Source organism: Vigna unguiculata, chromosome 4 (assembly GCF_004118075.2).
Source record: "Vigna unguiculata cultivar IT97K-499-35 chromosome 4, ASM411807v1, whole genome shotgun sequence".
Lineage (NCBI taxonomy): Eukaryota > Viridiplantae > Streptophyta > Magnoliopsida > Fabales > Fabaceae > Vigna > Vigna unguiculata.
Genome location: NC_040282.1, coordinates 33,408,408 through 33,542,394, shown reverse-complemented (window position 1 = coordinate 33,542,394; position 133,987 = coordinate 33,408,408). Strand labels below are relative to the sequence as shown.

At 33.4% G+C, this 133,987-nt stretch overlaps 8 protein-coding genes and 1 long non-coding RNA gene across 12 annotated transcripts; 3 read left to right on the top strand and 6 right to left on the bottom strand.

The window, feature by feature from the left end:
- Positions 1 to 56,928: 56,928 nt before the first annotated feature.
- On the bottom strand, positions 56,929 to 60,312 carry LOC114180779 (receptor-like protein EIX2). The gene has a single exon (XM_028067071.1). The coding sequence runs from the start codon at positions 60,310 to 60,312 to the stop codon at positions 56,929 to 56,931; it is 3,384 nt and encodes a 1,127-aa protein (XP_027922872.1).
- Positions 60,313 to 63,660: 3,348 nt separating this feature from the next.
- LOC114180778 lies at positions 63,661 to 65,311 on the top strand. Its single transcript, XM_028067070.1, has 3 exons — positions 63,661 to 63,741; positions 63,817 to 64,182; positions 65,297 to 65,311. The coding sequence occupies exons 1-3, from the start codon at positions 63,661 to 63,663 to the stop codon at positions 65,309 to 65,311; spliced, it is 462 nt and encodes a 153-aa protein (XP_027922871.1).
- Positions 65,312 to 69,900: 4,589 nt separating this feature from the next.
- On the bottom strand, positions 69,901 to 74,287 carry LOC114181709 (receptor-like protein EIX2). The gene is made up of 2 exons (XM_028068240.1): positions 70,821 to 74,287; positions 69,901 to 70,273 (listed from the first exon to the last, which is right to left on the bottom strand). Exon 1 carries the CDS (start codon positions 74,265 to 74,267, stop codon positions 71,868 to 71,870), a length of 2,400 nt encoding a protein of 799 aa, XP_027924041.1. The 5' UTR covers positions 74,268 to 74,287; the 3' UTR covers positions 69,901 to 70,273; positions 70,821 to 71,867.
- LOC114180777 (receptor-like protein EIX2) lies at positions 70,824 to 71,723 on the bottom strand. The gene has a single exon (XM_028067069.1). The coding sequence runs from the start codon at positions 71,721 to 71,723 to the stop codon at positions 70,824 to 70,826; it is 900 nt and encodes a 299-aa protein (XP_027922870.1).
- Positions 74,288 to 77,325: 3,038 nt separating the features above from the next.
- LOC114180776 lies at positions 77,326 to 77,811 on the top strand. The gene is made up of 2 exons (XM_028067068.1): positions 77,326 to 77,502; positions 77,590 to 77,811. Exons 1-2 carry the CDS (start codon positions 77,326 to 77,328, stop codon positions 77,809 to 77,811), a joined length of 399 nt encoding a protein of 132 aa, XP_027922869.1.
- A 497-nt stretch (positions 77,812 to 78,308) lies between these two features.
- LOC114180775 lies at positions 78,309 to 80,232 on the bottom strand. The gene is made up of 4 exons (XM_028067067.1): positions 79,678 to 80,232; positions 79,368 to 79,591; positions 79,034 to 79,291; positions 78,309 to 78,750 (listed from the first exon to the last, which is right to left on the bottom strand). Exons 1-4 carry the CDS (start codon positions 80,230 to 80,232, stop codon positions 78,309 to 78,311), a joined length of 1,479 nt encoding a protein of 492 aa, XP_027922868.1.
- Positions 80,233 to 84,266: 4,034 nt separating this feature from the next.
- Positions 84,267 to 87,404, bottom strand: LOC114181754 (receptor-like protein EIX2). Its single transcript, XM_028068298.1, has 2 exons — positions 85,428 to 87,404; positions 84,267 to 84,551 (listed from the first exon to the last, which is right to left on the bottom strand). Exon 1 carries the CDS (start codon positions 87,372 to 87,374, stop codon positions 85,446 to 85,448), a length of 1,929 nt encoding a protein of 642 aa, XP_027924099.1. The 5' UTR covers positions 87,375 to 87,404; the 3' UTR covers positions 84,267 to 84,551; positions 85,428 to 85,445.
- A 60-nt stretch (positions 87,405 to 87,464) lies between these two features.
- Positions 87,465 to 88,436, bottom strand: LOC114180774 (receptor-like protein 34). The gene has a single exon (XM_028067065.1). It carries the CDS (start codon positions 88,434 to 88,436, stop codon positions 87,465 to 87,467), a length of 972 nt encoding a protein of 323 aa, XP_027922866.1.
- Positions 88,437 to 98,773: 10,337 nt separating this feature from the next.
- Positions 98,774 to 103,435, top strand: LOC114181681. Of its 4 annotated transcripts, XR_003603899.1 has the most exons (10): positions 98,774 to 98,858; positions 98,957 to 99,156; positions 99,770 to 99,961; positions 100,448 to 100,508; positions 100,807 to 100,840; positions 100,953 to 100,960; positions 101,090 to 101,245; positions 101,520 to 101,633; positions 103,034 to 103,142; positions 103,238 to 103,435. It is a non-coding gene; the product is annotated as an uncharacterized LOC114181681 (long non-coding RNA). The 4 variants fall into 4 exon arrangements; XR_003603900.1 differs by having other exon boundaries at positions 98,783 to 99,156; positions 103,228 to 103,435; XR_003603901.1 differs by having other exon boundaries at positions 98,783 to 99,156; positions 100,807 to 100,853.
- The last annotated feature ends 30,552 nt before the right edge of the window (positions 103,436 to 133,987 follow it).

Below are 133,987 nucleotides of genomic sequence, written 5' to 3'. Positions count from 1 at the left end.
AATACAAAAGGAGAAAAATGAAACTAGTTCTACGACCGTGTCAATTTTATTTTTTGGTTAAAAATTAATTATATCATCACACCTAGGAAAAAGAAAACTTGTCCAAAAACTTTTAGTTATTGATTGTCCTAATCGAAATCATTTTGGGTTTCTTGTCAAATTAAGTAATAAAATAGCTCATAAGTTAACTTACTTAATTACAAGTGATTAAAATTTATTGACCGCGTTATCAAATTCTTTTAAGATTAAGAAAATAAGGCAAATTAGACACTTGGACAGTAAAACAAAAAACAAAAAACAGTTATAAAAGAGCTTGCATTATCTGTTGTCCTAGCCCAATCCATTAAAATTACGTATACTAGAAAGAAAGAAAAAAGTTGAAACTAATCTAAAATTCATAAGTTATAACCATCATATTCAAGTCATTTTATGGGTTAGAAAATTAAAGATGACAAATATATGGAAAGAAGAAAATGAAATTTGTCCAAAGACCTTAAGCTATTGGATGTCCTAATCAATCCATTTTATGGGATGGAAAGAAGAAAATGAAATTGCTTCTTGCATCTCATATGATTTTATTTTTTTTTACCTATAGATATAATGAAATGAAAGTTTTATCCTTTATTCTCCTTCTTTCTCTTTACTTTTATTGCTGTGCGGGAATTACCGTGGGAGCCTTATCCTTCGTTCCCCTTCTTCGCCTGTGAGATTAAGCGGTTTCAGCTGCAAAATGTGAGAACCTCTTTGATTATCAGTCTGTTGGTCAAGAGGCTATAGCTAAAGCCAACACACAAACTCATCAATTTCTTTACGCTGGAAGCGTTATGAATTCAACTATAAGTTGTAATTTCAAGTCGCATCCAATTTGAATTCAAATCCATCCCTGGTGCCAATGTCAGACAAAACCTCACAAAGAGAATTCAAATCAATTCTTTAAATTTTAATATCGCAACCACATCGGCATGCCACACAATAGTAATTTGACACAATAATAATATTTCTAAAAGTTAATTTTTTAAAATATAAAAAATTTAAAAGTTTAAAAAAAAAAATAAGAGCACATGACATGAACTGTTTAGTGACATTAACTATAATAAGAAGGACCAAATTAATGGAATATTGACGAAAATTAGGATTTAATTAAACATTGAATAAAAAATGAGAATCAAATTAAATAAAAAAACAATAAAAATAAAAAATCAAAGAGTATTTAAACCTAAAAATATAAATTAATTTTTAAAAATAAAGTTCAAAGACCAAAAACCTAAAAATATAAATTAATTTTCCGAAAAAAATATTCTTTAAATATAAGCCGAGCCATGATCTTCGTTCCTTCATAAACTTCGAATGTTAAAGTCTTCACCTCACATACTTCTTGTTTGGAGTCATGAGATAGTTATCTGTCCCACGATAACTTTTAATGATAACTCAAATTGATGTGACAGAAGAGGAACAACTTTTGGTTAAAATATGATTCGGCGTTACTATTTTAAGGATAATATATAATGACTTGATTTTTTTTTTACTCTTTTTTTACCGCGTGAAAGCCAAACAAGAGATTGAAAAAAAAAACTAGCATGAGACCCGACGGGTCATGTTTTATTTTTATATTTTGTAATTTTTAAAACAATTATTTTGTTATTATATATAAATTAATTATTTAAATAATTATTATTAGTTTAATTATATATAATAATTAGTTTAATTATTTAAATATATTATTGATTTAATTAATTATAATAGGATATATATCGTTGTTATAGTAAAATGTAAACATATGATATATTATAGTCCACAAAATATTATATAATATGAAATTGATGTTAATATTTTTAAATAGAAATACATATAAATATAAACACAAATATATTAAATTAAAATAAGATGTGTATCCATGAATCTTGTAGGAAATAATTAAAGAAATTTAAAATATTTAAAGAAGTCAACAAATATGATTGTATAAATTCAAAATCTCTAATTCAATGTTAAAGAAATTTAAAATAATTAATGGAATCAACTAATTGATAATAAATCTTTAGAGACTAAATATGTAATTATTAATTACAAATATATAAATTTAAAAGATTTCAAACGTATGAAATAAATTAAAAAATTAAAATAAATAATAGAACTAATTGGTCAATTTTAAAATATTTAAAAACAGATTAAATAATTGATTGCAAAAATAAATATTTTAATCTTTTAAATATTGGAATCCGGTTTCAAAATAAAATAATTATTACTTTGAAAATATTAAATTTTTAAATTTTTAAATTAAAATAATCAAATATACTTTTATTATTTTTGCAATACGAAGGGCAAGAAATCATAAAAGTAAAAGTAGAAGGAATCAATATTTATTCGATCAACCGAAATTGAAATAATAGAGTAAATCGCATTTTTGTTATAATTATTTAACTTATTATCATATAGTACTTGTTTAAACTACAAATTTTTGTCAAGTCTCGGATAAATAGCCTATTCATTCAGTGAAATGCTTATAATACAAAATCATCACATAATCTCCTCAAGAGAAATTATTGTTGAGAAAAAATACATAAAAAAATGTATTAACTTTCTTGTATTTTGTAAAAAAAAAATATTTTTATGAAAACATTGATATTTTAATTGTCCGAAGACTAACAAAATTATAATGTTTTAAATCAGTGCAAAGATGGTTAACTCTTTCGATATAATGTTTTACAATATTTTACCAACACATTTACAATGCTTTACTATAGCTTGGTAACCATATACAATATAATGTTTTTACTCATGTTTTAAAACACATTTACAATGTTTTACTATAGCTTAGTAACCATATACGATATAATGTTGTTACTCATGTTAGTTTTGGTGAAAAACAGACTCTGGTAAGCCTTTATGTTCACATCACATTATTTTACTTTTAAGTTAAAAATTAACGTTAATTATATTTTTTGTCTCAAATATATTATATAAAATATATGTATTATATTTTATTTTATGACTTTGTTTATTATAGTTGTATTAATTTACAATTTTAAAAGATACATAAAATGCATATTATTTACAGGTTTTATATAGTGGTAATTTATTGTAATCATTTATAGTTACATAAATTGCCATTAATTATCATTCCAAGATTTTAGCATAAGTTATATCCTGTAAATATTGAAAAAGTCAATTATCAACACCACAATATTCACATACAACGTTGTTAATGCTATAAAATTTCTAAGAAAAAATAGAACATTCATTTTGAGTGAATATTCTTGAATGCTAAAGATACTTATTTTCCTATTACAATTTAGTGTTAAAATGATATATACAAAGATAGTTATACCTAATACATTATAATTCAAAGAAGGGTAATTAAAATATCTCAATTTTATGAGATACAGTGAACCAAAGCTACTCGCAAAACAACAAAACAGAATAAGTGATAAGACTCTAGACTTTGTCTTGCAACTTCTCACTGTAGGTGATAACATCTATAATAATTGTTCCTCTGTTCATCTAAAAAAAAAAATTAGAATCTTTAATGAGATTATATTCCAGCAATTTGGAAATCAAACAATGAAATTGAATATCGAATGAACTCTTAAACAAAGATGCAAGAGTTAAGAAAATAGGGACTTAGGTAGTTGCATTTGTGATGACAGGGAATCATACCTCTATAGTTTACTCTAACAGTCATGTTGATATGCTCCCTACAATGGTAGAAAACAGAACAATTTCGTAAATATTTAGATTAAATACCATAAACACGAAATCAACCAATGATTTTAGTTAGAAAAGCTTAGAAGTAAGTAATATTTATCTAAATCCAGGTTAAGAAAATTCAACTGATTAAATTAACTTAACTTTATACATTATCAACAAAGTTCATACAGAACTTCACACACATCTATATGTCTAACCTGTTTAGTTACAACTACATTATGAATTTGGTCCTTCATGTCATACGCTAGTACCAATGTATCGTTATCTTTGTTAACAGGCAGCCTAACATTGTGTTATGACATTTACAACAATAACAACAATTTTGTCTCAAAGATCACAAAATATTTTTCACTTCTATTATCAACATTAACATAAAAGTCATGGTTAACGTTCTATCACCAGTGGACGTTGCAATTGCCATTGTTAATGAAGGACACTATTACTTTCATCTTTATACCCATTACAACATCTTGAATTGCCTATCCTATCATTATTGTATAGGTTTAACTTTGAGAAGCAAAAATAATAGTCAATAGAATTTGAAATTATAAGATAGAAATATGAAGAAGATAAATTGGAAATAACTGTCATAAAAAAATAATGTTGAAAATGCAAGACATACCGCCACAACAATTCATGCTCATCATAGACATTTTTTAGAGCAACTGGTTTTGAATCTTCAACTCAAGCGACTTGTTGCCTTTTTCTATTACATCAAATGCAACATTTGGGTTTGCAATTGAATTAACTAAAGAAACACACTCCTCCTGCAATTGAGTTCAAAAACAGAGCATGCAAGATCAAAATAGCTTGAATAAAATAGTTTTTTATTCAACATCAAAACCAAAGCTCCCATATTATGTAATTTAGAAGAAAGTAATATTTGTTATGCCTGATTGGTCAGAAATATGTGTTTTAATAGGCAAAGATGGCTAGAATAAATACTAATGATCCTAATTACAAAATATAAATAAGGAAAAGATGCAAATGTACTAAAAAATATTTATGGTTGTTGGGTAGTTTATTTTTTTTCCTATGCAAGATGGATAGAAATTCTCAACACATAAAATTCAGATATAGGGTACCCATACTAATTTTCCACATAATAGTAATGTGTTCCTTTCTGTAGTCCCCTCGGAAGATGATCTTAATGTATTCAGATTCTTCTCCAAGCTTCACAAATGCCCCAATACTTGTAGTACACCCAAGCAACTGCAATAACCATAATTATGACGAACTCGTTAAAACCAAAAGATAAAGTTTAAACAACACACCCCGATTGAATTAAAATAAAATCATGTCAAAATAAAATATAAAAAAGGAGTATGAAGTACACTAAAACAAAACACGGTAAAAAAAAGTCAAAATTTCCTAATTTTTTAATTTCAAACAAATATTGTCTTTCTTCTACAAATTTACCTCATTTGGACAATTCCAACATTGACCACCTTTTGGATCTTGTTCATCATCATAGGATTCTTCGTATGTTCCTATGCAGCCTTGGGATTTTCCTTGAAATCAACCAACACTTGCATAGACAGTACAAATCTAACTCTGTTAAGCATGTCTGATTCTTCAATCCACAACCATAATCATCAAAGAAGCAACTAAACACACAACACTGAGATTTAAAACAAAAAATAGTAAATATGTCTTCTAAAATCAAAAGGTTTAACCTTTTCTTCAACCCACAACGATAGGTTTACGAAACAGAAAAAAAAAGTAGAAAAAAGAGAGTAGAAGAAGACCATGAAGAAGAACATAGAAAACTCAAGCTATTGACTTTCAACAACTACTAAAATGTATTAATCCACGGTACACCATCTTCAACACAAAAACCTTCAAAAAAATTAAACCTTTATTGAAGAAAAAGAAGGAGCACATAAGAAACAAAAGAAAAATAAATAACACCATAAAAAACAACATAGAAATATAGTTCACGAAATTGATATATACCTCTTGAGCAGCATCTCCAAGCTTGTTTTTGTTGTCTACCTTACCTAGAATGACAATCAGATCATGCAATCTTTAGCTTGATCTTTAAATTTTGGGAACTAATTAACAAATGAATGCAGAATATTACTTTACCTATTGGAACAGTCCTTGTTGAATCCCTTTGGAGACTTGGAAAGTTATGACCAAGAGTTAAATATAAATTACAGAGGTAAATCATTTAACAATTACAGAGGTTGTGTCTAAATATAAATTAGCATAAATGAAATAAAAATAAAAACCAAATAAACATGGAAGATGTAAAAAAATAATCTTTTTTTTTGAAAAATAAGACCATTGCAATACACTGCCATAAATGAACAATGCCTCAGACTCTCTCTTACTTCCACATAATTTTTCCATGGATATCTAAGCATTTAATATTGTACCATGATGTGGCTCCCATACAGCAAAAGCCATATTCAATGAAAAATACGTATTAATGAGTCAAGGATTATCAATATTTTGTTGTGTAAATGAAACAGAACAAAAATAAATGATAATAATGAATCCTTTCTGCTTGTAGATTCAACAACTGATCTTGTAACCTTTGAAAACCACATCCTCTACAACTTTGAAAAAGAAGAACAACCAAGAAGCAACTAAAAAGTTAAGAACTTTAATAAACAGAAAAAAATTGCATTCATCAAATCAAACAATAAATTGTAAAGTGTACCTTTTATGTGCAATTTTAACACCCAAACACCATATCCCTAGCGTTTCAAATAGCCATAGAAAAGAAAAATTCACAGACAAATAAATGTTCAAGATTTTATTCAAAAATACATTTTAAAAATAAAAACTTGAACCTTTTCTTCAACCCATGGTAATAGGCGTACGAAGTATAAAAAAAATTACAACAAAACATGTTCAAGATTTTGTTCAAAAGTACCTTCTAAAAACAAAAACTTGAACCTTTTCGTCAACACATAGTAATAGGTCTACGAAGTACAAAAAATATAAATACAACAACACCATCAACAACACTAAAACATGTCCAGGACAAAAAATATTGCAAAAATTAAACCTTTCATGTCAAAATAACAAAACAGATGAACAACAGTCCAAAAAATAGCATAATAGGTATAACATAAATAAAAAATGCCAACTATAAAAACTGAACACAAAAACAGCATCTAAAACAACAAATAATGTTCAACAGTTTCTAAAAACAAAAATATTAACATTTTCTTCGACACCCAAAACATTGGAAAAATTATATCTTTGAGCTTTATAAGAAAAAAATGTTTTGTACAACAACAACAACAAAAAATGATAAAAATACAACAAAAAATAAACTACATTGAAAACAACGTCTGCAAACCTTCAAAAAAATAACAAAAAGATAACTTAGGCTACTGTGAAGAACAAAAAGAAGGAGCTTTAAAAAAAATTACAACGATGACCTAAGAAAAATAAACAGCAAAAAATAAAATACTTACATTGGTATGAAGAAGAAGAAGAAAGACGATGCAAGTCGAAGAAGAAGAAAAAACAAAGCAAATATGTGTTTGAAGAAAGATAATAGAAGAAGAAAAAATGAAATACCTCCACCAAAAGCAATGCCTTGAAGAAGAAGCCTTCGACTGTCAGCAAAACATCAATCACCATTTAATGCTTCCAACAAAAAAAAAGAAAACCCAAAAGACGATATTACCCTCAATTTGAGACAGCTGTCAATAATTTAGGATGTTTATCTCAGTAAATTACCTGCACTAAGAATTTCTTAGATATATAGTAGATAACTGACGTGTTTGCATAAAATAAGAACACTTTGAATAGAGGTTTTCCCTCCTTCTTTCCCAAAGTTTCTTATTTCTTCATCCTAGATATTTTGGTCTGAGAAGCAATCGGAACAAAGAAGTCGAGAGTGAATTAGGTTGTTGGTTTGTGAAGCAGTACAATACAAGACGTTGTTGGACGTCGAGGTTCGCCGGAACACTAGTGCAAAATTCACATTTTATATCTATATATTATATCTGTTCAAATTCAGCATATATAAAAGAGGAAGAAATCACATTTTTGTAAATAATAAGAGTTCTTTTACATGTGTTGGGCCTAAAAATAGGTATAGAAAGGGATCCATTGCATTTTTATATTATGAGAGAAGAATTTCTACACCTATTGGACCCATAACAAGTATAAAATCTTTTAATGGTCTATCATTTCCATCACGACTTCCGCTTTCAAACTCTTATCCACCTAACGCACCACTCAAAGATAGTCCTCTCTTTCCACCATGCAAAAACCCTTCCCAGTCCACGTTTCATACACCTCCTCATTGATTCCATGGCAAGGGTTCGCCAATTTAACAATGCAAGAGAACTCGTTGAAATGACCTAGGGTTCATTGGGAGCTACTGCAACGACTAGTCAACAGAACATGTCGTTCGAGTCAAACGAAGAAGGTGAGGAGGAAGACAAAGTGAGATACGGAAGAGATGAGGAGTAGATTCCAGTGGCATTGCCAGTCAGGCACAGGTGGTGATGCAAGAGGCGTTGGAGCTTGACAGAGGCTGCCATGGCTCTGATAGTGATGGCGAAAGCTCATCTTAGTTAATTTCGTTAATTGTTCTTCGTGAGAATTTTGAATTCAATGTTTTACTACTTTGGGTGCTTTCGTTTTAGTTCCTACATTCAATTCAAATTTGTTTTCCGTTCCTACACTCAATTCAAATTCGTTTTCGTTCTGGTCATGTTCTTTTCATTGGAGAAGACCACTTCATATTTCCCATTTCATAGTTCTAACTCAATTCATATCTTTCTTTTCACATGTTTTGGCTTCCATTGTAATGGCTAACATGAATGATTCTTAATGGTGGAATCCTTGTGCACATGTCTTTTTTTTATATTCATATTGCTATTTTGTTTTGTAATTTAGGCTAGTTCTAGAATTGGCATTACATTTGTACTAACTTCTGTATGTTTTATCTAGTAATTCTAAGGTTATTTGGGTGCCTTATTCAGTCCTCTAGCAATGCAAGTTAAAGTACTGGATTTATTTTCATTAATCACTAGACTAGTAGGTTATCTTTTATAGACCTTTTACTATCCTTTAATTTTGATGTATTTTTCTTAAACAGAGAAGAAAGACATGACTGAGTTGTGGACTTAGTAAGATGCTTATAACACTTTATTTTCGCAGGGGAAATGCTTTGTATCAAGAAGGAAAACTAGAGAAGGGTATGAAACTCTTCTACATAGTTCTTTACTGTTCTTAGTCCATGGAAATTTCATTCTTCACTTTTTATTTTAGGTTGTTTTACAAATTTGTAGTTGTCTTGGTTCTTTTCAGATCATAGTGTATATGTCCAGTTGTTTGGGAAGCACAAAGATATGGATGGATGTGGGGTTATATCCTAGTTATTGTGTCAGACTTGATGGAGAAAACAAAGGTCTTGATAAAGGGAATATGTCTAAAATTGATGGCTATCGGAATTTGTTTGGTTTAATGAGATAGAGGTTTATGAGTTTTAAGAACCAGAAATGCATGTAAGTGTCAGATTATACATCATGTTCACAAAAAGTTGTCTCTTGTTGGTATAATATCTTATAAGCTACATTTCTTCAAGACGATAAAGAGTTGGAGCATTTTAAAGCTCTTGTTGAAGCTTAATCTCCAAAGGTGATAAAAAAATGTTTTAGTTGTTCATTTTAGCTTAATTTATTGGGTATGTTGGTTAACTGATGAATCCAAATACAATTTATGGTAATTGAAAATTTAGTTCTTTTTATGGTCTCAATTAAATATTTTTGTTTAAATGGATGTACTAAGTACATGTATGTTTCTCTTTTTAATAGTTGATGTTAAAATGCATAGTTAAAATCAATATATAGTTAGATGAGTTGGATTAAAAAGTTTTTGTAGTAAGCGAGTTATTGGCAATATAATTACTAACATAGTTACATGAGTCCTTTTCTACATTTTGAATATTTCAAACTATTCAGCAAAATTAATGCTTAATTTTTATATTTATTGATAGACTTATCTTATTATAACACCTTGTTCAGGGTGAACCTTCACTTGTTTTCACCACTATATTTTTGGCTCTAAAAGCATTGTTAGAGTAATTAGGCAGAAGGATTGGTTAATGTCCTATAATTATTTTATTTTTGCTGTGTAGGGTGGAAATGATCATGAAATCTATGAATCTGAACGGGCTATCGAACACACAGGTTAGTACTTTGACTTTGTTATCATTTGTGCAAGAAATATGATTGTTTCAGTGCCATGGGTTAACAGTTCAATTTCAATTTTTTTTTAATTAAGACCCAATTTGTTTCAGATTATATTACTCAAAAGCCATTTTTTTAGAAAATGCAATATCGCTTCTCCATTTATGGAATTACTTATAAAAGATTTAAAAAGAATCAGAATCTTCAAAAGAAAATCTTTTTAACTTATTGTTCAAGAAACTAGAAGTGTACGTTTTTCTAAATCTCAAAAAATAATAATTATAGTAACCTTTTTCAAAAATTTTGTATATTTATTTCTTAAACGAACCAACTAAAGTTAACACCCAAGCCAATGTAGGGTAAAAAAATTAACGAGAACCATTATCTCTACGGGCTAATGGATTAAAGTCTGTGACTTGATGAAATCCTTGCAGCAAGGGAAGTCGTTCACCATCCAGGAAACTTTCTGATTGCAAGGCCTATGCACGTCAAAAGCCTACTATTAATGCAACCACATATTTGTTTGGTACTAGTCCATTCTTCTAGAAGACATTAATGAACTAAATTTTTAACTACAGTACAAATATAATGAATCACCATAACTGCCCATTTCTTGACTAGAAATTTTCATCTGTTAATTTTTTATTTCATTTCTTGACTATTAACATATGTGAATCACCAAATTGGTCTTAGTGTCAATTATTTAGCATTCGATAGTCAATTATAAGCCACATCTAACAGGTATCAATTACCATATCAGAATCCTGATTTTAATTCAAACCTAGAGATAAATAATAGTGAACTTAATCCAATTTTTACAATTTATATGGTAATATGTTGACTAAGTGTAGATTTTCAATGACGCGTCTCCAATGGAGTAAAGATTCTTGAAGGAAGTTCGTGAGCAACATGATTTGTTTCTTTCAATTCTTTATAGAAGATGATGTTAGGAATTTTATGAGTTTTTATGTGAATATTAGATGTATAGTCATTTGGTTTGGAATTATATAAACATTAGATTGTATTTCATATAAATATTAGATTGAACGAAATTTGTTGTCGGATGTTTTAAATAATTATATACAGATTTTGTGTGCGGTAGGAAACATAAATGAATTTTTCCAAAAAAAATAAAAAATCACTTTTTATACCGGTTAAGGGCACAATCGATATAAAAGGCATAACTTTTTTATACCGGTTGTAACTATAACCACTATAGTAAACCACTTTTTATTATAAAAGTTTCCCATCCCAATTAGACTTTCTATACCGATTCTAGAGATGGTATAAAAAAATTGATTTTTTATACCGGTCATGGAAGCGACATAGAAAGGTGAAACTTTTTATACCGTCTATATCTACACCAATTCCAGAACCGGTATAAAAAGTCTTTTTTAACTGGTATAAAAAGGTGTTTTTGCACTTGTAAACTGGTCGCATCCGTTTTGGCGCAAGACTTGGCCACTGGCTTGGTCACCGAGTTTTTTCTTCATTGAAGCCCTTACACAGAACCATGTGTTGATCGCTAGGTTATCCTCAGAAACCCCTATTTGAAGCTTGTTATTCCCGAAATGGTTAGTTGATGAAGGTAAGTGAAGTTAAGTTTGTTATTCCATAGTCCAACGAGTACTCTGCATCTGAAATGAATTTTTTTTAACAGGTTTGTGCAGATGAATCGCCCTTAGTTTGGCATTGAAGTTGTGTTCATTGTTGTCTAATGAGGCTTTCAAAGTAGAATCAGGGAAATTTTTGACTTTGTTGCTGGTACGTTCTTCATTTACGGTTGAACATGTTGTGTTTTGTTGTGGTATAGACATAACTATTTGTGCTTTTTGTTTTACATTTGGGATTGTATGTAATTAGTGGGGGTTTATGATGGAGTATTTTGTGATTCTTAATTTCTGAAGTGATTGTTTTGTTGAATGGAGTATGTTGTTGATTGTTGGACATTGTATGATTATGATATTTAATAGGTTGTTGATGAAGCATGGGTGGAAAGAGTAGAAAAGAGAAAGCCGTATAAGAGGAATGAGTGAGTGTGTTATTAATGGTTTGTATGAAAATTTTTAAATTATGATATGAACAATTAATAATGTAGTGTCTTTTGTTGTTTTCATTGAAATGTACGCTTAATTAATTTTGCAGACACAAAATATATTGTTCAAATAAATAATTTGTTGACGGATGCACACCGTTCACAGATTGAAGTTAGACCTTTCAAATGGTGTTTGAAGATGGAGAGATCTTTAGATATATGTACTCCTCTAATACAACAGATGGTTCGTCGATGGGATTCATGTGAACAATGTTTTCGTATATGGTAGTGTCTTGTCCCCTTTGGTGTAGTTGATGTATGTATGAGCTTGGGTTTGAGTGTAGTTGGGGAAGAGGTTGAATTTGATGCTTATGATTAGTGGTGAAAGTATAACAATCAAAGGTATTACTAAACTAATTAGTTGTAAACAGGTACTGAGTAGGATGATGTCGAAAATGTTTGTCGATTGTATATATTAATGTGTTTTGTTGTGCTGTACTTTCCAAAAAATTTAAAATGTGTGTTTTTAAGTCCATTACATCAACACAACATAACAAATCATATTTTTTCTGCAGGTTGTAAGTTCAATGGATAAGATATTTTTTGGTGGATAAGACGCTCTCATGATTGAAGTCCGATGACATTGACAAGCACATTCTTAGTTATGTGGTTGTTGTTTGTCAATAACATTTGATATTTTGCAATTAACACACAATAACAAAATTATATATTTTGTCCAGATTTGCTTTTGTTGGATACAACATGTGTGTTGTTTATGAAATTTTTTTGAACATAAATCATGTTAGTGCAATTAATTGCACAATTTAATTGCGGACATGAAGGGTAATTTTGATGACAGTCATTTACTAAGGAAACCAACATTCTTACATTTGTGCACTTAATTGCTTGTGATCGTTAAATAACTCAGTTGTGACACAATAATTCAAGTATAATTACCAAGTAAAATGGAGACCGTCAAAATGTGGTTCAGGATATGTCTGTTAACAATTACATAACTACCTTTCTCATATGTACTTTATGTACAACAGAGTTGCAAAAAAGTTGATTCATGAACTCAAGTTTCATAAGCATTTTTCAATTCATTTGGAATACATATAATGTTCAACTTAGTAGTTCAAGAATAATTAAAATATCATTTCTAAGTCAAATGGAGCCCCTATAAATGTGATTCAATACATGTCTTCTTAAAGTTTCATAAATGTCTTTCCCATATGTACTTTATGTACAACATAGTTGTAAAAAAATTGATTGATGAACTAAAGTTTCGTAAACATTTTTTAATTCATTTGGAATACATATAATGTTCAACTTAATAGTCCAAGAATAATTAAAATATCATTCCCATGTCAAACGGAGCCCCTATAAATGTGGTTCAGTACATGTCTTTTTAAAGTTCCATAATTGCTTTTCTTAGATGTACTTTATGTACACCAGAGTTGCAAAAAATTGATTCATGAACAGGACATTTCGTAAATATTTTTTAATTCATTTGGAATACATATAATGTTTAACTTAGTAGTCCAAGAATAATTAAAATATCATTCCCAAATCAAACGGAGCCCCTATAAATGTGGTTCAGTACATGTCTTTTTAAAGTTCCATAATTGCTTTTCTTAGATGTACTTTATGTACACCAGAGTTGCAAAAAATTGATTCATGAACAGGACATTTCGTAAATATTTTTTAATTCATTTGGAATACATATAATGTTTAACTTAGTAGTCCAAGAATAATTAAAATATCATTCCCAAATCAAATGGAACCCCTATAAATGTGGTTCAATACATGTCTTTTTATAGTACCATAACTGACTTTCTCAGATGTACTTTATGTACAACAGAGTTGCAAAAAAATTGATTCATGAACAAGACATTTCGTAAATATTTTTTAATTCATTTGGAATACATATAATGTTGAACTTAGTAGTCCAAGAATAATTAAAATATCATTTCGAAGTCAAATAGAGCCCCTATAAATGTAGTTCAGTACATGTCTTTTTAAAGTACCATAATTGCCTTTCTTATATGTACTTTATGTACCACATAGTTGACAACATTATTCATTAATCAGGTAATGTGTCCTAAACATGTCTGAATTTATTTTAAGTACATAACTTTAACTTGACAGTGCCAAAATAATACAAATATCAGTTACATGTTAACTGGAGCCCATGAATATCTGGCACAGGACATGTCTTCTTATAGTTCAATAAATGTCTTTCTCAGATGTGGTTTTTGTACTACAAAGTTAGCAAAAATATTCTTTCCTAACATCATTTCTCTGCTAAAATAAATAAGTTCATTACAGAGCACCACAAATACTTTTGAAAAGTCAATATTCATGAACTGCAACATATAGTACAAAAACACCCCTTACACAACAACACAAATTCTTCATAACTACCAGTTTCATACATTTGCATTACAATTAACCGTTCTTAAATTACACAAATCAAAATGATATTTCATTTGCATCAAACAAAAAACCAGACACATCCTCAACATCCACAAAACTATTTTGGTATCCTTTTCTTCTTTAGACCATACCCTGCGAACAGACTTTGGATTACACGACTTTTGAACCGTAAGCGTGGATGATTCCTCATATGCACGTACATATTGTTGTTCTGTACATTTTTGATTTCTACATTATTTGAATTTTGTACTACTTCAGCTTCACATTGACTATTGTATTCCACCTTACAACGTTGACAGTAACATAATACCTCAGAACTGCCAATTGTTGAAAGTAAGTCATTCTTTTGAGTTCTAAAGGCATTTCGTTTGACAGGAGTCTTCCATCGTGCTTATCGGTCAAGGTTATGCTGCTCTTTACTTGGAACATGCGCTTCATCCAAATGAATAAGAGAAACAAATTCATCAAATTTTTCTTCAGTTTTTTTTTTTGTTTTCCTCTCATCCAAAGTTGATTTTAATTTACAAATGGCTCCAGCAAGTTCATCAATATCACGTTGCTATTCAATTACACCCATAAGCTGCTCCCCTTTTTTAGTTCCACCAGAGACACAGTCTTTTCTCTTTCTTTTGTCACACTCACCATCACCTTTTGATAAAGCTTCTTTCACAACTAACATACATAGTTCTTCCTTATAAAGACAACCATCATGAATAATCTGAAATATAATTCCAAACAAACAACAACATTAAATTGCTTCTTCTTATTTTGACAGATCTCCAACTTTGTAATCAATCCAACGCACCAACCATGGAAATTTGGATTTCATAACTACACCCTTTCTCTTTACAAACAATCAGTGATCAAAAGCCCATAGCTACAACATACAATAATACAATTAATTTAAAACTAAGTAACAAATTCATATGACAAAACAAAATGCTACAACATAAAATTATGGAAAAAGTAAGTTATTATGATTTACCTGGAATAAATATACACATCCCACAATATGGAATTGATGTAATTGCTTCTTCAAAACAACTAACGCACTACACAAACTACCAACCAATTACTCATATACTACACCACCCCAATTATATTTAACTAGACTAGTAAAATCATCTACAATTTTAAAAAGTGAAACAAAGACTGTTTTATTTCTATTATGCAAAAGAAACTTAAATATGCCTAACAAAATGTACAGCCAGCAAAAATCTTCTACATCGAGACACTCACAGTGATTCAAGAGATAATTATATATTACAATAACTGTTACCTTTTTTCAGAGAATTTCTTCCTATAAACACTATCAAAGTCAACCTCCTCTAAATCAATTCTATCTCCATAAACCCTCAACCCCAAGCCTACACATACGTCTAATAACTTAAATGATACAAATTCAGAGTTAATCATGAAACCTCCTTTGCTTTCCACCCGCACATTACTTAACTCACATAGAAGCTTTCGACTGATCTTAACTCTTTCATGCAACAAAACAAACCACCAAAATGGTGTTCCTTCAATAAATTTTTTTTGCTCCACACTTAACCTTGTTCAATAAACCAATATGTTGTGTTCTACAAGAATGCCTAAAATTAATATGCAAATATTCATATTACAAATCATAAGTTAAACTTATATTACTCAAATATAAATGAACTTACAAAGGAACAAAAACTAAAATACCTGACTTATATCACCACAATCTCCAACTTCACAACCTTCACTACCTTCGCAACCTTCACTAACGTCTCTCATGTCAACTGAACTGAAATTATCAAACGCATTAACCAAATTCAATTAACAAAAATTAGGCACGGATCAATCAAATTACACACAACAAAGTCAAAAACTCTGAAATCAATAACAAATAATCAAACTCATTGCAAAACAGCTTTAATGATACACGTTACAACGAAAAACCATCAAAATAACAACTTACACACACGAACAAGTAATCTTCCCTTCACTTAATGTAAAACAAAAAATCAAACTTCGCTTTAATGAAAGATAGAGGACAATCAAACTTCGGTCCAAATCTTTTTATCAAAAAATAAAATTAACAACTTTCCTTTCAATGCATCACGGGTCACACACAAAGAACTTAAAACTTCAGGCCAAAAAAGCCTGATAACAGTAAACTAACTGTGTTCTACGACAGATCAACTAATCGTATTCTATGATAGATCTTCTTACGCTCTATTATATTCACTTTCTAACATCCAACACCATAAAATAACTTCGCTTTTTGTATCCACCCAATCCTTTGGCAAAACGGTTCTTCTTCACAAGCCTTCCGCAAAACAGTTCTTCTTCACAAGCCTTCGCACATTCAAACCATGTTTTGTTTGAGAAACCCTCTCACTTTTTTCAAAACAGACACAAACTAATATTTTAACTTTTTTTTGGGCAAATTTTACAACTAAAATTATTTATGTTTTGGAACAGATTTCGGATTATCAGACCACAAAAGTATTTTGGATTGAGAGAACAACGACACAACCTTTTATTTGGAGAAAAAGAAAATACAAAAATAAAAAATTTCAAAACGTCTTATCATATGTTTTTCCACAACTGCACTTTTATTTTCTCACTCATGTGCGTCATGTTCACACACCTCTTCATCTCACACGTCCAACAACTTTAATAATTAACAAAATATTAAAAAAAATGTCACGTATGCGGGTAAGAAAAGGGTAAAAATATGAGGTCATTCTATCATTATTATTTTTTTTATAGAAAAAGTCGTTAGTAATTTTGTTAACAGTGGAGTGAACTCATAACTTTTATCTGTATTATAACTCTCAATACTTTGATAGCAAAAACAATTATCACTATAATGGTTTCTTTAAAACACTGCTTGAGATTATCTATATTTAGATTCTATAATTTTTTTTATTAAAAGTAAGAAATGTATTAAACTGTTTCAACGTATTCATAAAATAAAATTTACAAAACAAAAAATAAAAAACACTAATATAATTCTTCGTACGACGCGGTAACTTTTATCTTTGTCATAACATAACACACCAACCTCATTCAAGAATAAATTCTTTTACGATGTAATTAATTTATTTTGCAGTTAATATGATTTTTTTTTATTCCTTTGAAAATTCCATGCTCTCATAGGATTATTTAAAAAATAGCAATTTATTTATTTAATAGAAAATATATGAAATAATTAGTTATTTATTGCTGAAGGAAAAAAATCCATTTATTTAAGACAACTAAGAACTAAATTAAACTCAATTTAATTTAATTTTAAGAGTATATATATATATATATATATATATATATGTATATATATATATATATATATATATTAATTTATTCATAGTTCTATGCATATTATGTTGATAGGCAGCAACAAACAAAAAATAGCACATCATGTACTGATCTTTGTGGATATTGATGTTGTTGTTTTCTCAATTTTCTTTCTTAATTTGGAAGGCAGAAAACTATGGAGTTTATTGAAAACTACACTTGGTTCACATGTATGTATATTATTTCAAAGCCTGAGTTGTGAAGAATTAGAACTGTGTGTGATTAACAAGTCATTAAATAACCCTATCAAAACAGAACATGCCATCTATAATTTATTTATCGCAAGTAAAATAGTGATTTTTTGGAAAATTACTATCGGTGAAGGCACTAACTAAATTAAAAAAATAGAATTGGACAAACTCAATGTTTAAATTCTAAATTAATGCAGACCGATTTCTGGGTGTGCGAGGAATAAAAGTGAAGAGATATAATGAAGTAAAATGACACCAAAAGAAAGAGTAACACTAACACAAAAAAGCATTACAATGTCACCCCTATAACGTCTGTTCAAAAAAAGTCTAATGTTAAAAATGACCGGTGGTATATTTGTAAATTATGGGACTTTTTTAACGTCTATCCGTTCCTGATCAGACGTAATTTAACGTCTGCCCATAAAAACTCTGACGTCATTTAAAGAAGGATGTTGGGCTGTTGTTTCCCGCTGTCACTTAACGTCGCATCCCTACCCCACCGCCGTGACAGGAAAAAGGACAACAACCCAACAAAGACAAAGGCTTAATGATACACCACACGTACTCTCTCTCGAGGTAGTTATGCATTATTAGAGAAAAAATTGAAAAAGTCTCATGCACAGTCTCTAGGACTTGAGTCCCCTGACCTAGTGGATGCAATTCCTAGGTACGAGATGTGGAAGGCTGCTTGGACTAAGTTTGATGGGCAAATGAAATCACAATCAGCTCAAATCATATCTCAAAAAATAGTAAGTACAAACTCTATTCGACTATCATAGTTGATGTGTTTCTCTTTTTGATTAAACTTTCTTTTTTGGTGCAGAATGAATTACTTGAGCAAGAGACTCAGGGTTCATTTGTTGGCCATGGTCGGGACGATATACTCACAAAGGCAATTGGAAGGCCAAAGCACCCAAGAAGTGTGCATGGTGTTGGAGGTGCCATTGGTCTTCGAGATTACTTTGGTTCTCCACAAAGAAGTAATGAATCGTTGAGTTAAAAGGCCTTGAGGAAGATGAAACAACAAATGAAGGAAAGATTCAACCAACGCATGGGAATTATGGAGCAACGTTTTATGGAACAACTTCAACAACAACAACAAATACAAAGAACACTTAAAGAAAAACTTCATTCCATGCAACAATAGAACATGAAATTACCCATTCAACCTCCAACAGGACAACATGTGAGTACAAAAGGGTCATGCTCTGGTGCAGATCATACTGACTACACAAGTCAGTATGAGTTATTAGTTGATGAAGACCCCCCGCGCGTAGTGGCCATAGGACGACAACTTCAGGGTGGGAAACTATCCATGGTGTTCCTTTATTGCCCTAGTACGCACGTGTGATGATTGATGAAGTTCGAGATCCCCATGCTCAAGTGCCTATGCCAACTTCAGAAATCTAATTTGTTGGGGAGGCTTTAGGCACATTTATAGCTTGGCCTAAAGCATTGATCATGTCATACTTTAGCCCACCAAAGGTATTATCACATCATATTCTTAGTAGTTTAATCTTACAATTTATAAAACTTTTGACGTCAAACCTTTCTAAATCTTTATTTCAGTCTGCTCGTCCTGAAAAACAGTCAGTCTGACATCCACATATTATACGTGTAGATGATGAAATGGCAGAAGCAGAAGATGATCCTCTAGGAAAGCTGCTTTTGAAATTACACTGGTTGAAGAGAGGACCGGTAGAGCTAGAGTGGGAGTTAAAAGTATTTGGCCTTCATTACCATGTCCCATTGTACATTAACCTGAATGATGCACTAGAAATCATTACAGGAGACAAGATGTTAAATATTTCAATCATACAACTACGGTGCATGTAAGATTTTTTTTATTGTATTTCATATTTAAAGCAAGGAATTAATACCTTTTAATATTATACCTAACTGTCTTCTTGTAGGTACATGGACAAAGTCATTGTGAACCAAGGTCGATCTTCCGTCTATGGATTCATTGAACCTCAAACCATTCAACCTTCGGGAAACTCACATGACCACATCAAACTTTGTTTGCAAACATGAATGGTTGAGTCAAATAGAGAGATTTACTTTGCCTCATACAATGATGCGTAAGTGCTTTTGCTTGTAAGTATTTGGGCTAAGTACTTGTGATTGATGGTAGGTATCATTTGCAACTATGTGTCATCCTTCCAAGACAATTCACAGTTGTATGGTTTTGTTCATGCCATAGGAACATTCCACCTGCTTTGAAAAATATGTTATAAGAGTAAGTATTACTTTTTTTCAATCCTAACCTATGTATCTACTTAGTTATATTAAAACTAACATATGTTTTATGTTTCCAAAATTTCTTTAGAATTATGGGTAAGCCTAGAGGCCAATAAATTAAAGTATTATATCCAAATGTTAGAACTCATTCATTTTAAAGTTATTAATTTCTGCATGTCAACTTATGAATTTGATATGTGATTATTTTATTTGTAATGTTTAGTGTAACAAGCAAGAAGATTCATGGGAATGTGGATATTATGTCATGTCTTGGATAAGAACAATCATTCGAGCTGCAATTAAAGATGAATGGATAGAGATAATAATATATATATATATATATATATATATATATATATATATATATATATATATATATATATATATATATATCTTTCACATATATATGTATTACTTTTATTATAGATCATATCAAACTTTAAAGAATGATATTCATACATAATGAAATTGGATTACATTTTCAGGTTCAAGAATTCATTACCTCTACCAGATGACATTATCCACACACGAAGACAGGAATGAGCAGCATATCTATTGGAAAGATGGACCTGATACCACATGGACAAAAACTTTTAGTTTGGTGTTATTTGTATTAGTTTAGAATACTTAAGTGTTATTAGATATAACTGTAAGTCTAGAATTGTGCTGAAATTATTATGAAGCTGTTATGGGAATTTTCTGATTTTAAGGTGTAGGAATGCTATAAAAACAACCAAATTTTAAGAAAAAAACATTGTTTGACGTCTGGTGGTGCTCTGATAGACGTTAAATAACGTCGCCAAGGTAAGCCCCGACGTTATTTGACGTCTGTCAAAGCATCACCAAATGTTAAATAGTGCTATGTTTTGACACCATTCAGCACGAAAATTGACGTTTGTTACCTTTTGCCCTGACGTTGGATAACATCAGACCTTTCTTTCCCTGACATTAAGTGACATCTACTTTGGTTTCTGACGTTATTTTGACGTTATCCAGTACGACGTCGTTGTTTGAGCAGATGTCAATGTTAGGAACAAGGCAATAAATGAAAGAATAAAGGAGAGAAAAATTAACACAAAGAATTTAACGTGGTTCAGCGTACAATGTGTATGCCTACGTCCACGACTATAATAAGAAGTATTTTTATTTCTGGTGTATCTCAAGCTTTATATAGGGTCTCTTATATAGTAAAATAGAGAATCACATCTCATAATTCTAAGCGATGTGGGACTAAATCAAACACCATAATACTAACAATTCTCCCACTTGGGGTTTGATTTACATTACCACCTAGTGTAGTGCCTTCATCATCAATTTTCTCGAAGGCCAGTTGAGGCAATGCAAAGCCTCAACTTAGTTCTTGTGACAGTCTTGGTCAACATATCAACTGGATTCTCTACACTTGGAATCTTCAACAAAAACATTTCTCCATCATTTATCAAGTTTTTGATAAAATGATTGATAATGTTAATTTTTACCATTATCCAAGCTATATTTCTTTAGCAAAATCATCTCTTCTAAAGCTTTTAACCTACTTAATCCTCAATTTTACCTTACTTTTGTAAATAAATACCTTTTGGGTTACATTTATCTAAATATACCACTAATCCCCATTTTTTGTGTCCTTTTTGTAGATGGGAAGCTTTGTCCAAAAATCCAGGATTAATGAATGACCCGAAATAGCAAGGAAAAGAAGAAAAATGTCAACAGGAAGCGCCTGGCGACACGAAGCAAGCGCCAGGCGGAACAGACCGCCAGTCAAGCGCCAACCAAGCGCCAGCCAGGCGCCCCTGTTACGAACCGCCTGGCGGTAACTGGACACCGCCGGGCGGTAGCTGCCAGTTATGCCCCCTGTTTGCCCGATATCGCCTGGCGGTGAGACCCTGCCGCCAGGCGCCATTGTTCGCTGATGTGGCAAGTTGGCTCCTTTTCTTCTGTTTTCGCGAGGGGAAAAGCATCTTGGACATTTTGGAGCTCGAGCAACGCGATTTGGAGAGCTTGGAGGAGTGCTAGGGCTTGTGGGAACAGCTCCATCTTCCTCTTTGTATCTCTTTCTCTTCCATTTTTCCATTTTGTAAGCTTGAGCTCTCCATGACAATGGAGAGCTAAACCCATTTTTGTTGGGGTTAGATGTAGCCACTGAACTTTCATGTATTTTCGAATGGTTTGAATATATATATGCTTCTTCCATTGATTTCTAGTATCTTTGTTTATGCATTTAAAGCTTGCTTTGTTTTACCCATTCATTGCATGATATTTGGGTCATTAGGTATTGGAAAATATCTCTTGAAACCTTGAATTGGAACAAGATACCTAATGGAACTTGTATCTAGGAATGGAACTTGACCCATTAGTTGTCTTAAACCCTAATTTGTAAAGCGGGTTTGTTTATTTAGGGATTCAAGGAATTGACTCTAAATAAGGAAACCTAGGCTCATTCAACTAAGGGATTAGAGTTTGAGTAAACTTGTGGGTTGACATTAGTAATTAATGGAGAAGAGTTTTATTGCTTAATATACATGAGAGTGAAGTAGGTGAAGTCTAACTCCAACAATATCAATCCATTGCATTTCTAGTCTTTACCATTTCCTAGAGCCTTCTAATATCCAAGTTCAAATTTAATTATTTAGGCAAAATTTAATTTCATACAAAAACCCCAAATTATGAATTTATTCATTAGTTTAAATTAGTCACTAATTACGCAAATATTTAGTATACACGAGTCTCTTGGGAAACGATATCCCGGTCTTACCGGTTACTACTTGCGCGACTTGGTACACTTGCCAAAGTCTTAACAATGATACTTCAATTCAATGTGTTTGCATATGGAATGAAGAATTGGATTTTTAGCAAGACAAATGGCACTTTGACTATCACTGAACAACGAAGAGTCATCTTGCTATTTTCCTAATTCTTTAAGAAGATTCTTCAACCATATCATCTCCTTCATTGCTTCTGAGATAACTACATACTAGGCTTCAGTAGTTGAAAAAGAGACTCTTCCTTGAAGTTTGGACTTCCAACTGATAGTTGTACCACCCAACGTAAAAATTTAACGTGTTCTGCTCTTTCTACCATCCAAATCACCTCCCAAATTTGCATCAGAAAACCCCTGTAGAGTGGATTACTTCTTCTAAAAGACAAATGCATCTTTGAAGTGCCCTTCACATATTTCAATATCCACTTCACGTCTTCCCAATGCTCCTTTCTGGGATTTGATAGAAACTTACTCACAACTCCCCCTACATGTGCTATATTAGGTCTGGTGCAAACCATAGCATACATCAAGCTCCCTACTGCATATGCATATGACACTTTAGACATGTGACTTTCTTCTTCCTTTGTCTGAGAAGATTTCTTTTTTGAGAACTTTAAGTGAGTTCCCAAAGGCGTATTCCTGGTTTTAGCATTTCCAACATTAAACCTATTAAGCAATTGCTTGGCTGGACCAAGATCCTTCATTTCAAAATTTTCTGACAATTGTTTTTCAACTTGTCAATTTCTGCCATATTAGCACCAGCAATCAACATGTCGTCAACATACAAGGCAAAAATGATGTAGCTGTTAACATATTTATTCACGTAACAACAATGATCTTCTTAACATCTGTGAAATTATGAGTTTCTCATAAACTCATTAAACTTCTTGTACCATTGCCTCAGTGCTTGTTTCAATCCATACAAACTTTTATGAAGCTTGGATACAAGATTCTTTTTGCCTTGTACTTCAAAACCTTTTGGTTGTGCCATAAATATTTCTTCCTCTAGATCTCCATGTAAGAATGCAGTTTTTAGATCTAACTATTCTAGATGAAGATTTTCTACAGCTACTATACTCAAGATAACTTTGATGGTAGTCATCTTGACAACAAGAGAGAAAATTTCTGTAAAGTCAATTCCTTGTCTCTATTGGAACCCTTTCACTATGAGTCTAGCCTTATATCGTTTGCTACCATCTGGTTCTTCTTTTAACCGATAGACCCACCTGTTTTGCAAAACCTTATTCCTTCTGGTAGCTTGGTTAAAGACCATGTTTTATTCTTCTGAAGATACTTTATCTCATCTTCCATTGCTAGCTCTCACTTAATAGCTTCATCTCCCTGCATAGCCTTAGCAAAATGCTTTGGCTCACCAGCATCAGTCAACAACAAGTAATACAATGAAGGAGAGTACCTTTGTGGTGCTACAATTGTTCTACTAAACCTTCTAGTCGGTAATTTAGGAGTTACTGACTCTACTATCTGTTCAGGTTCTGACCCAGACTCTAACTCAAGCTCTACTTCTGTATTCTGCCTTCTGTTGACTACATCACTCTCTGAAATTTCTTCTAATGATACCTGCTCTGGCTATTTATTTGCATTTGCAAATTCTGCAGTCATGTCTTTATAGAACATGTTTTCATTAAAAGTAACATTTCTACTTCTGATAATTTTCTTGTTTTGGTCATCCCAAAACCTGTAGCCATACATGTCAGATCCATAACCAATGAAATATGATCGGTTTGCCTTAGGGTCCAATTTATCATTAGTATTAGAGTTCAACAAAATATATGAAGCATAGGCAAAAACTTTTAGATGTGAAAAGTTTACCTCATTTGCAGACCATACTTCTTCAGGTAACTAATAGCCTAAAGGAACTGATGGTCCTCTATTGTGCTTATTGCGTCTGCCCAAAAAATCTTAGGTAGTTTTGACTGGATTCTCATACATCTTGCTCTCTCATTCAAGGTTTTATTCATTCTTTCTGCCACATCGTTTTGTTTTGGTGTTCTTGGAACCATCTTGATCATTTTGATCTCATTCTCTGAAAATAACTCTTTGAATTTACTACTGTCATATTCTCCATCATTATCAAACTTCAAACATTTAAGTGAGATGTGACACGCTATTGGGTTGACACATGTACATTTTAAAAAACAATTAAAAACAATTTTAAAAAAATTTTAAAAAATAAAAAAAAATCAAAAAATATTCAAAAGAACCACGAAGTGACACGTGACAGTCACTATTCATGGCCGTTAATAATTTAAAAGGTGTTAGCAAAAAAGGACCCAATTGAAAAAAACTTGACGAAAATTGGGACCAAAAAGGTATTTTAACCTAAGAAAATAAACCCATACCTTTCTTGTAGAGTCATCAATGAAGGTTATGTAATAATGTGAACCTCCAAGGTATTTCACTAGAGTTGGCCCCCAAACATCTGTATGCACTAGTTCTAGTCTTTCAACTTTAGACGACTTACTTATTTTGGAGAAGCTAATATTTTTCTACTTTCCAAAGATACAATGTTCGCAAGGTCCAACGTCGACATGATTCAAGTTATGTATTTTACCTTTTGAGACTATGAACTTCATTCCTTTCTCACTCATATGCCCAAGCCTCTGATGCCACAAAGAGGAACTGCTGCCAACTTCTACAACTGATATCATATTCTCATCTACAATCATGTAAAGAGATTCTTGCTTCTTTCCACGAGCAAAAACAAGATTACCTTTCATTACCTTCCAATGTTCATCTCCAAAGGTGGTGTAATGCCCCTCATCATCCAACTGCCCTATAGATATTAAGTTTCTCATTAAGGCAGGCATATGTCTGACATTATTCAAAGTTTAACCACTTTCATTAGAGGTTCTGATATTAATATCACCTCTTCCTATAATATCAAGAGATTTTCCATCTGTAAGGTAGACCTTCCCAAACTTTCCTGGAACATAGTTAGATAATAGTTCTAAGGAAGGTTTAGTATGAAATGATGCACCTGAGTCCATAATCTATGAGTCAATAGAACTATCTAGACTACATAATAGTGCATCTTCAATTTCATCAGTTGTGCATTTGTTGATTGATCATCATCTTGCTTCTTGTTGTTGTTCTTCCTTGGAGCTCTACATTGATTTGTAAAGTGACCCCTTTTTTGACAATTCCAACAAGTGATATCATTCCGAAATTTTGGTTGTGATCTCACTCTAGACTTTGATCTGCCTCGGCCTTGATTACGACTTTTCTGGCTAGTTCTTCCTCTAGTTTCAATACTCAATGTTGAATCAGAACTAAAACTGGAAGATTCCCCTGAACTTTTCCTGCGAACATCTTCGCTTAAGATCAAGTCACGGATGTTATCAAGTTTCAACTTACTATTACTTGCAGAATTACTAACTACAGTAACACTTGCACTCCAACTTTCTGGAAGAGATGATAATAAAATTAATGCTTTCACCTCATCATTAAATGTTATCTGCACTGATGTCAACTACACAATAATTGTATTAAATTCACTAATATGATTAGTAATCGAGTTACCTTCACCCACTTTTAGGTTGACTAGCCTGCAAATCAAATACACTTTATTGGCTGCAGATGGCTTCTCATACATATTTGACAACGCCTTCATCAAATCTACGGTTGTGTTCTCGTTCATGATGTTGAACACAACATTCTTGGCTAATGTTAACCAGATCACACCGAGTGTCTACCGATCTAACAAATCCCATTATGACTGCTCCATGTCGGTTGGCTTCTGCCCTATTAAGGGTAGATACATTTTCTTCTGATACAAGTAGTCCTCTATCTGCATCTTCCAGAACCCGAAGTCAACTTTTGACCAAAGCTCCTGCTACTTTTGACCAAAGCTCCTACTACTTCTCTAAACTGAGATTCCCAAGAAGAGAAATAGAAACCAAATCTTTTCTGATAAAGGAGAGAAAAATAGACACAGAGAATTTAACGTGGTTCGGCATACAATTTGTATGCCTACGTCCACGACTACACTAGGAAGTATTTTTATTTTTGGTGTATCTCAAGCTTTACATAGGGTCTCTTATATAGTAAAATAGAGAATCACTTCTCACAATTCTAAGCAATGTGAGACTAAATCAAGCACCAAAATATTAACAGTCAAAGGTCGAAAATATCGGGTGTTGAAAGCTTTTTTGTGTTAGTGTAAACAATTAATAAGAAAAGAAATAAAGTCTAACAACTTGATTGGTCTCGAGATAAACAATTTATTTTCATAAAAATAATCATTCTCACATATTTAAACAAAAAAAATAGATAAATGGAGTAGCAAATTATAAGAAAGAAGTTATTGGGAAAACATAACTACTAACTATCCTTTGAGACACCTATGACACTTGGTAACATTCAATTCAGCCATTACAAGTATACAGTTTATTAGTCTGTTCAAAAATCTCATGTAAGCATTTCTCTATGGTTTCCAAAGTAGCATTGATCCTAATAAGCCCCAAAAGCCAGCAAAGAAACCTAGCTTTAAGCTCATGTATAATGCTCCATAGAAAATTAAATTCTCTTCTTCACCATCGATTGTTGGTTGTTGAGCTTCTTGTATTGTCTCATCTCCCTAACAACTTTTGTTGAGTTGCTCTCCTCAAAGATTAATATTTCCTTCAAAACAAGAGGCATCGAAGGTCTTCCCCATGGGATTCTTCCACTGAGATTGTTGTTTGATAGGTCTAACACTCCAAGACTATCATTGTTAGTAAGAGTTGAAGGAATATGGCCAGAGAAATTATTTCTTGATAAGTCTAGGAATTCCAGCGAACATAAATTCCCAAATTCAGAAGGAATTACTCCATGAAAGTTGTTTCTTGATAAATTCAGAGAAACCAATCCAAGTAAATATCCAAACTCTTTGGGTACTTCACTTGTTAAACTGTTGCTTGAGAGGTCAATGCTCTTAAGAAGATTCTCTGGATTCCAGAACTCATAATCTTGACCTTTCCATGTCAATATCAGGTACGATACATAAATAAAAGAAGAATCAATTGTAGTTGACATTTTTCATGAAAGTTGGGATTTTCTTGAAATATTGATGTTTGAGTCAGTGGATTGTAAGAGAGTTCAAGTATCATAAGAGATGGAAAGTTTAGGTAGTGAGGAGATGATAGAACAATGTTATAACCAATAAGATTTGGAGATTAGAGCTATAGTTTGACAACGACTAAAATGTTGATGACGTCAGCTTACTATCCCATAGAGAAACGATGGAAAGAGAAGTGGAAATATTGGAATGAGAAGGAAACAAAGGTGAAATATCACCATCTGAAAGTGCACAATTGTCTAGACTCAACTCTCGTAAGTTTGGAAGATGGTCACTAATAATTTGAAGCCAGGGATGAGAGAAGTCAACATAAAGAAATGAACAAAGATTGAGAGTTTTAATGAAGAGAGAGATGATAACCAGTTTTCATCTTTTATTTTAAGACCGGAACTTCCATCAAGTCTAAAGAGAATGCAAGAGCGGAAGATTTCCAACTTGGAAAGGGAGTGTTCCTGAAAGTGAATTGCTTGAAAGATCGACATACCTCAAATGTGACAGGTTTCAAAGTTGAGAAGGAATTGCATGAGTAAGTTGATTTTCTAAAAGATCGAGATAGATCAAATGTGACATATTTCCAATTTGAGAAGGAACTTCTCCATGAAGATCAGTATATTTCAGATCAAGATACTCTAACTTTGACAGATTTCCTAGTTCGTAAGGAATTATTCCAAAGGAAATTGACTGTGATAGATTGAGATATCTTAAGTTTTGAAAGGAGCAGATGGATACTGGAATTTGGCTTCTGAAAAAATCATTAGACCTGAGATCCAAATATTCCAAATATTGCAAGTCAAACAATGAAGTGAAATTGATTGAACCTGACAAAAAATTGCGATGTTGAACCACCACGAAGATCAAGCATCTCTATGTGAGTTGTTACATTCAATTAGAGGTGGGATAAAAATCTAATTTTCTTGATCCAATCCACTTTTGCTTTGATCCAATCCATTTTATTATAAATCCAATCCATTTAATGGATCTAGATTTTAATCTAATCTACATCTTATATATTTTATGGATTGGATATCCATTCTATAAATCAAGATTTTCAAATACGGATGATCCAAAAAAATCCAATCCAAATTTTTAGTTTAAATTTTTAGTTGGGTTAGACTAAAGGTTGAGATGGACTAGGTTAAATTCAGACTCGGACGGGCCTTGGTCGATGACCATAAGAGGTTGGGCAGGCCTAAAGATATGAACAAGCTAGGAGGGCCCGAAAAATCGAACGAGTCGATCGGGCCCAACGACCCAAAAAATTCGGGAGAACCCGATGACCCGAACGGGCCCAACGACCAAGAAAATTCGGGTGGGACCGATGACCCGAACGGGCCAGGTGGACCCGATGACCCGAACGGGCCAAGCGGGCCCAATGACCCGAACAGGCCAAGCGGGCCCGATGACCAAAACGGGTCAAGCAAGCACGAAGATCCGATCAGGCCAGGCAGGCTTGAAGACCCGAAATGGCCAGGTGGGCCGAAGACCCGAATGGGCCAGACAGGTCCGAAGATCCGAACGGACCAATTTAAATCTCTTTTATAAAAAATAAATTCTGGATTTTAAACTTGATCCAAATATTTGGACTGGATTTAAATCTTCATCCAAATATTTGGATCTGGATTTAAAAAAAAAATCAAACTAGTTTTGCTAAAAATTGAATTTGGGTTGAAAATCTAATTCAATTATTTAAATCTAAAATGAATGTGGATTGAATCATTAAAAATCCAATCCATGCCCACCCCTACATTCAATAACTTCCCATTTGCAACAATCTCTGTTATTTTCCTCGTCCCTCCACGTGAACAGCATGCCATGATAATCTCGGACACTTTGTTTGAAATTGAGGAGTCCTTCTCTCTCCTTCTCTATGCACTTCACGTATGAACTCTCTGGTGGGGAGTTGAATCCAAGAACGGATACTTTGATATGTAGAAGGCACACAAACACTGCGAACAATATTTTTATAAAGTAACTGCCCATTACAATTTTCTAGATATGAAAATTGTGGTTGATAGTAAAGAACACACTACCAAATATGATTTGAGATATGAATTGAATGCTCGGTAACAGGGTTGAAGTATTTGCATAATTTGAAAGTATGAGGCTCAATTTCTACATCCTGTCTTTATTCATAATTCCAAGTCAAACAAGGAAGAAGTTTCAAGGTATAATTATGAAAAGGAAAATGAAAAGATAATCGATAAAATTATTGTGGTCACTCGCATGACTGAATATTGTATAAAGCTATAAGACACATCCCATTCCTTCATTACAATATGGTTGCAACAAAATCCATATAAAAAGAGTTAATTAGATGTTTTGAATTATTAATTATTCCTTAATACTTTACTTTGTAAACTTTTATAAAATTATCATTTAATCCAATACATTAAAAAAAATAAATCATGATCAACTAACAGAGATGAAGAAGAAAGTATTAAAGATCATGATTAAGTTAAAATAAATAATGGATTTTCCATGTATAGTAATTTTTATAAATTTCAATTATATAAAAATAAATATTTTTCCTGTATATTCAACATAGAAAAATACTAGTTCCATTAAAGGATAAGTGTTGAAATAGATTGTAACCATCCACTTTAAATCCTAGTCAAGAGTTTGGTTTTTGGCCTTTTTCTAATATTTTATTGGACAAAGTTAGAAATACAGTTTTCCTTCTTCCTAATATGTTTTCGTAACATTTTAAATTCACCTCACCACAAATATTTTTGAAACTAGTTAAGACAAAATCTAATATTATTGACTTTACTTGAATACTAAACTAAATACATTCTATGCATTAGAAATTAAGCATGTTAGAAAACAAAGAAGAAAGTGGTCCAATTACCTTACGGTATTCACAGTCCTAATCAATGAATATATTAATATTTGATCTCACATTCTTTATCTAATTTCATATATAAATTTTATCTAAGTTCAAAATGCATACGTCATAAAAATTATATTAAAAAGTTTTGAACTATTGTCTAAACTTAGAGTAAATTTCTTCAAAATCAGAGTTGGGAGTTGGGCTTGGAAGCAACACTATTAAAAGACTTCTCCAACATTTTAAACTATAAACTTATGAAAATCACATTTGTCTTGGAATCCCAATTGGAGGGAACCCTAGGAATAACCAATTGTGGTAGCTTATGATTGATAAAGTTAGAAGCAAGTTATCTAGTTGAAAAGGCAAACTTATATCCATGGTTGGTCAGGTTTGTCTCATAAAATCAGTTTTAGCTGCTCTTCCATTGTACTATCTTTCTTTCTTTAAAGTGTCAAAAAGTGTGTAATGAATTTATAAAAATATAAAGGAACTTCCTTTGGGGATGGGGATTTGAAGTTAGAAAAATAGCGTGAGTTAGGTGGAAAACATTTGTAAACCTAAGGAGGCCGGGGGTCTAGGGATAAGAGATATTGGTAACTTTAATAAAGCGTTCTTAGCCAAATTGAAGTGGAGATTGGGAGTGGAGGATCATGGTCTGTGGAAACAAGTTCTGGATTCAAAGTATGCATCATGGAGGAATACATGCCTATTTCATTGGTAGGGAGTGTATACAAAATTATCTCTAAAATTCTTGCAAAAAGGCTACAAAAAATTCTACATAAAGTTATAGACATTAAGCAGTCAACTTTTATAGAGAATAGAGGATTACTAGATAGTGTGGTGGTAGCAAACGAAGTGGTAGATGAAGGAGGAAAAAGGAGAATTGTATCATAGTAAAGGTCGATTTTGAGAAAGCATATGACTCGGTAAAGTGGGATTTCCTCTTCTATATGATGGAAAAATTAGGATTTTGCTCAAAGTGGATTAAGTGGATTAGGGGATGTCTAAAATCATCAACGATTTCTGTCCTAGTAAATGGTAGTCCTATAGAGCAGTTCAAACCTGAGAAAGGGCTTAGACAAGGGGTAGAAGGGCTAGCAGGAGCAGTGAGACAAGCTGAAAGTAAAGGTTTATTCAAAGGAATTAAAGTGGGAAGGAAAGAGATAAGTATTACCATGTTGCAATTTGCTGATGATACATTATTTTTTTGCAAAGAGACTACTCAACACCCGATTTCATCCGGGTGAATAGATTTATTTTCAAAAAATAAAAATAAAAGTAAAAAATAAGGTGAAACAAAATTTTCTTTAAATATTTTCAAACTTTAATTTTAGAAAAAAAAAAGAAAAAAAGAAAAAAAAAAGAGAGAAAAAAAAAAGAAAAAAAAAAGGAGGAAGAGCCCAATTTGTTATTAATTTTCATGAGCCCAATAACTCAAATATTTTCTACCTTTGTTCTTGATAGAGAAATTAATTATATAATAATAATTAGAAGCAATATCTCTTCAAATGGTAATAATCAATTTTAATTAAGATTAATTTTGTGCTCTAATTTGTTATTGATGATGATTGATTTTGTGCTCTAATTTGCTGCGATTTGATACTCATAATTTGCTATTATCATGACCAATTCCTTCCTTATGTTGTTCGTTACAATTAATGCTGAGATTGCATTGACATTGCAAGTTGTGAATATAAATACGCATTCTCTCATACCGAAAAAAAAAATTTCGACACTTCTCTAATTCTTTCCCATCACCACCCCCACATAAACACCTCCTTTTTTATCTCTCTTTAAAAAAAAACATATTGAAGGAGGTAGAAAAAAGAAGAAAACATTCTTTACACTCTCTCTTTCTCTCATTACCACCCACATAGACAATGAAATTTTTTTAAGGTACGTCACTTTCAATTCTTTCATCTTTTGATTTAGTTTTTTTCAATTTTCATTCTTTTTTTAAATCATAAAAAATATTTTTCCCCTTTCTTAATTGTCTGCCCGACTACTCGCGTCACATGACATCCAATTTAGACTTTTGATTTTTTTAATATATACAGATGATCTAAAAATAAAATATAACTTTCTTTGTTTACTCTTTTATATCTTTTTGGTTGCTCACGTCGCAATGACATCCACAACTACTCTAAAATAATTTTAAAAAAATATTAAAAATTTATAAATGATTGAAAAAATAAAAAAATAAAAGAATAGAAAAAAAATAATTTATTTGAAGTGTCTATTCGGCCGCTCGCATTGCGTGACACCAATTTTAAAATAATACTAAAATTTAAATAAAAAGATTTTCAAAATTATTAAAAAAATTAAATCTTTTTTCAAATATTTTTCCAAATAGTTTTTAAAAAAGAACTACGTAACCCTGATTCTCTATTCACATGGAGATACGTAGGAGCGAGGAAAATCCTCGTCGGGCCCAAAAAATCAAAAAAATAGTTTTTTTTTTGTTTTTTGTACATTCTTTTATTAATATTTTTGGGGAAAATTAAATATTTTGAAAAAACCACATAACTTTTGCACATTTAATTAAAGGTACCGTCTTAGGATGGACGTTGTGGGGTGCTAATACCTTCCCCACACGTAACCGACTCCCGGACCCAAAATTTGGTTTTTCGCAGACCTTGCTCTTTTTTATGGTTTTCCATAGTTTCCTATAATAACTATGGTGACGACTCCAAAACCTCTGTTTTACAAATTTTATTTTTTTGGTTCGTCGTCCCGTCGCGATTTCGGTTGCGACAGATGGCGACTCCATTGGGGATGCTAGAGAGTCAAACCATTTATTTGGATGTGCAAAATTGATGTGATTTTTCTTCATATTTTTTCTTTCTCATTTTTTTGGGTATGTGTTTTTTATCTTTTTTTAATATTTAGAATAATTGTATGTGTATATTCTTCTTTATTTTTGTATTTGGAATAATTGTCAGGTGTGGGTTTAGGTATACATTGTGTTCTCCCTTCACACACACACATTTTATTCATTACATGAGTGAGGCCCTATACCCGGGTCTGAGTTGCTTAGAATTAGAGGGGATTGTGTAGCAGTGTCACAGTGGATGTACTTCCCAAATGGTCATTGTGAGAACCCCAGCTAGAGTTTGTTTGCTTCATTGGTACTCCCACTTCTTGTTGTTTACCAACTGTCGTGGGAAATGCCATGAAGTGGGCCATAGCTCTAGTGACCTTGATATTTAGGTACTAGGGAACTATCCTTGTGAGCACATATACTTTCCCTTAGAACTTTAAGCATCAAACCCATGTTAAATAGAGACACTAAAGGGAGACTATTTGCGTCTTTTACCCTCACCTTTCCTTGTATATAATAATAAATGCATCACAATCACACCATTATTAGCCATAAACATACATTTCATTAGCATATCATGTGAATAAGTGCGATGTGAGGCACAACAAACATGCATTGCATTCCATTTTGTGGTCATTCATGATACGTTATCCAAAGATTCAAACACATAGCATGCATCAACATAAATTTTAAAAAAATTAAAAAAATTTACACTACAATAAGTTCAAATTGTTTCCCACTTCTCTTATCACCAAATTCTTGGAATCTTTCTTATGAAAAATGAGAAAAATAATAAAACATTCTTTGGTCAAATGAGTGGATTGAATAAAAAAATAAAATTTTGTTTGTTATCATGTCTTTTGAAGCATCATATAATCTTGCATACATGAAATTGCTCAAATCTATCTTCCTTTCCATCTCTCTTCCACCATAAACCTTATTTTCTTTTCCATGGAGAATTATCATAAAGGGGACACATATCTTAAAAAGGATTACCATAAATTCTCTAAACACAAAAAAAAAAAACAAAAGGAAGAAAAGTTCGCTAGACTAACAACTTTGAAGGACAGTCTAGGCAAAAAATAAGAAAAAAAAGTGAAAAAAGAGAACCAAACAAGAGGCATCCTGTAAGATGAAATCAATTATTTTCCTGTGAATTAATTTTTTTTTTAGAAAAAACAATCATGTTTTGAAATGATGTGTGACCATGTTTCTTTATCCAAAAAAACAAAAGTAATTATCCTTTGCTACCCAATTTGAGCCTTCCAAAAAATTTCATTCAAATTACCCTAAACAAGGATCACCCTCCCACTGAGGGTTGACATAATGTTTGCATTTGTTTCATCCGACTTGTAGTTCACCAATACAAAAATATATAAAAAAAAGAAATAACATGGTTATATAGAAAAAAAGCAAAAGTTTAAAGAATGAGAATAAAATGTCAAAATATAGAAAGCAAAGAAAAAGGTGAACAAAATGAAGTCAAATAAATATCGAATGAAACATTATTCATAGATCCTTGTTTGAAACAACCCTCACATTACTTGTTTGGGCCTTTACTATCATTTACTTCCATACCCCTATCCTTGGCGACAATACAAGCCTAATAAAGTCCACACAGATCAAAGATTGGTTGTTATCTTTTGAAATTTAGAAGAAAATTTTGATTTGCTAACAGGTTTGTTCTAAAAAAAATAAGAAAATAAAAAGATTAAAAAAGTGTGTTCAGAGATTTTCTTTTAAACACTGGGGCAGTTTATTCTTAGGTGACATATTTTCAAAGCTTCAGTAAGACAATTAAGCTAAAATTGGGTTGTCCCCTTTCAATTCATTCTTCATGAAACTTCATCTTTGCTCCTACAGTATCCTCCGCTCTAAGTCTAAACCTTGACCAACCTTAGCATAGTCCATCTTTATCAATCCCAAACCCAAACTAGGGCAGTCACTTTGTTTGTGATCCATATATTCCCATCATTCATTCTGAATTGGGGCATTTATTTACATTGAAGACTCTGATCACATTAGGGGCAACTTGTGAAGACCCCGTCATTTTCTTAATCTCCTCATTTGGGAAAAGTCTAACATGCTTTTGCACCCTAAGACCATCCTAGGCTCTCACACTAAGGGCAAATTCTTGAAGTCCCCATCTTTTCCTTCATACCATCAATAACTAAGGAAAGCCCAAACATATTTTGTGCCCCGAGACCAATTCAAATTGGGGTAACTCCCTAGTTAATCTTCATCACCTCATTCAAGCCTTTCCAAGCCCTTGGCAATTTCATGCATGTCATTCAAATAGTGTTTCAAAAGAAATGATTAAAAAAATGTTTGTTAATAAATTGATTAGACCAAAGAAATAATTTAAAAAAAGTAAAAAAAAAATATCAAAATAGAATAATTCCATGAATTCAAAATAACAATGCAATGGGGAGCAATTCGAATTTGTTTTCAAAAAAAAATGCAAAAGAAAAATTCATACATCATACTAAGTCATGCATACATGAGTAATTCATCTTTTTGAATAAAGCAAATTTCACCCATGCATCCATGCATCCACGCATCCATGCATGCATCATCGTCTAAGTTTAAAAAAGAAAATCATGGCATGTCATACATCACCAATGATTTATAACGTGTGCATATGCATAACTCCTCCAACATTTCTTAGATTTATGAAAAAATGAAAAAATGAAAAAAAAGAGCAAATTCCACTCATGCATTCACGCATCCATACAAGGATATCATATAGTTCAAAAAGAAAATCATAACATTTCATGCATCATCAAATCATTCATCATACTCCACAAAATCATTGAAAATAATTTTTTTTAAAAAAGAAGAAAAAGCCAGAAACGATATTTTTTGTTTAAGTCTAAAAAACGTTAGGCACTCAGTTGGTGTTTGTCGACACTTCAAAAGCAAAATTCAGGTTCTTCTTTTATACATCAAGACCCTCTGCGAGGCAATGGTCATTGATTTCCTTTTCTTTACATCGAGGCCCTCTGCGAGGCAATGGTCATCGATCTCTTTACATCAAGACCCTCTACGAGGCAATGGTCATCAATCTCTTTACATCAAGACCCTCTGCGAGGCAATGGTCATTGATTTCTTTGTCAGTTCGTGACCCTCTACGCGGTAATGGTCACTAAATCTTTTGGATATAGACCCTCTCCTCGGGATTGGTCTAATCTTTTCTCAAAAAGTTAAAAAAAGAAAATTTTTGGATCGAAACCCTCTACATGGTAATGGTCGCCGAATCCTTTGGATCTAGACCCTCTCCTCGGGATTGGTCTAATTTGGTTTTTTCAATAAATAAAAAAAAACAACAAAAAGAATTAGTGTGTCAAATTGAGACCCTCTACTTGGTATGGTCGAGTTTGTCTTCAAATTTATCTTCTTTTGAAACCCGAACGAAATTAGTGTTTTAATCTTTACTTATCTTTTATTACGATAAAATGAAAAAGTCAAATTTTCAAATTATCTATAAAATCTAAGTAAAGAAGGGTAGCTGTCAACACCCAATTTCGTCCGGGTGAATAGATTTATTTTCAAAAAATAAAAATAAAAGTAAAAAATAAGGTGAAACAAAATTTTCTTTAAATATTTTCAAACTTTACTTTTAGAAAAAAAAAAGAAAAAAAGAAAAAAAAAAGAGAGAAAAAAAAAGAAAAAAAAGAGAGGAAGAGCCCAATTTGTTATTAATTTTCATGAGCCCAATAACTCAAATATTTTCTACCTTTGTTCCTGATAGAGAAATTAATTATATAATAATAATTAGAAGCAATATCTCTTCAAATGGTAAGAATCAATTTTAATTAAGATGAATTTTGTGCTCTAATTTGTTATGATGATGATTGATTTTGTGCTCTGATTTGCTGCGATTTGATACTCATAATTTGCTATTATCATGACCAATTCCTTCCTTATGTTGTTCGTTACAATTAAGGCTGAAATTGCATTGACATTGCAAGTTGTGAATATAAATACGCACTCTGTCATACCGAAAAAAAAATTTTGACACTTCTCTAATTCTTTCCCATCACCACCCCCACATACACACCTCCTTTTTTATCTCTCTTTAAAAAAAATATTGAAGGAGGTAGAAAAAAGAAGAAAACATTTTTTACACTCTCTCTTTCTCTCATTACCACCCACATGGACAATGAAATTTTTTTAAGGTACGTCACTTTCAATTCTTTCATCTTTTGATTTAGTTTTTTTTTCAATTTTCATTCTTTTTTTAAATCATAAAAAATATTTTTCCCCTTTCTTAATTGTCTGCCCGACTGATCACGTCACATGACATCCAATTTAGACTTTTGATTTTTTTAATATATACAGATGATCTAAAAATAAAATATAACTTTCTTTGTTTACTCTTTTATATCTATTTGGTTGCTCACGTCGCAATGACATCCACAACTACTCTAAAATAATTTTAAAAAAATATTAAAAATTTATAAATGATGAAAAATATATAAAAATAAATAAAAGATTAGAAAAATAATAATTTATTTGAAGTGTCTATCCGGCCAATTTTAAAATAATACTAAAATTTAAATAAAAAGATTTTCAAAATTATTAAAAAAATTAAATCTTTTTTCAAATATTTTTCCAAATAGTTTTTAAAAAAGAACTACGTAACCCTGATTCTTCATTCACATGGAGATACGTAGGAGCGAGAATAAGCCTTGTCGGGCCCAAAAAATAAAAAAAATAAAAGTTTTTTTTATTTTTTGTACATTCTTTTATTAATATTTTTGGAGAAAATTAAATATTTTGAAAAAAACCACATAACTTTTGCACATTTAATTAAAGGTACCGTCTTAGGATGGACGTTGTGGGGTGCCAATACCTTCCCCACGCGTAACCGACTCCCGGACCCAAAATTTGGTTTTTCGCAGACCTTGCTCTTTTTTATGGCTTTCCATAGTTTCCTATAATAACTATGGTGGCGACTCCAAACTCTGTGTTTTTACAAATTTGTATTTTTTGTTTGTTGTCCCGTTGCGATTTTGGTTGCGACACTGATGATACATTATTTTTTTGCAAAGAGACTACTCAAAATGTTATGGTCTTAAAGGGCATACTTAGGTGTTTTGAATTAGCTTCAGGATTAAAGGTAAATTTCCACAAAAGCAGGCTAGCTGGGATAGGAGTACAACCAACAACCATACATAGGTACTCAACTTTATTGAATTGCGACACTATGAAAGTTCCATTCACTTATCTAGGTATACCTGTTGGTGGAAATCAAAGAAGAAAGGAATTTTGGCAAGGCTTGATGTCAAAAATTAGAAAGAGATTATCTAGATGGAAAGGTAGACACATCTCATTCGCAGGAAGAGCGACTTTAATTAAATCAGTATTATCCACCATGCCTCTATTCTTCATGTCACTTTTCAAAATGCCGTCTATTGTTAGGAAAGAAATAGTTAAAATACAGAGAGACTTTCTATGGGGATGGGGCCATGAGGGTAGAAAGATTGCATGGGTAAAACGGGAAACCATATGTAAGCCTAAGGAAGAGGGAGGATTAGGAATAAAAGACTTGAAAAGATTCAATTATGCCTGTCAACACCCAATTTTGTCCGGGTTATAATGTATTTTGTTTTTTCTTTTCATCTTATTTTACTTTTATTTTATTTTATTTTATTTTTATTTTATTTTTATTTTTATTATTATGCTATTTTTTTGTTTTATTTTTTTTTTGTTTTTTGTTTTATTTTATTTTATTTTATTTTATTTCGTTTTAATCTTATTTTATTTATTTTTATTTTATTTACAATTTTCTTTATTTTCCTTTTTTTACTTTTTATTATTTAAGAAAAAAAATGAAAAAAAAGAGAAGACCAAGAGGTTAACGCAAGGTCTCTGATGGCTAGCTGGCCATGGTCATATTGACTGGAGAAGGAAGGAGCAGGAAGCAACATTTGCTTTCAGCCTTATCCCACGTCTCGAGGTGGGAAAGGAATAGAGCAAAGGCACAACTAATATCATCAGAGTCCTTTCATTCAGAGACCTTCACCTTCTTCACTCAGGGAGCTTTTTCTCATTCCTGCAAGATGAAAAACAACACCTTCACTCATTTTGTTCACTGACTTCCCAACCAAACCCCTATGGCCACACATTCCCTCCATTTATCCCTGCCTTCTCCATTCTAATCTCGCACCATCCCATTCCAATCCCGCCGCACTCAACACGAACACCATACCAACACACGAACATAACCCAATCATCTTCATCTTCCACCTACACCATCATTCATCACCCTCGAGCCACGGATGTAGTGAAACACCCAAATTCATTTCCCATAACCACCTAGCACAAATCAAAAGCAGAAAATAGTGAGAAGGAGATAAAGCCATCGACGTCCCTAGTGGAAGTTGGTGTCGCCGGAGGTGTCTCCGCCTAGTCACGGCGGGGCAGCGAGCTCTCACTCTTGATCGGCTATGGAGGCGTGACGGAGCACACAGTGGGGTTGGTTTCATTTTTTTTTTCTTGCAACAGAGGAAGGAGAAAGGATCTCGCGCATTGGAGAAAAAGGAAGAAAGAGATGTGTTGCCAGTGAGTGGTGGTCGGCGTCGTCGCCGGCGTCCCTGGCCTGCCGGAACGGGTGCAGCGCAGGTAGGTGTCGTTTTGTTGGTGCTGTGAGTGAGTGAAGTTGTCTGGCCGTGAGTTAGTTATTTTAAGAGTTATTTTTGGGTTTAGGTTTAAATCTGCTCCCATTAACTTCCTGCACCACCATTTTTAATATTCTCACCCTTTTGTGTATTGTTTCAGGTCTTACTCTGTGCACCCCCTTTTTTCCTTTATCTTGCACCCCTGTTTTAATTTTTGCTGCGAGTACCCCTGATATTTACTAAACTTACACCCCTGCCACACTTGTTCCATACTTTACTCTATGCACCCCCTTTTTTCTTTATCTCACACCCCTGTTTTAATTTTATCTACCAGTACCCCTGATATTTACTAACCTCACACCCCTGCCACCCTTGTTTCATGTTTTACTTCGTGCACCACCATAATTGATAACCTTGCACCCTTGTTTATGTTTATCTTGTTTTGGACCTATGTTTTATGTTTACTTCATGCACCTCACACATTATCCATGCACCCTCACATTTTGTTTTTCCACTTTTATACTTTTTTTATATTAAATTCTACCTTTATAATTTTCTAAAAAAATAAAACAAAAATATTTTTAAAATATAAAAAAAAAATTACAAAAAAATAAAAAATATAAAAATATGAAAAATGTTCTTTTTGCTTTATTGTGTCTATCTGGTCGCCTGCACCATGTGACACTGATTTTCAAAATACAAAAAAAATATTTTTCTTTCTCTTTTAGTGTTTGTCCGACCGCTCGCGTCGTGTGACACATATTTTCAAGTAATTCAAAATACCCAAAGAATATAAAATTTTCAAAGTAGAAAAACATCAACATTTTCAAACAAAGAGTCTTTTTTAAGAACTACGTGATCCTTGATTCTCCACCGTGAGATACGTAGGAGCAAGGCCAGTCTTTGTCAGGTTCACCTCTAAAAAATCAAATCGTTTTCTAAATTGTTTTTTCAAATATCTTTTAAAGAACTATGTAACCCTGATTTCTCATTTTTAATGAGAATACGTAGGACCAAGGTCAATCCTTGTTGGGCCCAAAAATCAAAAAATATTTTTGTTTCTTTTTAGTATTATTTGTCTTTTTTTTGGGAAAAATTAATATTTTGAAAACCACATCAACTTTGCATTTTTAATTAAAGGTATCGCCTTTAGGCAGGCGCTGTAGGGTGTTAACACCTTCCCTACGCGTAACCGACTCCTGGATCCAAAAATCTGGTTTTTTGCAGACTTGCTTTATTTTTATGGTTTTCCATAGTTTTCCAAAAATAACTATGGTGGCAACTCCAATCTCTTTTTAATCCCGTTTCCTTTACGGTTCGCCTCCCCGTCGCGATTCCGGTTGCGACAGCTGGCGACTCCACTGGGGACGCTAGAGAGTCCAGCCATTTAATTAGATATGCAAACTTGATGTGATTTTCCTAATGTTTTCTTTCCCCATTTCTTTCATTTGTGTATTCTTGTCTTTATATGTGTTTGTATATATTTTCTTTTTGGATTAATTGTGTGTGAATTACTTTGCTTATTTTGATATATATGGAATTGCTCTACTTGCCTGGGAAATTTTCTGGTTGTTTTGCAGGTGGGGGTTTGGGGTATGCATCATTCTCCCTTCACACACACATTGTGCATATCATGAGTGGGGCCCTATACCCGGGTCTGTGTAACTTAGAATTAGAGGGGATTGTGTAGCAGTGCCACAGTGGATGAACTTCCCAAGTGGTCATTGTGAGAACCCCAACTAGAGTTTGCTTGTTTCCTTGGTACTCTCACTCCTTGTTGTATACCAACTGTTGTGGGAAATATCATAAAGTGAGCCATAGCTCTAGTGACCTTGATCCTTAAGTTTAGGGAACCATCCCAGTGAGGGTATGTACTTCACCCTAGACCTTAAGCGCCAAACCTCTATTGAGCACAAAGGGAGATTGCTTGTTTTAATCATCATCTTGTGGTGTGCATAATGTACATGTGAATAAGTGCCTATTGAGGCACAATCATGCATAGTGTTTTTATATCATACATCACATCTCATGAAAATAAGCGCCTCTTGAGGCAAAAATATGCATTTCATTATGTCACTCTGCATTCATGCATTTCATTATGTCACTTTCCATATCATGCATGATGTTTTCAAATGATTGTATCACATTTCATCATCATATCATGGGAATAAATGCCTCTTGAGGCACATGCATTACATATCATGTAGGTTTTTTCAATTAGTTGCATATCATGCATGGTACTCTTTAATCGCATTGACATACAAGTGAGTAAGTGCCTCTTGGGCACAAACTCACATTGCAATTGTTGTTTTTAGTCATAGTGGCATGTACATAGTTTTTTTAATCCATATCATGCATCTCACTTCATATGAATAAACAAACTCTTCAAAAGAGAGGAAGGAAATAAAAAAGGTTGTTACATTTTGAGTCACTTGTTTTTCTCGTAAATAATCAAATTCACTTCTTGAAAAAAAAAGAATAATGGGGTGTCACGCTTTTCTGGGGTCAAATGTTTAATCAAGAATAACGACTTGACTTTTTCTTTTGAGACGTTCGTGTGCGCATGGTTTGAAACAGTCCATCTTTCGGCTTCCCTACGATGAAGGATTTGCCCTATCAACATTGGCATTACCCAAGTTGATAAACAAAAACCCTTAGAATTGGTAGATTTTCTAAGTTTATCCTTGTCTACACTTGTTGGGTGGTCCTTGAATCCATCGAGACAAAAAAAAGAAATTCAAAAAAAAAGGAAAATCTGAAAAGAAGAAAATAAAGTTTGCTAGACTGAAAACCAAAAAGGCAGTTTTGGCAAAAAAAAAATGCTTTGGTCAAATCAGTAGGTTGAATGAATAGATAATGTTTGATATCATATCTTTTGAAGCATTTGTCTAATTTGCATAACATGAGATTTTCAAACTCATCCTTTTTTTCATTACATTTTCACCATAAACCCTACATTTTGAATTTCATGGAGGATCAACATAAAAGGGGCACACTAGCCTGGATAGACTGCGAGCAAATCTCTTAGCATGAAAAAAAATAAAAATAAAATGTTTGCTAGACTGAAGACCTGAAAGGGTGGTTTAGGCAAAAAAAAAGGACAAGAATAAAAGTAAGGGACAACCTGTAGCATGAACCAATTTTCTTCCTGAGTTGAAACTTTTTGAAAGAGGAAATAATCATGTTTTGGAAATGATGTGTGGCCATGTTTCTTTATCATTAAGAAGAAAAAATGCCATCCTTTGTTATTACCCTTTTGAGCCTTAAAGGAGCAAATATTTTTCTTTCAAATTACCTTGAACAAGGGTCCCCTCACATCGATGGTTTGCACTTTTGTTTGACAGACGGTTCACCAATAAAAAATCCATCAAAATCAAAAAGTTTGAAAAAGACAAAAAAAAATGATAATGATGATTTGGTTACATCAAGAAGAAACAAAAAAAAAAGAGAAATGGTGAACACATAAGAGGCAAATGAATTTATGATGCAACATTATTCAAAGAACATTGTTGCAAAATACCATCACTTCTTTTTGAGTTTTTACTATCCACATTTGCTTTCATACCCTTAGCCTTGACCACGATACAAGCATAATAAAGCCCACACAGATCCAAGACTGATTATCGGTACCTTTCAAAAAATTTAATTCATGGAAATCATATTGACGTGCTGAAAGGTTTGTCCAAAATGCAAAAAAAAAAAGGGAAAATAAAAATTGAAAAATATGTTTTGAGATTTGTTGTCAATGATTCAGACAATTTTTCATTCACATGTGCCTAAAGCTCCTTAAAATAAGCATGCTTAATCAATTAGATAAGGGGCATCCTCCTTCGTTGTTTCATTCTCACCTTCTTCATGGATTTCATCTTCATTTCCTACCATATCCTCTACTCTCAGCCCAAACCTTGTCCAACCTTTTCATACAATTGTCCAACTTTTTTCTCTAAAATCCAAACTAGACAGTTGCTCAAACTAGACAGTTGCTTCATATCACCATTCATATGACAAGTCATAGGACAATCTCACCTTGATTATCATGGTCACGCTAGGGGAAACTTTTGATGTCCCCATCTTTTTCAACCACTTCATGCCTTACCATAATTGGGGCAGATCAGACATAATTTGTGCGTTAATCCAGGTCCTCAAATCAGAGAAATCTTTGAACTCCCCTTAATTTGTCTAACCTTTTTCATCATAAATGGAGCAAGTCAAATACATTTTGTACCCTGAAGCCAATCCATACTCTCAAGCTGGGTCAACTTTTGAAGTCCATATCATTTTCTTCATGTCATCAGTTGGAGCAAGCCCAAACATACTTGGTGCCCTAAGACTAAATCAAACTGGGTCAACTCCCTAGCCAGTCCTCGTCATCTCATCCAACCCCTTCTAAGCCATCAAAAATTTCATACATGTTGTTTAGATAATGCTTCAAAAGAAATAAAATAAAATTTTTTTCAATAAATTGATCAGACCAAAAAGTTGATTTAAAAAGTGAAGAAAAAATGAAAGAAAAATAATGTCTCATGAAGAAGGGAACACCCTATTATCTGACCGAAGGCAAGTGAAAGGAAAATAAACCAATTGGGGCAATCCTTTTCACCTAATCCTTTCCATTTCCACTACCCCTTTTGAAACAACATCCCTAGTTCATTCAAATTCTTCTCCAAACACCAAAACTGGGGCAGTTTTGTGAGTCTCACATGAATTTCTCACCCCCAATGCTTATAAATTCCCATCTTCTGAAATAAAACCCATTGTTTAATCAAAATCTTTTGTGTATACCAAAACTGGGGCAGTTTCGTGGGTTTCGCGTGAATATCTCACTCTAACATTCATTGATCAATATCCTTATACCATTTTTCTTCTACACCATAATTGGGGCAATTTTTGGGATTCTTGTGTTCACATATTGCTTCTCCTTTGAAGGGTGTGTGGAGACGACGTGTTCGCACGACTATCTCAGTCTCCTTCAAACTCTTCCCAAATATTTCTAGCTTTCATTCACTTGTGAATTCAAACATGCGTGCAGTAATATCATAAAAGAGAAAGTCAAAGATATACTCATTTCAGATGTTAGACCTCGATAAATGTGACATTCCTCACTATTCATGAAATATTGAAAATAAATATGAGTTTGATGATTGCAAATGAAACAGTTGGCCCATACTTGCATAGAATAATCAAATGACAAAACACAACCAACATTGTTTTCATCAAGCATTCAATTTCTCCTGCATATCGAGGTTACGACACCTTGATCCCTGCACCAAGGTTTTGACACCTTGTTTTTGATGCATATCGGGGTTACGACACCTTGATCCCTACACCAAGGTTACGATGCCTTATTTCTCCTGCATATCGAGGTTACGACACCTTGATCCCTGCACCAAGGTTTTGACACCTTGTTTCTGATGCATATCGGGGTTACGACACCCTGATCCCTGCGCCAGGGTTACGATGCCTTGTTTCTCCTACATATCGGGGTTACAACACCCTGATCCCTGCATTAAGGTTTCGACATCTTGTCTTTCTTGTCTAAGTTACGGTTCCTACGCTTTGCCAAGGTTCTACATCTTGTTTTTCTCCTTATTAAGTTGGGGTTTCAACATTCTGTCAAAGTTTCAATGACTTGTTACTTCTCTTTGAAAACTTGGCTACCAATGTTTGAACGCCTTGTCAACTATCTCTTGCAATCATTACTCCATTTCAAAATAGGTCGATTTTCATCCTACATATCTCCACAACAATGAGTTTGATGATTGAAAAAAGAACAATTGACTCTAGCAAAAATTTTCAAAAGGTAGAGCATAACAAGTTTTTCATCATGCATTCATACATTTCAGGATCTTGATCTCTACAATAATGTTTTGATCCCTTGTGCTTGAAATAAGAAAACATGCTTTATCATGAATAACCATTTGCATGATATATCATCGTTCATGTATTGACACCAGATTCGAAAAGCAAAAACCTTGACATCATGAACAAGCGAACATTTTCATGCATCATACATCTTCAACCATTGTTTCTTCTGAAGGAATCAATCTACAAAAATCGTCTTGAGATTTCTCAAATTGAGGATTATCTTCAAAGACCTATATATCCTCTAAACCCAGTTTCGTACTGCCCATCAAACCCAGTTTTGTCTGGCCCATCAAGCCCAATTTTGTCTGGCCCATCAAGCCCAATTTTGTCTGGCCCACCAAGCCCAATTTCGTATTGGCCCACCAAGCCCAATTTCGTACTGGCCACCAAGCCTAGTTTTGTCTGGCCCACCAAGCCCAGTTCCGTACTAGCCCATCAAGCCCAGTTTTGTCTGGCCCACCAAGCCCAGTTTCGTACTGGCCCACCAAGCCCATTTTTGTTTGGCCTGCCAAGCCCAGTTTCATATTGGCCCACCAAGCCCAGTCCCGTAGTGGCCCATCAAGCCCAGTTTTGTACTGGCCCACCAAGCCCAATTTCGTATTGGCCCAACAAACCCAGTTTCGTACTGGTCCGCCAAGCCCAAATCTATATTGGCCCACCAAGTTCAGTTTCGTTTTAGCCTCCAATCCTAGCTTAATCTGGCCCACAAAGCCCATCTCACTTGGCCCGCTAAGCCTATCTCGCGACCCTCTCCTTAGGAATGGTAAACTCTTGTGTTCTCCTTTCGGAAAACGACCCTCTCCTTGGGATTGGTCAAGTCCAGATCCTTTTTTTTTTCATCAAGGTCCTCTCTTTGGGATTGGTCAAGTCCAGATCTTTTTTTATCAAGGCCCTCTCCGATGGAATGGTCATTGTTTTCTTTCTTTACATCAAGACTCTCTCTGATGGAATGGTCATTGATTTCTTTCTTTACATCAAGACCCTCTCCGATGGAATGGTCATTGATTTTCTTATGTTTACATCAAGGCCCTCTCCAATGGAATGGTCATTGATTTCTTTGTTACAGCAAGACCCTCTCCAATGGAATGGTCATTGATTTCTTTCTTCACATCAAGGCCCTGTCCAACAGAATGGTCATTGATTTCTTTGTCACATCAAGGCCCTTTCCAATGGAATGGTCATTGATTTTTGTAACGTTAAGACCCTCTCCTATGGAATGGTTAAGTCCTTTTTTACTTTCCAAATCGTGACCCTTTTCACGACATTGGTCGTCAAACCCATTTGAATCGGTTTTTACTCATCTTTTTCCTCTTGAGAATCCGGACAAAATTAGTGTCTTTATCTTTATTTATCTTTTACTGCGATAATTTAAAAATGTCACATTTTCATATTATCTAATAAAATCTAAGTAAAGAAGGGCAGCTGTCAACACCCAATTTTGTCCGGGTTATAATGTATTTTGTTTTTTCTTTTCATCTTATTTTACTTTTATTTTATTTTATTTTATTTTTATTTTTATTATTATTCTATTTTTATTATTTTAATTTTTTTATTTTTATTTGTTGTTTTATATTTTTATTTTTTGTTTTATTTTGTTTTATTTTTTTCATTTTAATATTATTTATTTATTTTTATTTTATTTACAATTTTCTTTATTTTCCTTTTTTTACTTTTTATTATTTAAGAAAAAAAATGGAAAAAAAGAGAAGACCAAGAGGTTAACGTAAGGTCTCTGATGGCTAGTTGGCCATGGTCATGATGACTGGAGAAGGAAGGAGCAGGAAACAACATCTACTTTCAGCCTTATCCCACGTCTCGAGGTGGAAAAGGAACAGAGCAGAGGCACAACTAATATCATCAGAGTCCTTTCATTCAGAGACCTTCACCTTCTTCACTCAGGGAGCTTTTTCTCATTCCTACAAGATGAAAAACAACACCTTCACTCATTTTGTTCACTGACTTCCCAACCAAACCCACATGGCCACACATTCCTTCCATTTATCCCTGCCTTCTCCATTCTAATCTCGCACCATCCCATTCCAATCTCGTCGCACTCAACACGAACACCATACCAACACACGAACATAACCCAATCATCTTCATCTTCCACCTACACCATCATTCATCACCCTCGAGCCATGGATGTAGCGAAACACCCAAATTCATTTCCCATAACCACCCAGCACAAATCAAAAATAGAAAACAGTGAGAAGGAGATAAAGCCATCGACGTCCCTAGTGGAATTTGGTGTCGCCAGAGGTGTCTCCGCCTGGTCATGGTGGGGCGGCGACCTCTCAGTCTTGATCAGCTATGGAGGCGTGACTGAGCACACAGTGGGGTTGGTTTCATTTTTTTCTTGCAACAGAGGAAGGAGAAAGGATATCGTGCGTTGGAGAAAAAGGAAGAAAGAGATGTGTCGCCAGTGAGTGGGGGTCGGCGTCGTCGCCGGCGTCCCTAGCCTGCCGGAACGGGTGCAACGCAGGTAGGTGTCGTTTTGTTGGTGTTGTGAGTGAGTGAAGTTGTCTGGCCGTGAGTGAGGGTTGGTGTGAAGGAGAAGAAACTCTCTTTAGGGTTTTGCTTTCTATGTTTAAGAGTTATTTTTGGGTTTAGGTTTAAATCTGCTCCCATTAACTTCCTGCACCACCATTTTTAATATTCTCACCCTTCTGTGTATTGTTTCAGGTCTTACTCGATGCACCCCCTTTTTTCCTTTATCTTGCACCCCTGTTTTAATTTTTGCTGCGAGTACCCCTGATATTTACTCAACTTGCACCCTTGCCACACTTGTTTCATACTTTACTCTGCGCACCCCCTTTTTTCTTTATCTAACACCCCTGTTTTAATTTTATATGCGAGTACCCCTATATTTACTAACCTCGCACCCCTGCCACCCTTGTTTCATGTTTTACTTCGTGCACCACCATAATTGATAACCTTGCACCCTTGTTTATGTTTATCTTGTTTTGGGCATATGTTTTATGTTTACTTCATGCACCTCACACATTATCCATGCACCCTCACATTTTGTTTTTCCACTTTTATCCGTTTTTTATATTAAATTCTACCTTGATAATTTTCTAAAAAAAATAAAACAAAAATATTTTTAAAATATAAAAAAAAATTACAAAAAAAATAAAAAATATAAAAATATGAAAAATGTTCTTTTTGCTTTATTGTGTCTTTCCGGTCGCCCGCACCGTGTGACACTGATTTTCAAAAATACAAAAAAAAATATTTTCTTTCTCTTTTAATGTTTGTCCGACCGCTTGCGTCGTGTGACACATATTTTCAAGTAATTCAAAAATACCCAAAGAATATAAAATTTTCAAAATAGAAAAACATCAACATTTTCAAACAAAGAGTCTTTTTTAAGAACTACGTGATCCTTGATTCTCCACCGTGAGATACGTAGGAGCAAGGTCAATCCTTGTCAGGTTCACCTTTAAAAAATCAAATCTTTTTCTCAATTGTTTATTGAAATATCTTTTAAAGGACTACGTAACCCTGATTTCTCATTTTTAATGAGAATACGTAGAACCAAGGTCAATCCTTGTCGGGCCCAAAAATCAAAAAAATATTTATGTTTCTTTTTAGTATTATTTCTCTTTTTTTTTTGGGAAAAATTAATATTTTGAAAACCATATCAAATTTGCATTTTTAATTAAAGGTACCGTCTTTGGGCAGGCGCTGTAGGGTGCTAACACCTTCCCTACGCGTAATCGACTCCCGGATCCAAAAATATGGTTTTTTGCAGACTTGCTTTATTTTTATGGTTTTCCATAGTTTTCCAAAAATAACTATGGTGGCAACTCCAATCTCTTTTTAATCCCGTTTCCTTTACGGTTCGCCTCCCCGTCGCGATTCCAGTTACGACAATGCCCTTCTAGGTAAGTGGAAATGGAGACTAGGAAAGGAGGAACGAGGTCTATAGAGTGATATCTTATTTTCAAAATATGGGTCATGGAGAGCTTTAAATGATAAAAACAACCGCCAATTAGACTCATGGTGGTGGAGGGATCTTAGGAAAGTTTTTGGTAATGGAGAGTGGGGAGATTGGTTTGATAATAATATTATCTGGAAGAGTGGAGATGGAAATAGAATTTTGCTTTGGGAAGATATATGGATCCTAGAATTTTTGCAAATTCAAACCAAAAGAAAGCAAGACTAGTTGAGGTTGGAAATTGGTATGAGAATCAGTGGAAATGGAACATATTATGGAGAAGAGAGTGGTTTGAATAGGAAAAACCAATGGTAGAAGAAATGATGCAACACATCGAGGGCTGCACATTGCATAAGGAAAAAGAGGATGAATGGGTTTGGAGAGGGGATGCCACACAAGAATATACGGTTAAATCTGCATATAAGAAGATGCAAAATGGAACTATAGGGATGAAAAGACTTTGTATGAAACTTTTTGGAATGTTAAAGCTTTACCCACAGCTCACATTTTTGCATGGAGAGTACTACATAATAGGGTAGCAACATATGATAATCTACTTAAAAGAGGAATTCTTCTGGAGAGTAGAAGATGTGTCATGTGTGACACTTGTGATGAATCAGTATGCCACTTGTTTCTCACCTGTAGGGTGGCTACTCAAATTTGGAAGTTGTGCGATTCTTGGATTGGTGTTTCGTCAGTACATCATAATAGAGCAAAAGACCATTTCCTAGGCTTTGATATGCTAGGGCTTAACTCTAAAGGAAATTGTGTATGAAGGACCGTGTGGGTGGCTATATTATAGGGTATATGGATCCATAGAAATAATTATATATTTAGGAACTCTAAAATAGATAGTGAGGAAGTGTTCACATTAGTACAAATTAAATCTTGGGCATGGATCACAAGTAAGTACCCAAAAGCATTTTTTTCATATTCTGACTGGTGTTTGAGCCCGATCACTTGCCTCAAATCTATGTGCTAAGAACTTTTTGATGCTGATGAAGAGAGGTGTTGGGTAATTCTCGTAGTAGATGATTAAATGTAAGCCCAAAGGGAAAGGTGGGAGTAATGAAAATGTGTGGAATGCTAAAAGTAGAGATGCCAAAAATATACTTGCTCTTATTCCTATAAAGATAAAAGGTTGTGCAAGAATATGTTGAGAACTAACATGCAGGTGGAATCCATGAGAAAGGAGTAATAGCCAAGAAGATCAAGTTCAAACATCAAGCCAAGTGGAGTTGGGAAGCTTAAATGAAAAGCTATTAATGGATCTTTGCAATAAGGTTTAACTGCCTTAAAATGTCCTATATGTATAAAAGTAGCAACAATATGTAAAGAATATGAAGGTTGAAGACTATTCTTTGGAGTCATTACATGTATGAGCTCTTTAAATATAAATGTGGGGTGGATTACTGAAAAGTATTTTGAACATCATCATGGTGGTATTAGTTATAGTGCTCATGTCAATGTAAATTAGCTACTTCATTATTGTTTTAGTGTGAGGACTATTTGGAGTTACAACATAATAGTAACCAATCTGTAATATTTTTGTAACTTGTAAAAGGGTTAGGGCATCCCAAATGTCCTATTATATTTATTTCATTTTTGTTGCTGATAAAAAAAAACGGAGGAATCTTAATAACTCTACCATATCTAGGCCAGTCTCGAGATGGTGGACTAACATTCAAAAAGTCTGTGGAAGTGAAATGCAAGGAGTCTAGTTTGACAATTGCTTAGAGTGGGTGGTTGGAGGAGGGAAAAAAAGTTAAGTTTTGGGAAAAAAATGGATTGGGAAAGAACCACTATGTCGCAAGTTTCCTAGGTTGTACTTGATATCAGAATGTAAAGAAAGAATTATAGAGGAGATAGGACATTGGGAAGAGATGTGTTAAAAATTATGTGTTTAAGTGTACCAAGCAAGCAAGTATGTGTTACTATTAAAGAAGGAACCAAGACAAATCATAAATACAATAGTACTTCTTGACCAAAATTCTCTCGGGTAGAAGTGAAACTGCCTAGCTTAACTGTTGCAATGGGAATGAACTCTTTATTATGCATAGATAAAACTCTCTTGTTCTCATGGAAGACCATGTTGTTGCATCTTTCCTTCCCCTATGAGGTGGAGGATGTGTTCAAATGTCTAAAGCATATAGCTACCGGAAAGGTTGCGTTCTTAATAATGTAAATTTTATTATGCTGTTTGGAAACACTGGTGGGGTCTGATACTAGATATGCATACACATCGTTCCTTCCTTTGTCTTATGGTTCACAGAGTAATTATTGGAATTCTGTTATATATTGTCTCTTTGATGTTCCAGGTTGGGATCATTTGTTTTGATTGGTCTTTTTGGTTGTTGGGGGCATGATGTGAAGTTATTGCATTTATATGTACAGGTTCAATTTTTTTTATAAGAGTTATAACACTCCTCAAATATTCTCTTTAATTAATATTTATTTTTTGTTGATAAAAAAATAAAAAATAACAAAATCAAAATTAGAAGAAAAAAAACAAACTCGAAATAAAGAACAATTGATAAAAAAAAACTTAATTCATATCTATTATTCAATATCAAAAACACATGAGAAGAAGGAAGATGAAAAGACAAAAACGGAATAAGAGAAATAGAGAATAAAACTAGAATTCATGAAAGTCTACCATTTTGTTGTGTCAGGATCTTATTATTAGAGGTGTCAATTTGGCCCAGCCCACAGGGTTTGGCCTTGGCCCATGTGGGCTAGGGCCAAAAAAGCCCACATTGAAAAAAAGTCCCCAACAAAGAAGCCCACAGGGCCAAAAATCTTACAAAAGCCCTATGGGCTAGGGCCAACCCATGGGCTTCCATCTTCCACATGAAAAATATATTATTTTCTAAAACATATTACTATTTGTGGGACAAGCCCAAAGAACCGGACAAGCAGGACGACCCTAATAGGTCGAACGACCCGGACCTGCCCGACGACCTCGACAAGAACGATGACTCGAACGGGCCCGATGATCCAAACAAGCCCAACGACCCGAACGGGCCCGACGACCCAGACGACCCGGACGGGCCCGACAGCCAAGACAAACCCGACAATACGAACGGACCCGACGACATGGACGGGCTCGATAACCTGGACGGGCCCGACAACCTAGACGGGCCAAATGAGCCAGATGGGCCCGACGCGCCGGATGGGCTCGACGACCCAAACGGGCCATACGACCTACATGGGCCCGACAACCCGGACGAGCCCAACCACCAGGATGGGCCCAACGATCCGAACGGGTCGGACGACCACGACGGGCCTGACGACCCAAACGGACCCGACGTCCCGAACAGACCCAATGAAATTAGGCACGTTTGGGTCACCGAGCCATCTGGGTAGTCGGGCTCTTTCGAGTCGTTAGGCCTGTCTGGATCATTGGGTCCGTTTGGGCGGACGGGTCCGTCCGAATCGTCGGGCTCGTTTGGGTCGTTTGGCCTATCTGGATAATCGGGCCCGTCATGGTCATTGGTCCCATTTGGGTCGTCGGGCCCTGTCTAGGTCATCGGGCCCTTCTGGGTCGTCCGGCCCGTTCAGGTCTTCAGACCTATCCAGGTCATCGCGCCCGTCTGGGTCGTCGTCGTCTGGGTCGTCAGGCCCGTGTGGGTCTGCGGGTCCGTTCGGGTCGTTGGGCCCGTTCAGGTTGTTGGGCCCGTCCGGGTCGTGGGGCCCGTTCAAGTCGTTGGGCCCGTCTGGGTCGTAGGGCCCATCCAGGTCGTTGGTCCCATATGGCTCGTCGGGCCCGTTCGGGTTGTCAGGCCCGTTTGGATCGTTGGGCCCATTCGGGTTGCGAGCCCGTTCGGGTCGTTGGGCCTATCTGGATGATCGGGCCCGTTCGGGTCGTCAGGCCCGTCCGTCGGGCCCATCCAGGTCGTCGGGCCCATCCGAGTCGTCGGGCCCGTTCGGGTTGTTGGGCCTGTTTGGATCATTGGGCCCGTTCGGGTCTTAGGGCCCGTTAGGATAATTGGGTCTGTCCAGGTGATTGGGCCTGTCTAGGTGGTTGGGCCCGTTCGGGTCGTCTGGTCCATCCTTGTCATTGGGCCCGTCATGGTCATTGGGCTCGTCCAAGTCGTCGAGCCCGTCCGGATCGTCGAGTCCGTCTGGGTCGCTTGACATGATCTTTGACTCTTTCTTAATGTAGTATTATTTGGGAGTTGACCCACCTTAACCCTAACCCTAACCCACTAGAGAGGGGGCTTTAGGGGCTGCGGTTTTTTTTTGGCCCCCTCATTTGGGGGCCCCCTGAAATGGGACTTTATGAAAAGTGGGCCAGGACTGACCCATGGGCTAGGGGCCAAATTGACATCACTACTTATTATTCTTATCTATTTGTTGCATAAATCACTGTCTTAGTTAGAAACACCTTGCACTTAGAATAAATGTTAAATTGATTCTTCAGCGAACGTAGAACATGTTCGATAAGCTGACAAACGAGACTACATAAATTTCGTGAAGCATATAGATTCATTATTCTTATGAACTTATTTCTGATGTATTACGCAAGTCTTCCAAAATACAATACGAGTTTCTCAAATTCTTTGAGATCACAAAATTAACAAAAAAAAAGTACTTTTTGAAAAATAAGTAACTCATGACAAATTAAATATAAAAGGAGAGAGAACTTGAAGAAATGGGCTAAAACTCCCATGACATAAAATATTAATACTAATATACCAAATTAAAATGGTTACACCAATAATGACAAAAATTGAAGAAGTAATGAGCAATACAACAGTCATATATTTTACAATATATTAAAATCACCATTTTTACAACAATCTCTATTGCAAGATAAGAAAGAAAAAATCGGAGAAAATCCTAAATCTTATATAAGATATAATGCATCATTGCACTGTACGAACCGTTTTAGATTAAGAAAATAAGCATTATTTTTTCTGTATCAGATAATCTTAACATAGAAGAGAGTAAACAAGAGGTTTGTTTTTTGGTCGCCAGAGAGTAAACAAGAGTAGTATATTGCACGAAGGAAAAATTATGAGAAAAAATTTGGCTTTTTCCTGAATGAGAAGATGGTTGAAATTTTATTGTGTTATATAATTGTATCTCCTAATTTTTAATTTATGGGTAAGAAAATTAACCGCAGCAATAATCACATAACGAGGAAAAGTAAAACTATTTCAAAAAAAAATAAAATCCAAAGATCTTGTCCACTATGAGATAAAAAATTAGTTCATCAGTGATACAAAAGATAAATATGACTGGTCTTGAGAAAGAAAAAAGTTAATTGATTTTCCAAATTTTGTTGTTGGTTAAAAATTAATGACAACATGGGAAAAATAAAATTAGTCCAAGAACCTTAAGTTGTTGATTTTCCTGATCAATAGCTTATAAAATTAAGCAATAAGACTTAAAAAAATAAAAAATAGAACTGGTTCAAATTAAGATATTGATCGTTCTGATAGAATAAGTTTAAGGATTAGAATATTAAGCGCATTGGATACTTGGAAACGCGGAAAATGAAACTAGTTCAAATTGCGCTAATCTAGAATATATTTTTGAATTTGGAAATATGTTCTGGAATGTATAATTCAAAATGTATTTAAAAATTATAGTCTGATTTATATATATAGGAATAAAAATATTTTAATGTGTATTTTAGAATATAATTTTTTTAACTGTATTTCAGATTATACAATTCAAAAAATATTTATGAATCTGGAAAATTTTTTAGATTGCATAATCAAAAATGTATTTTTTGAATATATTCTGAAATTCTTATTTTAGAACATATTTTTAGATTCAAAATTACTTTCTGAATTACATAATCCAAAATAAGGTGAGAAATGGAAGTGCACATGTAATTTTGACCTTTTTATTATAATTTTAATGAGAGATAATTTTGGGTTTATGAGTTTTATGGGTTGCAAGAAGAAAAAAATCTTTTTTATCGGTGGGAAAAATTAAAATATGGGTAGAAAATGAAATTGGTCTAAAGACCTTAAGATATTAACTTACCTATGGGTAGTAAACTAAGAAATATAGACATTTAAAGAGAAAAAGGTGGGCAATTTCTTTCTGCATCTCACTTTTTTTTCTTGCTGCATCCTCCTTTTTTTTTCTTCCTACACCCACACAAAAAATGATAATAAAAAAATTTCCCTCATTCAACTTATTTTTTTTCTGGATTCTCCAATTCTGAATATATTTCCGAATTCATAAAGTACATTTCGGATTTGTTAATCTGGAACATATTAAAAAAAAACATTTTAGATTATTCAAACTGTAATGTAATTTTAGATCTGTAAATATATTCTGAATTATACAATCCAAAATATATTTTTGGATTTATAAATACATTATAATTATAAAGTCTGAAATTTTCTTTTTTTTTTTTTTCAGTTTGCATAATCAGAATGTACTTTCGAATTTGAAAATACTGGTCGTGTAATTCGGGATGCATTTTGAAAAAAGAAACATCATATTTAAATTACTCTTAATAATATTAAAGGAGTATATTTACTAGTTTATAAAATACAATGAATCTAGATAATAAAGAAAAAATATTAATATGAAAATAATCCGTAAATATTAGGTGAAATTAGTGTGACTGGTCGTGGATACTCTTATATGACATTAATTCATGTTTAATGAGTGAATTATTATATTGCCATTAAAATATTTCAATTACTCTTAACAATATTAAAGGGGTAATTTTACTAATAAATAAAATAAATCTAAGTATAAACAGGAAATATTCATATTTTTTTCTTATTGTCATTATAATTAATGATAATAATAAGAATAATTTTAAAAATTCTGTGTGTGTATATAAAATTCTGCATTTTAATTTTAAAAATGGTTACGCATTTACTAAACTGAAAGAGAGAAATAAGTTCAAATAAAGAAGTTATTGGACTTCTGTACCTGCTAGTCTTTGGGCCACCTTTGGCACCTTCCTATGTTCACTTCAACCATTACAGAAACATAGTCCATTAGTCTGTTCAAGAACCTCAAATAAGCCATTCTCCAAGATTTCCAAAATAGTAATGGACCTAATAAGCCCCAAAAGCCCGTGAAGAATCCTAGTCCCAAACTCATGTATAATGCTTCATAGAAAACTGAATGATCTTCATCTTGCACTTCTGCTCCTTTAGACTTTACCACTGTCTCATCTCCTGGGCAACTTTTTTCAAGCGGTTTCCCACAAAGATCAACATTTCCTTCAAAACTAGAGGCATTAAAGGTTTGCAACTGTCTTCCCCATGGAATTCTCCCACTGAGATTGTTGTTAGATAAGTCTATCATGGCAAGACGATCAATATTGGAAAGAGTAGAAGGAATTTTTCCAGAGAAATGATTTCTTGATAGGTCAAGGGAGTCTAGTGAACCTAAATTCCCAATCTCCAAAGGAATTTCACCACTTAAATTGTTTCGTGATATATTCAAAGAAACTAACCCAAGCATGTATGTCATCTCTTTTGGCATTTCACCAGTTAAATTGTTACATGAGAAATCAATACTCTGAAGAATCACTTCGGGACGTGTGAAACTACGTTCCACACCTTTCCACATCCATGTTATATGAAGCGTATAATAACTACCACCGAAAAAATTATAAATTTCATAGTAAGTAGTATTGTACCAATGCACACGACTTTCAGTTTCAGCTCTGTCGATGGTCTTTTGAGACAATGCCGTCAAATTGTTTAAGCAAGTTGGAATTCCCTGAGACATCTTATTTCTGGAAAGATCCAACAATTGAATACGTTTCAAATAACATAGGTGAAAGGGAATATTTCCAGAGAACTGATTCCCTCGCATGATCAAAACTATCAATTGCTGCATGCTTTCTCCAACCCATGGTGGTACTGGACCGGACAACTTATTCTCACTCACATCTAACATAATTAAATTGTTGCAATTCTTCAAAGAGGAAGGCAATTCACCAGTTAAATTATTGTTTCTTAAAACCAAAGCTTCCAATTTGACAAGGGTACCCATGGAGATAGGAATCTTCCCTGACAATTGATTACTGCTTAAATCAAGAAACATTAATTGATTTATTGATTTCCAGCAATCTGGAAGTTGCCCCTTTATTTGATTAGCTGACAAATCTAAAGTGGCCAATCTTGTAGTCGTGACATTTACACAAAAGAAAGCTGAGAATTTATTTGCTGAGAGTAAAAGCTCAGAAGCTTGTAGCAAAAATAATGGAACTTTTCCTTCAAACTTATTTGAATTTAAAATTATAGATGGTCTCAAACGAAGCTTCAATTGCAAATTAGGGATTGAACCAATGAGATTATTGTGAGACATATTCAAAGTGTACAGAATTTGCAACTTGTTCCAAAACCATTCTGGTACGAAATCATTCAGCTCATTATCAGATATATCTAATTGGATTAAGGAATTTTGAGTCTGAATCCAACTAGGAAAATTCGGACCTATCTTGCAAGATGCAAGAAACAAGAACCTTAATTGAAAAGGAGGAACCCAACCAGACACAAACTTTAGAGACAGAGAGTTGTGTGACAAATACAAGGAAAGTAATTTGGAAAAGTTGGAAAGATGAGATTCAGTGACATCACCCTCTAAAGAATTCCCTTCTATTGATAAAAACTCCAACTCAGATAGTAGTCTGATGCTCTTGGGTATATTGCCAGTAAATTGGTTGTAAGATAAGTTGAATACGCGAAATATGTGTCTGCTGCACCATGAAGAATTTTGAATGAAGCTGGGAAATTTTCCATGCAACCTGTTACTTGAGAGGTCTAATCTCTGTAATCTGCACATGCTCCCAAAGGAAGACGGCATCTTGCCTTGTAGTTTGTTATTGGAGACATAAAGATTTTCAAGAGAGCTCATAGCTTTCCCAAATTCATGTGGAATGGAACCTTCCAACAAGTTATAATCAAGGTAAAGGGTACGAAGATTGGTCGTTAAGTTAGAAAGTCGGGGAAATATAGAGGATGACTTTAACAGGTTATCAGAGAGGTCAAGGTAGAGAAGTGAAGACAAAGAATTCATTGTACGACTAGATGAAACAAGGAAACTTCTATCCATAATACTGCATTTTGCAAGATGAAGCTTTTGCAGCTTGGAGCTGATATTAAAATTCTCCATAAACATTAATAATGCTAGATTATTATAAGAGAGGTCCAAGATCTTAAGAGATGAAAAATTTGGACATAGAGAAGGTGAAGCTATATTATTGTGAGAAAGATAAAGTTCTTGGAGATGAAGGCTAAAGTTAAACAAGAGTGGAAGTGTTGACGATGTCAACATATTAAAAGAGAGGTCTAGGATGGTAAGAGAAATGGAATTGTTGGAAGATTGAGAATGGAACAAAGATTTAATATCATTGTCTACAAGATTACAATCAACTAATCTCAGCTCTATTAGGTTTGGAATGATTTTACTGATAGTTTGTAGCCATTGGCGAGAGGATTTAAGACTATGCAGTGAACTCAGCTCAAGAACAGTTAAGCAATAGAGAGTAGACAGCCACTGTACATCCTTAACTTTTATATCAAAATTGCCAACTAGTCGGAGAGTACGCAACAATGGAAGATTCCCTTTGCGAAAAGGGATCGCTCCAGAAAGAGAATCTGAAATATAGTTTTCCATATGCATTCTGTCTAGGAAAGTGTTACTCCCAAGACTGAGATATTGTAGCTTTCTGAGATTCCCAATTTCATATGGAATTTTTCCAGAAAGAAAATATCCTCCAAGATCAAGATACTGTAAGTGTTTGAGATTCCCAATCTGAATAGGAATTTCACCCCAAAGATAATTATCCCCAAGATCTAGATAGCGTAGTTCTAAGAGATTTCCAAGTGTAGAAGGAATCCTCCCCGAAAAATAAGAATTGGAGAGATCGAGATATCTTAAGTTGGAGAAGGAACCCATGAACTCTGGGATGTAACTCATTACAAAATAATTATGGCTGAGATCCAGATATTGAATATTTGTCAAGTGAGTCAATGAAGTGAGATTGAGTACACTTCTCAAAGGCTGTGAATAGTCATAGTTTCCATTAAGATCAAGCAGATGTACATGACCTGTTTGATGGTTGCACTGAATGTGTTTCCATTTGCAGCAATCTGTGTTATTGCGATGGTTGCTCCAACTGGACAGCACGCCAAAGTCATCTGTGATGCCTTGTTTGAAGCTCAGGAGTGCTTGCCTCTCTCTTTCTATGCACTTTGCTTCACCACTTTCACTTGAGTTCTTCAATGTCGCACTAATTCCCGAGGCAAGCGAAGAAAGGAGAAGAACCACATAAAATGTTTTCAGAAAATAAGCATTCATTTTTTTCTGTATCAGATAATCTCAATATAGAACAGAGTAAACAAGAGTAGTATATTGCAAGAAGGAAATATTATGATTCAGTCTTTTCTCTTTCACCTGTGTTTATAAAGCTCCATGACATCATTTATAATTTGGCTTTTTCCTGAATGAGAAGATGGTTGAATTTTTATTGTTATATAATTTTATCTCCTAATTTTTAATCTATGGGTAAGAAAATTAACCGCACCAATAATCACATAACGAGGAAAGTAAAACTATTTCAAAAAAAAAAAAAAATCTTAAGATCTTGTCCACTATGAGATAAAAAATTAGTTCATCAGTGATACAAAAGATAAATATGACTGGTCTTGACAAAAAAAAAGTTAATTGACTTTCCTAATTTTGTTGTTGGTTAAAAATTAATGACAACATGGGAAAAATAAAATTAGTCCAAAAATCTTAAGTTGTTGATTTTCCTGATCAATAGCTTATAAAATTAAGCAATAAGACTTTAAAAAATGAAAAATAGAACTGGTTCAAATTAAGATATTGATTGTTCTGATAGAATAATTTTAAGGATTAGAATATGAAGCACATTGGATACTTGGAAACGCGGAAAATGAAACTAGTTCAAATTGTGCTAATCAAATTCATTTTATGCGCTAGATAATTGAACATTGAAAAGAGAAAACATGAAACAAGTCCAAAAATACCTTAAACCATTAATTGTTGTATTTGAATACATAATATGGGTTATAAAATTAAGCATCTTAGACACGTGAAAATGAAATTGGACCAAAGAACTTAAGCTATTGACTGTCTTAATCAAATCCAGCTTATGGGATGGAAAAATTAAGCATGTTTGACATTTTCTAAAGAAGAAAACGAGAGTAGCCCAGAAAGTTCTTAAATTATTAATTGTTATATTTGAATCCATTTTATGGAATAATAAAATTCAGCATATATCTTTACACTTGAAAAGAAGTAAATGAAATTGGTCCAAAGACCTTAAACTATTGACTGTCCTAATCAAACCCAATTTATGGGATAGAAAAATTAGGCACTAGACATTTATATGGAAGAAAATGAGAGGACTCCAAAAAGTCCTTAAATTGTTACGTTTGAATCCATTTTATGGGTTAGAAAATTACGCATCTTAGACACTTTAAAATAAGAAAATGAAATTGGTTCAAAGAACTTGAGGATTGTACTATCCAAATCTATTTTACTGTTAGTAAATTAAACACTTGATGAGAAAAAGAAAAAGAATGAAACATTCAAATTATCATACAAATTAAGTGAAAAAGAAAGGAAATAAAATGTCACAAAACTATAATTAGCAATAATAATAAAAATAATTAAAAGGAAAATAATTCAAGGATATGGAAATTGGTTGTTGTTATTTTAGCATACACAAGTGTTCCATCTTTAGCAAACCTTAGAACTACAGCATTGGTGTTTTTTATAAATTAAACTTAAATTATAGTATATGCCTTGTGTATTATATATATTTTTAAATAATGAAAATTTATTTAAAATAAATAATTTACATTACTTCAGCCAATTGAACTTTTTTATAATATTAAAATTTAAAAGTTAAAACAAAAATGTAGATTGAAATTAATCACTGATTAAACTAAATTTTGTAAAAAATTAAACTAAATTCAATTTAGTTTAATTTTCAGAGTATATATTAATTCATTCATGCATCGATGCATTTGTTGTGAGGCAGTAGCAAGAATATAAAAAAAAAATAGCACATCATGTATTGATGAATGTCGACATGGATGTTTGTTGTTTTCTCATTTTCTAACTTACTTTGAAAGGTAGAAACTATGAAGAAGATAATGAAAACTACGCTTAGTTAACATTCTGTTCATCATGTTTGTTTTGTTTACAGGCTTCAAGTGAAGCTTAAAAAGACATGCATCTGAGATTTCCCGTTCATCTGTCCATTTTTGTTGTGGATATCTTTTTTTTTGGGTTTGTCAAGCTAACTGGTATTTTTTCTTGATTTTTTTACCAAGATCTAATGGTTTTTTTGCTTTATCTTATTTTTCAGTGTAAATGCTTGAAATGAAGACTACAACCACAATGGTTTTTTTTAAGCAGCCAAAAAACCAGTCTGGAGTTGCTTTTTCTATTTTTCTTTCATTTGAAGCATTCGTCTTCTTCTGTTCATCATGTTTTTTTGTTTTGCAGGCTTCAACTGACGCTTAAAATCTGAATGTCAGATTTGCCGTTCATCTGTCCATTTTTGTTGTTCATCTCTTTACTTTTTTGTTTCTGAACCTAACTGGTATTTTTCTTTATGTTTCTTTCAAATATCTATTGGTTCTTTGCTTCATCTTATTTTTCAGTGTTTAAATGCTTCAAATGAAGAGTAGGAGCACAATCTTCTGTTTAAAGCAGCAAAAACTCGACTCTGGCGAGGCTATTTATATCTTTCTTACATTTCATCTGTTCATCTTCTTCTGTTCATCATCTTCCTTGAAGGGGTTTGCGTTCAACTGAAGACTACAAACACATTCATGTTATATTTTCCTATGATTTTTTTGTTTTTGTCGAAACCTTTTATTTTTTTTGGTTTCTCAACCGAACTGTTATGGTTCTTTATGTTTTTTGCAAAGATCTGATGGTTTGCTTTGTTCATCTTATTTTCCAGGTATATACAAGGTTGAAATGAAGAGTACAACCACATACATCTTTTTTAACCACCAAAAAATCCAGTATGGCGATTCTTTATCTATTTTCCTGAGCTTTCTGCAGATCATATTCTTCTGTTCTTCTTTTCTCTTTATTGCTTCATCTTAAGTTTGAGTTTTTTTAATTCTTGAAATGAAGATTAAAACACAAACATGTTTTTTAAACCGCAAAATAACGATTCTTATGTTCATCATTTTTCTTTTGAACACCAGACTACCAACACATAGATGTGAGCTTTTTTCATGTTGTAATTTGTTATTATTTTTAATTTATTTCGACTTCTTCTTTTAATTTTTAAAAACTCTTTGTATTCTCTGTGTATTCAAAATAACAGTTCACAAAGCTTAAATTTCTAATTGTAATTATTTATTTATTTATATTTATTTTATTATTTCAACCCTATTATCTTTTAAGTCGTCCTTTTTTTTCACTTTTATATTCACAATTAATTGAATAAATTGTGATGCACGCTTCACCTGTAAGTACGGACCCTACCAAAAGGAATGACTTATCCTTTTCTCTTTCTATATATTTGCAACAGTAATGACCTTTCGTTTTCTCTTTCTATATATTGGCGTCTACATACTAACAAATCTTATTTCTTTTGTGTGACCGATTATCTTCTCTTCCAATTATTCTTCATACCCACTATTTTCTCAAACAATGGAATCCGTGCGCACACAACAAGCCATACTTTCTGGCAAAATGCTTGACGGTTTCGTCACTATGTTTTTGAAAGACCAGGTTTTTTTTTATTCATTCACATTCCTTTCTATTTTTGGTTTGTATTTCTTTATTCTAAACTTCCTTATTTTGAAGGGTTTTGGGTACGTCGACCGTCTCTTCATAATACGTAATTTGAAGGACCTTGGTTCACAGTGGACCATTGTTGATTACGAAAGGAATGTTCATACTGTTACGTACAACATGAATATTCACACTCCAATGATCACCCAAGGCTGGAATGATTTAATCTCTTTTTATGCAGATGAGTCTGACAAATTGGTTGTGTTCAAATATTTTGGAAATTCGTCCTTCCAACTACACGTCTCTAAACGTGTTTGCGACTCAACATTGAAAGCCAACTTCTTCAACCATCTTTCTATTCGTCGTCCTCTACATACTTCAGACTTAAAGCATTTTGAAGTTCAACTATCAACATACTACTATCGATCCAGCCACTTGGTTAGTTTTTTTTTTCTTTGATTATTTATTTACATGGATTCTGAATAAGTAAGATATTTTTTCCTTTTTGTTGCAGTATTTGAAAAAAGAATTTGCCACTTATTTTAAAAACAGTGGTCTTAGATCTATTGTTCTACACGGACCACGGGGACAAGTCGAATGTAAACTGATCATAAGACTTAATTCTGTTAAGATTGGAACTGGCTGGAAAAGTTTTTGTAATCTTCATCAACTTTCTGCAGATGATCATCGTGAGGTTTTTTTTGAAGTTGAAGGACACACAACAACGAACCATATCAAAGTGTTTTATCCATTAATCTGGTTTTAAGTTATAACATGTTGTATATTCTTTTTGTTAATCTTCTTTTATATATATATATATATATATATATATATATATATATATATATATATATATATATATATATATATATATATCAATCTATAAGAAGATTTTTAGGTCAATTATATTTTGTATGCACTTATAACATATATTAGTCTATGTGTTTGCTTTTATACATTTAGTCTGTATGATCTTTTTTATTTTTTGTTATGTTTACGACTTTTGTACATTTTTATCAAAGACATTAATGACTAATATATTTTTTTAAAATTAAACTATTACATTTAAATCAATACTTTAAACAAAATATAAATTAATGTGTTTTACAATTATAATTTTAATCATACACGTCATTAAAAGACATTAAATATTAATCATTATATATTTGTTGAGCAACATCTCAATATTTATATTTTTAATTAGTATAATTCATTTTCTTTAATATTTCAATAAATATTCCTTTTTATTAATTTCAAATCACCCAATCTATCAGGTTTCCCCGCATTAATTACTCCACTGCTCGAGGTAATGATGATTGAACTCCTCGATCATCTGCAACACTCTTTCATTATTTCAAATCATTCAGCCGATTAAATTAATGACCATTTCTTTTTCCAAGAGATGTTTAGATATTTGAAACGTTTTTGTCATTATGTTTTTCACATCTCACGAGAATGATGATTGCAGTGTCTGTTGCCGTGTCATACTTATCTCATTCTCCAGACTCTTCCACTGTCTGGTATATATTTGTTTCATTAATATTTTTTGCAGGATGAAAGTAATTAACTTATCTTCTCTGCTTCACATTAACACCATTACACTGCGATAACAAGCCATCGGCTTCCACTTCAAGAAGTTCTTATTCATTACAAAAAGGTATGACTGTTAAACCCTTTTATCAACTCTACTTCTCTTCATCTCCTATATTTCTTTGTCGCCATATTCTATGCATGTTTTTAGAAACAGACTTTTTTATATTCGGTTTTGATCTTCATCTTCGTTTCATTTTTCTAACCAGACGTTTCTATAAGCAGTGGTTTTGATAATATTTTCTGTTCATCTTTCTCGCCATATTGTATGCATGTTTTTATAAGCAGCCTTTTTTATAATCGATTTTGATCTTCATCTTCCTTTCATTTTTCTAATAAGACCTTTCTATAAGCAGTGGTATTTATAATATTTTTTCTTCATCTTTCTCTGATTTTTTTAAGCAGTCTTTTTTATATTAGGTTCTGTTCATTATCTTTCTCTCATTTTTTAAAACAGACGTTCTTAGAAGCTGTTATTTTCATCATGTTCAACAATTTGTTCTACACTGTTACAGTCCGTTTAATTTATATTTCCCAAAACAAACCTATTTTTCCAATTTTACAGATGACCACTAAGCAATGCATCCTTGGTGAACAATCCATACTTGGCTCAAAATGGAAGGGTGGATTCTTTACTATTTTCATGGAAGACCAGGTTTTTGTGAACTTACTTATTATAAAAAATTTACCATCAGTGTTCTCCGACATCCTTTACTAATTCTGTTTTTATATTGGTTTTATTATGAAAGATTTTGCGTTCGTCAATCCTGAGGCATGCAATAAAAGGAGAGCAGCATATAATATTTTGAGAAAGTAACGCCTCATTGTAACTTGCTGAAATCAAATCAAGATAACGCCAATGTTATATAATCTGAGTTTTTCTTTTGGTGATGTTAAGAAAGCTTGATTGCATCATCATTTATATCACTTCATAAACAAAGCGTTCAATTGTTCAACCACTACAGTCCACAAACCTATGCTTCAATTATTGCCAAATATCAAAGTAGAAAGAAACTCCTTTTTCTTATCACATATTTTTATTCCTACGACACGCTTTGTTGACTACTGACCAACAGAATTGGGAAAGTAAAGTAGATTTTTTTTTCTTTACAATATAAATTCTTTATATTTTTATCTTTAAATGATAAACATAATTGATTTTTGTCGTCAACCAAAATATTTAGCATATTAAAAGCGTTATCAATGTTACTTAACTTCTTTTGTTTAATGTTTTAACGTGTCGAGATTTAAAATTAGTCATTGAAATGAAGGTTACTTGCTTCGACTATAATAAATAGAAGACAACAGAGATAGCATGAGCTGACTCATTACAACATTACAACTAATATACTTTAACTTCTCTTATTCTCTTTTTCTCTCATTGTATTCAAAGAATTATCCTTGTCCACCATCACTAGTTATTTTCCATTGAATGATCTTGTAATTCTTTGATTCATATATCTATAAATATATTTTGTTTCCAACGTTTTAGTTTAAGCTTAATGCTTGAAAGTAGAGCAATCTATTATCTTGATTTTAAATTTGGAATGTTTCAAGAAAATATTTTCCTTTTCTGAATAAATCAAGCCTCCTTCACTAGATGGAATGCAAACCATTGATTTTTCAAATCACTACTTTGAAATAGAACTCGTCATTACCAATATTAGATAGGATAAAGAATTAAATAATTAAATTCTGACAGTTATATTCATCCCAAGCCAATATCTACGTTCCTTTTTAGAAAGGCATTCTCCTTTAAAAAATGAAAATAGAACTGGTTCAAATTAAGATATTGATCGTTCTGATAAAATAAGTTTAAGGATTAGAATATTAAGCACATTGGATACTTGAAACGCTGAAAATGAAATTAGTTCAAATTGTGCTAATCAAATTCATTTTATGCGTTAGATAATTGAACATTGAAAAGAGAAAACATGAAACAAGTCCAAAAATACCTTAAACCATTAATTGTTGTATTTGAATACATAATATGGGTTATAAAATTAAGCATCTTAGACACGTGAAAATGAAATTGGACCAAAGAACTTAAGTTATTGACTGTCTTAATCAAATCCAGCTTATGGGATGGAAAAATTAAGCATGTTAGACATTTTCTAAAGAAGAAAACGAGAATAGCCCAGAAAGTCCTTAAATTATTAATTGTTATATTTGAATCTATTTTATGGAATACAAAAATTAAGCATATATCTTTACACTTGAAAAGAAGAAAATGAAATTGGTCCAAAGACCTTAAGCTATTGACTGTCCTAATCAAACCCAATTTATGGGATAGAAAATTAAGCATTAGACATTTATATGGAAGAAAATGAGAGGACTCCAAAAAGTCCTTAAATTGTCACGTTTGAATCCATTTTATGGGTTAGAAAATTACGCATCTTAGACACTTCAAATTAAGAAAATGAAATTGGTTCAAAGAACTTGAGGATTGTACTATCCAAATTGTATTTTACTGTTAGTAAATTAAACACTTGATGAGAAAAAGAAAAAGAATGAAACATTCAAATTATTATACAAATTAAATGAAAAACGAAAGGAAAATAAAATGTCACAAAACTATAATTAGCAATAATAATAAAAATAATTAAAAGGAAAATAATTCAAGGATATGGAAATTGGTTGTTGTTATTTTAGCATACACAAGTGTTCCATCTTTAGCAAACCTTAGAACTACAGCATTGCTGTTTTTTATAAATTAAACTTGAATTATAGTATATGCCTTGTGTTGTGTATTATATATATTTTTAAATAATGAAAATTTGTTTAAAATAAATAATTTACATTACTTCAGCCAATTGAACTTTTTTATAATATTAAAATTTAAAAGTTAAAACAAAAATGTAGATTGAAATTAATCAATGATTAAGAATACTAAAATAAAGTGAAAGACATTCAACTTGTTTAGAAAATGCTTCGCCTAACGAGCTTGATGCTATCGTTTTAAAGAAAAAGAAAGCAATCACATAGTTGGATTGTAAGGTAGAATATCAATTTTTTAGGAAAGAAAAGATTAATATATCTTGGTTTAAGAATGAAATAGAAATTATTGATCATTAAAATAATTACTATTTTGAATAAAAAATTTAAATTCATTACTAAACTTAAAAAAATTAAATTGATTACTAAACTTAACTAATAGTATTTTGACCACTAAAAGAATTAATTTATAAATTGGTCTTTAAAATTAATTAGTGATTAATTAAAAAATTAATTTTTTTGGTATTTAAAATTTTTGTAACTAATTATATAGATTTATTATAATTTTATTTATAGTAATAACTATTTTAGTAACTAATAATTTTAAATTTTGTAAAAAAATTAAACTAAATTAATTTAGTTTAATTTTCAGAGTATATATTAATTCATTCATGCATCGATGCATTTGTTGTGAGGCAGTAGCAAGAATATAAAAAAAAAAATAGCACGTCATGTATTGATCAATGTCGACATGGATGTTTGTTGTTTTCTCATTTTCTAACTTACTTTGAAAGGTAGAAACTATGAAGATAATGAAAACTACGCTTAGTTAACATTATACGTATATTATTTCAAAGCATGAGTTGTATGGAATTAGAACTTTAAGCTATGTGACTGGATGCATGGGTTATAATAAGTTAAAACTTTAAAACCTAGATTTGAAGAAATTAATCACACCAATGATCACATATAATGAGTAAAAATAAAACTAGTTCAAATAATCCTAATTAATATATTGACATTCTTAGTCCGCTATGAAATAAAAAATTAGTTCACAAAAAGGACACAAAAGGGAAAATAAAAGTATTCCCAAGAAAGATACAAGTTATTGATTGCACATGATGGTTGAAGAAGATAAAAACGAATTAATTAGTCCAAAAATATTAATTTATTAATTATCATAATTGAATCCATTTTATAGGTTAAAAATTTAAGCACGTCTTGAAAAGAGGAAAATGAAGCTATTCTAAAAGTGAAAATGGTCCAAAGACCTGTTGATTGTCCTATTTGAGTTCACTTTATGTGTTAGAAAATGATAGATTGGAAAATAAGAAAATGAAATTGGTCCATAAATACCTTATCTAAAAGAAATGAGAAAATTATATTTCACTTAGAAAACAACTTAAAGATCAAATACCATAACACAAGGACCTCATTAAAGAATAAATTCTTTGATGACATAATTACTTTCTTTTTCAGTTTATATGATATTTTTATTCCTTTGATTATCAGTCAACACAAACTGATCAAGGATTCACTTCTTTACGTTGGCACTAGGGGTGTAATTGGTATTTCATAAATTATGGAGGTGCAGCATAAAAATATGGGAGTGCAGGAAACGATAGTCATTGTTCTTTCAGAATATTTTATGGGTTGGAAAAATTAAGCATCCCAGAGACTTTTAGAAAATGAAAATGGTCCAAAGACACGTTGATTGTCCTATTTGAATTGATTTTATGGGTTAGAAAATGACAGATGTTAGACATTGGAAAACAAGAGAATGAAACTGGTCCACAGAGACCTTAAGCTTTTAATTATTGTTTTCGAATCCATTTAACGAGTTGCAAAAAATAAGTAGATAAAGACACAAGCTGCTCTATTACTAATGATGGAACGAGAATGCGTAGCTACAGAAACAAATGGAAGTTGCATAAAAACATACAATCATAAGTATAATGAGAGAAGAAGATAGAGAAAGGTGAAGAAGAAAGATAGAAAAGAATTGTATTGACTGGTCATTGAAAGAACAACGCTGGAATGATATGCTAAGCCTAGCAAGCTGGTGTCGAGCGAATTGAGAGCAGAGAGCACTCCAAAACTTATGCTGAAGGCGCTAAGCGCATGTGGCCATGAGAGAGATGAAAGATAATCAAATTCCAGTTACTCTTAAGTTATGAAGCTCCTCAGCACATTAAAAGCCCTCCGATAGGAGAAATGTAATACGCTGAAAGAATCATTGAAGCAATGAGCGCAAGCAATCAAATGAAGGTTACTTGCTTCGACTATAATAAATAGAAGACAACAGAGATAGCATCAGCTGACTCATTACAACATTACAACTAATATACTTTAACTTCTCTTATTCTCTTTTTCTCCTTCTACTTCAAATCTTACACTCCTAATAATCCATCATGCTTTCATCTCAGAACGAAGTTTCGAAATAAATCACACTAAACTGCAACTTTTGTGCTAAAATTCATATGACTTTTGTAGCATAGGATATAATCAATGTTTAATAAAATTGATCAAAATAAATCTGTAGCTGAGAGAGACAAACAATTAAAGAAAATACTTGAGGTGCTACCATTAGCTAGGATAAAGAATTAAATATTTAAATTCTGACAGTTACATTCATCCCAAGCCAATATCTACGTTCCTTTTTAGAAAGGCATTCTCCCTCTCAATATTAAAACTAGTTATTGATTTTCGTAACTGAAGCAGAGAAATAAATATTATGAAATTCAAAGAAAGACGTTATTATAATTATGTACCTGTTACTCGTCTTTGAGCCACCTTTGGCACTTTACTATGTTCAATGCAATCATTAAAAGTATATAGTCTATTAGTCTATTCAAGAACCTCAAATATGCAATTCTCCATGGTTGCCAAAGTAGTAATGACCCTAATAAGCCCCAAAAGCCTGTGAAGAATCCTAGCCCCAAGCTCATGTATAGTGTTCCATACAAAACTGACTTATCATCTTCATCATCGACTTCTTCTCCTTTAGACTTTCTCACTGCCTCATCTCCTGGACAACTTTCTTCAAGCGGTTTCCCACAAAGATCAACATTTCCTTCAAAACTAGAGGCATCAAAGGTTTGCAACTGTCTTCCCCATGGAATTCTTCCACTGAGATGGTTGTTTGATAAGTCTAACATGGCAAGACGATCAATATTGGAAAGAGTAGGAGGAATTTTCCCAGAAAAATGATTTCTTGATAGGTCAAGGGAATCTAGTGACGTTAAATTCCCAATCTCCGAAGGGATTTTTCCACTCAAATTGTTTCTTGATAAATTCAAAGAAACTAACCCGAGCATGTACGTAATCTCTTTTGGTATTTCACCTGTTAAATTGTTACATGAGAGATCAATGCTCTGAAGAATCAATTCGGGACATGTGAAGCTGCGTTCCACGCCTTTCCACATCCATCTTACGTGAAGCGCATAAGAACCACCAATGTAAACACTATAATTTTCATAATAAGTAGTATTGTACCAATGAATACGACCCTCAGTTTCAGTTCTGTTGATGCTTTCTTCAGACAATACTTTAAACTTGTTTAAGCAAGATGGAATCCCTTCTGAAAACTTATTCCTAGAAAGATCCAACAATTGAATACGCTTCAAATAACATAGATGGAGGGGAAGACTTCCAGACAACTGATTCCCTCGCATGATCAAGATTATTAATTGTTGCATGCTTTCTCCGACCCATGATGGTATTGGACCAGACAACATATTCTCACTCACATCCAGCATAATTAAATTGTTACAATTTTTCAAAGAGGAAGGCAATTCACCCATTAAACTATTGTTTCGTCAAACCAAAGCTTCCAATTTCATAAGGGTTCCCATGGAGATAGGAATCTTCCCAGACAATTGATTGTTGCTTAAATCAAGAAACAATAATCGGTGTACATATTTCCAACAATCTGGGAGTTGTCCCTTTATTTGATTATCTGATAAATCTAAAGTGGCCAAGTTTGTAGCTGTGACGTTTCCACATAAGACTGAAAATAAATCTGAAAATTTATTTGCAGAGAGTAACAAGTCTGAAGCTTGTAGCAAAAATAATGGAACTTTTCCCTCAAATCTATTTGAATTTAAATTTATATGTGGTCTGAAAGGAAGCTTCAATGTCATATTAGGAATTGAACCAATGAGATTATTGTGAGACATATTCAAAGTGTACAGAGTTCGCAACTTGGTCCAAAACGAGTCTGGTACGAAATCATTCAACCCATTATCAGATAGATCTAATAGGAATAAGGAATTTTGGGACTTGAGCCAAGCAGGAAACCTCGGACCTAGTTTGCAAGATGCAAGACGCAAGTAACTTAATTGAAAAGGAGGAATCCAACCAGAGACAAATTTTAGAGACAATGAATTGTGTGACAAGTCTAAGTAATTCAATTTGGAAAAATTAGAAAGATGAGATTCAGTGACATCACCCTCCAAAGAATTCCCCTCCAACGATAAAATCTCCAACTCAGATAACATTTTGATGCTATTAGGTATCTTGCCACTAATTTGGTTATAAGATAAGTTCAACTCGCGAATGATGTGTATGTTGCACCGTGATGAATTTTGAATAAAGCTTGGAAATTTGCAATTCAACTTGTTTACTGAGAGGTCTAAGCTCTGTAATCTGCACATGATCCCAAAGAAAGACTGAGCTTTGCCTTGGAGTTTGTTATTGGAGAGCGAAAGATATTCAAGAAAGTTCATCGCTCTTCCAAATTCATCTGGAATGGGACCTTCCAAGAAATTATAATCAAGGTAAAGGGTGCGGAGATTGGTAGTGAAGTTAGAAAGCCAGTGAAATACAAAGCATGTTTTTAATAAGTTATCTGATAGATCAAGGTAGAGAAGAGAAGACAAAGAATTCATGGTAGAAGCCGAAGAAACAAGGAAACTGCTATCTATAATACTGCAGTTTACAACATGAAGCTCTTGCAATTTGGAGCTGATGTTAAAATTCCCTAAAAACATTGAAGACATTAGATTATTATAAGAGAGGTCGAGGATCTTAAGAGTTGGGAAATTTTGACACAGAGAAGGTGATAGAGCTATATTATTGTGAGGAAGATAAAGCTCCTGAAGATGAAGGCTAAAGTTACACAAGAGTCGAAGTGTGGATGATGTCAAGATGTTAGAAGATAGATCTAGGATGTTAAGAGAACTGGAAAAGTTAGGAGAATGAGAAAGGAACAAAGATTGAATATCATTATCTAAAAGATCACAATTTATTAGTCTCAACTCTGTTAAGTTTGGAATGAACTTACTAATACTTGGTAGCCAGTGGTGAGAGGAACTAAGACTATGCAATGAACTCAGCTCAAGAGTTGTTAAGGAATGGAGAGTAGAGAGCCAGTGGGCATCCTTAGCTTTTATATCGAAATTGCCAACTAGTCGAAGAGTATGCAAGAACGGAAGATTCCCTACGCGAAAAGGGAATGCACCAGAAAGTGAAATTGAAGCATAGTTTGGCATTGGCCTTCTGTGCGGAGGAGTGTTACTTCCAAGGCAGAGATATTGTAGCTTTTTGAGATTCCGAATTTGACATGGGATTTTTCCGGAAAGATAAAATAATCCAAGATTGAGATAATGTAAGTGATTGAGATTCCCTATCTGAATAGGAATATCTCCCCAAAGATAATTATCCTGAAGATCCAGATAGCGTAGTTGTGAGAGATTTCCAAGTGTTGAAGGAATCCTGCCCTCAAAATAAGAATGGGAGAGATCGAGAAATCTTAAGTTGGTGAAGGAGCCTATGAAGTCTGGGATGTAATTCAGTACAAAATAATTATGGCTGAGATCCAGATGTTGAATATATGGCAAGTGAATGAATGAAGTGACATTGACTGAACCTCTCAAATACGGTGTATTATTATAGTAGTTTCCATGAAGGTCAAGCAGATATACATGAGCAGTTTGATGGTTACAGAGAATGCGTTTCCATTTGCAGCAATCTGTATTATCGGTCCAAGTGGAGAGCATGCCAAAGTCATCTACGAGGCCTTGTTTGAAACTCAGGAGTGCTTGCCTCTCTGTTTCTATGCACTTTGCTTCACCACTTTCACTTGAGTTGTTGAATGCCACAGTAATTCCTGGGGTAAGCAACCAAAGCAGGAGAAGGATACAAAATGTTTTGAGAAAAGAAGCACTCATTATAGTTCTCTGATACCAAATAATCATACGAAAGAACAGAGTAAACATGAGAGAAACTATGATTCAGTTCTTTTCTCTTTCACTGGTGACGTTTAGAAAGCTCCACGCCTTCGTTTATATTCATATCGTAAAACCAAAATAATAATAATAATAATAATAATAGTACTAATAAAACACAAATATGAGAAATAATTGCTATTTTAGCATACAATATAGTCTGCTTCTGAGCTTTCTTTTAAAATACTTTAACGTAGTTTGTTTATATTAAATTAGAACTAGATTATGATCATTGCATACAATAAATATTTATTTTTATGTAATAAAAATTTGCAATAAACAAATATTTTCATTATCCATTTCCAACTAACTATATAATTTTCATATAAAACTATTTTAAATAGTTTTCATTTTTATAAATATTAAAATTAAATTTAGGAATAAAAGAATGTAAATTAAAAGAGATGGTGATTAGTTAAAGAGACCAAATATTGAGAGACAATAAAAGTAGTAGTTTGAAAAGTAAGGCTTTTTGCGTGTTTCTAAGATTTAATGTGCATAATGAAGAAGAGAAAAGTATTAAGAATATAAATTGCGTATCGTAAATATAAAAAAAATGACGCGTTTTAGTAATATTATATAATTTAGTATTTTATTATCAGAAGTAATAAATAAATTTCGCTTAAAAAAATACTTAAAGAGAAAATATTAAAATTATATAATAATAAGAATAAGAGTCTCGATTTCTAGACTTTGGATTCTAATTTATCATATATGTGTAAATATGACACATCAAGTATGTTGGTATAGATGATCATTAAATAAAATTTGCTCTTTTAATATACATACATACATATATATATATATATATATATATATATATATATATATATATATATATATATATATATATATAATTTGTTATCTAATTTATTTACTTCATCAAAAATATTTGAAATAATTATTTATTTAAAACAACTAAAAATTAAACTAAACTCGGTTTAATCTAATTTAAAGAGTATATCTCAATTCATTCATGGATGTATATTATGCTTGAAAGGCAGCAACAAATATGTAAAACAAAAAGCAACATATCATAAGTAATTATCAAAGTTGACCTGTGGACATGGATGTTTGTTGTTTTCTGCTTTTTTCTAACTTACTTCGCAAGGTAGAGAACTATGGAGATCATGAAAACTACACTTGCGTGACATGAAATTTCAAAGCATATGCTGTCATTTTGATTATAATTCATGCATCTAGTCACAAATTTAAAAACTATATATATAAAATAAAATAAAAACTTTAACATGTGAGAAAAGAAAATATTAATTATAGTGAAGCATATTTAGCACGATCAATTTCATTTGATTGGCTAAATTGAACTTCAAAATTTAATATTGTTGCAGTTACACGTGATTATATATATATATTATTTCAGGTTTTATCTCATATATGCCTGAACGAGGAGAATAGTTTGTATTGACTTAGATCATTCGTATCTCCTAATTTCTATTCCATGGTAAAGAATATTAACCACACAAATAATTACATTATACACAAATAATCACATAATGTGGAAAAATAAACTGATTTCTCTGGTGATTTTTTCTTATTGTTTTTCTATTCTATTTCCATAATACATTGATTATTATTAAATTTTACGTTTTAAAATATATTTAAAATATATTTAAAATATCAAGTACAGTATATTTTTTAACGTCTAATCGAAAATAACATCAAAAAATTTAATAGAAAATCTGAACTCATTATTTTACTTTTGAAATAAATAATATTAAATCATCCCATATATATATATATATATATATATATATATATATATATTAACGAATATGAGAATTATTTTTTAATATATGTTAACATATATAGAAATTTGTTTACAAAAAGATAGAGTACCATATGTCGAATTCATAACAGAATTATAAAAAAAATATCAAATATCGACATTCGTAAATAAAATTAAATATCATGTAGTGTAAATGAAAAAAATACATAATACCGTATGTTGACCTCCGTTATGGTCAAAAGCTTAAAAAATAAAATAAAATAATAGATATCAACATCTATATAACAAAATATGATATCGAATGTGAACATTTTTAGGGAAAAAAAAAACTTTGGGTGAGTCAATTAGAGGAAAAAGAAATATAGTTACTTTTTACTAAGAGACAAAGTAAGTAAAAAAAAAAAAAAAAAAAAAAAAAAAAAGAGGTATATAAAAGAAGTATTTGAAGGTCTAGGAAGAAATTCCCTCCCAACTTGGTCCGACCAAGTCGAGATGAACTTATATTGGGTTGAGACATTAGACCCACATTAAATGGGACCTTGTCAATAGTTTCCATATCAAATTGAGGGGTTTCTTTCCGCACCTCTAAGTATTTATTCTTCACCTCCCAATTTTTCAACCATGTCAATTATACTTTTTACAAAAATAAATAAATAATGTTAAGTAAATTAGGTAAAGTCTTGCACTCACAATCACTTTCAACCAACTTGAACAGACATTATTCTCCATTAACTTTCAACTTATTCTTTCTCAGCATTTTCATCTTCTTTCTCACCGTTTTCAGTGACATTTTATCTCCAGGTAAGTATATTTACTTCATTCTTCATCACATTTTATATAATTTTTTAATTTTGTTGTTATTTTATTGTAATTTGCATATTGAACTCAGTTGGAAAAAAGAAGGTTAAAATACCTTTTTGGTCCCAATTTTCGACAACTTTTTTGAATTAGGTCCCAATTTTCGCGGGGTGCTCAAATAGGTCCTAAATTTGGTCAATTTGATTCAATTAGGTCCTAACTGGGTAACGCCGTTTAAATTGATAACGTTTCACTGTACAATTGGCTTTTCCTTGCTACGTGTCGAAATACTAATCCTACGTGTCAGTGTTTGCTTTATAATGAGGTGGTTAATTAGGGCGTTAATGACATTAAGTTTTTAATTAAATGGAAGAAATGAAAATTAAAAAAGAAAGTGTTAGGGTTTATAAAAAGTCGAAGAAGAAAGTGTTAGGGTTTATAAAAAATCGAAGAAGCCATCTCGTCGTGTGTGACCTTGCTCATGGTTGAAGCTTTGTTGCAGCTATGTCTCGGACCCAATCATCTTCTTCATATTGTAATAACTGCGTACAGCGTAGTGTTCCCGCTTCTCGCACTCAATCTTTAAGACCTATTTGTGATTGTGGGCAAGCTGCAGTTGTGCGGACAGCAAGAACTCCGAGAAATGTGGGTAGAAAATTCTGGGGTTGTGCTAACTACAAGGTAAGATTGATTTAATTGAATCAATTGCTATTGTTCTGGGTATGTCTGATTTAATGAATGTTTTATGTATTTTCTGTTCATCAACAGCGGCAGAGTGAAGGTGGTGGTGTTTCCTGCAATTTTTTTCAATGGTGGTACGAAGACGTTGATGAAGAAAAAGAAGTTCTTATTGTGAACCAAAACATGAAGATAGAAGATCTCGAGAATGTAGTTAGGGATCTGAAAAAATGCTTTAATGTATTAGCCGTAGTTGTTAGTATCGTTGGGTTGATAAACGTTGTGATGTTGGCGTTGATGCTGAAAGATTGACAAAAAAGGGTTGTAATTGTGAAGGTTCTGGTGTACGAAGTTTCGAAAATTATGAATGAATTAAGTTATTTATGTTCAATCAGGTCCTCAATTGTGTTAGTTTTGTTCAAATAGGTCCCTACTTTTGTAATTGATGTTCAAATAGGTCCCTACTTTTGTAATTGATGTTCAAATAGGTCCCAAATTTTTAAAAAATTGTTTAAGTAGATTGTGTACTGGATAAACTTTTCCTGTTTAATAATGTTCTTAATACAATTAATTGCATTGTAAGTCGTATAAGAATGTCAGTACTAATAAAATTATAATTCATAAATAACCAAAATCCTCATAATTGAGATTAAACAAGTTGTTGTCCACCATAATCCTGAATTTACCAACTTACAAAATGAAAATGTCTGTGATCCAACTTATCCAAAAATGGCTAATGAATTTTACAAAATAACAGCCATCAAAATTAAAACTTAAAGACCAGATTACATATACATTAAAGAAGTGAATCAGAGTGGCAGGGTTGGTTGTGGAGGAGCAGAAGTTGGGTCCTGTGATGGCTGGTTTGGTTGTGTAGTAGCATAAATTGTCTCCTGAGATGGCTGGGTTGGTTGTTGAGTAGCAGAAATTGGCTCTTGAGATGGCTGGGTTGGTTGTGGAGGAGCATCACTTGGCTGTGAGGACTGTCCTTGTGTAGGCAGTTGTGGGCAATTTGTCCTATTGTGCCCCAGTTCACGACAAACTCTGCATCTTTTTCTATGGCCACCTTTTCGTAATTTGGTATCATCTTTCCTCAACTCCCATTGTTCCAGCCTTCTCTTTTTCTTGGGTCGCCCAGGCATAATCCTTTTATGTGGAGGCATGACATCTGGAAAATCAGTGGTGGGCCACATGTTTTGTCCATTGATAGGGTAGATAATGGAGTTGTACATCTCTTCAAAAGTTGATTTCCTGAAACATAGGGGGATATAATCTGCTGCATTCAAGTTCAAGAACCTGATGGCAGCAAGTGCATGGCAGCACGGGATGCTAGTTATCATCCACTTCCTACAGCTGCAATCTTGGGTGTCTAGGTTGACAACATACTTGTCACCTAGCACTGATAGGTGTGCAACTTCAAATACTTTCCCCCCAGCACAACAACATTACAATTCATATAGACATATCAGATTCTACAGCAGAAATCATCAACAAAGATTAGGTTATACATGATCAACCAATTTATAAATCATACCTTGGGATCCAGTATCTGCTTTTTTTGGATTCTTCTTGTAGTCTGCTGTTTATTTTAGTACAGATTTGCCCTTCCATTTTTTCCAGCTTTTGTCTTTTAGATTGCCACCTCTTCATCATGTATATTCGTATGTCTTCCAACATTGAGATAACAGGCTTGCATCTAGCATCAACAAGCACACTGTTAAATGCCTCTGTCATGTTATTTACTACTGTGTCAGTCACAGCATTCCTAGTGAATCTTGATCTGGACCAAAACCTGTGTAGAAACAAACATTATGATAAGTCAGTGTTGATATTAAATACTATAAAATAAATGAGATTTCAACACATACCTAGGTGGTATAGCAATGAGGTACTTGAAAGCATCTTCATTCTCCTTTTTAATATCTCTCATTACCCTTTCCCAGGCCACAGGGTGTGTCACAGTTGCTGCCTTCCACATTAGGTTTTTCAACTTCTGGCCACCAAACCGTTTTCTGAAATTAGAGTACAAATGCCTCATACAAAATCGTTGCTCTGCACCAGGTAATAACTCCTGAATTGCAGGCAACAGACCCTGTTTCACAGCAGTTATATGAATTAAAATTAATACAGTTCATGGATATAATGTGAATAAAAATATTTCCATGAACAGATACAAACCTTCTGTTGATCTGACATAAATGTACATGCCCCACAGACTTCAGGTCCTCCTAGATCATCCACTAGGATTTCCAAAAACCATTTCCATGTCTCTTTGTTCTCTACCTCCACAATTGCGTATGCTAGAGGAAGCATTTGGTCGTTAGCATCCCTGGCCACTGCAGTTAGCAACTCGCCCCCATATTTCCCTTTGAGGAAGCAACCATCCAACCCAATAAAGGGGCGAGAAAGCACAAAAGCATCTTTGCATGCTTTGAAACATGTGTAAAACCTACCAAAAATAGACTCACCCTGCATTTCATCCACTTTAACTTTGACTGTGCTCCCTGGGTTGCATCTCAGAATTTCATAAGCATAATCATGTATTCTTCGAAACTGTTCTTTGAATGACCCTTCCACTTGGTCTGAAGCTAAGGATTTTGCCCTACGAGCCATGGCCACTGAAATACTTGTATTCCACTTCCTCAACCCTTTTTCTCGCACATCCTTAATCTTGAATTTTGGATTTTCAATCAAAGACTTCTCTACCTTCGTACTCAGCCATTTTGCATTCATAATCTTAAGTTTAAACTCCCTAGAACAGTTATGCCTATCAACCACTTTTCTTAGTTGCCATGTCTTTTCAAACAAACCGCACCGACACCGACAAAGCACGCACACAACCCCAATCCACTGACAAACATGTTCAGGAAAAACGAGTGGGACACTACAACGAAAATCAGGATGCCATACAATAGCAGACAATGACAACACAATAGCACAATAAAACAAACAAAACCGCTTTCGAAACCAACACCAACCCTAAACCCTAAAATCGCAAACAACCAAAAACCAAAAACCAAAAACGAAATCGAAACCGCTAACGCAATAGAAAACCTAACCTGGTTAAGATATGTGCGATGAATTCACGTTGACCCCGTACCAATTGCGATTAAAAATCGTGTTCAATCTTTTCCCCAAATTCCAGCGCAGTAACCTAAACCCCCAATTCCCTCAGCAAAGACCTTAAGATCTTAAGATGGGTTAACCCCTTCTACTTGCATTTATCGCGCTGCTTGTTATGTTTTATTTTACTTTATTTTCTTTGTTTTTTTTCTCTTAATTAAAAACTTAATGTCATTAACCCCTAATTAACCATCTCATTATAAAGCAAACACTGACACGTAGGATTAGTATTTCGACACGTAGCAAGGAAAAGCCAACTGTACAGTGAAACGTTATCAATTTAAACGGCGTTACCCAATTAGGACCTAATTGAATCAAATTGACCAAATTTAGGACCTATTTGAGCACCCCGCGAAAATTGGGACCTAATTCAAAAAAGTTGACGAAAATTGGGACCAAAAAGGTATTTTAACCAAAAAAGAATTAAGTAGTCACTTGATTTCGAAATCCAATTTAGGGAATCACCGTATTTGAAATTTAGGTTTAGGAAATCACCGGATTTAGAAATCTTGTCAACAAACTTACCCATTTAGAAACTCACCGGATTTTGAAATTTAATTTCAAAATCATGTTTTGGAATTCACCAAATTTCGAAATTCAATTTTGAAATTCATCAGATTTTGAAAATCCGGTTTTGGAATTCACCAAATTTTGAAAACTTCTTAACTCTTTTCAAGAATTTTGAAATTCGTTTTTTCTAATTTCTTTTTATTATTTTTATATATATTTTTATATTTTTTCAACTTTTAATCTTATGCTTTTGTTATTTTTGCTTTTTAATTTATTTTGTGTGTTGTTTTTAGTTTTTATTTCTATTTTGTCAATTTTTAGTTAATTGATTTTTTTCGTGTGATATTTTCGGTTTTTAGTTTTTTAGATTTTTTATTAGCTTTTTAAAATTTTCTTTAATTTATTGTCTTTAATTTTTATTAACTTTTTTTTCATCCTTTTTATTTTTCTTATTTATTTTAGTTTTTAGGCTTTAATTTTGTTTATTAAATTTTTTAGTTAAATTTTTGTGTTAAATCAAAATTTAATAAATATTTTAATTAGTATATATGTTTTTAAATATTATTTTGAATTAACATAGTAATGAAATTTAATGAATTTTGGTTCAGTTTTAATTTAAAAAAAACTAATGAAATTTGTAAAATATCTTATTTAGTTTAAATTAATATTTTAATATAATTTTATACATATTAACGGGATTTCAAAATTAAATTTTGTTTTAGAGTAGAATTAGATAAATATTTTAGTTAAAATATTATTACATTTTATTATAAAATTCACAATAATAAAATTTGATTAAAAATATTTTAAATAAAATTTTATAAAAATTTTGATATTTTGAAACTTAATATTTTAAAATTTATTATTACATTTTATTATAAAATTTACAATAACAAATTTGATTAAAAATATTTTAAATTAAATTTTATTAAAATTTTGATAATCATAAAATGCGCTTGAAACGTCATATAAACTTAATAAAATTTGGTAATAAGGACTAAATCCACATATTTCTAAAGATGAAGGACTAAATTGGTATCAAGTTTCGAAGAGGGACTAATTCCAAAATTCATTGAAACTTAAGGGAGTAAAAACATATTTAACCCTTAATTTTATTATTACATTTTATTATAAAATTTGATTAAAAATATTTTGAATAAAATTTTATAAAAAAATTTACATTTTAAAACTAAATATTTTAAATTTTATTAATACATTTTAGTATAAAATTTACAAAAATAAAATTTAATTATAATATTTTTAGTCAAATTATTAAAATTTTATTTTAAAAAAAGTATATAAAACTTTAAAAATTATTATAAAAGTTAAAAAAAATAGAGAAAAGATTAATCGTTAGTAAACTAGCCATAGTAAACTAACTCATTTTTGTAACAAATGGGTCAAAATCACCAATATTTATGAAAAAAACTAGTCAAATCATTAATAAACTGATCCTATCATGTAATTAGTTAGGAAACTAACTCATTTTTGTAATAAATGGATCGACCCATTTTTGCAAGAAAACCTAATATATTTATTTTTTAAATATTAATTTAAATTAACATAAAAATAAATTCGGTAAAATTTTAGTTCAATTAAAATTTAATACAAATTCAATAAAATTTATTGAATATTTTATTTAGTTTAATTTAATATTTTAAAATAATTTAATATATCTTTATCGAACTTTCCATTAATGTATTTACTAAAAAAATTCAATCAATTTTAATTTCATTATTTTTTAATAAAAATTAAATAACATTTATTGAATATTTTATTTAGTTTAATTTAATATTTAAAAATAATTTAATATCTGTTTATCGGATTTCCGGTTAACATCTTGGTTAACCTTTTAGTTAAAGTTGTGATTTAAATTTAAAATTTAATAAATATTTATATTAATATATTAATTTTTGTAACATTCCATTTTAATGTCAAAACTGGTAACTCGGTCCGATCTGGCTCGACCCACCATGGGTTGATCACTTAGTGAGTCAACTCAACCCGGATCACTTAATGAGTCAACCCAACCCGGCTCACTTACTAACGAGCCAAAAAAATTCTAACCCGGTCTGGCCCACCACGGATTGGTGGGTTAAACGAGTTGGTTCACGGACTCACTTAATTAAAAAAAATACAATTTTTTTTTTATTTTTTTCAGTCAAATTTAAATTATAATTCTAATTAAAATCTAAATAAACTTCAATACAATCCAAATATAAAATAAAATCATAAAAAATATAAATTATCTATGTTGGCTAAAAAAATAACCTAACTTGACCCAAATACAAAGCCCAACTAAAAAAAACACTTGTGTGACCTTTTATTTGCGGGTTGGTGAGCTAATTAACACGACTCATCACGGGTTCAATTCGGATAAGCTGAGTCAAAAATCAACCCGTATTGAAATTTACAAAAAAAATTTAACCTAATCCGGCCTGAATCTGTGATGAACTGAGTTGGCCTGCGGGAGTGAACCCGAAACCAAAAGTTGAAAATAACTATTGTCCTTCCCTACACTAGTGATCATTCTTATGCTTTTGGAGTAAATGATACTACGACCAAACTCAGATAAAATGCCTAGGTGGGTTAAGAGGGAGAGGACTTGGTTGGGCAAAGTCGAGTTAATTGGACTTGTGTTGGGTTGAGATATTAAATCCTCATCAAATGGGGCCTTATCAAGCTGAATTAGATCCATACCATATCAAATTAATTAGATTTCCCATATAAGATTTAATCAAATTGTCAAAGTAAATTTAATTTATATTCAATCTAATTTAAATTGAATTGAAAAAAATCCAAATTAATCTAGTAAAATTTAAATGAATCTGAATTTTATATCCAATCTATTTTATTAATCTAAGTTACCGCATTTTGAATAATCAAATTCATAATCACCCTTAAAAAAGTGATTCAGATGAGATTTAATATATGCTAAAGTACAACTTATTGGGATATTTCACAAAATTTGGATTTTCTGTTAGATTTTTTTTATGTTGTTCCTCTATTATATCACTATATTGATTATCACTAATTTTAACGTTTTAAAATATATTAAAACAATATATTTTTAATGTTCAGCAGAGGACAATACTCAACAAATCAATAGAAAATCTGAACTCTATCTCACATTTTTTCCTTACATATACAAATTTCCATGGGCTATAACTAAATGTGGCAAACCATTAACAATCCTCAATTTTCAAGATGGAATGTAAAAGGTTCACATTATTCGGAAATCTCACATTGTTGACTTAAAATTAAAATTACAAAATAGATTATCCAGTTACACACTATCAAATCATTAAGCTTCATGAATCTTCAACCTTCAAATCTTACACTGCCAACAATCTGTAATGTTTTCTTTTCATCTCATAATAGAGTCTTGAAACAAATCCCTATAAACTGCAAATTTTGTGCTGAAATTTATTTGCCAGACGTTAGTAATGATGGAAATTATTTTGGAAACAAGTATTAGTGATATAATAAATGAAGCAAATCGCTATAAATTGCAAAATTTGTGCTAAAATTTGTACAACAAACATTAGTGATGGAAAAAAAATCTAAGATCAAAATTTTCCACTGCAAAAAATAGTGTAAATTATGACAGTTTATTTTTGTAAAATGTAATGGTTTTAACCACTACAATTTACATCTGTGACGGTTTTAAAAATCGCCACAATTCATGTATCGGGAAAGTATCATGCGATGGATTCAAGCAAACCGACATAACAATTGCTATTTTTTATATTGTATAAAGTGGTAGTTTCTTAAGGTAAATTTACATATAGAATTTTTTGTAGTGTTTGTTGTAAGCTAAATGAGAACTAAATTATTTGAACCCATTACTTAAGGCATATAACATGATGTAAGCACTTTGAAAATGGTCTAAGCATACCTCATTTGAAAACAGGAAAACTTCTCAAAACATATTACACCATCAATAATGTCTTTACACCGACAAAAGCAATCATTTATGGAGAAAAGAAACTCGCATTAGTAAAGCCAGGAATAGGAGCATAGTATATAATCAATGTTCAACAAAAATTGATGAAAATAAATCTGTAGCTGAGAGAGACATACAATTAAAGAAAATACTTGAGGTGCTACTATTAGCAAGGGTAAATAATTAAATAATTAAATTCTAACAGATACGTTCATGCCAAGCCAATGTGTACATTTGTTTTTAGAAAGGCATTCTCCATTTCAATATAAACATAGTTATTGATTTACTTAACTGAAGAGAGAAATAAGTATTATAAAATTCAAAGAAAGAATTTAGTAGAATTATGTACCTGTTACTCGTCTTTGAGTCACCTTTGACACTTTGCTATATTCACTACCACCATTTCAAGTAAATAGTCTATCAGTCTATTCAAGAATCTCAGGTAAGCAATTCTCCATGGATGCCAAAGTAGTAATGAACCTAATAAGCCCCAAAAGCCTATGAAGAATCCTACCCCCAAGCTCATGTATAGTGTTCCATAGAAAACTGACTTATCATCTTCATCATCGACTTCTACTCCTTTAGACTTTGTCACTGCTTCATCTCCTGGACAACTTTCTTCAAGCGGTTTTCCACAAAGATCAACATTTCCTTCAAAACAAGAGGCATCAAATGTATCCATGTGTCTTCCCAATGGGATTCTTCCAGAAAGAGAATTGCGTGACAAGTCTAATTTTTGGAGAAAATCCATTTCAGAAAGGGATGAAGGAATTCCCCCGTAGAATTTGTTTCTTGACAAGTCAAGGGATTCAAGTGAACTTAAATTTCCAATTTCGGAAGGAATTTCTCCACTCAAATTGTTTCTTGATAAATTCAAAGAAATTAACCCAATCATGTAGGTAATCTCCTTCGGCATTTCACCTGTCAAATTGTTACATGAGAGATCAATGCTCTGAAGAATCAACTCAGGATGTGTGAAGCTGCGTTCCACACCTTTCCACATCGACGTTATATGAAAGGTATAATACCTACCACCAAAAACATTATAAATTTCGTAGTAAGTACCATTATACCAATGAACACGACGTTCTGTTTCAGTTCTGTTGATGCTCTTTTCAGAAAATATAGTAAAATTATTTAAGCAAGTTGGAATTCCTTTTGACAACTTATTCCTAGAAAGATCCAATAATTGAATACGCTTCAAATAACATACATGAAGGGGAAGATTCCCAGAGAACTGATTCTCTCGCATGATCAAGATTATCAATTGCTGCATGCTTTCTCCAATCCATGATGGTATTGGTCCGGACAACATATTCTCACTCACATCCAACATAACTAAATTGTTGCAATTCTTCAACGAGTAAGGAAATCTGCCCATTAAACTATTATTTCGTAAAACTAAAGATTCCAATTTGTCAAGGGAGCCCATGGAGATAGGAATCCTTCCTGACAATTCATTGTTGCTTAAATCAAGAAACAATAATTGGTCCAAAGATTTCCAACAATCTGGAAGTTGCCCCTTTATTTGATTATCTGATAAATCTAAAGTGGCCAAGTTTGAAGCTTTGATGTTTCCACATGAGAAATCTGAAAACTTATTTGCAGAGAGTAACAGCTCGGAAGCTTGTAGCATAAACAATGACGCTTTTCCCTCAAAATTATTTGAATTTAAATTTATAGATGGTCTTAAAGGAAGCTGCAATTTCATGTCAGGAACTGAACCAATGAGATTATTTTGAGACATATTCAACTCGTACATAATTTGCAACTTGTTCCAAAACCATTCTGGCACAAAATCATTTAGTCCATTATCAGATATATCTAGTTCGATTAAGGAATTTTGAGTCTGAAGCCAACTAGGAAAACTCGGACCTAGCTTGCAAGATGCTATACCCAAATAAATTAATTGAAACGGAGGAACCCAATTAGAGAGAAATTTTAGAGACAATGAGTTATGTGACAAGAATAAGTAATATAATTTGGGAAAAGAAGAAAGATGAGTTTCATTGACATCACCCTCTAAAGAATTCCCCTCCAAAGATAAAATCTCCAATTCAGATAGCAGTTTGATGCTCTTGGGTATCTTGCCAGTAATTTGGTTATAAGATAAGCTCAATTGCCGAAATATGTGTCTGCTGCACCATGAAGAATTTCGAATGAAGCTCGGGAATTTGCCATTCAACTTATTATTTGAAAGGTCTAATCTCTGTAATCTGCACATGCTCCCAAAGAAAGAAGGAATCTTGCCTTGTAGTTTGTTATTCGAGAGAAAAAGATATTCAAGAGAGTTCATCGCTTTCCCAAATTCATTTGGAATGGGACCTTCCAACAAATTATAACTAAGGTAAAGGGTGCGAAGATTGGTAGTGAAGTTAGAAAGCCATTAAAATACAGAGCATGCTTTTACTAAGTTATGGGAGAGATCAAGGTAAGAAAGAGAAGAGAAGGCATTCGATGTAGAAGAAACGAGAAAACTTCTATCTATAATGCTGCAGTTTACAAGATGAAGCTTTTGTAGTTTGGAGCTAATATTGAAATTAGCCAGAAACATTGATGACTCAAGATTACTGTAAGAGAGGTCGAGGAACTTAAGAGATGGAAAATTTAGACGAAGAGAAGGAGACAAGGCTATATTATTGTGAGAAAGATGTAGTTCTTGAAGATGAAGGCCAAAGTTAAACAAGAGTTGAAGTGTTGATGATGTCAAGATGTTAGAAGAGAGATCTAAAATGGTAAGAGAAGTGGAAATGTTAAAGGAACGAGAAAAGAACAAAGATCGAATATCATTATCCGAAAGATTACAGTCAACTAGCCTCAGCTCTGTTAAGTTTGGAATGAGCTTACTAAGACTTTGTAGCCACTGGTGAGAGGAACTAAGTCTATGCATTGAACTCAGCTCAAGAATGCTTAAGGAATGGAGAGTTGATAACCATTTTGCATCCTTAGCTTTCATGTAAAAATTGCCACCTAGTCGAAGAGTATGCAATAGTGGAAGATTCCCTATGCGAAAAGGGATTGCTCCAGAAAGGGAATTTGAAATATAGTTTTCCATATGCCTTCTGTATATAAAAGTGTTACCTCCAATACTGAGATATTGTAGCTTTCTGAGATTCCCAATTTGAATAGGAATTTGTCCAGAAAGATAAAATCCTCCAAGATCAAGATAGTGTAAGTGTTTGAGATTCCCAATCTGAAGAGGAATGTGTCCCGAAATATAATTATCCCCAAGATCCAGATAGCCTATTTGTGAGAGATTTCCAAGTGTGGGAGGAATCCTACATGAGAAAAAAGAGTTGGAGAGATCGAGATATCTTAAGTTGGTGAAGGAGCCCAAAAGCTGTGGGATGTAACTCATTACAAAATAATTATTGCTGAGATCCAGATGTTGAATATATTGCAAGTGAAGCAACGAAGTGACACTGATTGCACCTCTCAAATACGGTGTATAGTTGAAGTTTCCATGAAGATCAAGCAGCAGTACATGACCAGTTTGATGGTTGCAGTGAATGCGTTTCCATTTGCAGCAATCTGTATTAGTGTGATGGTTGCTCCAACTGGACAACATGCCAAAGTCATCTATGAGGCCTTCTTTGAAGCTGAGAAGTGCTTGTCTCTGTTAGGTAAACTTAAATGTGGGTAGTTGGTAGTTGGAAGGTGTGTAGTTGGTAGTTGGAAGGTGGGTAGTTAGAAATTGTTGTATTAATTGTGAGTTAGGTAGTAGTTATATTTAATGAATGTAGTTGAAGGGTAATGTCCAAAGGCCTATAAAAGGACCATGTAGTGCTTCATTTCAAGATACAACAAATCTGAATACAAAGAGTGTTTATCTAGAGAGACTTGTTTGTCAACAAATTGGCATCAGAGCTTGAGAGCCTGAGTGTTTGAGTAAGTTAGAGAGTTTGATCGAGATGGCCAGCTTAGCTAATAGCATGCCCCTGCCGAAGTTATCAAAAGGCGTCAGCTATGATAACTGGAGTCTGCAAATGAAGGCTCTCCTTGGTTCCCAAGAAGTATGGGAGGTGGTCGAAAATGGGCACCAAGAACCAGAGGATGTTGGAGAAATGACGATAGTCCAGATTGCTACGTTAAAAACAACACGAACAAAAGACAAAACGGCTTTGTACGTGCTGTACCGAGCTGTTGATGAGTCTGGCTTTGAGAAGATAGCAAATGCTACGTCTTCAAAAGAAGCGTGGGATATTCTGGAAAAGGCATACAAAGGGGATAACTGTGTGAAGCAAGTTCGGCTTCAAACTCTCAGAGGCGAGCTTGAAAGGATGAGGATGAAGGAAGATGAAGGGGTTGCCGAGTACGTCTCCCGAGTTGAGACCGTAGCGAATCAGCTCGGTAGAAATGGAGAGACGCTGCCCGCTTGTCGAGTGGTGGAAAAAATCTTGAGGTCATTAATCGACGACTTCGAGAATATAGTTTGCGCAATAGAGGAATCAAAGGACTTGACAGCGCTCTCGGTGGAAGAGCTTGCTGGGTCGCTTGAAGCGCATGAGCAGCGGAGAAGGAAAAAGAAGGAGGAGTCCCTTGATCAAGCACTCCAAGCAAAGGCAACCATTAGGGAGAAGAAGGTTCCTTATACTTAGAACACTCGAGGCCGAGGTGGTAGAGGCAGAAGAGGATATGAAAGAGGTCAAGAAGAGGTCGGCCAACAAAACTGGCGTGGTCGAGGACAAGCTGGAGGTCGTGGTGGTAGAGGCCGAGGCGGTCAGTCGAACAACTCAGGAGTTGAGTGCTTCAAATGTGGTAAGTATGGTCATTTTGCTAAAGACTGCTACTCAGGAGTCAAATGTTACAATTGTGGGAAGGTTGGACATTTCGCGAAGGATTGCCGATCTGAAAGCAAGAAGGAAACGAACTTCCTTTCTGAGGACGCTGAGGAAGAAGGAATATTGATGATGTCCAGGAGATCAGGTGCCGAGCTAAGTCCGAGTTGTTCTGACAACTCAGTTTGGTACCTTGATACAGGAGCAAGCAACCACATGTGTGGGGATGAGAATCTTTTTAAGGAGCTCACCAAAGTTGACGCTGGACACGTATCATTTGGAGATGCATCAAAGGTGGCAGTAAAAGGCCGGGGTACAATCTGGTACCTGCAGAAGAACAACCGAGTTGGAAAAATCAGAGATGTGTCCGATCTCAAGAGCAACATATTGAGCATGGGCCAGCTGATGGAGAAAGGCTACTCGGTTCTGATGAAAGACCGAGTACTATACTTGAAAGATAAGTCAGATCGATTGATTGCTCGAGTAGAGATGAAGAAGAACAGGATGTACAAGCTGGACCTAAAAATAGTCCAAGAAAGGTGCTTGAAACTTGACGTGAAGGATGAAGCTATGATGTGGCACTTCCGGTTTGGCCACTTGCATTTTGGTGGACTAGCCGAGTTGGTGAAAAAGGAGATGGTGCGAGGACTCCCGACTGTGGAGTTTGAAAAGAAATTCTGTGAAGAGTGCGTGCTCGGGAAGCATCCAAGGACCTCATTTCCGAGGACTGCCGAGTACTGAGCAAAGGAACAACTCGGATTAATTCACACAGACATTTGTGGACCAATTACCCCTGAATCTTTCAGTGGGAAAAGGTATTTCATTTCTTTCATAGATGATTTTTCAAGAAAAACATGGGTGTATTTTTTGAAGGAGAAATCCGAGGTGTTCCAAGTGTTTAAAAGGTTTAAAACAATGGTTGAAAAGGAGACAGACATGCCTATCAAATCAGTTAGGTCTGACCGAGGAGGCGAGTTCATCTCATCCGAGCTCATGAAGTATTGTGAGGAGCAAGGAATAAGGAGATTTCTGACAACACCATACTCACCCCAACAGAATGGAGTAGCTGAGAGGAAAAATCGAACCATACTTGACATGGTTCGTACAATGTTGAAAAGCAAGAACTTGCCTAAGGAGTTCTGGGCGGAAGCAGTGCAATGTGCCATCTATGTGCAAAATAGATGTCCACATGCTAAGTTGAACGAAAAGACACCGCAAGAAGTCTGGAGTGGAAGAAAGCCGAGTGTGTCTCACCTTAAAGTGTTTGGCAGCATTGCTTATGGTCATGTTCCAGCTCAACAAAGGACCAAACTTGAAGATCTGAGCAAGAAGTACGTGTTTATTGGGTACGATGAAAAAACCAAGGTGTATAGGTTGTTCAACCCAATAACAAAGAAGGTGATTATGAGCCGAGATGTTCAAGTTGATGAAGAGAGCGAATGGAAGTGGAACAACTCGGAGAAGGAGTCTAGAAGCTTGGAAGTAGATACACCACCAGCTGTGAGAGATCATGAGACTTCTGATGAAGAAGATGAACCTCTACAGCCTAGAGCGCGAAGCCTGCAAGACATATACAACTCGACTGACGAAGTACATGTTGTATGTTTCTTGGCAGATTCGGAAGACTTGAGCTTTGAAGAGGCCGTGCAGGAGGAAAAGTGGCAAATGGCAATGAATGAAGAGATCGGAGCAATCGAACGCAACAACACGTGGGAGCTAACCGATCTGCCCAAAGGAGCTCGGCCTATTGGCGTAAAGTGGGTGTTTAAGAAGAAAACAAATGCTGAAGGAGAAGTTGAGCGATATAAAGCTCGACTCGTAGTGAAGGGGTACAAGCAGAAGGAAGGAATAGACTATGATGAAGTATTCGCTCCAGTGACGAGGATGGAAACAATCAGATTGTTGATTTCCTTAGCAGCTCAACACAGATGGACAATCTTGCAGATGGATGTGAAGTTAGCATTTCTGAATGGAGTCTTGGAAGAGGAAGTATATGTTGAACAACCACTTGGATACATGCGAAGAGGCGAAGAGAAGAAAGTCCTGAGATTGAAGAAGGCACTTTATGGCCTGAAGCAAGCTCCACGAGCATGGAATGAAAGAATCGCACTTACTTCAAGAAGAATGGGTATGAGCAGTGCCCTTATGAACATGCTCTTTACATAAAGAAGAAAGGAGGAGATGTGATGTTCATTGCCCTCTATGTCGATGATCTTATCTTCACAGGGAATAATGCTGAGTTAATTGAAGCATTTAAAGAAGTGATGAAGAAGGAGTTCGAGATGACCGACTTAGGTCTTATGAAGTATTTCCTTGGTTTGGAAGTCATTTAAGGGAAGGACGGTATCTTTGTGTCGTAGGAAAGGTATGCTGAGGAGGTCTTAAAGAAGTTCAAGATGACAAGTTGCAACCCGGTTTCCACCCCTATGGAACCTGGCACAAAACTTTCTAAGTATGCAGATGGAGACCGAGTTGATGCAAGCAAATACCGAAGTCTGATTGGAAGTCTCAGGTATCTTACAAATACTAGACCAGATTTAATGCTGAGTGTTGGAATAGCAAGTCGGTATATGGAGGAACCAAGGTATACTCATTGGAAGGCCTTAAAGAGAATTCTAAGGTATGTGAGAGGAACTGTGTCACTTGATCTAATGTATACCAGGACAGATGATTACCGACTAGTCGGCTACTCAGACAGTGATTGGTGTGGAGATGTTGATGACCGAAAAAGCACGTCTGGATATGTATTCTTCATGGGGAGCACGGCGTTCACCTGGCTTTCAAAGAAACAGCCCATTGTAACACTGTCAACATGTGAAGCAGAGTACGTTGCAGCATCCTGGAGTGTCTGCCATGTAGTTTGGCTTAGAAACCTTCTAAGTAAACTGGAATTGAAGCAAGAAAAGGGGACTGTGATCCGAGTTGATAACAAGTCGGCCATTGAATTGGCAAAGAACCCGATCAATCATGAGAGAAGCAAGCACATTGATGTTCGATTTCACTTCATCCGAGAACAAGTGAAAGAAGGAAATGTAGAGTTGGAGCACGTTGAAAGTCGTGCACAAGCTGCAGATATGTTTACAAAGCCGCTGCCATCCTCTCTGTTTGAGAACAACAAGATGATACTTGGAATGAAGGACAAGAAGAGCATTTAAGTTTATGGGGGGATTTTGTTAGGGAAACTTAAATGTGGGTAGTTGGTAGTTGGAAGGTGTGTAGTTGGTAGTTGGAAGGTGGGTAGTTAGAAATTGTTGTATTAATTGTGAGTTAGGTAGTAGTTATATTTAATGAATGTAGTTGAAGGGTAATGTCCAAAGGCCTATAAAAGGACCATGTAGTGTTTCATTTCAAGATACAACAAATCTGAATACAAAGAGTGTTTATCTAGAGAGACTTGTTTGTCAACAGTCTCTCCCTCTCTATGCACTTTGCTTCACCACTTTCACTTGAGTTCTTCAATGTCACACTAATTCCTGAGTCAAGCAAAGAAAGCAAGAGAAAAACATAAAATGTTTTGAGGAAATAGGTACTCATTATAGGTTTTCTGATGTCAGAAAACACTGACAAAGGGAGAGTAAACAAGAGCAGTATACTGCGAAAGAGAAAAATTAAGATTCAGTCTTTTCTCTTTCATGTGTGATTGGAAAGCTCCATGACATCATTTATATTCATATTGTAAGTATCGGCTGCGGCTTTCCAAAAGATATGCCCAAATTTCGTTTAATTTGGCCTTTTTTCCTTTATTAGAAGATGATTGAGTAAGTTTGTATTATGTTAGATAGTTATTATTTGCTAATTTCTATTACGTGGGTAAGAAAATTAACCCCACCAATAACGTCAAAATTAGGAAAATAAAGCTATCTCAAAAAAATCTCAAGATATTGTGTACTATACATGAGTTAAAAATTTAGTTCATCAATAATACAAACAGGAAGATATAAACTGGTCTTGAGAAAAAACAAGTTGTTGATTATCATAATTTTGTTGTGGGTTAAAAATTAATGACAACGTGGGAAAAGTAAAATTAGTTCTAACATCTTAATAAGTTGTTGATTTTCCTAACCAGTAGCTTTAAATTTATGCAATAAGACATTTTATAAAGGGAAAAATAAAACTAGTTCTAGATATTGATCGTTCTGATCGAATCATTTTAAGGATTAGAATATTAAGCACATTGGATACTTGCAAAGAGGGAAAATGACACTAGTTCAAAGACCTTATTCGTTGTCCTAATCAACTAGTCCACAAAAGGAAACATATTGAAAAGAGAAAACATGAAATTAGTCCAGAAACACCTTAATTTATCAATTCTTGCATGTGAATCCATTTTATGGGTTGGAAAAATTAAGCATGTTAGACACTTGAAAATGAAATTAATCCAAAGAACTTAAGCTATTGACTGTCCCGATCAAATTCATTATGGGATGGAAAAGTTAAGCATGTTAGACATTTCAAAGGAAGAAAATAAGAGTAGCCCAAAAAGTCTTTAAATTATTAATGTTATATTTGAATCCATTTTATGGGTTAGAAAAATTAAGCATCTTAGACACATGAAAAGAAGGAAATGATATTGGTCCAAACAGCTTAGGATTGTGCTATTCAAATATTAAAAGAAGAAAATGAAATGGTCCAAAGAACTTGAGGATTTTACTGTTCAAATATATTATTGTTAAATTAAATCCTTGATGAGAAAATGAAAAGAAAGAAACATATGGAAAGTATCACACAACTTAAATAAAAAGAAAAGGAAAAATTAATTTAGAAACCCAATTCCCAACTTGCAAAGTTTAAAACACTGTCAACATTTATTTTGACAATCGTTCGTCTGATGGACTGGTTGGCTTTTTCCCCTTTCACTTTCTAAAGACTGGAAAAAGAAAAAGTCTCCAACAACATATAATAATAATAAAAATGTTAAAAAAAAAATTCATAGTTATGGAAATTAGTTGTTATTTTGGCATACAAAGTGTTCCACCGTACTTTAGCAAACCCAGCCATTTTTTATGAATTAAACTTGTATGATAGTGTATGCCTTATATATTATTATTTATATATTATTGTGGTGTTAGGTCTAATGGTCTTTAGGTTAAATGCAGATGTAATAAGCCAGAATTGTATTAATCAAGTTACTAATACTTGAGGAAATCAGAAGAGTCATATAGGGATCAACCATGTGTAACGTGAATCATCAACAATAATGAGAAAGTATTTATTTCCATGCATAGAAATTATAGAACAGTAGCCCGTATGTCAATATGTAATAGCTCAAAAGGTTGTACAGTTTTAGAAGTGCTAGCAAAAATGGAGTTTACGTTGTTTAGCAAGATGACAAGCATTCCAAATTGAGGAATCATCAAAAGTGACATAGTTATACTTTGCATATATAAGACGAAGTCTATTATTGGAAGGATGCCTAATTTAGAGTGCCATAGATTTATGTTCATGGCATTACAATTATTTAAAGAAATATGAGGAATTTTTCTATCATGAGTGTTCACATGTTCACAGTAATATAGGCCAGCAACTTGATTAGCTGAACCAATCGTGGCGTTGTTATGTGAGTCCCGTATATCAGTTTTTTTTCCCTTATAGGCAATTCACTTTGCATTATTATGGAACTAGGCAGTTTTTGAAAAAATTACAAAAATGGGCAAATCATTTGGGGAGCACGTTTTCGAATGTAGAAATCGTGTAGCCCCCAAATGTTTTGTGGTCAAAATTTGTCAGCAAGCGAAATCGTGTGGGGGGTGAACGATCTTTAAAGAAAATCATTGTGGGGCTGTACGTTTTTACATGAAATCGTGCAGGGGGTTATGTTTTTCATGCAATAATCAATTACTGTATGTTGTAATCGATTACTGCATGCATTGCAATTTTCTGGGTGTAATGTAATCGATTACAGACAAAGTGTAATCAATTACATGGTTAATGCATTATGTCCGGGTGAAATGTAATTGATTACAAAGGTATTGTAATCGATTACAGTCCCAATTTTTTTTTTTTTTTAAAAAAGTGATTAAATTAGAATTGGATACAGAGGTAAGCATAATAATTTGTAATGATTTTATAGAGTTTTTTGGTCCATCAAAGAATAAAGTATTTCAAATTATAGTTGATGAAGGCATAAGAAATATTAATGTTCATAAAAAATTGTCTTAGTTTTGACATTGTAGAAAGAAGAAAAAAACATTGAAAAGTAAATTAATTGAAATAAAAAATGTACAAATTATTGGCGAAATGGACATTGTCCCCTATGATGACCCTCAGTGTGACAATAAGAGCATTTTTTGGCTTATCCGTAACGGAATGATCCATTTCGTTATGGATCCCAGTTGTTGTAGGTTGTCCGGAAGCCTTGCACCTAGTTTGGGGGTCCGGATTGAAATTAGAACCTATATATGTTGACCAATAGTCCTCATTTAGTAGGGGGTGGAATTGGACTTGATAAGTCGTATTTATGTAATCAAGGGTGTAAACTGGATCGATAAAATTTGAAAGTGGCATAAGACCAAAAGAACAAATAGCTATGACGTGATGACAGGGTAACCGACTAGCTTGGAAGTGACCACAATCACACCATCAATCATTTAATCTGACAGTGAATGAGATTGGTTTTGGATGATATTGATGGGGGCTCGATATCTCTTGCACCTCGAATTCTGAATTATCTCGATCGTAGCGTTGAAATGACAATATGCGGATTTCTGGTGATTTTGTTGGAGCAAGGCAGTGACATCTTTTGGATATTGATGACCAGCTCTTAACATAGAGTTTGCCTTTAAGCCGCGTTCAACAAACCAAGAATTTATGTTTTGAAATGTAATTTTCAATAGTGCACAGATAGGTAATGACCGAGCCCTCTTAAGGACAAAGTTCATGCACTCCGCCAAGTTTGTTCTCATGTGCGTGTACCTGCGCCCCTCATCATAAGCCTGAGACCACTTATGTAAGGGGATTTTATCAATCCAAGCTACTGCTTGTGGGAATTGGGACCTCATAGCTGAAAGTTTTGCTTGCATGGTAGGTTGTTTGACTTCGTAAACTGTGAAAAAGAAATATAAAATGAAATGAAAAAATATTATGTTTAAAGGAAATATTTTGTGCATGTGGAATGTAAAGTTAGGAAAACGTCGTACCCAAGTTACTGAATTGTTTCTTTAGATTGGCATTTTTGAAGCGGTTGTTGAAGTTGGAACCCAGATGACGTATGCAGTAGACAGAGTGAAGATTGTCTTATTCCCAGTCAACTTCTTCCGATCGTAGGGCTGACAAAATGCCCTTCCCTCTATCAGTAATTAGACATAGATTTGGTTAAGGAGTTACATGCTCTTGTAGTAGTTGAAAAAACTAAATAAATATCTTTTTTGTCTCACCTTCTACTATTGCAAATGCCAAAGGAAATATGTTTCTATTTCCATCCTGAGCAATTGTAGTTGGCAAGGTGGCATGATATCTGCCTGTTAAAAAGGTTTCATCCACTTGAACAACAGGTTTACAATACTTAAAACCTTCAATGCATGGTCCAAATGCCCAAAAGCAACGTTCCATAATGTATGTGGATGTCCCATCCTCAGCATCAACATTAATTGGAGGACCGAAAAGTTTAAAAATTGTCCCAGGATTGGTTTGTTGGGCAGCTAGTAACCATCTGGGAACTTCATTATAAGATTGGTCCCAATCACCATACTCCATTATAATTGCTTTTTCCTTCGCAATCCATGCTCTTCTATATATGACCGTGTATCCGTAACAACTTTTGATGTCAGCGACCAAGCTTTTGATGCGAATGCTTGGATTTGTGCGGACCAAATGAAAAACAATGGAAGCAATTTAATTGGAATCCAGATTGCAGTGATCTTGTGAAATTAATGTAGAGAAACAAGTATGTGTACCATCAATGGACTTGATTTCCCAATGATGTCTGATTTTACTATAACTAGCCCTCAGACGCCATTGACATCCATTGTTGTAATGGATGCATTGTGCAACATAAAGATGCGGTTTTGATTCTACCACATTGAAGTTGTATCCATTGGTGATGTGATAATGTTTGATGGCAGACATTGTTGCCTCTTTTGAATCAAATTGCATGCGTTCTTGTAGTTCGACTTCCCCATACGGATTGTAATCCATAGTAGGAACCGGAACAATTTCTTCATCGTCTGCATTGTCTTCATAAAAATCATCGAAAGTAAACTCTTCGACAATGTCTGGAATGACAGGTTTGTCTTCGATTGAATTAGACGAAGAAGATCCTCCATAATTCCACGAACTCATTATGAACACGTTGGTATGGAAATATAGATTAGGAGATTTGAGATGTGAAGCTTGGTATGCAGAGAAGTATTGATAGAAGAACCAATGGTAGTATGCATGGATATATAAGCATTTTAGTTTCCAGAATCGAAAGGAGTGGGTTGGGGTGCGAAAAGAAAAAACAAATTGGTTTTAAAGAAAACGTGTAGAAAACGTGCACCCCCTACACGTTTTCTTAAAGAAATTGTGTAGCCCCCACACATTTTCTAATAGAAAACGTGCACCCCCCACACGTTTTCTATTTAGAAATCGTGTACCCCTCATACACTTTCTATTTAGAAAACGTGCACCCCCCATACACTTTCTATTTAGAAAACGTGCACCCCCCATACACTTTCAATTTAAAAACGTGCACCCCCATGACGTTTTCTTCTTACACCTTTTGATTTTCCTGCTTCACCGTGATTCCTAGACTACTGCACCTGCCATAATACTATTTCAACTTCACGCTTCTGCACTCACTACAAAAATTTTGAATTTTAGAGGAGGTTTTTTAGGAGAGGTTAGTATAACCCCAAGCAATTTATATGCATAGTAGAGGTTTTTTAAACCCCTTCTAAGTGTCAGAGGTTTTTTAAATGAACCCCCAGAAATTTCATTTCTTTATAACTTTTCATAATTCCTCTTTTCTCGTACTTTTCAGAAGTTCAGTACATTCTGTTCTCGTGTTTGCGTGACCTAAGAGAGTGGATTTTCTTCTCTTCTTCTTTGCATCATCCCTCATTTTTGGTCTTTTAACCTCCCATCTTTTATATTTTTCGCATTTGAGAGTTTATGTTTCTAGAGAGCCATCCTTGGATTTCGCACAGAGGAAGAAAATCGAAGAGGAGAGTAGAGGGTGTGGCGACTTCGTCTGAGTCGGAAGGGCTTCCCATAGTGGCCGGTGTTGTCGGCGACAACTTCGTCTGAGCAAGGAAGATGTGACCACAGGCGAGGAGGGCTGGTGCTTCACGGGAGCGAGTGCTTCACTGGTTTTGCTGATTTGTAAGTTCGTAGTGATACGAAAAGCTTTAACTCCAGCTTCTTCAGCTATCAACCTTGTATGAATTATGATTGATTGTATGAATCAATCATAAATTACTCACTGCATAACTCATAATCTAGTACTTAACTTTAGTTAACCTTGTATATACCGATTCAAATCTTGTCAATGAAAATAGATTGTTATTCAATGATTTGTAAGTTTATCTATAAACATTTTCTAAATCTTACATCTCTTGCAGTGAACATGGTTAAATTGTTATATACATGTAAATATACTATAATTAAGAAATTTCCTTACAGTTTTAATATATAAAATAAAACAATGAAGATGCATGTGTGAGTGTGAAGGGGAAAATGTGAGAAGAGAAAAATATGCACTACATAGTAGTCACAATTTCGATTATTTTTTTAGCATATTCTTGAGGTAAGCCTACTTGCTTTGGGTAGAAAATGTAGAGTACAAGTCAAGGAAGAGTAATTTACTACCACAAAATTTCAATTAGTTGACTCACTTTACATTTTGAGGAACTTCTATTGTTTTCTTTCTTAATGTGTATAGTAACAGGAATTTGGTTTGCCTTGTAACTTGTTGCCATTTTCTGGAATATTGTAGGTATTCAAACATCCAGTGATGCAAACACTTTGCCATCTCTGCTAAAATACCTGAATTCACCAACAAGAACAAAACAGTGGTCCTCCAACATTCTGTAAAATTTGAAAAGGAGATTGAGTGTGGTGGAGGGTACATTAAGTTTCTCTATGGATTTGTTAATCAAAAGAAGTTTGGTGGGGATACACCTTACATGTATGTTCCTTATTCCATGTTTTCTAATTTTTTTTATTCTTGGTTTATGTCAAATGAACGAATAGTAAATCTGTAACCTAAATAAGTTAACTTAATGGTGCCTAGCTCATTACACAATCATACAAGCTGTTGAGATATAAAACATGTTTGCTAATGAGTGGACCTTTTTACATAGAAGACTCAACATCAGTATTTCATACTTTAATATGTTGATAATATTTTGTTTTTGTTTATTTTTATACTTAAAACTTTTTGCTATAGTTTTCAAAATATAGCATTGTTGAAGCTAGATTGACAGTGATATCAATCTAGTAGCCCTGTAAGTGCTGAAATATAAGTTTGGCCTGTATTTTAAATCTTCTAGGAAGTTGCTATTAAAAGAATTACAGCTACAAAAACTAAAGAATTTATGCCAGAGATAAAAGTTTTGTGCAAGGTTCATCATGCTACATTAACGAGGCTCATCTTGATGCATAATTGCTGCAGAATTATAATCCTGGAGTCAATTTCAGTAAAGAGAGTGGAATTGTTTTCATTCCAGGAAGAGGTATGCTCTTCTCTTACATCATGTTAGTAATGTATTTTGACATTGAAAACATTTAGATACAGTTGTGTACTTATACTGATGTTTTCCAATGTTTTGGAGTTTTATTTTGGTAAACTTTTATTGTTAACCTTCTGATGTAAATTACAAGACAAAAATTCAACAACTCTGATCAAATTATCTTTCTTTTGGTATTATCAGCATGTTGGGGGTAAAAATAATCACTTTGTTCTTGTTCAAAGCATTTTGGATAACCTTTTATGCATTTGCTTGACGTTTTAATTTTGTTTAAACTTGCCAGATCAATTTGGAGAGTATGTTCCCTTGCACCCTAGGTGGGTAACTTAGGTTGTCTCACCTTTCATGCTGAATTATGCACATACAGTTGAATATTGCTGCATGTTTGATTCTATCTTTTTAACTTTAATTTTCTTTTCCATCTTGCAGAAACACAGGTTTGGCTCTCAAACTTTATAGGGAGTTGGTTATAAGAAGATTATTTTCAGCTTAATGTTCACATAAATAGAGAACACAAAGAAAAAGTCAGTGTCTCAAAACTTAAATTCGCTTTTGTATATAAGTAGGTCTAGCTAAGGGTGATGTTGCTGGAATATCCATAGCAGGAATATGCAGTCTTCTATTATTAGTAATCTGCATATATGTTAAATTCTTTAAGAAGATGGAAGGAGAGAAACCTAAATTGCCAACAAAAAATTCTATGGCGTTTTCAACTCAAGATGGTACGGTTAAATTTTTGTATTCATACAACACATACCTTTCAAACAATTCACATAACACATATTCTTAGTAATGGGGGAATGTTAGTACTATACCCCTTATTTTTATTGACACATTCTTCTCTTAATCTTGCATCCCTTGTAAAAAAAATGCCTGCTATTTATCAACCTTTTCAGAGTTTACATGTAATCAACTCTGCATATTCCTAGAATTTTATATGTACTAGCTTAATGGCAATGATACTACTTATGATTTTTCTTCCTCTTCCGACTACAGCCTCTGAAAGTGCAGAATATGAAACTTCAGGATCCAATGGGACTACTACTGCTGCTGGCATTACAAGAATTATGGTGGCAAAATCAATGGAGTTTGCAAACTAATCACCCAAGGGTAATCGAGCTTTACCCTAATCACCCATATCTCGGAGAGATTGTGTAATGTGCCAAAATAATAATAAATGTACCAAAAGTTTCAAACCAAGAAAATAATTGGAGTTTGCAAACTAGGACAATTATCATCTTTAGCCAGTAATGGGAGAGAAAATCTTAAATGGCTTCCAACACTATGTTTTATTCCTTTAATTTATTAACATTATCAACTTTTTTATTATCGTACTTTTTGCTTTGTTATAATGATGCAAGATCATGCATCCACATCACTATCTTTTTTATTTTGGGCCATTCAGAATCAATTAGTTAAACTTTTATAAGGAAAAGAGCATTGTGTTTTACGATAATCATTCTCCCCTTTAGGCCTACAAGAATCAAGGTTATTTATCTTCTTTATTTTACCTTGGAATAACTTCTTTCAAATGATGCTTCTCTTACGCCATTTGTCATAATCCAATGCTTTTCTCCAAACATTATGAACAAAACTATTTATGCCAATCATCATATCAATGAAATATTTCTCCAAAGGACAAAAGTCTTTATCATTTCTTTGTGTGAGATTGAGGAGGTTGGTCACTTCTTTCCCGTATTGGTGATGATAACTTGGAGGAAGATGAATTTCTATTGGGGAGGTTATAACCCAAAGTGCTAGGCATCTCTACTACCTTATCTTGCTCTCTCATGTCCATTAAAGAAGGCCAAGATCTAAACTTAATCTCATTCCCCTCTATTTTTTTTTTCTTATTTTAATAATTTAATCTAATCTAAGCTCTTCAAATGATCATAGAGTAGCAGCACCAGCACGGGGAAAGTGTAAACAAAGTAGTAAGAGTGCAATTTTTGTGAAAAAGAAATTTCTTAGAGACAGAGAGAGATGAAAAAATAAACTGATACACTGTTGGAAATTGAAGGAAGCTAGACGAGGCTATCAACTAGGGCCCTAGGGAGTGTGAGGTAAATAAGAAGAGCAGGAAACTTAATTGCACCAGCAAAACCTTAGGAAGAGAGAAAGAGAAAGAATCTGGAAAAGAAATTAAAAACTATATAAAATATAACAGGTTTTGACATAGAAACAATTGTGAAGTGAATGTTAATTTATGAGAGGGCATAGAAAAAGGTAATGTTTGGTAGCATTCATGAAGCAGTATAAAAATGAGCTAAAAAAAGAAACAGTGGGATTGTTTTGCACTCACGGAGAGTGATGACTACATTGCATTTTATTAGTATATATATATATATATATATATATATATATATATATATATATATATATATATATATATATATATATATATATATATATATATATATATATTGATATGTTTTTTTTTTGTTTTTCCTTATCACTATGAATGTCATATAGTAGTTTGTGTTTGAGCTTGTGATATTGTCGTGCTTTAGGAGCCTCGCGAACCCAACATATCATGCATGACCTTAGGAGTGCACGAATATGTTCTATTTTTTGCTCGATTGCTTCTTGGCAAAGAGGTCAAGAGTAAAAAAAAGAAAGGTGTGTTTGTTGAAAGCAACTCATGATTATTCTTCGTTGAAGTAACTGTTATAAAGAATTGTTCTTAAACAATCTATCTTTGCAGATGTTTGCAGAAGAAGTTATGAACTTTGTTGAGCCACAAGGTATCTGGTCAAGGAAATGTTTGTAATATCAAGTACCGCATTAGAAGGATGTTATTTAATTTTTCATTATGTTTATTTTTCTTATTTAAAACAAATAACATTGTAATGACTTGTTAATTTTAACTTTTACACTTTGTCATATTGTAAACTTTGTTCATTGTCCCTTTTATAAATGTTATATGCATAAATTATAATTACCAAAAATTAAAATCTTTTCCTTTTATAATTTTTTATTTATTTCAAGATTTATGTATTATTAAAAAATATAAAACAAACAAACAGAAAATATTGGAGTTTTTAAATTGCAGGCATTAGCGGATGTTTTAAAAACCCCTGGCAGTAGCAGGGGTTTTAGAAACCCCTGGCAGTAGTGGGGGTTTTAGAAACCCCTGGCAATAGTGGGGTTTTAGAAACCCCTGGCAGTAGCGGGGGTTTTGATAACCTCTAGCAGTAGCGGGGGTTTCGTAAACCCTTGGCAGTAGCAGGGGTTTTGAAAACCCCAAGCAAGTTGTGTTTTTCCAGGGGTTGCTAAAAACCCCCGGTAATCTAATAGCGACGCTGGTTCTTCCAGGGAAATTGCAAACCCCTGGTAAACCCATTAGTGGGGGTTAAAACCTCCGGAAATGTCAAATATAACCCCCACTAAAAATATTTTTTTTTGTAGTGACTCACAATAATTCACGCTTCTGTACAATGCTATTCAAAATAATGCATGCTTTCTTTTCTGCACAATACTATTCACAATAATGGTGTGAGAGAGAATCTTTCATGCACCTGCAACTTTGAATAATGGTGTGAGAATCTTTCAGAAGGTTATTATTATTGAAGAGAAATGTGTGTCTGGTGAATAGAAGAAGCCATGTGGTGGTGTGCATGGAGGTGTATGACAATAGGCTGCCATTGGTGAGACAACTCATTTGGTACGTGAGAGAGAGAAATATGAAAAGGGAGGCATGTGAATGAATAGTATGGTGATGTAGTTTAAATAGCCATGTTAGGTGCAAGAGTTATTTCACATCACATAATACTTCATAGCTTTGCCATTGTAGTTGGATTTGCAGCGTATCAAAATTAATTTCTCATTCGTCAATCTAACAGGTTCGGTCATTTTTTTTATTTTCGTTTTTGTGTTTGTTTTGTTATTCATCAACTTTAAATGATATTCTGGTAATCTTTTCATAAACTTGTCTGTATTGCGTCATCAAGACGATCACATCACCAACCAGATTTGGGAAGGAAACGAGAGGGTCCTCCGGCCACGACGCCATTCTATCTGGATTTTAAAACATACAGATCTTATTGACCCTAGGGTCAGAATGTTAATTGATGCAGCTGGTTTTGGTCACGTTTTGAAAGTGAGTAATGTGGAGATTAACCACCTCATGGTAACAGCATTATGTGAAAGGTGGAGGACTGAAACTCACACCTTCAACATGCTACTAGGAGAAACAACTGTTACCCTGGAAGATGTTTCACTACAACTAGGGGTGCCAATTGATGGTGAACCCGTCACCGGTGTAAGTTCTGGAAACCTGCTGCAATTGTGTTAAAATTTATTGGGGGATATTCCACTCGAAAATATGATCACAGGGAACCGCGTAAAGCTATCATGGCTAAATAGCAGATTCCGAGAATTACCGAATGACGCAAACCTGGCAACAATTGGACAGTATGCACGAGCACACATCCTCATATTGATTGGCAGCATATTGATGTCAGATACATCAGCCAGTCTCGTGCATTTTATGTTCTTGCCATTGTTAAGAGAATTGGATCATATTTCAAATTTTAGTTGGGGTCCGCAGTATTGGCATGCCTGTATCGTGCACTGGATCACAGCACAAAATTCCAACAAGACAACATTGGTGGATACATGCTATTGCTGCAGTGTTGGGCGTGGGAGAGATTCACATGTATCTCTCCAAAAATACAACCAGTCACGGAGGACGAGATTGTGGTTGGTCTTGCGTTCCCCTTAAGTGTGAGGTGGTGTCGGCAAACACGTTCCGTCTTCCATGACCAAACTATTGTGGTGGAGTTTCGAAAAAAATTTGATCATATTCAACCAAAGTAGGTTCATTATCACCAATGCTCTACTACTTTGTTTGTTGAAATTCCCTTTGTTTTTTTTATCTTTAACATTAACCTTAATTTTTGCAGTTTTTATGGACACCATATCGACAACCTCATGTTAGTCGCATGATAATCATAAATGTTTCTCCCATAAGTTGGGCATTGGTTCCTCTTATATGTTTTGCGACTGTTGAATTTCACCAAGTCGACTGGGTAGTCAGATAGTTTGGTTGGTGACAGAGCATCCCATCCGACCCGATGAACCTGGATAAGGTTCACCGAATTGATCTCCGAGGAAGGGAGAAATTAATTGGAGGCAATATCACCATCGGTTTATAATGCTATGGAATAATCGTCATAATTCCATTGTTCAGGGCGAACCTTTCACCAAAAGTGGCCATCTGCGTGATTTACTCGCCCTATATGCAATGGTACATAAATCATACCATCCGTTATATCTCGGCTATTGCACAATCATCCGAAGTGAGAATCATTTATTTCATGCACAACATTTAAATTAAAATTTTTATTATTATTGATTTTCAATAATATCAATTAATTTTTAATTTTCTTTTAGTATGACATGCCCGAGCAATATCAGAATCCGCCTTCACATCAGCAACTTTGTCCGGATAGACCCTTTTCAGGCCTCCTTCACTCACAAAATCTAACTCCAGGTTTTGGGAATTGGGATCAAAGAATGCATCCTCCATCGTCATCCCAGCAAGTCCCGACTTCATATGGTTTTTTCCCACCATCATCAAACTTTGGAGCGGGTCCATCCCAATATTATGGTGGTTCATCTGGCCCCCAATTTTCCAGCTATGGGGGTGTTCCATCACAAATGTTTGGGATATCATCACTGACTCCACCATCCGCATACCGAGGCCCGTCATCTTCACAATAATACTACAGACCTGAAATTCCTTTTAATGTTTCAGAAGAAGGTTCTCAATCTGTGGAAGTGGAAGATACTGATGACGAAAGTGAGTCACCCCCTCCTCCCCCACAACCTGAGAGACGACCTCGATGACCCACACGGAGGCCACCATGCGGCACAGGCAGCCATCGTTGAACAATGTTATTGTCAAATAAAATTATCACATTATGGGAGAATATTGTACTATGTATTTGTACTATTTGAATATGACAATTGCATATGTACGTAATGAATTGAAGCTCCATAATTTGTTCTTTTTTTATTCACTCAATAATGGTGCAACTACTATGCTTATAAATACCACATCCCTACACTACATGAAATGCAAACTTTCAAGTGTCCAACACATCTATTGCTTGGCATCTCCTTCTACCTTTTCTTTCTTAATTGAAAACCGTAAGATGGGACATTTTTCCCCTGAAATTTTTGGCATCACAAAGTCTCAAGATTTCACCAATTCTTACATAGCTGCCTTATACACAAATGATGAAATGAAACTTTATGAGGATGGGGTGAAGTTCATATGTCAGAGTCCCCAGATATTTTGCATTCCATACAACTGCACATACAACATGCTCAACCAAAGAGTTTGTGCAGCCATTCCATGCCAATCAAACACATCCATAAACAACCTATACTTCAGACGACCCACCATGACTTCTGAAGGAAATATTGTCTATGATGCATTTGAATTAAAGACAAATGAACATGTTTTTCAAAAGTTGCAATGTAAGTCTTCTTCCCTTTCAACACAATGATTGAATTGTATGCACCTTCACAAGATCACCTGAAGAAATCCTTTCTCTTTTAACTACAAACACCCCATCATCATCATCTTCAAACTCTGTCCCAACTTCACCAATTATTCTTTATTATGGTGGACCTTTAAGGGGTGCTGGTATCACAGAGAGTCGATCTGGTTTTGGTCTTGAGTTTGGTTCGGATGCCACGAAAACCTTCTCCATCAGACATGATTGCACCTACAATGAATTATTAGAAATCGTAACTCAATTAGTCGAGTGTGGTGATCGTAGAGTTGTCAAACAAATTGCTATCGTCGCCCTTCAACAATACGCAACAGGTGACTATTTCATGACACCGCGGAAATCAAAAGTGACTTTGATGTGTCACAGATGATCAGTCGTTGGAAACACGTACACAATCTAGACCAATCTGTCAAAAAACCGCGTATCTCTTCCTATATCGAGCTTTTCATCCAAACTAGAGACATCAGACCACCAACACCTGCCGAAGAATACGAAGATATCAATTCTGGATGGTGTGTGGATCACTAGGGGAGAAGAAGATACAGATGGTTGTCATAATTCATTTAGTTTTTTTTTTCTTTGCTTTCCATTTTAAGTTAAGTGCAACTTTTTAATCATTTTATTTTTCTTTAACTAGTGGAATATTTTAAACTTTTTTATTAATGGAATAGAAATGCTATAAAAATAAATATGTTATGCTGTAATCAATTATATGGATCATGTTATCCATCACCACAATTAATTTGGTGCAAAAATGCGTACTGTAATCGATTACCATCAAAGTGTAATCGATTACCATTAAAAAAATTTGGACATCTGATGCGAAGGTAATCGATTACAGAGTAAGTTAATCGATTACGTGTGACCTTAATCGATTAAATAATCGATTACACAAGTCTAAAATTGTAAAATGTAATCGATTACCAAAGCCTGTAATCGATTACTGAACTAACAGGAGCCCCCTGGAATATAAATCCTAACTTGGTAACCGATTACAAAAGCGTTGTAACCGATTAACGAACTAACAAGAGCCCTTCGAAAATAATTTATTGCTTCGTAATCGATTCCAAAAACAATGTAATCGATTACAAAAACAATGTAATCGATTACGAACTTATAGGAGCCCCTGGAAAATTATTTCTAGCTTCGTAATCGATTACAGAAACCCGGTAATCGATTAACGAACTATCACGAGCCCTGGAAAATAATTTCTACCTTCGTAATCGATTACCGAAATCCTATAATCGATTAACGAACTAACAGGAGCCCCTGGAAAATAATTTCTGCCTTGGTAATCAATTACATAAACCCTATAATCGATTATACCTCAAACAGGAGCCATTGGAAAATAATTTCTACCTTGGTAATCGATTACCGAAACCCTGTAATCGATTACACCTCTATTAGGAGCCCCTGAAAAATTATTTTTAACGTGGTAATCAATTACAGAAACCCTGTAATCGATTACACCTCGTCTTCCACTATAAATACAACATTTTCTCTCTCCGCCGCTGCACACCAAAAATCCAACTCGCGCCCCCTTTCCGTCCTCTGTGTTTTCACCATTGTGCCTTCATTTCTTAACCAAATCACCTCTCGTTCGTTGCAATCTTTCTCATTTTCAATTCTCTACAAAACCCACCGATTAAAATCTTCAGAAACACCCAAAAATGGCTGAATCTTCAAGGAAACACAAGACTCAAACCGGTGCTTGCCGCCGCCGTGGTGCCGCCGTCAACGAAGCTGAAGAAATAATTGCACCTTCACAGCCACAAAGACTCTTCTCTTTCGTAGCACAATATGAAAGGTATACTTCAAAATTTTCCGGTAGAGATATTATTCAACCTAGATATCCTGATGATTTTATTGCTGAGCAAAACTTTGAGTGCTATGATATACTGCACAACTTAGGATTATTACCTTTTTTGACTAATCGTCAATGTTATTATCCGGAGTTAGTTAGAGTATTTTATTCTAACTTACAAATTACTAATGAAGGAGTTATTCTTAGTGAAGTTAAGCATGTCAAGATTAGAATGGATATAAATATGTTTTATCGTATAACCCAGTTGGGCACTCAAGGGGTCTGTTTTGAGGGAAACATGGTGGAAGAATGGAGAGATGATTATTCGAGTCACAATGCAAAAGTAATGATTTGTCGTGACAATGTAAATATTGGAGGAAGATTACTGGCAGGCCAAATGAAAGTGGAAACATGTATCCTGCACTACATCTTATGTCGATGCCTGGTGCCCCGATCAGCTAACCTTCAAGCTACTGAAGAAGACATTATCTTAATGTGGGCAATGCTGACCGGAAGGCAGCTTAACTAGGGTCATCTGGTTAGATATCGCATGAAAAAAGCATTAAGAGACAATGTCCATTTACCATATGCAAATCACATTACTGACATTTTAATTAAGTTTAATGTTCCTCTAGAAGATGAACCATTTGAGGAGGTTAATTGGAGAACAGGTCCAATTGGTGCTGAAGTTATTCATTCCTTTGGTTTTGTAAAAGACCAAAATGGTGAATGGATTCATAAACGTGATATGCAGGATGCACCTATTCATGATGACCGCACACCATTTCCACCGCCACAGCCTGCCCAAGATGCATCTGCTGCTATGCTTAATGATATTATCCACGAAATCCGCGATCTCCAAGCTTTTATTGGTTCAAGATTTGATAGTATTGATGCTCAGGTTGGTCAACTTGAAGAAGACATGGCTTATGTGTGGCGCCAATTTCCTCCTTCTTAGATGCATTTTGATGTTTATTTCATTCAAAAACTTTGTATTTGTTTAATGCACTTTCACATTGACATTATTATGTTAGTACTTTAATTGATTGTAATGTTTTTTTTCATTATTATCATTGTTTTTAGTTTCATATTCAACTATATCATATGTCATTGCTTTCCTATCTAGTAAAATGTTTGTTCACGTTTTTTTTCAAAAAATTACGCATGTAATCGATTTCGCCTGCTGACTCACGTTGACCACAAAAAATGTTTGGGGGCTACACGATTTCTTCATACGAAAACGTGCTCCTCCAGAACGATTTGCCCATTTCTATAATTTTTTTAAAAACTACCTATTTCCGTAATAATGGAGAGTGAATTGCCTATAACACTAGAAAAAATATATATTTAATAGAGGTTACGAAAATCTCCATAAATAAACATAACTTATGGTAGTTTTGATAGGTTCCGTAAAAAAATAACAATAACAAATAATAACAGGGGTTTTAATGTTTTTCTTCAGAGGTTTATGACCTCCTCCACTGCTTATACTACATATTTCACGTTTCACTCTTTCCCTCACTTTTTCCAGCTTTCCCTCCCAGACTTTTATTGTTTCTTCTCTCTAAATTTCAAGTTCTTCTTCTTCTCGACAATCAGAACACAACACCTAAATAAAATGTGTAGATGTTTTTCTACTCCGCACAACAAATGCATCAACGTTTACAGAACCGCCATGCATTAGTTGTTGGCCATTCCTCCACCGCACGCCACCTCCTTGTGCGCCTCACCTAGGGTTCGAACTGCAATGTGCTTGCCCCTGCTCGGATTCTCTCTCATGCTTCTCCACTCTTCGTTGTTAGATTTCACTCTTCGCCACTACTCAGCTCTCACATCAAATTAGGAATTGTAGTGAAGTTGGTACTTGAACTTAACCTATCTTCGATAATTTGAAAAATCACATGTGTTTCATTTTGGTTCCTATAGAAGATATGTATTTGGTTTGCTCTATTTCCCTTCATTTAGCCTGTGCGAAGGTTTTCTAGTACTGTGTTTGTATTTGATTGAGGTAGTGTAATTGTTCTGTTCTAGTAAATTCTTGAACAAATTGATATACTATCTGCTTGTAATGGTTGAAGGGAATATATCGAAGTGCAAAAGGTGGCTCAAAGACTAGAAGGTACATAATTCTAATAACTTCTTTCTATGAATTTTAGTTACGTAAGTTAGTAATTGGTTTAGTATTGAAATGGAGAATGCCTTCCTAAAACCAAATGTAAATATTATAATTTAATCATTGCAGAGCCATTTCAAATCAGCTAAGAGATGAGAGGGGATCGTGTGTGGTGGTTCGCAAGTCGTTTTGTTGTGATTTCCTAGGTGAGGCAGTAATAAGGGGAGAAAAACAGCAGAAGAAGAACGAAGCAGTGGATGGAAAGATTCGCAAGGCAGGCGTTGGGTGATATTGAGAATTTGGCCAATGTAAGAGGAGTTGTTAAAGTCAAGCCTCATGGTCCCATCACTAGGTTCCCTCTCACTTTCTCTTTATCTCTTTCTTTCGTTTACAATCACTTTTTCATTTGGTTGTTTAGAACAAGTTGTTGAGGTTAATATTGATGTGATATTACTATGATTCTAAGCCAGTAAAATGTTAAAGACACTTCTACTATTACTGCAGAATAAAATGCTTCTTTGAGATATTGTGGTTACCTAGATGTCTTGGTAAATGAGAGTGATAGTATGAGAATTGAAGTTTACATAGTTAAGATAAGGGTAATATATTTGTTGCATGTTCTGCACCAACATTCCTTCTATTTAGAATGGAGACTAGGTCATGGTAAGTTCTAAATTTCTTTCTACTGCTGCTTAGGTAATATATAAGGGTTATATCCATCATTAGTTTTTTCATTATTTCCTATGCTATTGGTGTTATATTTAATAAGTAGTTACTCTTCTTCTCCGACCCAATTTTTTGTGTAGCCTCTTAGAATTTTCTTGTCTTCTCTCCAATTCAGAAACAGTCACCAGATTTGAGGAAACACAAGTGCATCAGGGTAGATTTCTCTCCTAAGGGTTAAAAGAGTGAGCGAGTATCTCAATGCTTCCCAAACTAAATTCCACCTTTATTCCTACTTCTACTTTGTCTGATGCTCCTCATAATTGTAGATAACATGTGGAATGATGGATTCTCAATTTTAGGCTTTTCTTGATGCTACTGTGTGTCTATATAAAACACAAAAGCTTGTCGGCGAACCTGCTGGAATTATCTCCAGCTAGGGGTGGCAAACGGGCCAGCCCGGCCCGTTTTGGCCCGACCCTTATGTGGCTCGTCAAAAAACGGGCCGGGACGGGTCTGCCCGTCAAATAGAAACGGGCCAATAATCACAACCCGTCCCGTATAGGACGGGCTAACGGGCCGGGCCGAGCTGGCCCGTCTAGTTTTTTTTTTAATTTTTTTAATTAGTTTTCAAATTTTTTAATTTGTTTTATTTTTTAAATTTGTTTATATATACATATAAATTATTATTAAAGTCATATTTAATCAAATAAAATATTATTTTAAATTTTAATTGATTAGTTAATGTTTTTAATTAGATAAGTTAAAACAATTATTAAATTTACATATTAAATTATTCAATTATAACTAATAATTCAAACTTAATTTGTAGGTGTTGATGATTTAAATTACAATACTATTATATATTTCTACATTTAAAATATATAATCTAAAAAGTTAATCTTTTTAATTATTTTTATTTTATTTTATTCTTTTAAAACGGGCCAACGGGCCAGGACGGACCAGCCCGTACTTTGGCCCGTCAAGTTGACGGGCTGGACGGGACGGGCCAGAACGGGCTGACGGGTTGAAATCTTCAACCCAGTCCGTTCCTTTTAGCACGGGCTGACGGGCTGGCCCATTGGGCCCAGCCCGTTTTGCCACCCCTATCTCCAGCACTCGATACCAAGGTGGTCAAGAAGAGACTACAATGTAATAACATCCTCTTTCTGATTGTAATTTCTTATAATTCTCAATTCCTTGATTTGAATGAAAGAGTTTATTTTCTTAAATTTTCAGTACATTATTTACTGGTTCTGATGGTATCATCCCTATAGTTCACCGTGGAATGGTATTTGTTCCATTTGGAATAAGATTTACATACAACCATGAGTTTGAAAATAAGATTTACATATTGCAACTTGTCTTGGTTGTAAGCCAAGTTCTGAAATCATTTGAATGAGCATTTGAGATAACATAATGAAAAGAGAGGTATATTAATTTTTCAATTCTATCTTAAAATATTTGTATTTATAAGATATTTTAAGAAAAGTGCTTAAATTTTATCTACTTATTTTTATAAGGTATGATCGAGTCATCTGTATTTATCAGAAGTAATAAATGAGATGCACTTCTGAAGTAATCAATCAACGATGTACCTACAGCGGTGAGGTGACATTCCTTTGTGATGTTTTATTTTCAATTTGGCAAGAGTTCTACTTTTATCTCTTCCTTTACTTCTTAGGTGTACTTTATTTGTCTGTTCCACTAAATATTGGCTTAAAAAATTGAATGATATCAATAAATCTGTTTTTTAATTGTTGGTTTCGTACATTCAACCATTAGATGGAGTACATAAGAGCTCAATGCCAGTCAAGGGATGGAAAATTGTTGGTCACTCAATGGGGGTATCTTGTTGTATGCAAGGCTTTCACGTTGCTGTAAGTCCCATAGATCTACTGCTGATTTATTTCTTCTGCAAAAGTTACTTTTTATTCATGATTTATTTGATAGACAAATGAACATATTGCTTGTTTTGTGGTGCAAGTTTGTTCACGGAAAATTTATCATAATTGCTTTGTGTATTTCACTTTCTATTTTAATTTGATATTATATAAAACCTTTAGCAATAAAAGTCTGCAGAAAGGTAGTAACAACCTTAATTTTACTTCAACAACATCACTGCAAGAAATAATCACTCGATTCTAGAATTCAGTGGTCAAATCCAGAAGAACTCTTCTTTAATGCATAGATTAAATAATGCTTTTGCAATGGTAGTGGCATCAACAGTCAAGTGCTGCAATTACAACATTTAATTCAGTGTGCATCATTTGAAGGAAATTATGAACCATTTTGATCTTGGACATCTTTTACTTTATCCATTCCTTTTTTATTGAGTGTGACATATTTGTAACTTGATTATTGTACACATCACTATTTATTAACAAACAAACAAAATTTTTTAGTTGTTTTACCACAACCAATGTGGAAGGTATTTTATAAATATCTATAGCTATGCACTTTCCCTCTTTTACTTGTGATAAATTTTATGGACAGGTTGAGATCTTGTGTGGAAGGAACATTGTTGTGAATTATGATTTGTGAAGAAACCTGTTTGCAAATTGTTTCTGTGAATCAATGTGTTGATCAATATTTCTGTGAACATGTTGCAGCAATAGACTGCTGTTGGAAACAGATTAAAGAACTTGTGATGAAACTTTACACTGAAACAACTGATGGATCCACCATTAAAGACAAGGAGACTACACTTGTTTAGTGCATTATGAAAAAACTCTTGTAAGGAAGCTACTACCAATGTTAATCACATAAAAAAATGTCTATTTTCATATTAGTGTGAAGTGGGGGATTGCTTATTTCTCTTGCATTCCATATCATGCCTATGTTACATAGGAAGCCATTTGATCTTCTACTTGAAAGTTACAATTTAGCGAATTTGTTAAGAAGAAAAAATTTTTGTTAGCCAGTTGGTACACTATCTTCTTTCTAAGTTCTGTAAAATTTATTGCTTAGTTTAAAGTAAATTAGATGGTAATGAGTTTGCTCACATGTTTCAACTATGTGAGGTTAAGGTGCACTTGAATCTCAAAGAAATGGTCATTGAAAAGTTATTATTACATGGTGATGAAGGTTAGATTGTAATAAATGAGTGTTATCAGTCATCTATGTGTTTTCTGTTCTGTCTTTGACAATGAAGTTAAAACCAAATTTAAAAGATTGGAGTCCAATGGACATTTTAAATCAAGATTCAGTCCCAGATTTACAATAAGATGATTAACACAACACAAAATTTGACCACCACTCTTAATTAGACATTGATACTTTTTCAAGTTTTCCTTTTTTGCTTAGTCCGTTTAGTTTTTATTTTTATATTTTTAATTTGGTTTCGCTGAATCTTCTTGTTACAAAATACTTGTTTGATCTGTTGTAAATGAAGCATATTAATGTTGTTGATGCAACTATAATGACTTTTTTGAATTGTTTGATGATGTTGGATTTCATGCTAATTCTAATGTTGATCATAGCAGGGTGCAGATATGACTACATGGAGTTTGATCAAGAATCCATGTGGAACAATTGCAGGCAGATTTGATTGCTCCCAATTGAAGACTTATTTGAATCCTGCTGAATCAACACACATGCAACCTGATGGTATTATTGGTATTATTGTTCTGCTCTTAATGCTTACTTTTATCTGATCAATAGATGTTTTGATTTTGATTTTTAGATCTGACCGGAAGGTATTTTTGAAAATTTGATTTGAACAATGATACTTGATATACTGTGATGCTAGGAATAGATCTCAATATATCAATTGCTTTTAACACTTGACCGTAATGCTGAATAGTTTGTTGAATATGTGAGGAATCAATATTCAGGGAACTAATCTTATGAATTTTATACGCGAGGGATCGATATAAATGATTTTTGAGTGTGCATCAATATTGGTATTTTCAGATGTTATATATTATATTCATTCAGATTACAGACAAGGGAGATAGATGAAATTCAATCCCAGTTTCTTTTACTGAATTTTTATCTAATTTTCTGCTTTTACTGTATTTGTTTATGCAAATTAGTTTAAACGTCAATGATCTATCAAATTAAAATTTCTGTATATATATGTTGATCTAGATAATTAATTATTTTAACTGAATTCGTTCCTCGTAGGACACTCTTACTACAAATCATTATACTACAGTTGACTTTTGGTACGCTTGCCAAGAGACCAATAGGCAGCAACAAATATATAAAACAAAAAATAGCTCATCATGTATTGATCGATGTGGACATAAGTGTTGTTGTTTTCTCATTTTTTTTCTAACTTAATTTGGAAGGCAGAAAACTATGGAGATGAATGAAAAGTACACTTAGTTCACATGATGTGTACATTGTTTCAAAGCAAGAGTTGTGTAGAATTGGAATTTTAGAATGTGTGACCATTACAAAAAGTATTAAATATCTATCAAATCTAAAGACAAAAAAAAATTATATTGACTAAATTAAAAATTATTTTAAAAACTAAAAATTATTCATAAAAATTATCAAATTTGAACTCAAATCGCGCGCCACTATCAGACAAAAGCTGACAAATGAGAGTTTAAAAACCAAGTGTTTAAATGAACAACACTGTAATAAGGGAATGTAATGAAATGAAAAATTTTACATTCCACATTGTAAAATGTGTTTGGAGGTTATGAATTCAACCTCTTTACATTTTATATCATTCACAATATAAAATTTTATACTTTTAACTATTTGGATCACATGTCCGTAACTAACACTCTATAATATTATACTGATATTTATTAATAAGATATCTAATTTCTAAAATAATAGTACTTTTATAATATTATTAATTTATAATTTTAATATATATATATATATATGGATATAATTTTAATTTAGATTTACACAATAAAAATAATATATTTATCATATTTTAAGAATTATTGAATATTATCACGTATCTTGTCTAATTATTTTCAAAATAAATGTATCGATGTATCAGATACTTATTATATCTAACATGCCGTATCATATTTGTAACTTTGAAGTATAATTTTGAATGGATTGCAATATTTAGATAATAGATTGTATAATTCAAAATACAATTTAAATTTTAAATTGTGTAATATGAAATATATAATAAAACTTATATTTTAAAATGTATAATTTAATATATTAATTTAATATTTTGAATTATATAATCTAGAATATAAAAATATAATTTTTTTTTGTTTCAATTTGTGCAATTTGAAATATTCATGGATTGGACAATCTGAAACTTATTTTAAAAAATAAAAAACACAATTTTTATTTATTTAATTAAGGGTTAATTTGTATTTCAAAATTTATGGAGGTGCAACAAGAAAATATGGGAGTGCATAAAACAATAGCCATTGTTCTTATAGAATATTTTATGGGTTAGAAAAATTAAGCATGCCAGAAACTTTCAAAATATGAAAATGGTTCAAAGACCTGTTAATTGTCCTATTTAAATTGATTTTATGGGTTAGAAAATGACAGATATTAGACGTTGGAAAACGTTGGAAAGAAGAAAATGAAACTGGTCCATAAAGACCTTAAGCTTTTGATTATTGTATTCGAATCCATTTAACGAGTTACAAGAAATAAGTAGATGAAGACGAAGGGAAGAAAATGAAATTGGTCCAAAATTGATAAACTTTGAACTATTGATTATCCTATTCCAATACATTTTATGCCTTTTCATTGTATAAGTTAGAAAACTATGAATATTTACTCCTCAAACACATACGGTGGCAAAACAGATTGGGTACAACGGACCAACCCGTTAGTCTGTGTTAAAAGGAATGGATTGGGTTGAAGATTTCAACCCGTCAGCCCGTTTTGACCCATTCCGTCCAGCCTGTCAACTTGACAAGCCAAAGTACTGACCAGTCCGTCCTAACCTATTGACCGTTTTTAAAAAAAAAATTAAATTAAATTAAAAGATTAATTTTTTATATTATATATTTTAAATGTATTAATATATAATAGTATTGTAATTTAAATCATTAACGCCTACAAATTAAGTTTGAATTATTAGTTATAATTGAATAATTTAATATGTAAATTTAATAACTATTTTAATTTATCTAATTAAAAACATTAACTAATCAATTAAAAGTTTAAAAAGTATTTTATTTGATTAAATATGACTTTAATAATAATTTGTATGTATATATAAACAAATTTATAAAATTAAAAAATTAAAAAATTTTGAAAACAAATTAAAAAACTTTTAAAAAAAAAAGAAAAAAAAAATTGGACGGGCGAGTCCGGCCCGTTAGCCGTCCTATTCAGGACGAGTTATGATTAATATTGGTCCATTTCTATTTGACAGGCCAGCCCGACCCGATCGTTTTTGACAGGCCACGTACGGACCAGACCAAAATGGGTTGGGCTGGCCCGTTTTGCCATCCCTACAAACATCTATTATGAATATATGAATATTTGATCTCACATTCTTTATTTAATTTCATATATAAAATTCCTTTTAAAGCGTTTTGAGAACACCAATGCAGGAAGGAGATTTGGCCGCAGTTATTTTTGACATTTTGTTCCGTTTTCAGAACTGAGACATATTAGGACGAGGTAAAAAAGATGACTTTTAGCCTCGAGTGTGAACCGAAGCAGAAACACACCATTTTGCCTCGGTTCTTATGGCAACCGAAGCCATATAGTCCAGAATTTAAAATTTTATTTTAAAATGCGAATAGCTTTTAGCTTCAGTTGTAGTATGACTTGAAGCCATATAGTGTGCTTTTTGGCCTCGGTTGTAGTTTGAACCGAGGCCATATGCTCCTTTCTATTTCGGTTGTAACTCCAACTGGGCAATATCCTTTATTTTTTTTAAAATAAATTTTCTATTTTTCTTGATTCCCACATTTTTAAACTTGCATATTTTCAAACAAATAAACTAGAACAGAAAATAGACAATACATTTTATGAATCCCAAAGACATCCACAATTCACATACATTTAAAAGTCTTTTGTAACAACCGGTCAATATCCTAATCAATACTATTGTACATCTGAATTATAAATTTGGTACATGTTATCCTATCAAACTTTATGGACTTCGCGGGAATTGCAAAAATGTCATCACGTCAATATATGCTTCGGTTCTTGGATAACCGAGACATATAAGACGAGTTAAAAGCCCAATTTTGCACCAGTGAACAATTGAACTATGATAAAGGGAATGTGTTAGGATACTTTTATATAACAAAAATATTCATAAGATTGACATTGGGGTTCTTACCAATCTATCACTTGTCTAAGATGGTTAGGGAAGGGCGGTGCAAAGAGCAAAACCATATAACAAGGTTCTCCCTCAAGAAACTATAAGTAGATGCTAATGACATGAGAAGAAAATAAATATATTGTTATGTGTTAAAATGATATATTATATTCACAAGTTAACAAAGATTACTTACCCAACAATATAAGGGACGAAATAAATTTCTTTTCCAACCAATTAGGGACATCAACGATTTCGGTCAAAACAATATTTTCCAAATTTTTCAAACCAGAAATATCGGAAAGAGATGGAGAAATATTCCAAGTACAAGTATTAAAATCCCAATCTTGAGCCACCTTAGTAGTAAATTTAACTCTTTAACCATAAGGGACACCAACAAGTATATAGAGATACATATTTCAAGACACCAAATATCATTTAAAAGTTAATTTGATCTCGCACACACAGACCAAAAAATATGTTATGAGACATTATCATAACAGTCATTTATACCTGGCCATATATAGATGAAGAATGATATGACCCAATATTTTGATATTTTGTCTTACAAAATCTAGCTTTCGACCAAGTTCTAAATAAGTCTTATTGTTCACTAATGTACAGATATTTATTGTGAAATGAAATGAAAAAAAAAAACAAATTCTATATATTTTACAATACATATAGCCTAGATCAATTCTCAAAAGACATATATTCAAATCTATTCAATTTTTAGGATTAAATTAAAATTGAGGATTTAGATTTTAAAACACTAAAAGAAAATTGAAAAGCACATTTAGATATCAAAAGAAAAATCAAGAAACATAAAACAGGTCAATCCAGAATTTCAAAGAATAAAACAATCCGAAAATCATAGTTTTATACATATTCGATCCTAATTTGAACAATTAATCGATTCAATTAACTGAACTAAACCGATTACACGAATTAAATCTCAATATCTTTTAATCCAATTTGTATTTGATAATTAAATCAACAGTCAATTTATTCCTAATTTAAATTTTAATTTCACGAAAATTGACATCACAGATAGCAAGTGCAAATTAGAGTTTTCTTCTCTTTATAGTTATAAGAAAAATCTATTTGATCAAAATGGCTCATTAAAGGTTCCACCATTTAAAACTCAATTTCATAACTAAGAGATCAAATTATCCAATTTAATACAGATGCACTTATTTATTCAATTTTCATTCGGTCAACCAAATCAACAATTACAAAATACCACTTTAACAATCAATTCACAAAGTACAAGACAATAGAAATCAAATAGGCAACATTTCAATTTTCAAAGCCTATATGTAAGTTAATTTTCAAAGACAATAGAAATCAAATAGGCTCAAAACAAGATAAAAGAATCATGGGCCTAATTTTCAAGAATTTTAGTTTTTTTCTCCTTTTCTCTCTTATTTCATTTTTGTCTATTCATCTTCCTTCTTTTGATGTGTTTTTGATATTGAATAATGGAAAACTATAATCTGGGTATCAATTTATGGGATCAAGATAAAACAATTTGAATTAAGTTTTTTCACCAATTGTTTTGTTTTGAGTTTGTTCTTCTCTTCTATAGTTTCGATTTGTGTTGCAACATTTTTGTGTTTGGTTTATGCGAACTTGTTGAGTGAGTCAAGCTCTCAATGAGTGAGTGTCAAATATGGGGATTTTTGTATTTTTGAGTGCTTTTGACCACTTAATTGTAAAATTGGGTTGTTTGAATTTTCTTTTACAAAACAGGATTAAGTCGGACGACATTAAAGTTGAAGTCGTCCTCCCCCAAACCGGTTTCATTTTTTTTTAAAAAAAAAAAAGCGATGTCGTCAAGTGAGAGTACGGTTTCTGCAAATTTGAGATTGGAGTCGTAATGACGAAGACCGATTTCCCTTTTAGTTTTTTTTTTCTTACCAATTGTATGTTTTTCGTGCTGCTAGTTTAATTCTAAATCGGTGCATTCTATTTTAAATTTAGGAACCCTAATTTGGGATAAATCCCCAATTTTGAAATTGCAAATCCCTAATAATTGCAATCAAACTTTCTCCTTTTTGTTCTTGCATTCTTGGTTCTGGTGCTTGCGAGTTATCCAATGATAAGGCAATGCTTCTTCTTCCCTGGGTTTGAGATGATGGAGTACACAATCAAGGCACAGTTTCGTCTTCACAATCCAGCTGCTAGTGCGAGGGGTGAACGATAGTGGTATGTGTTTTCGCAGCAGCGACGATGACTTCAAATTTGCAGGAAAACCATTATCGCACCTGACGACATCACTTTTTTAAAAAAAAATGAAATCGGTTCGAGGGAGGACGACTTCACCTTTAATGTCGTCCTCCCCCATAACGACTTAACCCTATTTCGCAAAAAAAATTTCGAACGACCCAATTTTACAAATAAGCCGTGAAAAGGACCCCAAATACAAAAAAGCCCATTAAATATGTGTTTGACAGAGAGATAGGGATGTTTGCTCGTTGGCCGAGCTAACTCTCATTGAGTGAAAGCCAAATTCAAATTTGATAGAGAATAAAGGAAGAATTGGTTGTTGGACAAGTCTACTCTCACTAGACGTATTTATCTGCATTTTGTTCCAGTGCTCTACTTGTTGAGCGAGCCAATTAGTTAGTGAGCAAGTACATTCCAAAAGGCAGCTCGTTAAGTGAGTGATTGGGATTATTGAGGGAGTCTGTTAATTTTTATATTGAAGTGTGATTTGAAGTAAGGAGAATCGATTGAGAAATTATTATTCTATAGAATGGTGATGGTGATGGTGATATGTTTGTTGTATGAATGAGGTGTTCTAAGGAGTAGGACTGGGCAAATTTAATTATATTGTACTAAACTATGAATTAATTATACTAAATTAAACTAAAATCATTGAACCAATTATAACAAAATCTGAACTGAACTATTATACACTCCAGTTAAAAAAAACTGAACTTCTATTAAAATTGTGGGATAACTGAAACTGCTCTTTTATTAAAATAGAAACCGTCCAACTTGCTCTGTTGTCACAAAACACATTTCATTTACAATGATGTGTGGTTCTGTAAAGTTCCATTGTGCACAATTTTCTCAATGTATGATTTGTCAGTGAAAGTTGAATAGAAGTGTAGTGTCTGTCAAGTGATAAATCAAAGATCAAGCATTTATTTTTTAAACTTAATTAATTATTCAGGTTGGGATTAGCTCAAGGTTGAAATTATAACAGAATGGATTTTGCAGTATTTATCTTACTGCCATAGACTAACTTCTGATCAACACTATTTATCTTATACTATTTTGACATCAAAGAAGCTTTTATTAAAGTATTTCTTTTAAAAAAGTAATAAATTCTCTTAAACAACCATCTCTTTTATAATATGCTAATAAATCTAGTTCTTAGAAGTAAACATCCCATAAGTTTGTTCAATATACAATATTATAGTGAACAATGGGACTAATTTTATAGTGAAAAATTATAGTGAAAAATGGGAGTGTCAATTTATCTATAATTCTTCTCAATGTTACACTAAATATTCAATATTGAAGATAACAAAAACCAAACAAGAAATCACACAAATGCTGTTTTACTGGTCCATTTTCTATCAGTAAGATTGAATTTCACTTGCATTCATATGCAAAAATTGGAAGCAATCCAATAAATAAAGGAAAATAGATTGCCTTTTTTATCTTTACACACCTCTTAACTGTAACCACTTAAAAACCAATTTCACTTCTAATGGTAAACGATCTATCGAAATGACGCTCACCTTTGCAAGGTCATCGTTACCCCAGATGTTTCTGACATGGGTATCTTAACCCTCAGTCGAAATGACACTCACCTTTGCAAGGTCATCTTTACCCGAAATGTTTCTAACGTGGGTATTTTAACCCTATGTCGAAATGTCGTTCACCTTTCTAGGATACATGGTCATCTTAACCCTAGTAGTTTCTGATGTGGGTATATTTCGATGTTTAACAGATTTCATCCCGACCGACCCTGTACCGAGCTCGAGGGTTTTTCAATGTTTGACGGGTTTCTTCCCGACCCTGTACCGAGCTTGAGGGTTTTTCGATGTTTGACGGGTTTCTTCCCGACCCTGTACCGAGCTTGAGGGTTTTTCGATGTTTGACGGGTTTCTTCCAAACCCTGAGCCGAGTTAGAGGGTTCTTTGGTGTTTGACGGGTTTCTTCTCGATCCTGAGCCGAGTTAGAGGGTTTTTTATGTTTGATGGGTTTCTTCCCGACCCTGAGCCGAGCTTGAAGGTTTTTCAATGTTTGACGGGTTTCTTCCCGACCCTGAGTTGAGCTTTAGGATTTTTCGATGTTTGACGGGTTTCTTCCCAACCCTAAGCTGAGCTTGAGGGTTTTTTATGTTTGACGGGTTTCTTCCCGACCTTGAGCCGAGCTTGAGTGTTTTTTGATGTTTGACGAGTTTCTTCCCTACCCTAAGCCGAGCTGAGGGTTTTTCGATGTTTGACGGGTTTCTTCCCGACCTTAAGCCGAGCATGAGGGTTTTTCGATGTTTGACGGGTTTCTTCTCGACCCCAAGCTGAGCTTGAGAGTTTTTCGATGTTTGACGGGTTTCTTCCCGACCTTGTGTAACGTCCTAACCGGAAATTACTTATTTAAAATTAAGATTTATAAAAATATTAATAAACAACATTTATTAATAATTTACTTTCCCAAAACGCGGGAAATTTAAACTTTATTATATGCTCCAAAATGTTTAAAACCTCACTTTAATTTGTCCATACATAACTAAAACCAACTAAAACATCCAGATTACAACTTCCTAAAAATAATTGTAAAAAAGTAAAATCCATGAAAAGGTTCCAAGCTGGCCCCCTCTCCGACTCTAAGAATCCACAGACTCACCTGCATCAACATCTGCTCTCATGTAACAAGTTACATGATCATCACCAAACACACACAAATATAGTGAGCTAAAAAAAATGAAATACAATATAAATTAAAAGTACAATTTCAAACCCATGACCCTTGTTAGAACCCCAATCCTTAATCCTCAACTTCCAAAACTTTTGTTAGACGTCTCTTGATTCTACACCCTTTGATGATTACATTGATTGATCTTTGCTGCCACGAGTGTCTACTCGCCCCACCGACTACAGGCCACCACCTAATAGTCCACACGCATGAATAAATTTGTCACGACCACAATTCGCGACACCAAGTGAAGTTTCCCAAGACGAACCGCAGTCCTTATTTATCCCAAGACTACCAAACTCGTCGAATAACACCGAGGAGGGCAATCTTCTGGAACCCATCCGTACGAGTCACAATCTCACACACTCCACTGGAATTCCAAAACCACCAGGTTACAACCTCGAGTGGCCACGTGTTGTAAGACCTGTGGAAATCAATTAATTAATTAATTAATTAATAAAAGAGGGAGAAGGGGGCTTTTATGACATTAAATGGTAATTGGTATGATGTGGAAAAGTACTGGCTTAAATGGTTGAGAGTACTTAATTATGTGAGAGGACTTGGGTTCGAGTCTTATGTATGCCTTTTGTGTGTTATTTGATTTAATTGTATTTTGATAATATATTTGTGTTTGGTGAGTGATATTATAATCATAGGATTATAATGGTTATTACTAAATCTGAATTAGCATAGTGGTTGTGCTTTGACCATATGAGTGGAGGGTCATGGGTTCAAACCTTGAATAGACGGGTCATGGGTTCAAACCTTGAATAGACAAAAAATAACCTTTATTTTTGCCAAATTTAGCTTAGAGTGAATGTGATAAGGTAGAGGGAACCCTAGCAGAAGGGACAGCCAAGAGGGTCTGAAAAACACCTTGTAATTACCATTGAATAGGGTTTCAGCTCTTTAACCCAACATTAAGGCACCTATAAAAGGCAAATTCTAGGGGGAGAGAAGAGTTTCTGCAGTGGTTTGTTTTTGCTTTGAGAGAAGAATGAAAATTGGATTGGGAGTGGTGAGTTTTGGGTGCACAAGAGGTGAATTGGGAGGAGGCTTGAGAAGAAGCATTCTTTTCTTCTCACTTTTTAATCAAGAATTCCAGGTTAGGGGTGCTAAATTTATGTGTATTCCAATATTGCTTGTGTTTATGTGTTTTTGCCTCAATTGGATTCTATGTGGTATGATTTTGGTATTATATGCACTGTAATTGAGAATTGGTGGATTGAATGTTTTTATATGAATTGGATGAGGGTTTTAGTACTGTTGTTGTTGTTTTTGGCCAAACCTGTAGTTTTGGGGATTCAAACAGGTTTAAAGCTTGTCTTGTGGTTAGATTGATGAAATAGCATGAATGAGAATGAGTGCATTGTAAATTGGCATGTTTTTGGTGTTTTGGGTGCATGAACAGTGGTGAAACTCTGAAAGTTTCGCCCAAGCGAGTCACTCTAGCCTAGGCGAGAGTTGCAGAAGCTCATTCAGGGTTTTGGTCCGCGTTGCTCGCTTAGGCGACCTTGCGGCAGTGTTGAGCGACAGGTACTCTCGCTTAGGCGAGAGTGGCTCGCCTAAGCGAGGTCGCGACGAGACCTGGGCATGTTGAGCGCGACTTCTCGTCCAGGCGAGAAGTTTTGGTTCTAAGCGATAGATACTTTCGCTTAGGCGAGAGTGGCTCGCCTAAGCGAGGTCGTGAAGTGGTTTGGTGCATTCTTTTGTCAAATCCTTGTTCAGACGAGGTCTGTGTGTTTTTGAGCCAAGGTAGGACTCGCTCAGGCGAGAAGGGCTCGTTTGAGCGAGATAATGTGGTGCAACCATTGATTCACACTCGCTTAGGCGAGGTGGGGTAGCTTAAGCGAGGCTGATGGACTAGCCTGGGCGAAGATCCCTGGCTTAAACGGGAATATTGCGAGTTTTATGTCTATCTGTTCTGTTAAACTGGGTTGCTTGCTATTTCCTAAATTATAGGAATTATATGCTTGTGTTTGTGGGGTTTGGACTTGAAGGACTAAGTCCAATAGGGGTCTGGGGTGTGCTTGATGGTGGGACGCATGATGGGCATGGAACGGTGTAGTTCCCGTCGGCTGCTAAGTGGCGAGGAGTCCTTAGTATGGTGATTACATGCGTCGGACGCACGATGGGCAAGGAATAGTTATGTTCCCGTTGGTTACTATTGGTCTAGGAGTCCATAGTATGGTGATTGCGTGCGTACCAGGGTCCGACCAAGGAATGCTTGGATGTTTTGCTACAGAAGAGGAGTCTATAAGGCAGGACTATGAGCAAGATAGACTCATAGGGTTGGACCACGAAAGAGATAGTTTCGTGGGAGCATAATAAAGTCCCAAGACCTAGATTCATGCATATGACTCATGAAGGACTTTGAGATCAGGAATGGGTAATTTGAAAATGAAGAAATATTTTCGTAATGTTATTTTCTTTGGGATGGGTGTCATATTTAATTTTATATATATATATATATATATATATATATATATATATATATATATATATGTATATATATATAAATATGTATATATATATATATATATATGTATATATATATATATACATGTATATATATATATGTATATATATATATATATATATGTATATATATACATGTATATATATACATGTATATACATATATATATATACATATATGTATATGTATATATATATATATATATACATATATGTATATATGTATATATACATATACACATACATATATGTATATATACATATATACATATATGTATATATGTATATATACATATATGTATGTGTATATGTATATATACATATATACATATATGTATATATATATATATATATATATATATATATATATATATATATATATATATACATATATATATATATATATATATATATATATATACATATATATATATATATATATATATATATGTATATATATGCATAGCTCACCCTATCTGTGTGTGTGTGGCGATGATCGGATAACCTATTATTCGGGAGCAAATGATTTGACAGGTGAACCAGGAGATACTTGAGTACAGAGAGCGAGATTAGAAGGGAATTGGAAGACTTTTTATTATTCAGATGTTTTCATTTTTTGAATAGTTTATATTTAGTTATTTTATGGGATTGTAATAATTATTTCATTTGAATTTTTGGTAAAGTATACTATTTTATGGTTTTAATTTTCCTGCATTTTTGGGAATGTGTGATTATAAATGAGTTTTGATTATTAATATGGTGTTTTTATTTTATTTATTTATCATATTTATTTCAAAAGTAATATTACCCCAATACAAGTTGCACTTGTAATTGGGTCCCCAACAAAATGTCACATCAATACCTCCATCCAAAGTTGTGTAGAACCCTCCACGCAGTCCAACTCTGCACCTGGAACCGCTTGGCACCACTCACTCCATCACTAGGTGAAGTTGCGCTCCAGGCCGCCTAGCGGGCGCCTCACGCCACCAAGCACCACGTGCCTTCCAAGACCTTTTCCAGTTTGCTTCCGTCTCGTGGCATAACCCCTTCCACCAAGCGCCACACGTCCAGTGCTTCCTTTTATTTTCCTTGTCGCCTGACAGCTCATCCTGTGCCGCCAGGCGCCACACGAGTAGCGTTACTGCTGCTGGTTTTTTGGCGTTTCAGGACTTGTTCCAAAGAACTCCAAGCATTCAATATACAATACATGATATCAATCAATAATTTTTTAGTCATCATCTTATGACTGGACCACAATTCAACACACTCATTTTGCCAATTAATTCACAAATTTGATCATGCTATTACTCAATTATTAATTTACATACTATACACTAATTCTTTTTCCAATCAAGACATGCTACGTTGTATTTCCACCAACATCACCTTCGCATATAGTAACAATAACCAAAACAGACAATATACTACATCTCAGTCAAGGTAAATATCACTTTGGCACTTTGTAACCACAATCATTGCATAATCCTACATATTTTTAAATTCCATTACATGCTTATGATCCTTTCCCAACCCCTTGCTCCCAATTCAGCAAATTGTTATGCACAACATTTCTAATTAAACACTCAAGAACATATAACACGGATAAAAACATATTTCCCAACTTCCCTGATGTGTCACCTAGCGGCAGGCGGTGCGTACAATTCTGGGTTTTGTCTAGATTTTTCCTACACCAGAACGAATCTCAAAACCCCAAATATCGATTCATTTATGCATTTTGGCACTCCTTTTTCATTAAATCAAACACATATAGTTCCTGCTTATTCAAATCAAGATCAATTTCACAAAAGCGAACACCAATCAAAGACCCAAAATCACTTCACTTCATTCCCAATCCCAACATGAACCCTAATTCCCCCAATCATGCCAAATTCATGTAATTTTCACCAAACAGACAATAGTAGATAATAATCCACCATGCCAATCATATACGTACATATATAAATTCAATCCAAACATCACAACACCACTAGAACACCCAAAAACCAGAAGAACTGTGCAAGCCAATTAATGTCGCCTGGAGAACAGCACGTAGCCGCCAGGAGGTGCATAGAAAAACCAAGAAAAATGGATTCTGGAGGCATGAGCCGTCGAGCAGGCCTTTAACGCCACCATGCGATTTCTGGAAAAGTTCTAGAAACGTGAATTTACGCAATTTTGGCAGAATGAAGAAGTCCCATGCATTTCATACATCACATACTTCCAATATCCTTCTTCTTCGCTCCCACGTTGAACCCCACTATGAGACCTTCTTCCAGCTGTCTGACACTCTCCTAACTAAATTCTTTAGTGTTCTAAACTCCTTAGATGGCAACCAAGGTTCAAATTCACCACCTTGCAATTAGGGGTGGCAATGCGGTCCGGCCCGACCCATATAACCAGGCCCGCATAAGGCCCGCACAACGCGGGTTGGCCCGCCCCGCGCCGCATACTTTATGCGGGCTTAAAACACTGGCCCGCCCCACATACTCCTTGGCTGGTGGGCCCTCGGGCCGACCCGCTTTTTTTTTAATTTTTTTTAAAGTTTTTTTTTTAATTTTTCTTTTAAATTTTTATGATAAAACTTTCAATGTTTAAAAATTGGGAAACTTTAAGAAGTTCACAAAATTAAGTAAAGACTTTGGGGAATTAGATGATAAATTGATAATTCAACATTTTCATCGTATCATACTATGACATACACAATGTATTCTTTAAATTTTAGCACATTAAAAATTACATAATACTTGTCTTTTCCAGTTATACAAGAATTTGAAACGTTAATGCAAAAGTCTATAAAAGAAGTAATTAATATATACAAGTGCAAGTTTTTTTTTAATTTTATGCGGGCTTGCGAGCCGACCCGCGGGCTCACTACCCTAGTCTGCCCCGCGTTTTTTCCGCGGGCCAGCCTGACAGGCCAAGCCCTAATCACCACCCTTACTTGCAATTATCAATCCAATGCACAACCATCAGGCCAATTCGTGTTTCTTGAAAATTCCTATACATCTAGGAATTTATACCAACTCATCATGATCAAGGATATCATAAAAATAATGAAATCAAAATAATCACTCAATTAGCATACACATGACTCAAACCTAAGTCCTTTCCACATAACCAAGTACTCTAAACCAAGTGACCTAGTACTATTCTACATCATGAAAGTTAGCATTAAATGTCATAAAGGCTCCCACTACCCACATTTATTAAATAATTATGTATTTAATTATTTAAATTTCTTGGGTCTTACACCGTGAGCCGAGCTTGAGGGTTTTTCAATGTTTGACGGGTTTCTTCCCGACCATGAGCCAAGCTTAAGAGTTTTTCGGTGTTTGACGGGTTTATTCCTGACCCTAAGATGAGCTTGAGGGTTTTTGAATTTTTCGGGATTTCCTATATGGATGTTTGAGGGGTTATGTGGTAGGACAACAGGATACCGAACAATTCTTCTGACCAATCACCTTTGGAGGTTGTATGGTCCTCTTTACTCGAGGCGCTTCCGACTTGGAGATTTGTAACCCTCAGCCGAAGTACCAATCGCCCTTAGAGGATATATGGTCTTCTTCACTAGAGATGATACCGACTTAGAGATTCATAACCCTCAGCAAAGTACTAATCGAAGGATGTATGGTCTTTTTCACTTGCAATTTTTATTTTTTAGTTATTTCCATTTTTAAAATTTTTAAGTGTTTAAAATTTTCTTAAGAAACAATTATATTTGTGACAAAAAATTGAAAACTAATTAAAAGAAGGGAAAAATCGAAGTTAACAAATGCGAAAATGTATGCAGTGAAACATCTGAGTGCTATGAATAAAAATGAACAAGCCCAAACAAAACAAACAATTAATGTGTAGTGTGCAGTGTGGGATAGGGGTGTAGTAAGTAAATAACAACCTAGCCCAAAAACAATCAGTGAGGTGTGTGCAGCGAAAGTGGGGTGCTGAAGGTAAATACATGGTTTGATCCAAGCAATAAACAGTGGGGTGGCAGGATTAGTAAACATGAGGAGTGCATGAAGAAGAAACAAAACAGACCCAATCATAAAGTAAAAAGACCAGGGGTTCTGAAATGAGAATAAGGTGCCACAAGCAGTGCAAGGATGAGCCAGGCGTTCACCAAAGCTTCTTCTTCTATCTCTCCCTTTCTCCACTTCCCTCAGACCACAGCAGCTACAGTTTTTGTGAAATGTAAGTGGAAGTTTTTGTGATGACAGAAATATCAATATCTATAATTTGATTTTTTTTTGAGATTTTATCATATGACTGAACGAGGAGATGCTGAGGTTAGTTTGTATCGACAAAGATAGTTATTATCTCCTAATTTTCTAATCCATTGCTAAAACAATTAACCGCAAAAATAATCACAAAATTAGGAACAATAAAACTATTTTTTCTTAAAAAAATCTTATGATTTTGTATTAGTTCATCGTAATACAAAAGGAAAAAATGAAACTAGTTGTACGAAAAATATAGCTGTTGATCCTTTTATTGGGTTAAAAGTTAATCACATCATCATCACACACATACACACACACACACACATATATATATATATATATATATATATATATATATCATAACTGATCGTAATCAAATTTATATTAAGATTTTAGAAAAAAAGAAAAAGTAGTCAAAAGACATTGCATTATTTTGTTGCCCTAGTCCAAACCATTGAAATTAAAGTACACTCTAATGAAAAGAAAATGAAAGTAATAAAAAAGTCATAAGTTATAATTATCCCATTGAAGACCATTTTATGGGTTAGAAAAATGAAACACGACAAATACATGGAAAGAAGAAAATGAAATTGGTCCAAAGACCTTAAGCTATTGGATGTCCTAATCAATCCATTTTATGGGATGGAAAACTAAGCAGTATAGACATTAAGAATGACAAATTATCTTAGTTTTAAAACCCTTGGGTGATCAATTTTACAATCTGGTATTAGCCTCCAAATTTTTTATTTATATTTCTTATTTGGGATTTTGTTTCCAATGTCTATTTGATAAATCTAAAATACAAATGCCCCCTTGAAGTATTAAGCTCAGAAATCATCATCGCATCTGAATACGAGCTCTGTTATAGACATTTTTTTTTTTCCATCAAGAGTAAATTATATAGAAGAGGTTGACTAGGGTTTTTCTTTTCACTATTAGCAGAGAAATTTTAGGTTTGTTCTGAAATATATAAGGAATTTATATTTTCATTTCAATTTACTTTTTTAAAACATAGAATATTCAATACTGTCCATTTCTAAGTTATTATTTTCCATTGACAATGAGAACCCACAAATACAAAGAGATGACTTAACTTTGTATAAACTTTAGTTTCAATAAAAAAAAGAAGTTTTAAAAATATGATTGTAATTTCAAAAATGTCACCTATTTTTGAAAGGTTTTATAATGAGTGTCAAAGTATAGACTTTGATTCTAGGTCAAATCGAAACATATACCTTGACCTTGATTGCATGAGTATAGACTTTAGTTAATCGAAAGAGTTAAAGCCTATACTCAATACAACTAGATATAGGCTTTGGTTTTAACCAAACCTTGTACCCATCTATATTGGCCTAATTTCTGAATTTTTACAACCCACGAAGGTCCTGCTGCATAGCACCACTGCATTCTTCTCCTCCGCCACTGCAAACTCGTGTTTTTCTCCATTATAACCTTTGTTGGGGTTCGTTTTTGTCATCATTATTGTTTATCTTCTTTTTTATTTTTTGTTTATTTTTTCCTTTCGTTTTTGTTTTTCTCTTCCTTTCCCTAACGTTATTTTTCTTCTCATTTTATGCCATTGCATTTTAATGACCATTGTCATCTTTCTTTCTGCAAATTGCAGGATCATATTGGTCTTGGTCTGTTGTGTTTGGGACATCGCATCATTATTGTTGTCTTGTTTGTTAGTTCACATTTGAGCACCTGGCCTTGGTCTCTCTCACTCGTGTTGTCTATCATGATGTAATTACATTGTCGATATTTAGTCATATATACGATTAATATATATGAATATTTTCACTAACAAATATATCTTAGAATATCTTCCAACCACTTTAGGTCGTAAGCTGAATGGGCCTTAATGACCGTATCACTTAGCATATTTGTTGGGTCGAGTATGTACAAGTACTTCCTTGTCCAACAAGATTACAAAATTGTTTTTTAGTGCAATAGAGTTGTTATTTCTAGATATGATGTTTTTGTTGGTAAAGGATATATTTATCATGCTATTATTCATGAAATAACATCTTGATATAATCACAATCTAATGGTAAGGAAAAATAAAATGTTTTGATTGATATAGTGAATGTTATGCTACAAGTTTTTGTTTGCTAAAAAACATGTAAGATGAAACTTAATATTTTGCTTGTCACATTTTCAATATAATTTTCTATAAACATTTACAATAAAACTCCTTATGAATTATGGAAGGTCAGATAACCAATTGATTTCAAGTTGCGGCTTTGTGAGATTGAGCATTTTGTTATGTAGTGCATGCAACATAATTCAAAGCATACTTGTATATCATATATCAGGGTCAGCTTAAGGGTGAAGCAAGTAAAACATTTGTTTTAGGCTTCCAAAAAAAGACCTCCAGAAAAATTTATTACTAATATTTTTTTATTAAATAAATTATAAAATTGTGTTTAAGAAAAAGGCCTCTAGATTTTTTTTAGTATTAATATACCCAGTGACGGAACTTGAACAAAAATTTTAGGGGGTCCAAATTATATTTATTATATATAAATTATTTTTTCTAATTAAAAAAGGTTTTCATTTCCTCAACTATTTTCTCTATTCAAAATAAGCACTCATGACAATAAAATTCAACAAATATGATAATATATATATATATATATATATATGTATATATATATATATACATATATATATATATATATATATATATATACATATATATGTATATATATATATACATATATATATATATACATATATATATATATATATATATATATATACATATATATGTATATATATATATATATATATATATATATACATATATATGTATATATATATATACATATATATGTATATATATATATATATATATATATATATATATATATATATATATATATATATATATATATATATATATATATAAAAGTGTGTAACATAAAGTTTATCATCAATAATAATATATTCAAAAAGAAGGCAAAAGTTACCTTTAGTCATGGTGCTCATCTACGCTCTTTCAATGATTTAAAATCTTCAATAATTGAACCAGAATTGAAGCTTGTTGCAATATTCCTTTCAATATATATTATCATAGTACTTGCTAAAAATTTAGTCTCCATCTTATTTCTCGATATGTTCTCAATTATTTTCATTGCAGAAAAGATCTTTCAGTTGTAGCGATAAATCTTTCAGTTGTAGTCATAGAAATTTTTGTTCAAGTTCTGCCACTGATGACATAGATGCATTTTTTTCATCTTCATCAAAAGTTTTTCTCTTGAAAGACGAATCAATTTTTTTACTCTTTACCATAATTTCTCCAATATAAATTTGTCAACTCTTTAGGAAAAGATAAAATTATGACTACCCCAAAATTAAATCTTAAAACCAAAACTCAATATTTTAAGAAAACTAATAACTTCTAAATGATTATCTTCCCTTACCTTAGAGTAGATTCATAATCTTGTTCCTACCTTACACAAATTCAAAGCCTAAAATAGCTCTATCTACGTAAAGAATAGTTTGAT

Bases quoted from the DNA above. Each gene is read 5' to 3' on its own strand.
- LOC114181754 (XM_028068298.1), bottom strand. From the start codon at position 87,374: ATGAACTCTCTTGAATATCTTTTTCTCTCGAATAACAAACTACAAGGC.
- LOC114181709 (XM_028068240.1), bottom strand. From the start codon at position 74,267: ATGTTTACTCTGTTCTTTCGTATGATTATTTGGTATCAGAGAACTATA.
- LOC114180777 (XM_028067069.1), bottom strand. From the start codon at position 71,723: ATGCGAGGGAATCAGTTGTCTGGAAGTCTTCCCCTCCATCTATGTTAT.
- LOC114180776 (XM_028067068.1), top strand. From the start codon at position 77,326: ATGTCTCGGACCCAATCATCTTCTTCATATTGTAATAACTGCGTACAG. The intron at 77,503-77,589 runs GTAAGATTGATT...GTTCATCAACAG, and splicing joins GGGGTTGTGCTAACTACAAG to CGGCAGAGTGAAGGTGGTGG.
- LOC114180774 (XM_028067065.1), bottom strand. From the start codon at position 88,436: ATGAGTTACATCCCACAGCTTTTGGGCTCCTTCACCAACTTAAGATAT.
- LOC114180775 (XM_028067067.1), bottom strand. From the start codon at position 80,232: ATGAATGCAAAATGGCTGAGTACGAAGGTAGAGAAGTCTTTGATTGAA. The intron at 79,592-79,677 runs GTTTGTATCTGT...GCTGTGAAACAG, and splicing joins TTATGTCAGATCAACAGAAG to GGTCTGTTGCCTGCAATTCA. The intron at 79,292-79,367 runs GTATGTGTTGAA...GTTTCTACACAG, and splicing joins CTCATTGCTATACCACCTAG to GTTTTGGTCCAGATCAAGAT.
- LOC114180778 (XM_028067070.1), top strand. From the start codon at position 63,661: ATGGAATCCGTGCGCACACAACAAGCCATACTTTCTGGCAAAATGCTT. The intron at 63,742-63,816 runs GTTTTTTTTTAT...CTTATTTTGAAG, and splicing joins CTATGTTTTTGAAAGACCAG to GGTTTTGGGTACGTCGACCG.
- LOC114180779 (XM_028067071.1), bottom strand. From the start codon at position 60,312: ATGAATGCTTATTTTCTGAAAACATTTTATGTGGTTCTTCTCCTTTCT.